At 34.1% G+C, this 144,179-nt stretch overlaps 12 protein-coding genes and 1 long non-coding RNA gene across 14 annotated transcripts in view; 5 read left to right on the top strand and 8 right to left on the bottom strand.

The window, feature by feature from the left end:
- Positions 1 to 10,964: 10,964 nt before the first annotated feature.
- LOC144560152 (isoflavone 3'-hydroxylase-like) lies at positions 10,965 to 72,425 on the bottom strand. Its single transcript, XM_078309330.1, has 4 exons — positions 72,293 to 72,425; positions 69,389 to 70,358; positions 68,652 to 69,248; positions 10,965 to 11,238 (listed from the first exon to the last, which is right to left on the bottom strand). The coding sequence occupies exons 2-4, from the start codon at positions 70,295 to 70,297 to the stop codon at positions 11,140 to 11,142; spliced, it is 1,605 nt and encodes a 534-aa protein (XP_078165456.1). The 5' UTR covers positions 70,298 to 70,358; positions 72,293 to 72,425; the 3' UTR covers positions 10,965 to 11,139.
- LOC144560759 ((+)-piperitol/(+)-sesamin synthase CYP81Q2-like) lies at positions 17,868 to 19,756 on the top strand. The gene is made up of 2 exons (XM_078310009.1): positions 17,868 to 18,847; positions 18,950 to 19,756. Exons 1-2 carry the CDS (start codon positions 17,918 to 17,920, stop codon positions 19,562 to 19,564), a joined length of 1,545 nt encoding a protein of 514 aa, XP_078166135.1. The 5' UTR covers positions 17,868 to 17,917; the 3' UTR covers positions 19,565 to 19,756.
- Positions 35,669 to 37,387, bottom strand: LOC144560575 (UDP-glycosyltransferase 79-like). Its single transcript, XM_078309804.1, has 2 exons — positions 36,671 to 37,387; positions 35,669 to 36,438 (listed from the first exon to the last, which is right to left on the bottom strand). Exons 1-2 carry the CDS (start codon positions 37,316 to 37,318, stop codon positions 35,716 to 35,718), a joined length of 1,371 nt encoding a protein of 456 aa, XP_078165930.1. The 5' UTR covers positions 37,319 to 37,387; the 3' UTR covers positions 35,669 to 35,715.
- On the top strand, positions 40,572 to 42,505 carry LOC144560915 ((+)-piperitol/(+)-sesamin synthase CYP81Q2-like). Its single transcript, XM_078310131.1, has 2 exons — positions 40,572 to 41,597; positions 41,698 to 42,505. Exons 1-2 carry the CDS (start codon positions 40,674 to 40,676, stop codon positions 42,310 to 42,312), a joined length of 1,539 nt encoding a protein of 512 aa, XP_078166257.1. The 5' UTR covers positions 40,572 to 40,673; the 3' UTR covers positions 42,313 to 42,505.
- On the top strand, positions 49,990 to 51,945 carry LOC144560939 ((+)-piperitol/(+)-sesamin synthase CYP81Q2-like). Its single transcript, XM_078310153.1, has 2 exons — positions 49,990 to 51,038; positions 51,139 to 51,945. Exons 1-2 carry the CDS (start codon positions 50,103 to 50,105, stop codon positions 51,751 to 51,753), a joined length of 1,551 nt encoding a protein of 516 aa, XP_078166279.1. The 5' UTR covers positions 49,990 to 50,102; the 3' UTR covers positions 51,754 to 51,945.
- Positions 72,426 to 83,777: 11,352 nt separating the features above from the next.
- On the bottom strand, positions 83,778 to 85,719 carry LOC144560153 (isoflavone 3'-hydroxylase-like). The gene is made up of 2 exons (XM_078309331.1): positions 84,644 to 85,719; positions 83,778 to 84,494 (listed from the first exon to the last, which is right to left on the bottom strand). The coding sequence occupies exons 1-2, from the start codon at positions 85,541 to 85,543 to the stop codon at positions 83,880 to 83,882; spliced, it is 1,515 nt and encodes a 504-aa protein (XP_078165457.1). The 5' UTR covers positions 85,544 to 85,719; the 3' UTR covers positions 83,778 to 83,879.
- A 3,046-nt stretch (positions 85,720 to 88,765) lies between these two features.
- LOC144560156 ((+)-piperitol/(+)-sesamin synthase CYP81Q1-like) lies at positions 88,766 to 90,861 on the bottom strand. The gene is made up of 2 exons (XM_078309335.1): positions 89,885 to 90,861; positions 88,766 to 89,526 (listed from the first exon to the last, which is right to left on the bottom strand). Exons 1-2 carry the CDS (start codon positions 89,960 to 89,962, stop codon positions 88,831 to 88,833), a joined length of 774 nt encoding a protein of 257 aa, XP_078165461.1. The 5' UTR covers positions 89,963 to 90,861; the 3' UTR covers positions 88,766 to 88,830.
- A 430-nt stretch (positions 90,862 to 91,291) lies between these two features.
- On the bottom strand, positions 91,292 to 98,796 carry TRS120 (transport protein TRS120). The gene is made up of 10 exons (XM_078309228.1): positions 98,301 to 98,796; positions 97,645 to 97,845; positions 96,927 to 97,109; positions 96,419 to 96,528; positions 95,633 to 95,692; positions 95,072 to 95,351; positions 94,322 to 94,593; positions 92,974 to 93,839; positions 92,088 to 92,819; positions 91,292 to 91,716 (listed from the first exon to the last, which is right to left on the bottom strand). Exons 1-10 carry the CDS (start codon positions 98,715 to 98,717, stop codon positions 91,496 to 91,498), a joined length of 3,342 nt encoding a protein of 1,113 aa, XP_078165354.1. The 5' UTR covers positions 98,718 to 98,796; the 3' UTR covers positions 91,292 to 91,495.
- An 8,829-nt stretch (positions 98,797 to 107,625) lies between these two features.
- Positions 107,626 to 108,459, bottom strand: LOC144561013 (uncharacterized). Its single transcript, XR_013513549.1, has 2 exons — positions 108,251 to 108,459; positions 107,626 to 107,933 (listed from the first exon to the last, which is right to left on the bottom strand). It is a non-coding gene; the product is annotated as an uncharacterized LOC144561013 (long non-coding RNA).
- A 133-nt stretch (positions 108,460 to 108,592) lies between these two features.
- On the bottom strand, positions 108,593 to 109,319 carry LOC144560270 (uncharacterized). The gene is made up of 2 exons (XM_078309435.1): positions 108,702 to 109,319; positions 108,593 to 108,607 (listed from the first exon to the last, which is right to left on the bottom strand). The coding sequence occupies exons 1-2, from the start codon at positions 109,317 to 109,319 to the stop codon at positions 108,593 to 108,595; spliced, it is 633 nt and encodes a 210-aa protein (XP_078165561.1).
- Positions 109,320 to 123,299: 13,980 nt separating this feature from the next.
- Positions 123,300 to 131,158, top strand: LOC144560654 (protein NUCLEAR FUSION DEFECTIVE 4-like). Of its 2 annotated transcripts, none has more exons than XM_078309891.1 (4): positions 123,300 to 123,788; positions 124,810 to 125,388; positions 126,019 to 126,299; positions 130,464 to 131,158. In XM_078309891.1, exons 1-4 carry the CDS (start codon positions 123,468 to 123,470, stop codon positions 130,945 to 130,947), a joined length of 1,665 nt encoding a protein of 554 aa, XP_078166017.1. In that variant the 5' UTR covers positions 123,300 to 123,467; the 3' UTR covers positions 130,948 to 131,158. The 2 variants fall into 2 exon arrangements, with proteins under 2 accessions (XP_078166017.1, XP_078166018.1); XM_078309892.1 differs by having other exon boundaries at positions 126,019 to 126,294; positions 130,464 to 130,881.
- Positions 131,159 to 134,546: 3,388 nt separating this feature from the next.
- On the bottom strand, positions 134,547 to 137,225 carry LOC144560155 (methionine aminopeptidase 2B-like). The gene is made up of 11 exons (XM_078309334.1): positions 137,016 to 137,225; positions 136,793 to 136,938; positions 136,676 to 136,712; positions 136,494 to 136,601; positions 136,301 to 136,400; positions 136,057 to 136,202; positions 135,885 to 135,976; positions 135,712 to 135,806; positions 135,540 to 135,636; positions 135,292 to 135,435; positions 134,547 to 135,200 (listed from the first exon to the last, which is right to left on the bottom strand). Exons 2-11 carry the CDS (start codon positions 136,932 to 136,934, stop codon positions 134,872 to 134,874), a joined length of 1,290 nt encoding a protein of 429 aa, XP_078165460.1. The 5' UTR covers positions 136,935 to 136,938; positions 137,016 to 137,225; the 3' UTR covers positions 134,547 to 134,871.
- A 5,882-nt stretch (positions 137,226 to 143,107) lies between these two features.
- The window catches only part of LOC144560271 (receptor-like protein EIX2), a 2,484-nt gene continuing 1,412 nt past the window's right edge, over positions 143,108 to 144,179 (top strand). Inside the window, exon 1 of the mRNA XM_078309436.1 lies at positions 143,108 to 144,179. This exon is cut by the window's right edge and continues 1,412 nt beyond it. Within this exon, the coding sequence (XP_078165562.1) occupies positions 143,108 to 144,179 (1,072 nt within the window).

The raw sequence follows: 144,179 nt of genomic DNA on the forward strand, positions 1-144,179 counted from the left end.
GTTTCGTGATAGGTCCACTGTGTACTCAAAAACATTTTTTTTTTCTTTAGAATAGCGACATAAGAGGATTAATGATTTTTTGCAAGATGTACATTTTATTTTTTTGCTACAATATTTGATCGACATAAGAGGACCATATTTTGGGTAATCAAAGCTAAAATAATTGATAATAATATATGCGTAAAATTTTTGTAAACTTAAATGGGAGAAATTTCTTTTAGTATTTCAGATTATATGACCACGAGCAATTTTTTATATTAGAATCACACATTTTGCAAAAAAAAAAAAAAAAAAAAAAATGTACCAATATTAATGCGCTAGAAATACATAAACTATTTTTTAAGAAAAACACCAACAAAATAAACCGAGTCATGCATGACTTGACTTATTAGATCCTTGTAATCAAAATAAAAGAAATCTTTTTCAATTGAATTTATATAAATAGAAACGTGCTCGGTGAAAATTAATTATTTTTCATAACAAAAATTATCCCTATTTATAAGGATCATAAAAAATAGAAGAAAAAAAATGAGCAGCATAAGGTCGAAATATATTCAATAATAAATTTATTTTATTTATAAAATCAGAATAACTGAAAAAAATTACCTCAATCCAATATTTACATTAAAAAAAAATTGTGTAAAAAACACCGCTGCAATCATTCTTTTATTCTTTAACGAAAAAAATTATGCAACTTCAGAGCTTTCTAGGATCTACAAAAATAAAAATATATAATTTCATCAGCTGTGACTTTGATTGTGTAACCCTGAGTGTAGCAAGAAATGAATTAACTATTTCGCGGCATAAACACATAAATATCACACAGGAAAGGTTACATCTGATCCTCTGTCCAACTTTTAGCAGGTTCATCTGCATCTTTTTTTCTGTTTGGAGAAGATGTCAGCAGTAGGCCTTCCATTCATACTCAAAAAGGTTGGTACAGACAATCAGTGAGCAAAGGTTGTTACAGTAATACTGGTTACATGTACAGTTACATCTATGGTTTGCACCCACTGATTGCATTTGCGTTGTTGACTTCTTTCTCCGTGACTTGTTATTGTTAATTTTATTAAATTAATTTTAGTCATGGTGGGACCCATGCAATGATCCCTCGAGATAGGGGTGTCAACAGGTACGATACGGATAGGGTGGAGATATTTTCATACCCGTTATGATAATGGAAAAAAATCTTTACTCTTACCTATATTTTCGAATACGGTACGGATCGGATAAACGGATAAAAAAATATCATTAACATTTCGATTTGTATTTTCGATAAAATATTTTTCAAAATAAGAAAAAAATAATAATGAATACAACTAATTTGTCTTATGAAAATTTAATAAAATACAAAAAAATTATTATATCATGTATCATCTTTATACAAATATATATATATATAATTTTATTTTTTTTAAATTATCTTATACGAAAACGGGTAAGATAACGAAAAAAAATAATTATTCTTATCCATACCCGATTAGCTAATGAAAAAAAAAATCTTACTCTTACCTGTGTTTTCGAATACAATACGGGTCGAGTAAACGGGTAAAAGGGTGTCATTGACACCCCTACCTCGAGATGTTTTATATTTAAAAGTTAAAAAATAAAATGTAAAAAATTAGCATCGGATCAAAGAATGATCAGGTTAAAATTTCGGTACACCCCCAAAACATTGAAAATTTGATCCGGTGCACTCCTGTCACAGTGGCTGAGTGGTAGAGCACTTATTTCACACCAGATTTAAAAATAAAGGTTAGTCGAACCAAATTTTTGGTTCCCTCTTGCGTCGAATATTTGGTTCGGTATTTCTTTTTTTAGTTTGTTTTGCGGTTTGATATATAAAAGAGGGGACTTCGTATGTGTTTATTTTTTGTGTCTTTATCGTGTTCTTGTTTATAAAATTTTAGTAATTTAAAATTTAAAATTTAGATGTCAAAATAAAATCATCAGATGTGATATATATGTTATTTTCTTTACGCATATATAAAGATTATAATATTTTAATTTTATCTTGATTGTCATTAAAAATTAAAAAAAATAAACTTATATGAATAATTTTAAAAATATTGAATTTCTAACTTATTTATTTATGAGGAGGACATGGTTTGCCATCTGAGCCGGTGTTTTTATAGTGTGTTCGGCTGCTCGCGCCTCTTAGTTGTGCACCTAATGGCTAGTGTAATACTGTATGACCCCAACCGTCAATTAGCCTGTAGCCTGATATAAACATAATCATGTCAACTTTTCTAAAAAAAAAAAAAAAAAAAAATTTTAATATATTCATGACAATTAGGATTTTCTCCTTTGACCGGGCTACAGTCAACACGTTTGATTCAGAAGGGAAATAAATCTGCTACGATTCCAACCAGAATTGTAGGACTCTTTTTTTTCAAATCTAATCATTAATATTTTAGAATGCATGAATTCCAAAAACAGTTGATTTTTATACATAAATTTCTAAATAAATGAGTGGTTGGATTTTTTCTTGTTGGATCTTCATTTTTCAAATCTAACTATCAATATTTTAGAATGTACGAATCCCAAAAACAGTTGATTTTTATGCACAAATCTCTAAATAAATGAGTGGTTGGATTTGGAAAAGCAGATTTCTAAGGAATCGTAGCAGATTTATTTCCGATTCAGAAGGAAGTATCAAACAGAGGACATATGGATTTTTTTTTAAATAGAATTAGTTTAAATTATTTCAACAGAACCAGTCTAGACGGGAGGAAAATTCGAAAACTAGCCTCCACCGATCCCTAGGATCGGTGGAGCAAAAAAATGCACTTCTACAGTGATCCTACGGATCGGTGGAGCAACTTTGTCCCTTGCCACAGACGCCACACAAATGGCCACACAAACACCTCTCCACCGATCCCTAGGATCGGTGGAGCCTCAGAAAAATTCTTGCACCGATCCTGTGGATCGGTGTAGGTTTAGGTTTAGGGTTTATTTCTAGACCAGCTGTAGACCCGTCTTCTTATCTCTTAAACGATCCAAAATTTTTGAAATAATTGGATTGAAAAAATGATTGAGTATATTGAGAGGATTAAAAAAAAAAGGAAAAAAAAACGGTGTTGAGATGTGGCTGGAAGGAAGAAGAGGAAGGAGGAAGGAGAAGGAAGGTCCCGTTGGATTTTTAATTTTGAAACGAGCCTACACCGATCCGTAGGATAGGTGTAGCAAAGAATGGATTTTTTTGGATTTTATGTGGCAAATCTGTAGCAGTGTTGTATCAAGGAACAAAGTTGGTCCACCGATCCGTAGGATCGGTGGAGGCTAGTTTTCGAATTTCCATCCCGTCTAGGCTGGTTCTGTTGAAATAATTTAAACGAATTCCATTTTAAAAAAAAATCCATATATTCTAACCAACTCAAAAACGCCACGTATGATGTGTTAACTATAGTTAGGGAGGGTGCAAACGGATTGGATATTATTTATTGGTATTTCAATTCTAATCTGAAAATTAAATAAGAATATATGATATCTAAATATCTATGCAAATATAAATATAATTTTAAATTTTAATAATATGTATCGAATAGTAAATATTTAATAATAATAGTTAGATAAATATTATAAAGTTTGATTTTTTTTAATGATATTTTCTTTTTAATAAATAATTGTATTGCAAAATATATATCTGATTTGTATCTTGAAAATTAAAGTGAATACAGATATAATTTGATCATTGTCTGATCCGTACCTTATCCGTTTCCATTTTTAGTACTTTTTGTTGAGTGGAACTAGGCATTTGCTAAATCCGGAACGGGTAGAACCCGTTTTGCCCGGCCCGTACCCGTTACCCGTGATACCCGTACCCGTTGCCCGGGTACAAACGGGTAGACGGGTACGGGTAATAAACGGACCGGACAACCTAATTTGAAAAAAACCCGTTATACCCGTACCCGTCTACCCGTCTACCCGTACCCGCCTACTCGTACCCATCTACCCGTACCCATCTACCCGCATACCCGTACCTGTTACCCGTACCCGACCCGTTTCACTTCAAAAAAATTTGAATTTTTTTGAAAAAAACAGAAAAAAAAAGGGAAAAAACAGAAAAAAAAAAAAAAAAAAAAAAACCGGGCGGACCGGACCCGTACCCGGATATCCGGATCCGTACCCGCGGTACCCGTACCCGTCAACCCGCAACGGGTACGGGTAATAAACGGACCGGATAGAGGTTTTGGAAAAATTACCCATACCCGACCTACCCCTTTACCCGTCCTACCCGTTAGCAAATGTCTAAGTGGAACTAGGGTGTTCTCAAATCTCAAGTTCATCAAGGAGCTGGTGAACTCAAGTATAAAACATGTCAAATCGGCTTTAAATGACGAATTCGAACTGTTAAAATCCGTCTACCTTACGAGTGATGCGTTTACATGTAAAAATTTTAAACATTCGAATTAATTTAGTATAAAGTCAAGCAGTCAAAAAACATTCAAAAAATGTATGCATTAAAATTAATTTATTAACCTTCTAATTTTGAACGATTGACTTTATACTTAATAATTCGAATGTTTAAAAATTTCACATGTAGACGCATCATTCGTAAGGTAGGTAGATTTCAACAGTTCCGATTAATTATTTAAAGCCGATTTAACAGATATTAGATTTAAGTTCACTAAAAAACTTGATGAACTTAAAAAACACCCAGTTCTACTCCTTTTTGTTTATTGTTTCTTATGTCTAAAAACTGAAGTCGTAGTTCGGACACGTTCGGACACTCTGACACATTATATTAATAGCCGGGTTTTCACGTTTTGATCCATGCAACCAAAATAATTGCAATGTCATTTTTAAGCGCACTAAGAAAAAGAAGGTGAATTGTCACACATGTAGAATGCATAATCACTTGTTTATCTATTTCCTAAATGCACTTTGAATTTTTTTTCTTTTTCTTTTGGCATATTTTGCGCTGCCATTTAAGTAACTTAACTACGTACTAGAAGAAAAAACAAATTAATGAATGGCCTTTGAGTTTTAAAGACATTCTATTCCAACACTTCATTAATTAAGTATCACTTGTGAGTTTAAAAGATATCTTACAATAATATTAGATATTAGAGGAAATCAATTTTCACTTGATACTAGTAAAAATCTCTTATTAACACAAATCTCGCGATAAGTACTCAATAACACAAATCGTTGATTATTTGGAAATTAATTTAGTTTTGAAAGAAAAAATACATACTACTAATAAGTTATATTAATATACTTCAAGTACATATGTTGTATAAATAATGATATCTATGTACCAGTAAAATTTACCACTTTATAAATCCATTTTAAACAATATAAATTAATAATATAATATAAGATAAATAATTGTTTTTGGACAAATATAATATCATGTAAATAAACTATTTAAGGATAAATATAGATATTGCGTTATTTTTATTAGAAAGGGCAAATAGAGAGGAAGAATAATGAGCGACGGATCGAGTTGATAAATTTTTCATCGGTGAATAAAAATGGTGGTGATCACACCAGAAATTGAAAGAAAAAAAACGGAGAAATAATTAAATGATTTTTATTAGGATGGATTAACATTTTTTCTTGAAAAATGTTTAATTAAACCGGTTTTAATTTGTTCAATAATATAAATGTTCCTATAAAAGAACAGAATCAAATAGTTATTGGCTCTGATTTTTTTTGTTCAACTAGTCGCTTTAGTTCAATTTTGATAACACTAGAAGGAGAAAGAGGAGAGAGAGAAAGGTATATTTGTCAATTTTATTTTTGAAATATCTAAATAAAATATTAAATAAATATAAGGAATAGAAGTAATAATATTAATTTATTATGGTGATATTTAATATTATGATGTTTTTAATAAGAAAAATTAATTATTTTGAAAGTTCGTACAATTACACTAGAATTGTTTTTCTAAAAATAATGTATGCATTGCTTGCATCAATACCGGTGCAATAGAAGGAAACCATTTTTTTTAGAGAAAAAATTGTTAACGAAATAAACTGAGTCATTTATGATTTGACTTATTTAGATCATTAAATCAAAATAAAAGAAACCTTTTAAAATTAATTCTTATTTATAACAAAAATTATTCTAATAGTATAATACAAAAAAAAACTATGCAGCGTTGCATTGGAATAAATACAATATTATAATTGATTTATTTTTTAAAATTAGAAGATCATCACCGAAAAAAAAAAATTACCTCAATCCGGTAAATCTATTGCAAAAATATGTGTAAGAAAACCGCTGCAATAATTCTTGAACTAAAAGTTATATAATTTCTGTACTTTTTAGGACCTATCATAAAATCAAGAGAGGGTTCAAATGCCTCTATGTTTTTGTGTCTCCATCATGTCTCCATCTCTCTCCATCATTTTCAAAGTTCAAACAGTCGATCCGAACCGCTCAATCTAACCTCTATACTAAAATATGTTTGGAGACCAAATTTTATATTTTTAGGAATTTTTTTACTATCTATTTAGATAGGTACAAAATCAGTAAATCTGAACCATCTAAAAATAGTATTTTTGTACCTATCTAAAAAAATAGTAAAAAAATTCCTAAAAATATAAAATTTGGTCTCCAAATATATTTTAGTATGGAGGTTAGATTGAGTGGTTCGGATCGACTGTTTGAACTTTAAAAATGATGAAGAGAGATGGAGGCATGATGGAGCACAAAAACATGGAGGCATTTGAACCCTCCTCTAAAATCAATCAAAATGTTAATTTCATAGATATGATTTTGATCGTGTAACTCTGGGTGTAGTAAGCACTGAAATAACTATTTCAGACCCTTGAACACGTAATATCACAGAAAATATTACATCTGATCTCCAGTCCCACTTTTCGCAGGTACATCTGTCGTGGGACCCGCGGAAAATTGATTGGTTAGTGTTTATTATTGGTCGTGGGACCCACGGAGGCGCGTGGCCCCCACGCAACCCCTCTCTCTCCTAGAGGATATGAACCCTCTCCTTGCTGAGTTGATCGCTGAGTTGATCGCATGTGGGTCACTCAAGCAAAAATATAAAATAACAAATTCGTCACCGTTAGTTCTTCTCTGCATTAAACCGGATCTCGAGTTAATGCATCTCAACATTCAATTAGAATCTGAGTTAATACGGTCTGAAGTGGAATGTACGGAGATTCTTTAATATTTATGTCAATACAAATTGAACAGTTCAAATTCATTATGTATTAATTTAAATTTGAGTTAATGCAGACAATATGAATACCTTTCCTTCAGAACATAATTGTCCACAGTGTCTATTCTATTACATAGCATTGGCTTTGTTCTTCCAACTTTTTAATTTTTTTATTGTGAATTTATGTTAACGTGAATTTTAAACTAAGGAGCTTGCGAGTGGCAAGCTACATTTCAAAATTTATAATTGAAAGTAATACATGAGCCAATTTTTTGCATTCTATATTTCTAATTTTTTTCAGTTCTTTTCTATGAGATGAAGAGCTAAAAAATTGTTAAAAAGTTCAGTGCCTTCAAATGTATATTTTTTGAACATCTTCATTTCATACAAAATACTCAAATAAGTACACAAATAAAAAGTTAAATTTTATTATCTGTAAGCAATTCAGTAGTTTTTAAAGTTTACTGCACGACTTGTGTAATTTTACATGTATCTCACCATTATGTATTAACATCAAAAAAGAAGTTTTTATCTTTTGTACTGTTACATGTTGTAGCTATACTAATATAGTTTAATCATTCTAGTTTCTCAAACTCTAATAGCAAAAAGATTATAAATTTGGAATTTCTGAACTTAATTTATGTAAAAAAAAAAATCAATAATAAAATATGTTTCTGTAGGAATGAATTAAACTACCACGGTTTGTAATAGTAGTCAAATGTATCTTACTAATTAGGTATCTGATTATACTTAAGACTTTAAGAGAAAGTATTCTAGACTAGATACCCATTAAGCACACACGGACACACAATAAGCCAAGCCACAGAGAAACCCGTCACTGGACCACATGCACCTAAATTATTTAGAATTCGTTTCTTCTGAGATATCTCAAACTTTGCATGACTTTATGGAAAATCCGAACCGTTTAAAGACGTTCTTCACGAATCTCAAAGCCCACATGACACTGACCCCCTACATCACCCCCGAATAGGCACCGGACACGTCGGATACGCACTCAATTATTTATTGGTAATAAAGATATAATATAATAATCATGAGAATTAAGACTTGTGACTTTGACCTGGCTCCAGTCAACAAAGTTGATTCGGAGGGAAGCATCAAACAGAGAACTGTGTTTTAACCAATTAAGAAACGCCACGTATGAAGTCCTCCAGTATGCCATTTTGACCCATAATAATACTGTGGATCTGTACAATTGAAGCGCTCGTTGTTTCTATTTTTGATTAAATTACGGGAGAACCAAAATGAAAATTTCTTATTTGATTTTCCTTTCGTGAGATAATGGTGCCTATGACCACAGATTTGGTAGTAATATATGTTAATAATTAGCGAATTATTCATTTTGAGCATCTTTCTGAATTAAACTATTAATTCGTAAATTATTATGAATTATTACATAATCGTATCTCAATTATTATGAATTATTATGTATTGTTGTGAATTATTATGAATTATTGTAATATTATACATAATTTTATCTCAATTATTATTGACATAATTTGTTTTCTTACTTTAAAAATTCAAAATTTTGCCCCACACATACTAATTAGAGGATTGAACATTTCTCTTATACATACTACAACATTTTTATATTTTAATAAAAAGTAAATTGAAAACTTAATAAATGAAAAGTTGGTTTTTATAAATGTAAATAGTTTTCAAAGAAAAGATACTAAATTGGTTAAATGTGAGAATTTTTGAAAAATTTAAAAGGATAATAAAAACTTAATTAGTTTTCAAAGAAAATATACTAAATTGATTAAATGTGAGAGTTTTTGAAAATTTAAAAGGATAAATATAATATTACGAATTTTAGAAGAAAAAATACACGAAAATGTTCTCGCTCTCACCAAAATAGGTATCACAAACCAACTAAGGTCGGGTCTATTTTGTGCCACGTGTTTTGTTTTTGGAAAATAATACCCAACAAAAGCCAACAACCAAAATTGTCAAATTCAGCATTGGTGCAAAATACAATTAAGAAGTGGAAGTGTAGAACCAAAATTTTCATCCATTGTTATAACTAAAACTAGAATAAAAATTGAGCTAGACAAGGTTTAGTTCAAAACAGAACCAAAATTTTTGGATATATATTTGTGAATAAAACATGTGGTGTGGTGTACCTCATATATTAAAAAATCGAGTGAGTCTATCGTACTATGCATATCACGGGTTGGTCCATAATATGGCTGAATATTTGACTTTTTAAAATTCTAACGGTCGATCCAAACCGTTCATCTTGTTCTCCGTATTAATATGTGTTTGGAGACCAAATTTTACATTTGTTTACTATTTTTTTAGATTTATTGAAAATCACTATTTTTGGATGGTCCAGAATTTTCAGATCAAGTGATTTTCTAAATATCTAAAAAAATAGTAATTTTTTTTTTCAAAAAATGTAAAATTTGGTCTCCAAACACATATTAATATGGAGAACAAGATGAACGGTTCGGATCGACCGTTAGAATTTTAAAAAGTCGAATATTCAGCCATATTACGGACCAACCCGTGATATGCACAGTACCATAGACTCACTCTAAAAAATCAATGATTAATTTGGAACACCATAGCATAGCAAGACTCACATTATCAATGTGGTCAAAGAAACTCTTATGTTTATGTTTTTTTTTTTTTAATTTTCTCTATTAATTTTTTTTAAGAAAATAGATAGTGTTTTTCTATTATATCTAAATTTGAAAATATTTTATCAATTTTCTTAAAATATTTTTATATTTTACTAGAGAAAATTAAAAACAAAAAACATAACTGGGTTAGAATCAGTCATCAGTGTCTTTTCTATCGATTTTGACATCGAGTTTTTTTGGATCAGTTTCTTCTTCACTTATATTTCGAGAAAAATCACATGTACTCTTTTCTATTTTTCTCTCTTCTTTTTTAATATTTTCTATAGACAAATTTTTTTTCACAAAATTAGTTTAGGAAAAAAAAAGATCCCTTGTAATATAATCCGTTGTATTTTATATCCTCAAATAAATAAAAAAAAAATCAGAAATGCCCTCCAATTTTTTTGTTTTTAAATGCCCCAACTAGCAGGATTCCTAGTAGTTCAGGTGCCTTTACATTTTTTTTTTATTTGGATATGAAGTTATTTTTTACAATTGATTTGTGCTATTTTTTTTTTTTAAAAAACAGTTAGGTTGTTTGAGACGAATAAATTAGAAGGTTTCACAGATGAGGCGAAGGAAAGAAGCCTCATAATTACATGGAGCCCACAATTGTTGCTTCATTTATGTGCATTCTTTTCCTATACTCACATCTCTCCTTGCATCACCTCTTTCACACACCTCTCCACCTCTCTGCTCACCAATCCAGCACCATCTCGTCGTGTCCGTACCGCCAACCTCCCATACACATTCCACATATTTCACAGTCATTGGTTGGTCGGTCCACTGAGGAAATGCCACAACCGGCACGCCAAAAGCCCAATTGTTCAAATATTTATTATTTATTCCTTACTAGGCTCAAAAGCCGAGTTTGATTTAGTTAACTCCTTTATCGGCAGAGTCCAAAAGAACTTAAGATTTTGTAATTTAACCCCTATGACAAGGGAACGTATCCAAGTGATTTGTACCAGTGTCCAAAAGAGACTGGTACCAGTACTCAAAACAGTATCAATTATTGTACCCGTGTCAGAACAATGTCACGATTCCCATGGAAGCACTAGGGCACTGGCTCGGTGCCTTATAAAACTCAGTAGCAAGTGATTTGTTAATATTTTGGTTTAAAACTTTAAACCGAGATTCAAGGTCAATAATAAACCCCTAAGGGTTGCAACCAAATTTAGTATGAGTAATAAAGAGAACAAGAGCAATTAATGGTTATCGGACTCGGATCCTATTAAGGTAAAAGAGAGATATATCAAGAAATCCAATAACACACACAAGAACACAACCATTAAAACAATTCGGGTAGTAAACCCGCAATAACCAACAAAGGAGAAGAAGAATACCACGATTTCTCAAGTCTCAATTGAAATGGTACGTTCCCTGCTTAATCCAAAACACAGTCCTCCGTACACGCATACAAGCAACAGGAAGAGAAAGAGGGATCCAATACCCTTCATCCTGTTTCGTGAGAAAACACAATTCGTATTAACTTTATTAAAATAAGATTCTTAAAATTTAATTATGCTATCATCCATCCCTATCAATTTAAATATATCTTAATTATATGTATTTATTCTACATGTCGCATACGTATTCACACAGAACTAATACACAACATGCTCTCTAATAAACTACGTATAAATCTGCAATTACTCTTAATTGGGACTTAGGTACTGATAATATAAAAATTTAGCCATAAGTGCATGAAAATCTAATGCATAAACTTATTTGAAACATATCAAAATCATGTTGAACAGTTCAGATTGATCATTTTGACTTTGAAAACGAATAAAATGATACCATAGCCTCACTTTTTTTTAATTAAATTATATATGTTATTAATTTATTCAATAATTATTCCTTTTTAATTAATTTTGTTATCCGTTATTTTAATGAATACAAATAAATTTAAACAAACATTAATACTTACCTGATGAGAATAAAATTATTACTTAAGAGTAGGAAGAAAACTAATATAAGTATAAAAATGTCTTCATCCGTAACCATTTGCCATTAACACAATTCTTTGCACACCAGTACACCACAAGTGCTATCGCAAGAAGTCCTCGCCGACGACTAATGTGATTGTCTCCAAAAGATTTGTGGCGTGCGCTTCCATTGTACAAATTCCAAACAGTATCTAATGGAACAAGAGACAATTCCCAATCGGTGTCCAATAGATATTAGCGGTTTTCATGTTGGAATTTTGCGATCAGAGAAAATGAAGGGAGAGAGCGGCTTAATGAATAAGGAAATAGACCAGCTTTCCATTGGAATTCATATCACCCAGGGTAACTCAATTTTTGAAATTTTGATTTTAAATTCAGATCCTCAAATCTGTTCTGATACAAATATTAACGAGATGCAACTTCATTTTATGGGCACATTTGGGCCAGGCCCACTATTTCAATACTCTAATCACTAGGACTTTATTATATGGGCTTTCGGGTATTATTTATAGTCTAAAATTTATTATATGAGCTATAGTTATTTGGGCCCAAGAAGAATAAATAATAAGTATTTTTTTTTTCAAAAGACAGATGAAGTTTTATTCATGGATGAGCTAACTAATCACAAATTAAGTTTCAATTTTTCAAAGTTCAAAATGTCATTTTTATTAAATGGTTAAATTTATAAGTTTGGGAAAATTAGAAGGAAAAATGTATAATTTAAAAGTTTAGAGAGAGAAATATATTATAATATTAAAGTTTTTGAAGGGGATACATGAAAGAGGAGGGTTCAAATGCCTCCATCTCTCTCCGTCATTTTCAAAGTTCAAACAGTCGATCCGAACCGCTCAACCTAACCTCCATACTAAAATATGTTTGGAGACCAAATTTTATATTTTTAGGAATTTTTTTACTATTTTTTTAGATAGGTACAAAAATACTGTTTTTAGATGGTTCAGATTTACTGATTTTGTACCTATCTAAAAAAATAGTAAAAAAATTCCTAAAAATATAAAATTTGGTCTCCAAACATATTTTAGTATGGAGGTTAGGTTGAGCGGTTCGGATCGACTGTTTGAACTTTAAAAATGACGGAGAGAGATGGAGACATGATGGAGACACAAAAACATGGAGACATTTGAACCCTCCTCTACATGAAATTTGAATTCACTACCCCCTCACGTTACCGGACTGAGTACAATTGAATTAGACAGTCTAAAATTGTTCTTTTTAATTTGACACGACTCTCAAAGTTCAAATAATACTGCTCAGAGCCGTCCATTTCAATTATATTGAGTCATTTACCTCGGAGGATACGGATCCATGAAATTCCACCTTTATTAATTTGTGGTGTGCAACGAATCATTAATTGTGGGATGACGTGTATCCTTACGATATATAGTTTAATCATGACGGGTGCCCTTACGATAGCACTTTTGTCTCCGATTTGTTCAAACTCTAGTGAATGCATTATTGATTAGCATGCGCAGCATCTAAGCCTATGGATGTTTCTTTCAAAAATAGAAAAAACAAGCAGCATCGTTTATTTTTATAAATTTACTTTTATACATATTTTATACACAGGGAGGATTTCAATATCTCATATTTTTCATGAGGATGGTTCCAATGCCTCATATTTTTTATACCTCATCATATCTCATATTTTATATTTTCATTTTCAAAATTTAAATTGTCGATTCAAACCGTTCAACATAATATTTATACTAAAATATGCATGGAGATGAAATTTTATATTTTTCGGAATTTTTTTACTATTTTTTAACATAGGTACGAAATCACTATTTCTGAACCGTTAAACAACAGTGATTTTCTATCCATCTTAAAAAATAGTAAAAAAAATTCATCCCTAACTACATTTTAGTATATATATCATATTGAACGGTTTAGATCGACAATTTAAACTTTGAAAACAAAAATATAAAATATGAGGTATGACGAGGTATTAGAGACAAGAGGCATTGGAAATTTGGAACCCTCCTCATTTTTCATATCCCATCATATCTCATATTTTGTATCTTCATTTTTCAAAGTTTAATATGTCGATCCGAACTGCTTAGCATGATATCCATATTAAAATATGCTTAGTAATAAATTTTATAATTTTTGGACCTTTTTACCTATTTTTTTAGATAGGCAAAAAATCGCTGTTTTTGAATGGTCCAGATACAGTGATTTTGTACCTATCTTAAAAAATAGTAAAAAAATTACAAAAATTATAAAATTTTATCCCCAAGTAAATTTTAGTATGAAAACCATGTTGAACAGTTCGGATTGATAGTTTGAATTTTGAAAATGAAAATATAAAATATGAGATATAATGAGCTATGAAAGATATGAGGTATTATAACCCTTCTCTCTCTCTCTCTCTCTATATATATATATAGAGGAGGGATCCAATTACACCATCTTATGGTGACACATCTTGACACCATATTTTTATAAGTCATTTTTACGATTTCAAAATTCAAATAGTCGATCCGAACCATTCAACGTGATGTCCATATTAAAATGTACTTGGAGACCAAATTTTACATGTTTTGAAAATTTATTACTATTTATTTAAATTTTCTAAAATTGTTGTTTTTTAATGGTTCAAAATTGCTTGAAAATAACAATTTTGTACACATCTTAAAAAATACTAAAAAAATTCCAAAAAATGTAAAATTTGGACTCCAACCACATTTTAATATGGAGATCATGTTGACCGGTTCCGATCGTCTGTTTGAATTTTAAAATCGCAAAAATAATTTTGTGTCAAGATGTGTCACCATAAAAGGGTGTAATTGGATCCCTCCTCATATATATATATGAGGAGGGATCCAATTACACCTTTTTTTGGTGACACCGAATTACACTTTTCATTTTCAAAGTTTTCATATTCCAAACAGTCGATCCAAACTGTTCAACATAATTGATATGTTAAAATGTGCTTGCAGACCAAATTTTATATTTTTTTGAATTTTTTTTACTATTTATTAAGTATTTAACAAAATTGCTATATTCAGACCGTTGAATTTTTGTACCCATCTTAATAAATAGTAAAAAAAAATCAGAAAAATATAAAATTTGATCTGCAAGCACATTTAACATATCTATCAAGTTGAACGGTTTGGATCGACTATTTGGACTTTGTAAACATAGGGTGTAATCCGGTGTCACCAAAAAGGATGTAATTGGATCCCTCCTATATATATATATAGACACAAACACACACACACTAGTATCATGCCCGTGCATTGCAACGGGGATATATTATAAGATTGAATAAAATATAAAGAGACTTTTTTATTAATTTGACATTCACGCAAAATTAAGAAAAAATATATCTAAATGAAAATATAAGACAAAAATTAAAATCCTAATAATAAATAATAGTGAAAAGAAACAATAGCAAATGAAAAACTGGATCAAATATAACATGAAAAAAAAATCTTGAAGTATCATTGCCAGTGTGATCCTCTTCGATGTAGTCCAATATTTCAGAAAATCAACATATAAAATATGAAAAATAGATTATAAATTGCTCAAATTGAAAAGATATAATAAAATTAGAAATATTAATTTAATATGGTTCATACTTTATTCCTCGCTCAAGACTTCCCGATAAACTATATTTTTTATATACACTCCTAGGCATCAATTTCCTCTTTATCAAAAAAATATCAATAAAATAAAATAAAAGAGACCAATGAACAATAAGCAAAGATAAATGACAAAATCTAAGTTGAATTTTCATAAAACAAGAGTATTGTTCATTTTTCTCATTTTCTTCCTTCTCTACTTTAATTTATGTTGTAAATTTCTTTTCTCCACTCGGATCATCTTCTTCTATAGTAACTATGACAAATGGATCAACAATATTGGATTGTATGTTGCTATCAGTGACAACTTCATTTATATGAGATTCAAAATCAACAATCAAGACACCTTTGATTGTCATGTAGAAGAAGTATCTAGTGAGTTATGTAGTGATTAAGTTGCACATTAAAATGGAAGAAGAAAACATCAAATAGAAAGATAAAAAGGAGAATTCATCAAATATAACTCCAATTCAAAAATTACTGACTTAAGCTAACAAGTTTCACCGCATTGATTAAATTACTGACTTGAACTTACAATTGATATTGTAATTAGAATTATTTCTTACAATTGATACTCATTAAAATTTGAAATGTGTACATAGAAACAAAGTGGATTTATCCATTATTGATCTTCTCTATTATGACGTGAGAATTTGTGTAGAAACAAACATAAAGATATATCCATTTAAAAAAAAAATATCGACTTCCATTATGCTCAAATAAAGAAGGACAATAAGAAATTATATTTCTATTGTCTGCACAATTGGGTGTAGGAGAAATAAGGAAATATATTTTCCGTAGATAAATATTATTAAAAATTGAATCGCCTCAAATTAGTATAATAGTTTGGTACAAAAATGAAGTTCTCATGAAGAGAAATATATCTGTGAGATATTTTTTTTTTCCTAAAGCAATTAAGACAACAATTTTTTTTATTTGTTACGTGAAGCTTGATAATTGCCCCTAGTCAATTTTTTTATGTGTATGAGATATTTTTTTTTCCTTGGGAGTCTATTAATATAAATAAATATAATTAGTAAAAAAGTACAAAGTGATTGATATGTATAAAAATGAAGGAGAAGAAATAAAGAAACAAAAGAAATTTGGAAACAGAGAAATATATTGCTACAAGGAGGAGTCTGCTTAATTGAAGAATGACTGAATGAGAAATAAGAAAATAAAATGAGAAATAAGGAAAGAAAGAGAGAAAAATAACAAAATTCTCTACTCAATTTTAATTGTAACATATCGTGTGGCAGTATGTGTGGTGAATATATTATTAACTAAATTTGGATTTCTACACATAAAACATATACATTTAATAAAAAAGAGACAAATTATTTGATTGAAGGGTTGATATTAAATATGAAATTTCATCTTTCAGTCGTAGCCGTTGGCAGATTAGGACATCTACTTGTATAATATAAGAATGAATATATATATAGAGAGAGAGTATAGCTAAATTGCTACCGGTAGCACTTCGACCTAAGTGCTTATGGGGTCAAATTAATTTTAGTATTTGATGTTCAAACAACAAATTTAAACTGTTAAATGTTCAATCTATATTAAAATGTGCTTGGCGACCAAAATTTATATTTTTTTGGAATTTTTTTACTATTTATTAAGCTGGTTTGAAAACTGCTATTTTTATTAATTTTCTACAACATTGAAAAACAACAGTTTTCAAACTATAGATTGAACATCTAACAGCTAATTATGTAATTAATTAAAATATAACAATTAGATTCATATGTTAAACAAATCATGAATATAATATCATAAAATGTAAAAAAAATAAATAAAACTATATATAATGATTCGTTGCACACCACAATTAATAGACGTAAGGATATGGACTATAGTAGTTAGTAATTAAGGATACACGTTGCACACCACATTAAATAAAACTATATATAATGATTCGTTGCACACCACAAAACAGGCGATCCGTATTGTGATCGTCACAAGTCAGTTCGTGATCTGGACCTAGTTGGCCAATTGATTCACTAGGTTTGACTGAATCTTATTTTAAAAAAAATAAATAAATTCTACAAATCTCTTAGACCAAGCTAAACAACATAAAATTTACAAAAATTCATATCTAATTAAGCTAATGAGCAAACAAAACCTCATATCAAACTCATTTAATCTGAATTGGGCCACTAACGAGCTGACTCGTTATCATCTCGATCCACTAAATTAAGAACTAGTTGTTATGGAACGATTGACAATTGACCCGTTATTTTTAGTCCGTACTTTCGTCATGTTAAAATAACCCTTATCAAATATAATACGGATCGGATAACAGAAAATAATTTTAGTGACCCCACTATTATTGGTCCAAGGCATAATACCCACTATTATTTTTTGTCAACAAATATGCAGGGCCCTCTCAGTTTCACTTTCACCCAAGAGCATAATTTCCTCTTTCCTTTATTTGTTGGAAGTCGTGAGCCTGATGCGACATATACAATGATAATTTTTTTTTCTTGTAAGCCTACCACCCTATCCGATTCTATCTATAAGCCTTCCCGTGATATGGCATCATAATAAAAGACATCACTAGATTCACTACTCAATTTAACAATGACTTCTTTGAATTTAGTTTTACAGAGCATCCTCCTCTCCACTATTGTCCTTGTCTTTCTAAAATTTGTTCTCTCTTATACCAACAAAAAAAATCTGCCTCCAAGTCCTCCGGCACTGCCCTTCATCGGCCACCTCTATCTTTTCAAAAAGCCCCTCCACCATACTCTGGCCCGCATATCGCAAAAGTATGGCCCCATTACTTTTCTTCGCTTCAGCTCTAGGCCGGTCCTTGTCATTTCTTCTCGGTTATTGGCTGAAGAGTGCTTCACAACCCACGACTTGGTGTTAGCGAACCGACCCCAATCGATATCCTCCTCTACCAAACACAAGGGAACCAAAATCACCGGAATAGGTGGGGCCAACTATGGTCCCTATTGGCGTAGTGTCAGAAGGATTGCAGCAGTGGAGCTCCTCTCTTCTCAGCAGTTACATGCCTCGTCAGATGTTCGTGCGACAGAGATCGAGGACATGGCTCGCCGACTCTTCAAATCATGGAATAAGACTTGTTCTGTCGGGTCAAACAGCTCAGATGGGATGAACAAGTTGGAGCTCAAAACAAGTCTATTTGAACTGTCGCTAAATGTGTTAATGACAATGATAGCAGGAAAGAGATTCTATGGAGATAACATAGGGGACATGGAGGAGACAAAGCGATTTAGGGAAGCAGTGGAGGAGCAATTTGCCTTGAGCGGCGGTGCATCTAATTTAGAAGACTTTGTACCGGTTCTTAGGTGGTTCGATCTAAATGGTGTGATGAAGAAAAAGGCACAGTTGTTTAAGCAGCAGTTAGAGACGGTTCAAAAGCTAATTGAAGAGCATAAAACAACTTGTGGTGAAATAAAGAAAACAATGATAGGTCATTTGCTTGAATTACAGAGGAAGGATTCAGAGGGCTACAGTGACCAAATAATTCAACGCATCTGCCTGGTATGTTAACTTGTGAAGTCCCAAGCTAATATAATATTACATCAAAAAATTGGAAACAAGTATATATTTTTCGACTAATTATATTTATCCTTTTAAATTCAGAGCATGTTACTAGCTGGAACAGATACCACATCTAACACGGTGGAATGGGCCATGGCGATCCTACTGAACAATCCCCAAGTACTAAAGAAAGCAGCAACTGAAATTGACAAGCATGTCAGGAATGAGCGGTTGATACAGGAGTCAGACATGGATCAGATTCCCTACCTTGGATGCATTATGCGTGAGGTGCTCCGGCTTTACCCTGGTGCCCCACTTCTTGTCCCTCATGAGTCACGCGAAGATGTCACCATTGGTGGCTACAACATCCCACGTGAAACGATGGTGTTGGTGAATGTGTATCAGATCCACAGAGATCCCAACATATGGGAGGAATCTGAGAAATTTATCCCGGAGAGATTTGAAAACAGGAAGGCTGAGAGTAATTTTATGATACCATTCGGGATGGGCAGGAGAAGGTGCCCGGGAGAAGGCCTCGCTATGCGAGAAGTCGGGTTGATATTAGGAACTCTTATTCAATGTTTCGATTGGGATCGAACAACGAATGAACTCATCGACTTAACTGAAGGTTCCGGTCTCACCCTTCCTAAAGCCGTTCCACTCGAAGCGATGTATCGGCCTCGAGAAGGCATGATGAAGGTCCTTTCTGGATTATGAACTCCTTGTTACTGTGTGTAGTGCACTACGCACACTTAGAGGACCTTTAGTAATATTTCCCATTTAGTTTAATATACAAATATCATGGGGGTTGGGCATATACACCCTCTGCACATGTTTTATTGTCCTTTTTGTAATATTAATTTGCATTTGTACAATTCAAGAAATTAATAAATCATGATTTTCTTCATATATATTTCCCAGATCATCTGGATTGCCTCTAAAAAAAAAAATGAATAGTTAATAGGCTGAACAATCCAATGATTCACTACTTGCCTAAAGACCCTAATGTCTCTTGGTACTCCAAACCAGTAATAGGCTGAACAATCCAATGATTCACTGTCGCATTATGTCCAATAAGAGCCTACATACAGACTAAATGATTCTCTTTTAGACCGGTTTATGGGTATTGTAAGTTCCATTCAATATGAAAACCAAATACAATAGCTTTAGGCCGGAGAGATGAAACAGGAAAATAATTTTGGGATCTCAGTATTCTGTTAACAATCCTATGCGCATTTGTTCAGGAAAATTATTTTCTTTTTCGCGAAACCTGTTACGTTCAAGGCCTTCTGTTTTTGGGCTTCAATATATTATTTTTTCCTGGGCAGGTAGTGAACGGGTTCTTTTCTTTTATTTCCTTGGGCCGAGATATTTAATAAAAGGGTGATCCGTTTAGTTCTTATTTCTATTGACCCATGAAAATAGGCACGTTGTTGACGGGTATATGTTTTTATCTTCACTAAAGATAAAAGCTTGAGTTGCTGCGCAGCTGCAAATGCAACATACATTTTTGGAATGGATAAAAATTGATTTCTTTTAAGGACTTATTCTTGCAAAAAGTTCCAAAAAAAACTATTGAGATGAGCTACGGTGAGTTGCAAAGTAAAACGCGTTTCTATTTCACACCGTATTTTTATTTTGAAAGTCCAAACGACCTATCCGAACCGTTAGATGTTTAATCTATATTGAAATGTGCTTGGAGACCAAATTTTACATTTTTAGGAATTTTTTTACTATTTATTAAGTATTTTTTAAAATTGTTGTTTTGTTGTAAACAGTAAAAAACAGTAAAATTTTCTGGATCATCAGATCATCGACTTTCAAAATTGCTTATTAAATAGTAAAAAATTTCAAAAAATGTAAAATCTGGTCTCCAAGCACATTTCAATATGGAGAACAAGATGAACGGTTCGGATCGACGTTTTGAACTTTAAAATCGCAAAATATGAGCGTGAAGTAAAATAGTCGCTTTACTTTGCAACTCGCCGTAGCCCATCTCAAAACTATTTGCAAACACTACCCTTGTAAATATTACCGTTATAGCAAGTCTAGAATACTAAAAATATATAGAATGGTTCAACCCTAAAAAAACAGCAACATCATATAGAATGGTTAATTTTCGAAGACTAGGATACTATAAATATACATATATATGCCCAACCATACATCTAGTTAGGGTTTTTCATTTTCTTTCATTAACGACATAATTAAGATGGAAGAAAGAAAGCAAGAAATTAAGAAAAGTAGAGAAGAGAACAGCAGAGATGGGGAGAATGAAAGTCAAAATGAATTTGATTGCTAGTCGATCAGTTCGTTGTGCGACTTTGAAGAGGAAAAGGTCGATCCTCTTGAGAAAGGCCAGCGAACTCTCAACCTTATGTGGTCAGCGGGTGTGCGTCGTTGTTTCTGATGGGCCGGACGATTCATCACCTGTAGTACGGCCGTCACAAGAGGAAGCATGACAGATGCGGAAGGTTGCCGACATGCAGGAGCAGCTAGCTGCAGAATTTAGATCAGCAAAACCTGCATTTCGAGACAATGTTGCACATGCGGTTCAAGAAGGTTCAGGAGAGAATAGATAGCTCGACCCTGTCGGTGGTCTCAGATACTAATTCTCTCGATGATATTGATTAGAGCTTTTATGAATCGGTTTTTACCGGCATAAAAACTGCACTAATTATTTTGTAGGAATGTATCTTTCTAGCCGTTTATCCAATCTGTATCGTATTTGATAAGACGGGTATAAGTATGGATTGAAATTTTTTCGTTATCTAAATGAGTAAAGGTATGGATAATAACTATTTCATACCCATTACCCTGTAGAGTAATTAAAAATCTAAATATATATTCAAGTCAATTTCTAACCCACCTAAATATATATTCATATATATTTGTGTTTTTAATTTTTTTTTCCTTTATAACAACAATTTAGTTGAAATTGATTGTACATTTATATTTATTTTTTTTATTAGAAATGCAATTACATATGTGTGAAATGAATAAATTTTGATGTTTAATTTGTAAAATATAATAAAACTAATTATGATATTAGTATTATCCGTTATACACCCGTTATCGTTCTGTTACCCGATAATATTAGCGGGTAAAAGTAGAGTAGGGTAAGGTCAATTTTTAGTGGGTATGGATAAAGTATAAATTAAGTCAATTTTAATGGATATGAGTATGAAAATGTCTCCACCCGACCCGTACCGTACACTAGTACAAAAAACCCCTTCACCGACCCTTAATCACCGACTGTTTTAAGCAAAGCATCAGTGTTGCTCACACTACACTGACTCTTTTATTAAATAACAGTCAGCATTGTTGTTCAACACTGACGCTTTATAAACAGTCAGTGTTGGTTATCAACACTGACTGTTTTTTAACAAAGAGTCAGTGTTGAACACCAACACTGACTATTTTTCAAGAGTCAGTGTTGATTACCAACTCTGACGCTTTAAAAACAGTCAGTGTTGGTGATCAACACTGACTGTTTTCGAAAAACAGTCAGTGTTGGTGATTAACACTGACTCTTTTGAAAAACAGTCAGTGTCGACACGAACACCGACTCTTTTGAAAAACAGTCAGTGTTGATCACCAACACTGACTGTTTTTAAAAAGAGTCAGTGTTGAGTAGAAATACCGACTCTTTAAAAAGAGTCAGTGTTGGTGCTCAACACTGACTGTTTTTCAAAAGAGTCGGTGTTCGTGGCCACACTGACTGTTTTGGAGAAGAGTCAGTGTTGAGTAGGAATATTGACCCTTTAAAAACAGTCAGTGTTGACTGTTTGTTCATTTTATTTTACATTTTTTTTCTTTATTTTTTTTTCAAATATCATAATTAAAAATATATTATTTTATTTTAAACATTTCATTGAACACATGTAATACGTCAATTTATTTAATAATATCAAGTTAAAACTTAAAATCTTTCAAGTTTTTACAAATACGAATTTAATAATCACAAGATAATAGAAGAAGACGGAGAATCCTAAAGAAAATCACTAGTTCATTATATGAAATGTGATTTCAACCGGGTTTTTTCTTTCATTGACAAATTTGATAAGGGAATCCAATTAATTAATTTGTGGATATTTTACAATACAATTAAGTCTTCCAAAATTTATAATATATTTTTAAACTTTGATTAGTTGTTAAGAAAGTGTGTACATAAATAAATAAGAAATGGTGAACTCGACAACTGTGCAGGTATTTCTCTCCTTCCTTTTATATGACAATTGTTTTTCCAAAAGTACATAATGTATATGCATATGTACCAAGTGTGTATATCTTGAAGGGCGAAGAATTTACATATTACAACTTTATAATATGTTAGAATTGACATTGAGATTACTATTGTTAGCTAGTTATCTGATTACGTGGTATGCTGGAAAGAATGAAAGAAGCAAAAAGAAGAAAAAGATATATATATATATATATTTTTTTTTTTTTCTTTTACTTTTCTTTTTCTTTTCTTTTTCTTTATGAAATTATCATAATCAATGGAAGTTCTCTTTATAGAAATTTCATGAGACAGTGATAGATGAGAGACAAGAGGGAGTAACAGAGAGAAGATAAATGACGTTGTGAATGAATTCTTTCATTAGCTTTAATCAATGAGTTACATAGGCTTTATATAGAGTTTACACTATGATCTCAACCGATGCAGTCAACAGTTGATTACATTCATGTTGTACTAACTAATCCTAACTAACAGTTGAATGTAACGGTTTTACTATTCTAACTGTAATACCCCCCCTCAAGCAGAACAATCCGTGATGTGAAGCTTGGTGCGTAGAAATTGTAAACGAGGCGCCGGTAATCCTTTAGTAAAAATGTCGGCTAGTTGGTCCTTGGAACAAATGAACCGAACTAACAACTCCTTAGAGGCAACTTTCTCCCGTACGAAGTGAAAATCGATTTCGATGTGCTTGGTACGTGCATGAAAAACCGGATTGGTAGCAAGAAATGTGGCGCCAAGATTATCACACCACAAAGTCGGTTTGGAGCGAAGGGGAATGTGAAGCTCTTGAAATAGATGTTGAAGCCACAAAAGCTCCGTACAAGCAAGCGCCATGCTGCGATATTCAGCCTCTGTACTTGAGCGCGAGACGGTTTGCTGTTTCTTGGACCCCCAGGACAAGAGATTCGAGCCAAGGAACACACAAAACCCCGTAGTAGAGCGACGATCATCAGGGCACCCTGCCCAATCCGAATCCGTATAAGCATGAAGCTCGAGAGAGGAGTGAGCATGAAGAGTGATACCATACGTAATGGTACCTTTAAGATACCGCAAGATACGCTTGACAACGTCCCAATGGTCATTCGTAGGAGCATGCATGAATTGCGAAACTTTGTTAACCGCGTAAGTGATGTCGGGTCTAGTAATGGTGGCATATTGAAGGGCTCCCACAACACTCCGAAAGAGAGTAGGATCGGCCATGGGAGAACCATTGTGCTTAGAGAGATCGACCTTGGCAGGAATAGGAGTATTGCACGGTTTTGCACCATCCATTTTAGAACGAACTAGAAGATCATGAATATAGTTCGGTTGGGATAAATGAAGGCCCTTGTCATGGCGAGTGACCTTGATACCCAAGAAGAAGTGCAAGAAACCAAGATCTTTAAGAGAGAAGCAAGAAGATAAAGAAGTCACAAGATCGACAATACGACCCTTGTTGGAGCCCGTGACAATAATGTCATCGACATAGACGAGCACTATGGTAATTTCGGCTTGGGAATAGCACACAAAGAGGGATGGATCTGCATGAGAAGACTTGAAACCGAGATTAAGAAGAGCCGACGCAAGTTTATGAAACCAAGCGCGAGGAGCTTGCTTGAGACCATACAACGCCTTCTTGAGTCGACACACATGATGCGGAAATTGAGGATCACTAAAACCCGGAGGTTGTGTCATATAGACACACTCCTCAAGATCTCCATGAAGAAAGGCGTTGTTGACATCTAGTTGTCGAATATCCCATTTATGTGAGACGGCAAGCGAAAGAATAAGTCGAATGGTGGTCGGTTTGACAACGGGACTAAAAGTCTCATGGTAGTCAAGTCCTTCTTCTTGCGTATAACCTTTGGCTACAAGACGCGCCTTATAACGCTCAATAGACCCATCGGATTTTCTTTTGAGTTTAAAAATCCATTTGCACCCAATTATATTTCGATCACTAGGAGAAGGTACCAATTCCCACGTATTATTATGAGCAAGGGCACTAAGTTCATTCGCCATAGCTAACCGCCATTCGGGAAATTTATTGGCTTGAGTAAAGGAGGATGGTTCGGCTAGAGCAAGATTAGGCAAGGGATGTTTGGAGGTGAGAAGAGATACGTGATCGGGAAATAATTTCGGTCGTCTAGTATTCGTTTTGGTCCTGGTGAGCATATGATGTTGATTGAGAGAAGAAGAAGGCACAGCAGGAGGTTGGGGCACTAGAGAGGTGGTAGCATCAGATGGTTCGGGTGCAGTAGAAGAAGAGTCAGTAGGCAAGTTGGAAGGAGAAGCAGGCCTAGGTGGGGAGAAAGAAGGCACAGTAGGCCCAGTAGCAGCTGTTGGAGTGAGCTGGACCGAAGAAGAGGGAATAGGAGAAAGAGGCCGAGTAGTAGCTGCTGGAAGAAGCTGGGCCGAAGAAGGAGCAGGCCCATTGATGGCTGGTGGAGCTAGCTGGGCCGAAGAGGAAGGAAAGAAAGGAGTAGGCCCATGAAAAGGAGGTAGTGGAGTTGGGGCCGAAGGAGAAGGGAAAAGAGGCAGTGGCCCAGTGGAATTGAGAGGAGAAGCATCTGAACTTGGTGGCATTGTGGAAAAAAGAAGAGGCTGAGATGGAGAGCTAGATTCCACCAGTGGTGAGGCCGAAGGCAGGGAGGTAGAGGATACAAACGGAAAAATGTGCTCATCGAATTTTACATTACGGCTCACATAAATTTTGTTAGTAGGCACATGAAGACATTTATAACCTTTTTGCGTTTGACAATAACCCAAGAAAACACATGGTAATGCACGAAAATCTAATTTGTGAGAATTATAAGGGCGCAATAAAGGAAAACACCTACAGCCAATAACTCTAAAAAATGTGTAATCCGGGTCTTGTTTGAATAATCGAGTAAAAGGAGAGATGTGAGGAGGAGAAGAAGTAGGCAAGCGATTAATAAGAAAAATAACACTTTGAAAGACATGATCCCAAAGATTAGATGGAATTGACGCATGAGACATAATCGCAAGACTAAGTTCAATAATGTGACGATGCTTGCGTTCCGCCAAGCCATTTTGTTGTGGTGTATAAGGGCAAGATGTTTGATGAACAATTTGGGGATAGAGACGAGTGAGCGGTTTATACTCGGTCCCTCCATCGGATTGAAGTGTTTTAATTGTGGTGGAAAATAAATTTTCTACTTGAGCTTTAAACTTGGCAAAAACATTCACAAGTTCATCCTTCGTATGCAAGAAATAAATCCAAGAAAATCGTGAATACTCATCAATAAAGTGTACATAGTACCGAAATCCACTAGAAGAAATAATAGGTGATGGACCCCACACATCGGAGTGCACCACCTCTAAAGGAGAAGAAGTAAAAGAAGTAGAAGTGGAAAATGGCAAAACATGAGCTTTTGCCTTTGAGCAATCAATACAAGAGCTCAATTTATTAGAAAAAATAGGTAAACTATGAAACTTTATAATGTGATGAGTAGTAGAAGGTGAAGGATGACCCAATCTTGCATGCCATAAGTCGGCCGAAGCACGCTCACCAAGCAAAGCTCTAGGCGAAGAAGTCAATTGGTAAAGTCCACTAATGAGGGGCGCTCGAAGAAGCGTTCTCATAGTGAGGCGGTCCTTTACAAGACAAAAATTAGGGTGAAATTCCATAATTACATCATTATCCCGAGTGAAACGAGAAATACTAATAAGATTTTTAGTAATGAGAGGAACATGTAGTATTTCTTTGAGATGTAACTTATCAAGACCCATAGATAGAATAGAATGACCAATATGATGAATAGGTAAGTTGGAGCCATTACCTACTTGTAGAGTATCATGACCAACATATGGAGTAGAGGAAGAGAGGGCATTGATATCAGCTGTGACATGGTGAGTCGCGCCCGAGTCTAAAAACCACGCTTCACTTGGAGAGGATGTAGTGGTGTTGACAAATGCTTGAGCTTGAGCTTGTGAGTCGGCCGCATATGCCGCATCATACCTATACCAACAAATCAAAGCACCATGTCCCTTCTTGTTGCAAATCTGACACGTAGGAACCTCCTCATCAGATGAAGACCGAATAGAGGCTGAACGGTGGTGAGAAGCTCCTCTGCCTTGACTTTGTTGATATGGGCCAGATTTGGTAGAAACAGGGCCTTGACTGGGAGTAGGCAACAGAGGAGGTTTAGATGGGCCAGTAGAAGAAACTGGGCCTTTGGAGTAACGGCCTTTAGAGAAATTGCGGCCTCTACCCCGTCCTCTCCCAGATGATGCGTAGGAAGCAGAGGGATCGGTGGTGTGAACAGCCATGGTCGCTTGCTGGAGATGCTGAGTGTTAAGGAGGGTTTCGTGAGTAAGAAGAAACGCATGAAGCTCGGAAAGATTCACTGGAGTGGCGCGGGTGGTGAGAGTGACAACGAAAGAATTGAAATCGGGTCCCAACCCGTTAAGGATGTACCGAACTAAATCTTGATCGGAGACCGGATCACCCGCCTCAGCAAGCTGATCAGAGATGCTGCGCATTCGCTCAAAGTAGTCAGTGCACGGAGTGCCTCCTCGAATAGTGGTTTGAAGTAAGCGACGAAGTTCCATGACCCGAGCCGAAGAGATGGCCGAGTAAACCATGTGAAGAGACTGCCACAAATCACGAGAGGTTTTGCAAGAGACGTACTGAGAGAGAATGGGGCCAGTAATGGTGGAACGGAGCCACCCAAGTAAGAACCGATCTTGGCGATGCCATGGCATATAGGCCGGATTGGAAACGGAGGTGCCGGCAACAATCAAATTCTGAGGCGGAGGAGAAGCATCAGGACTCAAGTACTGAGCCAAGCCAAAACCATCGATAATCGGTTCAATTTGGGACTTCCAAGTCAAGAAATTCTGCCGATCAAGTTTGGTAGACACCGGTATAGTGATATGAACAACCGGTTCAGCGACAAGAGAGGAAAGGGAGGAAGCCGGAGTAGCCTGAGAAGTGTCGGAAGCCATGGAGACAAGAAAAAATAGCTGAATCTTGAAAGAAAGACTTAATCTTGAGAGAAGGATCAGTGGCTCGATACCATGATAGATGAGAGACAAGAGGGAGTAACAGAGAGAAGATAAATGACGTTGTGAATGAATTCTTTCATTAGCTTTAATCAATGAGTTACATAGGCTTTATATAGAGTTTACACTATGATCTCAACCGATGCAGTCAACAGTTGATTACATTCATGTTGTACTAACTAATCCTAACTAACAGTTGAATGTAACGGTTTTACTATTCTAACTGTAATAGACAGCTATACAAGAGGCAAACAAAATAATGCTAACAGATGCACCTCTCCTATACCCACCTGGACAGGTATATATTTTAACTGGTCAGGATTATGAAATATGTTTATATGAATTGTCAGTAGTGTGTATATATTTTTCCAGTACTATTACCTAGAACTGCAGTGATTTGATTTTGATGACTTTGGTACCAGCGAGAGGGAGAGAGAGACAGAGAGATGGTACCATCAGTAAGGCAAACAACAATTTCAAGAAAAGAAGTGGTGAGCGGAGAATACCGGGAAGGAAAATTGGAACTCATGGAGGAAAAGAAAGAGGTCAACTATGTGGTTATGTAAATTTCAAATGTGGATATATGGCATGTAATTTGGATAATTTTTAATGGCAATTAACTTGTTTGGTGTCTTTTGTTTGTGATTGTGGCATATTAATTTTTTAATGTCAATAATGTTGAATGGTAATATATGGCTAGCAAAACAGAATCATGCCAACACAGAAAAACAGTCGGTGTTGGTGCACAACACTGACTCTTTTTGAAAAGAGTCGGTGTTGGTGCTCAACACTGACTCTTTCTCAAAAGAGTCGGTGTTGGTGCTCAACACTGACTCTTTGCCAAAGAGTCAGTGTTGGTGCTCAACACTGACTCTTTTGCCAAAGAGTCAGTGTTGACCAGCAGTACTGACTGTTTTTAAAAAGTCAGTAAAAGAAACTTTCACTGGCGCCGGTTTTACTGACGCCGCTATAACAGTCGGCATAGGGGTATTTCAACAGTCAGTGAATGTATTTTTTGTACTAGTGGTAACCATTGACACTCAGTAGTTGAATATTGCATGTTTAGTAACAAGAATTGTTTTTCCAGTACTATATGGATCGATATTTGACTCTTTTACCAGCACCAGTCATTGGATCCACAGGCATGGAAGAGGATATTAAATTGAAACGAAGCCGTTCGATCCACTTTAAGATTAGTGCGGATGATTTAATCCGCCAGCGCCCCGTGAATCTTAATCAGAACACAAACCAAAAGAAAAATAATTACGAAATGCATATGGTTGTAGGAAAAACTTTCTTGATGTTTAGATTTAAATCAAGAGGAGGGTTCAAATGCCTCCATGATTTTGTGCATCCATCTCTCTCCATCATTTTCAAAGTTCAAACAGTCGATCCGAACCGCTCAACGTAACCTCCATACTAAAATATGTTTGGAGACCAAATTTTATATTTTTAGGAATTTTTTTACTATTTTCTTAGATAGATACAAAATCAGTAAATCTGAACCATCTAAAAACAGTATTTTTTTTACCTATCTAAAAAAATTTGTAACATCAAATAAGTATTTAAATAGTAAGATATTTATTTAATTTTTTTATTTTCAAACCAAAAAAATTAATAAAATTATTTACAAGATTTTTTTTAAAAACTATCTAGATCGGTTCAATACTAAATAACCAATCCAGATACTATTAGGATCGGTTTTTTAGTAATGAACCGATCCAGATTGATTAAAAAAAATTATTAAAGAACATTAGGATCAGTTTTTTTAGTAATGAACCAATCCAGATACTATTTGATTTTAACAAGAATAACTAGAATAATCAAATTAAGAATAACTATTAGGAAGCTGATAATTAACCCCGCACCTCCTACCCCGCAATTATCCCGCACAAAATGCCAAAAAACTCCAACTGTCATTTTTTTTCATAAGGTATTAATACTTACGTACAGAAGTATTTATCCCTAAGAACAAAACTATTTATCCCTAAGCACGAAAGTATTTAGAGGACCATGAACGTTTTTTTTCATAGAAGGTGGGGGAATCTCAAATCACATGGGGGGGCATGCACGTTTTTAGAGGTGGATTTTTTCTTATCTCATTTCAATCTCGTCCACATTTCTCACGATCTATAAGAAATTTTGCGAATCTAAAACCACGAACGTTTTCTACATAATTTTCTCTTTCAAATGAGATCCATAATAACATACTTTCGAACAAGTCGTTACAGAAGTATTTATCCCTCATCATACAAGTATTTATACCTATACTTGAAAGTATTTTTTTGCATATAATACTTATAATACTTGATATTAATACTTTCATATGTCAGTAACTATCATATGTAAAAAATATTTGCAAGTATAGTTATAAATACTTGCACAATGAGAGATAAATATTTATAATACTTGATAGTAATACTTTCATATGTCAGTATAAATACTTATAATACATGATATTAATACTTTTATATGTCAGTATAAATACTTTCATATGTCAGTAACTGTCATATGTAAAAAATATTTACAAGTATAGTTATAAATACTTGCACAATGAGGGATAAATACATGTGTAACAATGAAGACGTTCGTGGTTTTAGATTCGCAAAATTCATCGAAGATCATTAGGAATATGGATGAGATTGAAATAGAATAAAAACTAATTTGAAGAGAGAGAGAGTGGGGGGATGGAATGGGGGGGGGGGGGGGGGGGGGGGGGGGGGAGTAATATAATTGTTCTAACTATTAACTCTAAAATAACTATTATAATCCAATCAAACACCAAATAATCTAATTCTAAAAATAACTTATTCTCAATCCAACCAAATATACATTTATATGTTCAAAACAAATCTGGTACCCTACTTATAATTATCAAATCCATACCGTTTGTTGCACGAATCTTAAAAAGAAACCCCTATATCTACATAAGTCAGTGAATTACTTTTAGTAACTGAGGGAATAATACGAATTCCTGTTAGATAGGGGGACCAGAGAATAATTTTTTTATTATTAACATGTGATCTTGGTTTAATCGGTTCTGAACTTGACTTGACTAATTAAGTAGTAAACAGAGTGACATCAACGCTGGAGGAGACGCGTCAGTGATGCTAATTATAGACTGGAAGTCTTCCTTAAAAATTATTTCTGACTAATTATGTTCTGTTCAAATTCATTTGGAATTTTGGATTGTTCCAAACTAGGTAATTTGAACCCACGTACCGGTGGTTAGGAAACGTATCCTCCCATAAGATATTCTTCTTATTTTACGGTTTGAGATTAACTTCCAGCAGTTCTGAGATTCAGACTAGCATAGGGGTAGTATTATTGGGCTTTGAGATTCGTGACAATTTAAAAAGAACGGTCTAGATCTACTAATGGTAAAAGATTCTCTATTACAGTACCCAGGAGGGTGTGAATTCCCGGTGGTTATAGAGCAAAATCCGGATAAACTGGTGGAAAGCTCTCAAGGTAACCTCATGAGAACTTTTTATCAGTAGAAAATATTAAAAAAAATAAGATAAAATCACAAAGAATGTATTAGTTTTATCATGCACAGAAAGATCAGTAATTCTATTTTTTTATTAGTCAAATAGTGTAATCTCACTCATTGCATAAAAAACTAAAAATAGATCTAAGAAGTTTGAATCGGTACAATTCTCTCCGATTCAAACTTTGATATTTCTACAAATCTTTCTACTAATAAAAAATTAGCAATACTTTTTTCATTCCTCTCTGTTTTTTTTAATGTTTTCTACATATGAAAAATTCTCTAACCTCACTGTCTTCCACACAGTCAACGCATAATTTTGATTCTTTCATACAAATTTTTGACTGCTTTTCGCTCATTTGGAATATCTTTATACATGAAGGCTTTAGGAGGATCTTATGTACTTCTATTCTCTATTATTAAAGTATTAACAATTATAATTTAAAATTTAATTGCAAAATGAAACTGTTCAATTTAATCTATTTTATATTCCTCTGTACATATAAATATTCTTTTACGACATTTGGATTTTATTTGATCGATGTTAAGAGCATACAAAACTACATAATAGATTACTTCTATAGATTGATTTTTCAACTTGTTACATATAAAAATGAACTTGAAAAATGATTAAATATGTTATATGCATATAGAGAAATAACATAGATCCCAACTTTATTTGGATATATAAGTTTTTAAAAAAAATTATATTCTTTAAAAAAATGTTATTACAAAAAAAATTAAAAAGTGTAAGTACAAATAATGAAAACATTTGTCCCCTTATCAAATTGCACATATATTTTCTCTGCTATTTTTCCAAAAGAAAAAAAATAGCGTATTTCAACTCATATAATATATATTCCTTAAGAAAATATCCAAATTAAAAATTAAACTCCAGATGTATTTTCAATAATTTAAATAAGATGTGTATTAAATATAAGTCACCGTTTTTCACACAGTCAACACATTTTTTTTTCACTAAAGTACGTTCCACAATTTTTGGATATTTTTATTAAACCAAGAACATATAAATGACAAATATAATTTCTTTGCTTTAAAAATAGATAAATTTTAGCATGTTCTAACTCTTCTGATATACATTTTGAAAACAATTACTAAAATTTAATTAAATATGTTAATATATATATACAATTATTTAATTAAGGGTGCATTAAATTTGAAGATTGTATTTTATCAAATAATTGAAATTAATTTTTAGCAATAAACTTTTAATGACTTTAGATCAATTAAATTTTATGTTGCTTTGGAAGCACTTTTAGGGTCGGTTGTTAAAAATAACAAATCCTAAAAGTTTTTTTTTTAAGAATTATGATCACTTATTTTAAATAACCGATCCATATTACTACTATTAGGATCAGTTGTTTAAAAGAACCGATTCTAAAAGTTTTTTTTTTTGGAATTAGGATCGGTTATAATAACTGATCCTGATAGTATTAAGATCGGTTTTTTGGAATTAACTGATCCTAATGCTTATGTAGCGCTAGGGTTTATTTTCGTTTCACGCCTTTGTACTTATCCAAAATATTTGAGTCTCAACTCATCCCTTTATTTTCGTTTCATGCCTCTGTACTTATCTAAAATATTTGAGTCTCAACTCATCCCTCTCTCTTTCTCTCTCTCTCCTCCGTGTCTCTCTCTTTCTCTATCTCCGTCTCTCCCTCTCCTCTGTGTTTCCCTCTCTCTGTCTTTGTCTCTCCCTCTCGCCTCACCCTCTCTGCTCAGTAAGTTTTACTATTAATTTTAGGTTTATTAACAAAGTGGATTTGCATGTGATTTAAGAGGTTTGATGTTAATTTTGTCTTCTATTTGCAAATTTTATTTTGAATGTTACCTTGTTGGTATTTTTTCAGGCTTGCAAATTGAAGTTAGGGGATTTCAATGGTGCTATATTAGATACTGATTTTGCAATTCGTGAGAGGGAGGGTCATGCTAAGGCTTATTTTCGGCAATGACATGTTATGAAATTTATTTGATATTGTGTTTATGGTGCCAAAATTATGGAATTTTTTCTGGTGTTATCTTCTTGTAGGGATAAGCAGTGATGACTAATTCACTCTGCTCTTTAGAGATGCAAAACTTAATTTTTGTTGATAGAGAGTTCACATTTTGGTTATTTCTAAAGCTTTAGTTTAGGTAAACTTTGCATGAACATGAATTTTTTTTTTAATAATTTAAGATGTGTATGATATTTAATTTAGGATGTGTATATGATATTTGATTATTGCTTCTTAGTGTGCAAAAAAAAAAATTAGGATGCTGGCCAGCAAAATATATATGGAAGCTGGTCAAATAAATAAAAATATTTTTTTAGCTTCAATAAATTATCAGGATCGGTTATTTTAAACAACCGATTCAGATTACTACTATTAGGATCGGATGTTTAAAATAACCGATCCAGATTACTACTATTAGGATCAGTTGTTTAAAATAACCAATCCTAAAAGTTTTTTTTAGAATTATGATCGGTTATTTTAAACAACCGATCCTAATAGTAGTAATCTGAATCGGTTTTTTAAAATAACCGATCCAGATTAGTATCTATTGTGATCGGTTCTTAGGTATAACCAATCCAGATAAATGCCTATTAAGATCAGTTATAATAAACAATCGATCCTAATAGTTACTATTTGGATCGGTTGTTTAAACAATTAAAAAACCGATCCTGATAGTATCAGTATCACCTTCATCAGGGTCGGTTAGATTCTGATACTAATATGTGTATATAACCGATCATGATTCCATATTTTCCACTAGTGTTCTTAGATCTAAACTCATTTATTATCATGAAATCTCGTAAAATTACTCTAATCACTTAATCCTACATATCTACTCTTAAACACCCTATTACCTCTTTCTCCATCTCTTTTCACAACCGGATCCGCTTTTGTCCGATTGCCGCTGCGCTCCGATGGCCAGATTTGCTCACTGCTGTGTTCCAATCGAGATGGAGGCAGTAAAGGCTCTACGCTTCGAGATTCGACGATACCGCGCTCTCAACTCCAGTCAGCTCCACTTGGCTTCCTTCCCTCTCCCTCATTCTTCTCTCTGTTCACGGAGATAAAGACGAGAGAGGGGGGGAAGATATTACTATATCAGATGTGGAAATTAGAAGAAGTGAAAGAGACGAAATGAACAACGGCGGCAGCTAGAGTTTTTTTTTTCCCTCTTTTTGTTACTTGGGAGAAAAGAGCAAAAGTTGCTGTCGAAGTGAGACTCCTCCCCACCTCTCTAGGCTTCTAATGTAGAGTATTGGGAGTGTCTTTGTTGGAGACTACTGCTGTGTTTGTATGTACGTTGTCTATAATTAAAAATTTGAAACTGACATAGTAATTTTTTTCCTTTTATTTATTTCAAAGCACAATACAGGACTATTATTCAATCCGAAAGTCCAATTCAAATAACCAGGGGCGGATCATAGTGGATGCTGGGGGGTGCTAAGCCACCCCAAGTTTTTAAAATTTTATTATCAAGTATATTGAAATCTTACGTATTTGTTTCTTTTACATGTATTAGCCCCCCCTAATATAACAAGGTTAAAGGGGCTTGAACGTAAGTATTACAATCCAAAAATCACGGACTGGGCTTGTATTTCCTTGTGTGAACAGTGAAAAAAGGTAAATAATCTTTTTCAATTTGAAATTGGGCTTGTTATTTCTGTTTGGGAGCATTGATATCCGCGTGTGTGCAGTAAAAAAGGGAAAAGAGTCTTCTCCAATTTGGAATGGTCAAATAGTATGACTCGTACTGTTGTTATTTTTTGTTTAATGAAAAAAAGGAAAATAATTCTGGGGCTTTTTGTCTGTTTTTAATTTTTATGGTAAACGGTAGGCTGCTTGCTGCAAACCTATGCATGAAGATTTAGGTAGATCATAGGATGCTTTCAAAGCACTTTAATTTTCATTAATATGTTGTTTAATAAATATGAAATTCTAGGGGCTTATACATCAAAATAAAAGTATGACTCGTACTCAAAAAGAAAAAATAATGTTTGATTCAATAAAAAAATTTTAAGATATTATTTAGCCCCCCCTATACTCAAATTATGGTTCCGCCCCTGCAAATAACCATTATACAAAACAAAACATGAAAAAAAAAAAGATAAATGGTTGATCACTTGTTACTAAACTTTGCAACAAGCTCCACAATATTCCTATAGGAAGTGCCACCCTCTTTCATGGCTTCTCTTGCTTTTTTCCTCCATTTCTGTGCATTCCTCCTATACTCCTCACATCTCTCTCCTTGCATCACCTCTTGCACACACCTCTCCACCTCCTCTCTTGTCACCAATCCAGCTCCGTCTTGCCGTGTCCGTACCCCAACCTCCCATACACATTCCACATATTTCGCATTCATTGGTTGGTCGGTCCACTGAGGAAATGCCACCACCGGCACACCAAGACTTAGAGTCTCCACAGTTGAGTTCCACCCGCAATGTGTCAGAAAACATCCAGTGGCCCGATGAGCTAGAACATCCAATTGTGGGCTCCATGTAATTATGAGGCCCCTTTCCTTGGCCTCATCTTTGAAACCTTCAGGTAATTTATTCGTCTCGGAGGACCTAACTACCCAAAGGAAAGGTACATTACTGTTTAATAGACCGTAAGCCAGCTCATCCATTTGGACCTTGTCGAGAGATGATAGACTACCTATGGAAATGTACACGACTGAGTTTGTGGGTTTGGTGTCCAGCCAGGTCATGCACGGAGCTGTGTCTGGTTTGAAGAGGTGAAATCCATAAGAAGTGTCGGATGGAATGAGGTTGTCTAGGTACGAGGATGGCACGGTGGGACCAATAGTCTTCGCTCGCCAGACAGAGGCCATGTATTCTGCTTCCTGCTTAGAAATTTTAGTCCATGAGCTATACGTGTTTGACAATAAAATTACAGAAAGTGTGTTTTATTTCAGATATTAAGTTTAGTACAACTATAACTATGCTAGTTGCACAGAAAAAAATTGTGAGTGAGCAAAAATGTAAAATCACACATCCAACTTAAAATAAAATTCTGCCAAAATTTAAAAAAAAAATGGAAGTATACGGTACTAAAATGGAAATTAAAGTCTTTACCTTAGTTTCTAGCTCATAGAAAGAGTTGATCAGCACCTCATCTGCCTTATCCAGCTCTGAAAATATATTTGTTAACAGTTCCACATAAGCCGGGTACACACCGGGTTTAAGAACAAATGAAGGCAAATCCCCGACTTCAAGCATCGGCAAGCCTGTCAACTGACCTGGCCTTGCCCGAACCGGCATATCGAGTTTTCTCTCCCAAACTTGACCATAAACTGTGTCGACCGCACAAGATTGAGTAAAAAATGCAACTGTTGTTGCACCAAATTGCCTCGCCACATCAGCTCCCCATGGCATGAACGTGTCATAGATGACAACATGGACCGGTCGACCGGCACTTGATTCCGTCTTCATGAGTTGTTCTAGTGTTTTAGAACCAAGCGACTTGAGCTGAGCTACATAGTCTGAGACAGAACTGACTTCAGTTACACTTTTATCGAAGCCATCAGAAATTGTTGCAATGTGAACCAATCCGGCTTCTGGTTTGGTTGAGCCGAGAACTGATCGGGTGATGGCTAAAGTTGATCGTAGGCCGTGGTGGGCCAGCCGCTTGGCGAATTGGAGCATCGGATTGATGTGACCTTGGCTTGGGTAAGGTAGGAGAAGCACATGGGGGCATTTTTGGTGTTGTTTATGGTGTGCCATTATCGCCTTCTCTCTTTTCAAAGATCGATGTATATGTTTGCTTGGTGGCTTGCTTATGATTTATGAGAGAGGTTGGTTTAGTAGATATGAGTAGTGAGTGGCCTAGTATTTATACAAGGATCAATGTGATCTAGTGAGAAGCAATGAGCAAATTAAGGAAGAGAATTTTAAATTGAAATCCTTTTAAAAGAGTTGAATTTTCTCAAGCAGCAGGTGTTTTTTGCCTGACCGTGTATTTTGTAAGCATAAATATTCTGTTACCTCAGAGGATATGGAACTTGCATCTCTTAGACTACATATATACCGAGGAATTATGATACTGACAAGCTAGTTAGACTTTAACGATACAGGAAATATTATATATTTATATGCTTAAAGAATAAAGAGAAATCATAGAAGATTCAATGCCGCCTTTGACATTTTTGAATTAATTGCATGACGCTCTTGTGATTACCTCATTAATGATTAGCTCATTCATGACATAATAAAACTTCCTTTATCTTGTTTTAAAATACTTATTGATTTTTCATCGGCCGACATAACTAGCTCCAGCTCATATGTGGCTCCAGTGGTTAGCAAATGCAAAATATTAGACTATAAATTATGAGCCCAAAACCCATAAAATAAAATCACAGTAACCAAAATAGTGGGCGTAGGCTAAATGGGCCCATATAATAAAGTCACGATTATAGGAATTTAGATCCAGTGCAGTATCGTACAGTGTAGAATAAGATTTGCATAATCTGTTTTAATCTGAAACGAATTATAAAGTGCATCCTTTATAATTTAAATAGACACCGAAATTATTTTTACTGAGATACAAGTTATTCTACCGCACAGGATTCTCCCGCCTTATAGTTGTGGCACGTAATCTTTTCATTTTGATAGCAGTGTGCCACAACTATGACACGTTATTCACAGTATGAACAGGGGCCCACATTCTGAACCGCACCTGGTATTAAACCTAGAGTCGCTCAAACGCTCAAACGGGCTGTTTTTGGATCTGTTCACTGAACATCTGAATGGGCTGTTCATTGGATATCAAACGGGCTGTTAAATACCTGTTCAGATTCGGTTCGTATTTAAGAATTAATTTGAACATGAACCGAACTTTGAACCTTGTCTGGATTATAACCCGTTCAATATTATTTTTACAAAAGTGGTATTTTACCACCAGTTTCATTACGAAAAGAAAGAGTTCATACAACAAGTCCAAAGTAACACTACCAAAATATAGTAATACTACAAATTAAAATAACAGTACCAAAATAACATCTAACACCATAAGCTAACAACAAAACATAATAGCATAACATGATATAGTAATACTAAATGGAATCCGAAATGGCTATAACACTAGAAGAGGAGACACTAGCTGATGAAGATGAAATACTAGGCAGAAACCCAGCAGCACGATCAATAACATTATTAATAACTGCTCTGTCACTCAAATGATCAGCTAGGTCCAACCCTTCTAAACCAAGACCAGGGTCCTCGTCGGAATCCAGCAGGGAGCTATCCTGGATAACCCGTTCAATATCAGTTTGTTAATTGTTCAGCCCATTTGTTCATAGACAACCCTGTTCAATTAGCAGCCCTAGCAGTGTGTATTCACTCTCTCAGGCAATATGCCATAGACAAAGCACAACACAAGATTTTAAAGTCGGTCTATAATTTCCTGATTCATTAAACTCGTAGTCCTACCATGAATCAAATAAAGAGTATATATAAGCCGTTTTTTCCCTTCAATTTTTCAATTTCTTCGATCGCTAAACCCCATCATAAAGATTTTTTTTTTTAAAAACCATCATTAAAAAAAAAAACAATCAGAAACCAACTTGATTAAAAAAATTTATAAAAAAAAAACAACTTTACTCAATTAGAAGTTCGGTATAATTCAGATTTGAGTTGTTCATATTATTCGGTTTTCTTAATTATTTGCAAATTTTTTTGCTCTCTTGTGAAATTTTATTTATTTTGCTCTTAGTGTATAATTTTGAATTATATTCAAATGATTTTCGAATTATGAATTTGTAATCCTATTAAATCTTTTTCCAATTATTAAGTTGGTCACTACTCACTAGGATTCGTATCCTCCCAGGAATTGTAAAGGATTATTCTCACTTTATGGTTTTAGATTAAATCTCAGCCGATTTGGGATCCGGGCTAGCATGGGGGCATAATTATTGGGCTTTGAGATTTGTGCCAAGTTAAAAAGAACGGTACAGATCTACTAAAAGATTCCCTTATCAAGATTGTAAAAGGTTGTACTGAACAGTGTTTATAATTTGTCATGTGGTTTACTAGCTGGAAGCGCACGCCACATAATCTTTTGGAGACAATTCGTCGTGTGAGTGGAGCCTCTGTTAATTAGTGGCCTGCAAGGAATCATTAATTATGTGATGACTTATATCCTTACGATATAGTTTAAACATGACGTGTCGCCTTGCGATAGCATTTTTGTCTCTAGTGAATGTGTGTATTAATCATTTGCAAAAAGAAAAAGAATGTGCGTATTAAAGATTAGCAGCATCTAAGCCTATATGGGGGCAGTTTCTTTCAAAAAAAGAAAAAGAAAAACAAGCAGCATCGTTTATTTTAAAAAACATGCCTATTATAACTTTATATGTTAGGTATTAATTTTATTTATACTTGACTTTTTACCTTTATCGATAGCATAAAAAATGAAATGAATAATGAGTAATTATCAAATAAATTAACAACTTATGTAATTTAATTATAATATATATAGCAGTTAGATTGATATATGTTAAAGAAATCATGTACATATATAATATCATAAAATGTAAAAAGTTGTTATTTATATTATAATATTAATATTAATTAAATAATTATATATTTATCAGTTATCCTTCAGGGTTAATTACTAACTCATATTTTATCTTCTAAGTTAATAGTTTTATAATCCGTACTATTGTTAAGTTAAAATAACCACTTATCCACATATATATATATTTTTTTTTGGTCATTCCACTTATCCATAATTCAATATCAAATATAATACAGATCAGATTTGAGAGAAAATAGTATTATTGACACGTATAATATCCTCTAGCGAATTCCTGAAACTCCAGCATATTATCGATATCCAAGTCAACAAAAATGCGGGGCCCTCTCACTCCAGGAGCATTGAATTTCCTATTTCCTTCCTTTATTTTTGTTTCAAGTCCTGAGCCTGAGGCGACAAAGAATATTCAGGAAAAGTGTTGCCGTGTTGGTATGAAATTTGTAAGCCGCGGGCGCCTATCCGTTCTTATGCTATAAATAAGCCTTCCCAAGATTAATATGGAATCATAGTAAAACCACATCACTAGATTCAGTACTCAATTCAATAATGCCTTCCTTGGATTTACAGACCATCACCCTCCTATCCACTGCTCTCCTTGTCTTTCTAACATTTGTTCTTTCTTATACCAAAAAAACAAGGAAATTGCCTCCTAGTCCTCCGGCACTGCCCTTCATCGGCCACCTCTATCTTTTCAAAAAACCCCTCCACCATACTCTGGCCCGCATATCGCAAAACTATGGCCCCATTACTTTTCTTCGCTTCGGCTCCCGGCCGGTCCTCGTCATCTCTTCTCGTTTATTGGCTGAAGAGTGCTTCACAACCCATGACCTGGCCTTAGCGAACAGACCCCAATCATCCTTACCTATACGCAACAAGGAAAACAGAATCACTGGAATAGGTGGGGCAAACTATGGTCCCTATTGGCGTAGTGTCAGGAGAATTGCAGCAGTGGAGCTCCTCTCTTCTCAGCAGTTACATTCCTCGTCAGATATTCGTGCGAGAGAGGTCGAAGACATGGCTCGCCGACTATTCAAGTCTTGGACTAAGACTTGTTGTATTGTATCAAACGGCTCAGATGGGATGAATAAGTTGGAGCTCAAAACAAGTTTATTCGAACTGTCGCTTAATGTGTTGATGACAATGATAGCAGGAAAGAGGTTCTATGGAGATAACATAGAGGACATGGAGGAGACGAAGCGGTTTAGGAAAGCAGTGGAGGAGCAACTTGCCTTGAGCGGTGCATCTAATTTAGAAGACTTTGTACCAGTTCTTAGGTGGTTGGATCTCAATGAAGTAATGAAGAAAAAGACACAGTTGGTAAAGCAGCAGTTAGAGACGGTCCAAAAGCTAATTGAAGAGCACAGAACAACTAGTGGTGAAATAAAGAAAACAATGATAGGTCATTTGCTTGAATCACAGAGGAAGGATCCAGAGGGCTACAGTGACCAAATAATTCAACGCATCTGCGTGGTATGTTAACTTGTCAAGTCCCAAGCTAATATAATATTACATTAAAATTGGAAACAAGTATATATTTTTCAACTAATTATATTTATCCTTTTAAATTCAGAGCATCTTACTAGCTGGAACAGATACCTCATCTAACACGGTGGAATGGGCAATGGTGATCCTACTAAACAATCCCCAAGTACTAAAGAAAGCAGCAACTGAAATTGACAAGCGTGTTGGGAATGAGCGGCTGATAAAGGAGTCCGACATGGATCAGGTTCCCTACCTTGGATGCATTCTGCATGAGGTGCTCCGGCTTTACCCTGGTGGCCCACTTCTTTTGCCTCATGTGTCACGCGAAGATGTCACCATTGGAGGCTACAACATCCCACGTGAAACGATGGTGTTGGTGAATGTGTATCAGATCCACAGAGATCCCGACATATGGGAGGAACCCGAGAAATTTAAGCCAGAGAGATTCGAAAATGGGAAGGCTGAGGGTAAGTTTATGATACCATTTGGGATGGGTAGGAGAAGGTGTCCAGGAGAAGGCCTGGCTATGCGAGAAGTCGGGTTGATATTAGGAACTCTGATTCAGTGTTTTGACTGGGAAAGAACAACGAATGAACTCATCGACTTAACTGAAGGTTCTGGTCTCACCCTTCCTAAAGTTGTTCCCCTTGAAGCAATGTATCGGCCTCGCAAAGCCATGATGAAGGTTCTTTCTGGATTATGAACTCCTTGTTACTGTGCATAGTCCATACTTAGAGGACCTTTAGTAATATTTCCCTTTTAGTTTAATATACAAATATCATGGGGGTTGGGCATATACACCCTCTACACATGTTTTAGTTTTATTGTCCTTTTTGTGATATTAATTTGCATTTGTATGTTTCAAGAAATTAATAAATCATGATTTTCTTCATATATATTTCCCAGATCATCTGGATTGCCTCTAAAAAAAATAAAAATGAATAGTTAATATGTAAAAGGCATTGCTCTTTTATGATTGTATTAGTATCAGAACTTGCCAAAAGATCCTGAGTTCGCATCGTCTGCATTAACTCAAAAGAGTATCTTTTGAGTTAATAGATATCGGTCTTCCTATTGTATACGGAGCCAACCGATGTCTGTCTAAAACATAAGGGGTCATTAATATTAGTGCGGATCTAATTCTCATGAATTTTAAAGCTGATTGGACAGTCCAAATGCATTAACTCAAAAGATTCCTTTTTGAGTTAAAGCAGAGGATACGAATTCAAAAGACTCTAATGTCTCTTGGCCCTACAAACCAGTAACAGGCTGAACAATCCAATATTCACTGTGGCATTATGTCCAATAAGAGCCTACATACAGACTAAATGATTCCCTTTTAGACCAGTTTATGGGTATTGTAAGTTTCTTTCAATATGAAAACCAAATACAATAGCCTTAGGCAGGAGAGATGAAACCGGAAAATAATTTTGGGATCTCAGTATTCTGTTGACAATCATATGCGCATTTGTTCAGGAAAATTATTTTCTTTTTGGCGAAACCTGTTACGTTCAAGGCCTTCTGTTTTTGGGCTTCAATACATTATTTTTTCCTGAGCAGGTAGTGAACGTGTTCTTTTCTTTTATTTCTTTGGGCCGAGATATTTAACAAAAGGGTGATCTGTTTAGTTCTTATTTCCATTGACACATGGAAATAGGCACGTTGATGACGGGTATATGTTTTTATCTTCACTAAAGATATAAGCTTGAGTTGCTGCAGCTGCAAATGCAACATACATTTTTGGAATGGATAAACATTGATTTCTTTTAAGGAATTATTCTTGCAACAAATTAATCCGAAAAAAAAACCATTTGCAAACGCTACCCTTGCAAATATTACCGTTATAGCAAGTCTAGAATGGTTCAACCATAAAAAAAACAACAACAACATATAGAATGGTTAATTTTAGAAGATTCAATGCCGCCTTTGACCTTTTTGAATTAATTGCATGACGCTCTTGTGATTACCTCATTAATGATTAGCTCATTCATGACATAATAAAACTTCCTTTATCTTGTTTTAAAATACTTATTTATTTTTCTTCGGCCCACATAACTAGCTCCAGCTCATATGTGGCTCCAGTGATTAGCAAATGCAAAATATTAGACTAATTATGAGCCCAAAGCCCATAAAATAAAATCACAGTAACCAAAATAGTGGGCGTAGGCTAAATGGGCCCATATAATAAAGTCACGATTATAGCAATTTATAGCTGAGATTCAGATCCAGCGCAGTATCCTATAGTGTAGAATAAGATTTGTATAATCTGCAATAGAGATTGACTATTGGCAAATGAACCTCTGATCATAGGAACAAGATGGAGTATAGCGTTTTTTTTTAAATAATGTAAATATGTACATACTTTCTTACTGTCTTTGTAATTGACTTTTTCTTATTAATGAAATTGTCAGTTGAGCCATGCTCACTGACCTTCAAAAAAAAAGATTTGTATAATCTGTTTTAATCTGAAACGAATTATAAAGTTCATCCTTTATAATTTAAATAGACACCGAAATTATTTTTACTGAGATACAAGTTATTCTACACAGTAGGGTACCGCACAGGATACTCCCGCCATATAGTTGTGGCACATGATGTTTTCATTTTGATAGCAGTGTCCATAGTGACAAATGAATAGTTCGGGTTCGGTTCGGCGGGGTCAAAAATTCGTGATTCGGGTATAATTTGGGTATAATTCGGAAATACTTCGTTTTGGAATTTTAAATTATTTAATTCTATTTAACAAAGTAACAACAAATTATAAATGATTAGATTACTTCTTTACAAAAATTTAATAGAATATTTCACACTGCATCCTAAATTTTTCTTTTTTTTTTGAAAAGTTACTGTTAACATTCACATGATAGCCCCACCCACATGTGAAAATTTTGAGTTTTGGGCACTTTCTTCTAGGAGGGCATGTGATGCACGATGGACAACCACAAATTCTATTGTAAAAAACGCGTATAAAACGGAAAAATTCGTTAAATACGCTATTAATTCGCGAATTAACCGTTTAATACGCGAATCATCGTATTAAACGCGAATCATCGTATTAAACGCGAATCAATTCGTTGGTAACTCCAAAACGTTTAATTCACGAATTAATTAAACCCGAACCCTGTTACTATGGCATTGTCCAGTGTGTATTCACTCTCTCAGGCAATATGCCACAGACAAAGCACAACACAAGTTTTAAAGCCGGTCTATAATTTCCTGATTCATTAAATTCGTAGTCCTACCATGAATCAAATAAAGAGTATATATATATAAGCCGTTTTCTCCCTTCATTTTTTCTCTTCAATTTCTCCGATCGCAAAATCCCAACATAAAGATTATTTTTTTAAAAAAAACCATCACAAAAAAATAAACAATCATAAACCAACTTGATTACAAAACTTTATAAAAAAAGAAACAACTTTACTCAATTAGAAGTTCGGTATAATTTAGATTTGATTTGTTGGAGAATCAATCTGCATATTATTTGTTTTTTTGAATTATTCGCAACTTTTTTTGCTCTCTTGTGGACTTTTATTTATTTTGCTCTTAATGTATAATTTTGAATTATATTCAAATGAGTTTTGAATTATGAATTTTTAATCCTATTGAATCTTTTTCGAATTATTAAGTTGGTCACTACTCACTAAGATTCGTATCTTTCCAGGTATTGTAGACGATTACTTTCACTTTATGGTTTGAGATTAAATTTCAGCCAGTTTGGAATTCGGACTAGCATAGGGGGCATAATTATTGGGCTTTGAGATTCATGCCAAGTAAAAAAGAACGGTACAGATCTACTAATTGTAAAAGATTCCCTTATCAAGATTGTAAAATGTTCCACTGAACAGTGTTTATAATTTGTCATGTGGTTTAATGGAAGCGCACGCGGCACGCCACATAATCTTTTGAAGACAATTCGTCGTGTGCGGACTTCTCTATTAATTTGTGGGGTGCAAAGAATCATTAATTCTGTGATGACTTATGTCCTTACGATATAGTTTAAACATGACGTCTCCCCTTGCGATAGCACTTTTGTCTCTAGTGAATGTGTGTATTAATAATTTACAAAAAGGAAAATATATAGAAAAAGAAAAATAGTGTGTGTATTAATGATGAGCAGCATTTAAGCCTACGGGGGCAGTTTCTTTCACACACACACACACACAAAAAGCAGCATCGTTTATTGAAAAAAAAAAACACTTTTATGCATATTATAACGGTGCCTTTTTTATTTTACTATTATTGTTGAATTAGCGATTTTTCAAAGTGGCTAAATAAATAATTATTTTTTTCAAAAAATATAAAATTTGGTCTCCAAACACATATTAATATGGAGAACAAGATGAATGATTTGGATCGGTCATTTGAACTTTGAATTCGGTGATTTATAGTCCAATGCACAAACATGCCTATGCATTGCAATGTATAGTAGCTTTGCTCTCTCTCTCTCTATATAAGGAGGGTTCAAACGCTTTCATTTTTTGTGTCCATGCCTCCATTTTTCAAAACTTTTAAAACTCAAAATTTAAGACTTAAAAGTCAAAATAAAATTGTTAGATATAATCGATCTACATCATTTTATTTATTCACATATAAAAAATGATGACATTTCAATTTTACTTTGGTTGTCATCAAGAGCTTGTAAAAGAGTGCTAATGTGGATAATTTTTAGACGTTGATTTTTCAACTTATTGATTCCCATAAAAATAAAATTGAAATATGATAATTTTTATAAGCACATAGAAAAAATAACATAAATCACATTTAATGGTTTTATTTTGACTCTTTAAGTTTTAATTTTGAATTATTAAAGTTTGGAAAATAGAGGCATTTGAACCCTCCTCTCTCTCTTTCTATATATACACACACTCGTAATGATGCAAGTGATAGGAACAGTATTATTTTTACAATCTCATGTATAAAGATTGAAAACTTTACCGCTTCATGTATTATAGAATTTAAAAGGTAATATATAAATAGTACTATTTTGGTTAGTGCCTGAGTATTCTCGCGTACTAACCTCAATAGTACTATTTTTATGAGAAGTGATAATTTACAATGAGAGGGTTCAAATGCCTCCATGTTTTTGTGTCTCCATCATGCCTCCATCTTCTCCCATCATTTTCAAAGTTCAAACAGTCGATCCGAACCGCTCAACCTAAACTCCATACTAAAATATGTTTGGAGACCAAATTTTATATTTTTAGGAATTTTTTTATTATTTTTTTAGATAGGTACAAAATCAGTAAATCTGAACCATCTAAAAACAGTATTTTTCTACCTATCTAAAAAAATAGTAAAAAAATTCCTAAAAATATAAAATTTGGTCTCCAAACATATTTTAGTATGGAGTTTAGGTTGAGCGGTTCGGATCGACTGTTTGAACTTTGAAAATGATGAGGGGAGATGGAGGCATGATGGAGGCACAAAAACATGGAGGCATTTGAACCCTCCTCATTTACAATAATATATATGAGAAAAATATTAAATTTATACCATAGGCTGAGCTAAGAAGAAGGAATGGGATCTGCAGAAAAAATATATTTGATCCCCATATATTTTGAAATTATGGCTCCAATCCTGTTTTATACCATTCGAAATTGTATAACTATTAGATATATAATTCGGAAATAAAGAACCGGAAGAGTGCAACTTTTGTCATTTATACAAGATGTTACTTTATTGTAATAACACGAATTAATACCATATAAAAAAGAAAAAAAATGTTTGAATTACGTCTAAACAATAATAGATCATTGTTATTATTGAGTTACTGCTATTTTCATACATCTAAGCATGTCCTTATTAGTGTTTTGTGAGTTAAAATATGATAAATGTCACGGCCACTCTACATTAGATTCCTAAATTACATACTATAAACTAAATAATTTAAATAAATATAGGTTAAAGTCATAAAATTTATTACTTCAAGGAAACGTATAACCAGCACTCACTTTTAGTATAACGCTCCGGAAAATATAACTAATAATATATAAATTAATTCAAGAAATCAAATCGATATTTTTTTAATGAAGATAGAAAATGAGTGAAAGATATAAAACAATTAAAAATTCTCAAAATCGGGTGGATGAGAAGGTCTGATAGCATGGCACAAGACTTGTCAAATTAACTAAGACCTGCCAAATCGGATGAAAGGGAAGTGAATAGATGTGAGTAAATTCGATTTAATTGAAATGTGTTAACTAATTAATGGACAAAATTCAAAGGTTATAGATTTTTCTGATTATACTTTTTATTTATATAATATCCCGATTTGACAAGTTCAGTCTTATTCAAATTAAGACTTGTCAAATAAAAATATATTCATCAAATTTTTACTGTCATCAATTTTTTTTTTGTACTATTAAATTGAAGTAGACTAATTATATATACTTGATTAATTAATTACATGAACTTGTATTAATATGATTCAAGTTAACTTCAATTTGTACGGTTCAAACTTTATAGGTAATACATGGTTTGCACTTATTATAAAAAAATGTACTTATTATAATCTGGTATGTTTATAAGGTTGAATTATGTATGAATTTTGATGTGAATCTTGTAGAAATTTTACTTTATTGGTAATACATATTTGGTTTGCACTTTATATAAACTCAATTTCTTCAAACGTTACACTAATTGTCACAAATCCCGAATTTAATTAGAAGAACCATGCATGTATAACTATATACATATAAATTTAATTCCAAAAAATGGTAACCATACAAGAATATGTGATGTCTTACGTAAATTATATCTCACTTGTATCGTGTCCGTGCGTTGTAATGGGGACATATTATAAGATTGAATCAAATATAAAGAGACATATTTTATTTGACATCCACACAAAATAAAATAAAAATATTTAAATAAAAATAAAAGAGAAATGAAAAAAAGCAGAAATCTAAATAATAAATAACAATAAAAGAAACAACAACAAATGAAAAAAAGAATCAAATGTTACATAAATAATTTTTTTCGAAATATCATTGGAATTTAATATCTAATTTTCTCCATAAACAAGACATGTTGTTAAACGATTTAGAGGATAAATAATATGCAAAGAAACAAATTGGAAAATATATAATTAAATGATTCAAATAAGGATTTTCTTTACGTATATATTCTTGATGAAAATTTTTTAACAATGGAAATTTCTTGACATTTTATTTTCTCTACAAGAAATTTTTAGATATTCTTTATTTTCTCTCCAAATCAGAAATATATGATTGTTTTCGTCAGCACAAGATTTGCTATTTATCTATTCACAAAGTTACAATAGCCCTAAACAAAATCCGAAAAAATATGATTATTTTCATTTTCATTGTCGAAACTATAGAGGAAGATGAGAAATGTAACAGAGGAAATTGAGAAATAAGGAAATAATTTAATTGCAAGAATTGAAGGAAATAATTTAATTGTAAGGAGAAATAAAGAAACCAATCACTAGGGATTTATTCAATTTTAATGTGATATACCATGTAGCAGTTTGTGTGGCGAGTATGTTTTTACTAAATTTAGACTTCTACACATAAAATAGATGTATTTAATAAAAAAAGATAGATTATGTGATTGGAGAGTTGATATTCAATTCGAAAATTCATCTTTCAATCTCAACCGTTAGTAGATCAGGACAAATACGTGCATAATATAAAAATGGATACATACATACATACTACATGCATACATCCATGCATACATCCATGCATACATCCATCCATCCATCCATCCATCCATACATCCATCCATACATCCATCCATACATCCATCCATCCATACATCCATCCATCCATCCATCCATCCATCCATCCATCCATCCATCCATCCATCCATCCATCCATACATCCATCCATCCATTCATCCATCCATCCATCCATACATCCATCCATCCATCCATCCATACATCCATCCATCCATCCATCCATACATACATACACCCATCCATCCATACATCCATCCACACATACACACATACACACATACACACATACACACATACACACATACATACATACATGTATGCATGTAAAATAAGCTTCTAGCCAAAAATTCCGATTTTCCGATCCGAATCAGCTGATACCGGCTGATACCCCAATCCCGTATCGGTATTGGCCGGGACCGATCCCGATCCTGATACCGATAATTCCTACTGTAGATAACACCCTTATCAAAAATATAATACGGATCGGATAATAGAAAATAATTTTAGTTACCCCACTATTATTGGTCCAAGGCATAATACCCACTATTATTTTTTTGTCAACAAATATGCAGGCCCTCTCACCCAAGATCATCGAATTTCCTCTTTCCTTTATCTTGTAGGAAGGCGTAAAAGTCTTGCCGTGCTGGACTTTTGGTATCAAATTTGTAATGATATATCCTTTTTTTTTTGTAAGCCTACCACCCTATCCAATTCTATTTATAAGCCTTCCCATGATGAATATGGCATCATAATAAAAGACATCACTAGATTCACTACTCAGTTTAACAATGCCTTCTTCGAGTTTAGTTTTACAGAGCATCTTCCTCTCCACTATTGTCCTTGTCTTTCTAAAATTTGTTCTTTCTTATACCAACAAAAAAAATCTGCCTCCAAGTCCTCCGGCACTGCCCTTCATCGGCCACCTCTATCTTTTCAAAAAGCCCCTCCACCATACTCTGGCCCGCATATCGCAAAACTGTGGCCCCATTACTTTTCTTTGCTTCGGCTCTAGGCCGGTCCTCGTCATTTCTTCTCGGTTATTGGCTGAAGAGTGCTTCACAACCCACGACTTGGTGTTAGCGAACCGACCCCAATCGATATCCTCCTCTAGATCTCCTAAATACAAGGGAGACAAAATCACCGGAATAGGTGGGGCCAACTACGGTCCCTATTGGCGTAGTGTCAGGAGGATTGCAGCAGTGGAGCTCCTCTCTTCTCAGCAGTTACATGCCTCGTCAGATGTTCGTGCAAGAGAGGTTGAAGACATGGCTCGCCGACTCTTCAAGTCATGGAATAAGACTTGTTCTGTCGGGTCAAACAGCTCAGATGGGATGAACAAGTTGGAGCTCAAAACAAGTCTATTTGAACTGTCGCTAAATGTGTTAATGACAATGATAGCAGGAAAGAGATTCTATGGAGATAACATAGGGGACTTGGAGGAGACGAAGCGATTTAGGGAAACAGTGGAGGAGCTATTGGCCTTGGCCGGTGGGGCATCTAATTTAGAAGACTTTGTACCAGTTCTTAGGTGGTTCGATCTAAATGGTGTGATGAAGAAAAAGGCACAGTTGTTTAAGCAGCTGTTAGAGGCAGTTCAAAAGCTAATTGAAGAGCACAGAACAACTAGTGGTGAAATAAAGAAAACAATGATAGGCCATTTGCTTGAATTACAGAGGAAGGATCCAGAGAGCAACAGTGACCAAATAATTCAACGCATCTGCGTGGTATGTTAACTTGTGAAGTCCCAAGCTAATATACTATTACATCAAAACTGGAAACAAGTATATATTTTTCAACTAATTATATTTATCCTTTTAAATTCAGAGCTTGTTATCAGCTGGAACAGATACCACATCTAACACGGTGGAATGGGCAATGGCGATCCTACTGAACAATCCCCAAAAACTAAAGAAAGCAGCAACTGAAATTGACATGCATGTCGGGAATGAGCGGTTGATACAGGAGTCAGACATGGATCAAGTTCCCTACCTTGGATGTATTATCCGTGAGGTGCTCCGGCTTTACCCTGGTGCCCCACTTCTTATCCCTCATGAGTCACGCGAAGATGTCACCATTGGTGGCTACAACATCCCACGTGAAACGATGGTGTTGGTGAATGTGTATCAGATCCACAGAGATCCCGACATATGGGAGGAATCTGAGAAATTTATCCCGGAGAGATTTGAAAACAGGAAGGCTGAGAGTAATTTTATGATGCCATTCGGGATGGGCAGGAGAAGATGCGCAGGAGAAGGCCTTGCTATGCGAGAAGTCGGATTGATATTAGGGACTCTTATCCAATGTTTTGACTGGGATAGAACAACAAATGAACTCATTGACTTAACTGAAGGTTCCGGTGTCACCCTTCCTAAAGCCGTTCCACTGGAAGCAATGTATCGGCCCCGAGAAGCCATGATGAAGGTCCTTTCTGGATTATGAACTCCGTGTTACTGTGCGTAGTTCATACTTAGAAGACCTTTAGTAATATTTCCCTTTTAGTTTAATATACAAATATCATGGGGCCGCGGTTGGGCATATACACCCGCTACACCTGCTTTATTGTCCTTTTTGTGATATAAATTTGTATTTGTACGTTTCATGAAATTATTAAATCATGATTTTCTTCATGTATATTTCACAGATCATCTGGATTGCCTCTAAAAAAATGAACAATTAATATATATGTAAAAGACATTTCTCTTTTATGATTGTGTTAGTATCAGAACTTGCCAGAAGACCCTAATGTCTCTTGCTACTCCTAACCAGTAACAGGCTGAATAATCCAATGATTCTCTTTTAGACTGGTTTATGGGTATTGCAAGTTCCTTTCAATATGAAAACCAATACAATAGCTTTAGGCCGGAGAGATGAAACAGAAAAATTATTTTGGGATCTCAGTATTCTATTGACAATCCTATGCGCATTTGTTCAGGAAAATTATTTTCTCTTTCGCGAAACCTGTTTTGTTCAAGGCCTTTTCTATTTTTGGGCTTCAACATATTATTTCTTCCTGGGCCGGAGCGAACAGGCTCTTTTCTTTTATTTCTTTGGTCCGTGATTTTTAATGAAAGGGTGATCTGTTTTCTTTCTACTCCTTAAAACTGACGGTAGGGTCCCAGGCGTCAGCCTCTTGACGCTGGCTCTCAAAATTTCTTTTATTTCTCAAGGTTTCAATTTTCATTCAAATCGGAATTTAACTTTCAATATTTTTAAGAAGCGAACTTGCTTAATCGATTTTTTGTAGTCTATCAGTTCAGAGATGGTAGTTTTACCCTAAAAGAAATTATAGGTCCTCATTTTCTTGGTTTTTATCCTAATTACCGGCTTTATTTCCCATTCCCCTTTTTTACACACTGGGACCGGTACAGAATATGTAGGATGTCTTGATTTGGGGCTTAAAGAAATGGCATGAGTTTCATGTTGTAATGACTCTGAAATAAGCATACTAAGTACAATGATTCGAAAAGCATGAGAAAAGGTCTACATAAAGTTTGACAAGGGGCATGATGCAAATTTACAAGGAGATCCGATCTTTCATGAAAATCACAGAATGCTAAAAAACCCTCGAGAAAACATTCAAACATGGCTTGTAGGCTGGTTTTGAAATAAGGCACACCCTAAACATTGAGATATTTTGCAAAATTGACTTGGATCTATTTCAAAATGAAAAAGTCTACTCAAACTCTAATTTTTGGTGCTATACTCCGAAATTTTAAAAAGCGATTAAATGCTAAACTGATCTTTACACCAAATAAAATTTTCTAACTAAATTAATGATTGATCCGATTAATCTGATTTATTTAAAATGAATCTAAAATTTCGAAATATAAACGAAATATGATATTATGTATATTAAAAACATTATTATTACAGACCTAAAATATTTTTTATAACTATCTGTGAAAATTCTTTACCAGTCATAAGAGTTAGAAAAGACAAATAAAACAAAACAAAATAATATTATAAATAAATCACGATTTATTATAAATTATAGAAGTATCATGATTATGAAAGATGGCCGAAAATGAATAGGAAAATAAAAGAAAATTTAGGTCATGTTTGGCAATTTTTCATAAATCATAATAAATAGTAAATTTTTTTTTAAAAATAGTAAAAATTAGTATTCTACAAGTTTATTATAAAACCAATTTATTGAGTTATTTAAATCGAAGTTTGAAGGTTATACGATAGGTTTTTGAGAACGTAGCACGGATGACCTTATGCTATCCATAGCACCCAAGCCTTACTCTATACACACACACACATAATTCTAATCGATAATTAATTATTCATTCGGATCCTATAAAACAATTATAGACACGTAAAAATAATAGTACGACATTATAATAATTTTTATGAATCTTCGATTCGAAATTTGGAAGAAAACTGATTTTTAAAACAACTCAAAGAGTTCATAACTAAATGCTGAATTGTTAGAACCATTTGATTAAATCTAGCACAGATCTTAAAGCCATCCTACACCTTGATTTTGAATAAATTGGATGAAGGGATTCAACCCCATTTAATAAACGGATCAGGTCCGATCCCTTCCTCCATTTCCCTTCTTCCTCTTGAGTCTCTCTTCCTCTCTCTCTTTCTCCCTTACAACGCAGCTCCACAACCCCCCCTCTCCTTCTTCTTCTCTTCCATGAAACACCCTAAGCCGGCCTCTTTTCTGTCTCTGACTCACAACCCCAACTAGGATTTCCCCTTCTCTCGTTTTCTTACAAGAGAAGGGTCCGGATTTGGAATCCGTATCACCCCAGGTACCTGAGGTGGAAGCCATAAATCTGAACCGTTTTTTTCATGTTGCACGAAACTCAAAGCACACCATATATAGTCCCAACCGGTTCAAGATTGAGTTTGACCCAACTGGGATTAATCTGGGTCGTTTATTCTTTTAAGTTGCACCTCAGGTACCTGGGCGGATACACACTCTCAGATTTGATTTCCCCACCCCTTGTGCGACTTTGCTCGCTTTTGTCCCGTCGGCTGGTGAAATAGCTCATAAACCTAAATTTATAAGCCATATTATTATTGGGCGAATACACACTCTCGGATTTGATTTCCCCACCCCCAGGGCAACTGTAGCCTCAATAAATAGCTCATAACATAGCTTGAGCATATATTCGCCCGATATTGGACACTATATGATTACGAAACTAACCTTAAATAAAACATCCAACACATAATAAAATAAAAGTATAAATAACAAATTTTAAAATTTATAACATTTAAATATTTTTGAACTTATACGAAAACTCATTGCTAATTAATAAAGGACAATTAATTAGCAACGGAAAATATTTATTTTTAACTTAGATTCGAGACGACGAATTACACATAAAATTATATTAGTTATAAAATAACGAATTGCGCGACTTAGAAATAATTAATTAGAAGGCACGTAAAATAGGTAAATATTCTTTTCTAAAACTTTGTTAAAACAATTTATGTATCTAAATTATAAAATAACTAAAACATATTAAGCTAAATATTAGTTTAGTAATAATACAATTTATGAATTTTATTAAAATAGTAACATTAGGGATTTTTAATAATAAATTAACTTTTGAAATTGCATTTCGACCAATTAAAATAATTATAGTTAAGTTAAAATAAATCAAATAGAGAAGTGATTAGGATATATTAATTACATAATACACGTTTAAAATTACCTTAACTCACAAATAATTATTTTGCGAATATTTCGACATTACAATTTTTACAAACAATTTATCTTCAAATTAAATTATTAAAAATACAAATTTACTTTATAATAAAATTAGATTAATTTAGATCAAAGTGGATGATCAATATCTGATGAAATCATAAATTAAGTTAATGCTAAGCTCGATGGCATGAAAGTAAATGATCAATATCTGACTAACCGGTTCAGTCAGACTGACTCAATCGGTAATTTTTATAAAATCAAAATAATCGAGAATTTTACTTAAACATATTATTGGGGGCAAGGGTTAGAATAATTTAGAGTATATTTTAATTAGTTTAAATTATGTAATTTCAAATCAGCAGACTCCGTACGAGTCTGATCTTTGGACCGATCTGACTGACACATAGATCGAAGCATATGAGGATCCTGTTGATTTCGTTGAGGGTTAGCCACTGCGTCTTCAACCATACAGGTGTAGGATATGTGAATTATTTTCTTTCGTGGACGTACTCTTACCAAGTCAATCCATTTGACCTGAGATCCCCACCTTATATATGTTAGTTTGTAATAATCTAGAAGTCAATAATACGATAAATTATCATAAAGCTTTGTTCATGAATTGAATGTTTATTTATATATATCATTTTGTTGCCTTGAGTATTATTGAAATTATGGATCATTTCGAGTTCATGACTGAAATTGTGAAACTCCATAAATATAGATAATATATACTCTTAAAAGTCACTGACCAAGGTAATTAGCAGGAACACTAATTACCGCGATAAGGTTAGCATGTGGATTAAAAGATGGTTAAGTTTTACAAACCACCTGACACGAGATGTCATTTTAATCACATAGATACATGTTCTAGGAACATGGTATTTGACAGACCCCGAATGAAACATTAAATAGAATTGTTTTCGTGTCATTTATGTTTCATTCAGTGTCAAGTTCTACAGTATGAGGTATTTATTGTTCATACTAAGAAATATGTGTGTGTGTGTGTTATCTAACGCTGTCCGTAAAAAGCAGTCATAACGGTAGCATTTCCATATGTATAGCTTAGCTGAGGAAGTGATAGTCTGCCAATAATACTATTTGTCCCTCGTATCTCTATACGAGCTATAGCATCACTGGGCCCCTTGGTAGAGTTAGATTATCTGCATGCGGTATAATTACAAGAGTAATTATATTTGATAATCTACTCAAGATCAAGAAAAGATACAGTTAGCAAGGATGACACACATCTACCTTGAAACTGATTTGATAGCTATGAGACAGAAGAACAGACACAAGTAAATTGTTTACTGGATCGTGATATTGTACAGTACAGCATCATCTGTGTAATTGGATGGTCATAGTATATACTGCCAGATGCCTCCTATGATTATAGAAGTTAAAACAGTTTTAATTCTATTTACCAACATAACACAGATCCTATTGGGTCACACCATATAGGAGTTAATCGGAGAATCTTATTGTGATTGATTATAAATTAGTTATGATCAATATTAAGATGGTTATAATTAATTATACGTGTTATAATTAAATTATATTTGTCATGTTAAAAATGACAAAGCAAAAACTAATGGTTATAATTAGTTATACTTGGTATAATTAATTATAATTAATTGTACGTCGTTTAGAATGACAAACAGAAACACAGGTTTGTTTATAAACGTGTTTGACATGTTGTATAAAAATTACCAAACGAAAACCGTAAACGAATATAATTGTACATAACAATTATACATATTTGATTTGGATAGTTACTATTTACTATTCCTTTGGGTTAATGGGTTTAGAATCCATTAAACAAATCCAACCAATATGAAATAGCAAAATCCAAATTGGATGCCTCATCCAAAAGGGCAAAAATGTAATTTTGTCAAGTACGGGGGTATTTCGGTCTTTTGGCGAACCTCCTCATTTGCCTATAAATAGAGGGGTGAGGGTTAAAGAGAAAACCACTAATTCATGTGTTAATCTGATTACTTCGTTAATTGGAATTCTCTCTTTCTCTGTTTACGGTTTTTCGATCGGTGAATAGTGTTTTATCGAATTTTCGCGGTATTTCAGATTTGGTTTAATTAGCAAATTTGATTAAAATGAATTTTTTGGTGAATAGTGTTTTTGCATAATACCGCGGTTTATTGTATTTATGGCAAAAGAAATAAACCGCTCTCTGGTTAGTCCTGGTGGATAACCAATAGAGGTATCACACGTGTGATACTCTGAGTCGATTCCTTCCCTGGTGAGGCTCTACTCGCTCGGTCTGCATTCCAACTGTGATTTGGAAACAAGGTATAAACATGTTATATTAATCTATTTAATTGATAAATAGATTTAATATTTTAGAAAATCAATTATGGAGTAGATCTGTAAATAGGAATAAACGGATCTTCTTGATTCGTTTAATCCGTAGCTTAAGGTAGATGTAAAAGTTTTGTTTTACTCTTTCCGCACCTTAAGCATATAAATGGGTTTGAACAGTCAAAACTCCAACATAATTAATCAATGGGTTTGAACAGTCAAAACCCAACAATATATATATGTATTGTTAGAATATTAGGTTATTAGTTTGTCTTCTTCTTGTAGAAGACAATATATTATTATTTTTCGTGCATATGCATGCATTAGTGAGAGCTAAGCAAAGGCAGAGTGACTTCGTTCCGTCTTATGGTATGGGACATGGGATGGCCCGACAACCATTGAGCTGAGGCGTCACTTGATTTCTCGAATGGCCTTTAGGACTTCTATTATATGTATAAACTTTGATTATATATCCTTTTCGATCATTTTACTATTTTGCGTGCGCAGTTTCGATCTCGAGTTCTGTGGCACGGGACAATTCAGGATGCTTTCCCCACCTACATTAGGAGCTACATGCCTAGAATGGGTTACCCAATCACAGTTCCAATCTCGAGTTCTATGGTGGCATGTTTTTACTTTGAGACTACACATTTTCGATCTCAAGTTCTGTGTAGGTCTGTTTTACGCTACTGCATGGTTTTGATCTCGAGTTTCATGGCAGATTGTCTGCACGGTTCTGATCTCGAGTTCCATGACAGATTGAGTGCACAGTTCCGATCTCGAGTTCTATGACATTGGGTGCTATTGCCCGTGAGTCTGGCCAGACGAATGGTCTTTTCTACTCATGAGGGATGACATTGACTATATTCTTACGACTTGTATTATATGATTTTTTTCTATTTTATATGTTTGATTGAAGAATCGTTTAGGTGAGATAACACACTGGATTTAGATATAACCATCTGCTTCGTGCTTATAACTTGTGGGCAATGCTCGATGTCACTAGACAACGTGTATCATTGCGCCTATGATTGCAGTACTTGGATTATATTGTATTGGATCTGTGGATCCTATTGGCACGACACAGGGTGATTTACTAAATCCATATTATTATTATATTTGACCACACAGTGCTTTGGTACTGTACTTCGACTTGATTACTATCTGATATTGTATTTTTGACTTTGGGTTTATTCCGCATGTTGGCATATTAGAATAATCGCATCATGGCATTAATTAAAAGTGTTTTCTTTCTATTATATATTGAGATAGGTTCACACTTATGCAGAATTTAATTATATTCATAACTGAATGCAAATTATAAATAAAAGTGCTTTGACCGTAGAGGATCCCAGAGGTGATAATTCTGGGACACATACTGGGCGATTCGTCGCTCACCAAGTTATTTTGTGGATTTTAGGTATAGAGCCTGGTGATTTGCAGCAGGAGTTGTTCCCGATGGCCACACCACTTGATTAGCTAGAGTTAGGTTTTGATTAGATTTACGAGTCCCGTATTTCTTGTGTTATATATACGGGCTCGATAGATCATGTATCTGTTAGTGTAATAATCTAGAAGTCAATAATACGATAATTTATCATAAAGCTTTGTTCATGAATTGGATGATTAATATCATTTTGTTGCCTTGAGTATTATTGAATTTATGGATCATTTCGAGTTCATGACTGAAATTGTGAAACTCCATAATATAGATGATATATACTCTTAAAAGGTCACTGACCAAGGTAATTAGCAGGAACACTAATTACCGCGATAAGGTTAGTATGTGGATTAAAAGATGGTTAAGTTTTACAAACCACCTGACACGAGATGTCATTTTAATCACATAGATACATGTTCTAGGAACATGGTATTTGACAGACCCCGAATGAAACATTAAATAGAATTGTGTTCGTGTCATTTATGTTTTCATTCAGTTTCACGTTCTACAATATGAGGTATTTATCGTTCCCACTGAGAAATATGTATGTGTGATTGTTATCCACCGCTGTCCGTAAAAAGTAGTCATAACGGCAGCTTTTCCATATGTATAGCTTAGCTGAGGAAGTGATAGTTTACCAAGAATACTATTTGTCCCTCGTATCTCTATACGAGCTATAGCATCACTGGGCCCCTTGATAGAGTAAGATTATCTGCTAGCGGTATAATTACAAGAGTAATTATATTTGATAATCTGCTCAAGATCAAGAAAAGATTAAGTTAGCAAGGATGACACACATCTACCTTGAAACTAATCTGATAGCTATGAGACAGAAGAACAGACACAAGTAAATTGTTTACTGGATCGTGATATTGTACAGTACAGCATCACCTGTGTAATTGGATGGTCATGATGTGTTGCCAGACGCCACCCATGATTATAGAAGTTAAAACGGTTTTAACTCTATTTACCAACATAACACAGATCCTATTGGGTCACACCATATAGGAGTTAATCGGAGAATCTTATTTTGATTGATTATAAATTGGTTATGATCAATGATAAGATGGTTATAATTAATTATACATGTTATAATTAAATTATAAATGTTATGTAAAAATAACAAGCAAAAACATTGGTTAATTTATAAACGTGTATGACACATTGTATAAAAGTTAACCGGTTAATTTATAAATGTGCAGGACACATTGTATAAATTACCGAAACAACAACCGAAAGAAAAATATATATAATTATTCAGAATAATTATACGAATATTATTTGTGTTCTGGCCGAGGGCATTCGGATCTTTTCAGATTCGTTCTTATCCGCATGACATGTCATCGATCCTATCCAGATGACACGTCATCGACACCGAAACAAATAATCGACAGAAAAATATATATATATAATTGTTCAGAATAATTATACGAATATTATTTGTGTTCGGGCCGAGGGCATTCGGGTCTTTTCAGATTTGACCTTATCCGCATGACACGTCATTGATCCTATCCAGATAACATGTCATCAATTCTATCCACAAGGGCAAAATGGTCATTTCACACCTATGCCACCTTGCATGTGTAGAAGCATGGAGAAGAATGTGGAAGGGTGTGGAAGGGGTATTTTGGTCATTTCACATATAAAAGGATGAGGTGTCAATGGCATATCTTGTAAATAGGCCGAACTTGGAGGGCATTTTGGTCTTTTGCAACCGAATCTAAACACTATAAATAGGGGTGGAGGGGTAGAGAGAAAGATATATATATATGCACATTCACATGTATCTTTTCGTGCAGAAACGAATCGGTATTTTCTCTCTTTCTCGGTTTCTCTCCCAAATAGTGTTTCGGTTGAGAAAAGAAAGTTATACGTAGTTGACGTATAATCTTGCGGGTTGTTGTGGAGAATATTTACGGGATCGATGAATAGTGTTTTACCGAATTTAGCGGTATGTCAGTTTTGCATATTGATGAAACTGAGCAACCGAAAATTCGTGTTTACGGGTTTTCGTCTTTTCCCCGTGAATAGTGTTTTTGCAGAATTCCGCGGTTTACGGTATTTCTGGCAGAAGAAATAAACCGCTCTCCGGTTAGTCCTGGTGGATAACCGATAGAGGTATCACACGTGTGATACTCCGAGTCGATTCCTTCCCTGGTGAGGCTCTACTCGCTCGGTCTGCATTCCAACTGTGATTTGGAAACAAGGTATAAATATGTTATATTAATCTATTTAATTGGTAAGTAGATTAAAGTTTTAGAAATCAATCATGGAGTAGATCTGTAAAAGGATTAAATTGGGTTTTGATGCCAAAGGAATACTGAAGGTGGACCGCCTTGGAAAGTTTCCTGACATACCCCGTTTAATCCTGAGCTTAAGTTGGCTGTAGAAATTTTTGTTCTACGGTCATTCCGCACCTTAAGCCTAAAACAGTTTCCGGTTAGCACCGCGTGAACCCCAACAGTATCCCCTTATAGTAGTTGATGTTATTTTGGATCCGAGATGGATCATATTGTATAATATGTATGTTTATTTATTTGCTATGTGACTGATGTTTGATACTTATATTATTATACTTCTGCTTCTTTATTATTTTGTTTATGTTAGCCTTGCATGCTTAATGATTAATTAAGTATGAGATCACACCTTAATTTAGAATTCCTGATTTGAGGTGTGACATTTGATAAAAGTTATTGTAAAATAAACTCATATCCAAGAAGGAATAGGATATCATATCATAAATACTAACTACTGGGAAGTACTGACACTAGTGGAAAAATAGAAATCAGGATCGGCCTATCTAGACCGGTTAGATGAGAAAACCGATCCTAATAAGTATCTGGATCAGTTTTCTTAAAAAAACCGATCCTAAAAACTATTCAGATCGATTTTTAGTAACAACCAATCCTAATTTATGAACTATTAGGATCGGTTTTTTGTGGGAACTGATCCTGATACTATCAGGATCAGGTTTTATAGAAAACCGATCCTAATAGTTCAATCATTTGGATCATTGTTACTAAAAACTGATCCTGATAGTATCAGGATCGGTCGGTTCTAACCAAAAACCGATCCTAATAGTTGACTATTAGGATCGATTTTTGGTTAGAACCGATCCTGATACTATCAGGATCAGTTTTTATAAACAACCGATCCTAATTCATAATTTACTTTTGGAAAGTAATACATATTTTTTAAGAAACTAGAAAGATAATTTTTTTTTTTGATTCCTTGAATAAACATATGAGTTATACAAATGGAATGCAAAATTGGCCGATATCACAATACTTGATACTTCACTTGCTCTCTCTCTCTCCACACTCTGAATGGTTGCAATGATGAAAAGATGTGGGTGCCGGTACTGCTGCAATTGAAGAAGTTAAGAAGGGATCACTGGAGTGGATGGTTGAAGGATTTCATGATGCGGCAAGGCGATAAATTCAAAATTTTTGACCCTCTTACAAGCATCTACGGATCTACTTTATTATGCTAATTCTATTAAAGCAATTCAAATGTATGCAAATGGATATCTACTCATTCATTCATCACAAATCTATTTACTAAAGATGATTTGGATATACCTCTACCAAATGTCAATTTGGTAAATAAAAAGAAGTCGAATTCTCTTTTAGATCTCTTGGATACCTTCGTTTGTCGAAACGGCCTCCTAGTGTTCACCTTGAACTAAACAAGGATTAGAAAGACCTTGCTAGAGATCTTAATCTAATCTAAGCTTAGAACCTAGTTAATAACTCTTCTTGTTCTTCTAATAATTTCTCACTAGGGAAACCAATAATATGAGAGGAAGAGAGATGGCGGCTACGAGGGAGAGGAAGAGAAGGAAATAAATTTTCAGAAAATTTCTTACTTCTCACATATTGAATACCTTCTCTACCTCTCCTTATATACAAATATACTAGGGTTTACATTATATAACCGTCCTAGTATAATTCTCCTTATTAAAAGAGCCAACCCTAGCCGCAGCTACAGTGCTCGCTACAGTAACTGCTACATTGCCAATCTCAACTCATATTCATTTTGGGTTTTAATAAACTTATGTTATAACAATGTTTTGCACATTATTAATTATGTGTCATGTATATTATACTATATAATATGCACCATATTATACCAAATAATATATATGCACACTTCTCATAAATTTATCTTCGTTCTAAGCAGTCATGATATTTATTTATCACATGTATATTATTTCATGTCATATGAAACAATATACATCATATAAATAAAATATCCTTCTTGTTTCTCGTTCAGTTGGTGTGACCTATATGGAGGATCTGTGTTATGTTGGCAATGGCATAAAATATTTTATTACCATAAACTATAAGTGGTATTCTAGCTACACATTATAGTTACCCAAATAACATAGATGTAAAGTATCTTTTTTTACAATACATGATCCTTTAAAGTAACGTTACGAATAACATTACTTGTGTCCATTCCTTGCCACATGATATTATGAATAATATACAAAGTCGGACTGTGTCATCTTTGTATTATATTTGTTTCTTGGTCTCTTAAGTAAATTATAAATATATAACTGCACTTCAGTTATATCGCATGCATTATAATTCTACTTTACCAAGGGGCCCATAAAATATCATCACTCATTATAAATGAGCGGCAATGATACTTTTGACATATAACTTTCTCCCGCACAAGTTATATACAAGGAACTAATATTTTTGTCACCACTTATGATAAGCAGCTTTTAATACTAATTACATTATATACTTCTCATGTGAAAAAGAAATACATCTCATATCTTAGAATTCCAAGACACAATGAAAATATTAATGACACTAACATAACCCATATAATATTTTCATTCGTTAGGTCTGTTCAATATATGAAACCTTTCATATACTCATGTTATTAAACGATAAGCCTTTATCAATATTTATAGAACTACAATGTACTTTAATCAACATGACAAACTTATCATGGTATATTAGTGTTCCATGCTAATAACCAAGTTTGTGAACATTTTAGAGATTTATGTTTGTCATCATATAGAGTTCTATGGTTCAAGACCAAGAGCATCTTCTTGAACACTTCTAAAGATAAACATAAATTTCATGGAACAAAATGCATGTAGCATCCAATTCATAAACATAACATATAAAAGTGATCAACATAAGATAACTTTTAGAACACATATCTAACAATGGTGTCCCTTAGAGAGGCTAATATATACAATCCTAATTCCAATTATTTTATAAATTACTTTATAAATTATTTTAATAAATTATTTCGATCGATGTAGCATTTGGCAAATTGGAAGAAGAAAGAGATACATTTCCAGAGAATAGTAACATTGAAAAAGAAATTACTTGATTAACTAGAGAGTACATTAGATTGAAGCAAATTGAGCACTCCAGGAAGTCGGTATGGATTGTGGCTATCTCATTTTCTTCTTCAGTCTTGTTTTGAGGAGATGTAGGATTCAAAGTCTTTCGTTCCTTGGTTTTACTCTAAGATGGAGGATTCAAAGTCCTTACTTCTTTGATTTTACTCTGAGAAGACGGAATATTCAAAGTCTTTCCTCCTTCGTTAGTCTTTCTCCGCTTGGCCATTTCGCCTTCGCCTTCTATGACATCCGAGGATAATTTCGCCTTTGCAACCATTGAGAGTGTGGAGAGAGAGAGAGCAAGTGAAGTATGTGATATCGACCTTGGTTCATATGTTTATTCTATGGAATAAAAAAAAATTATATCTTTCTAGTTTCTTAAAAAAATATCTATTATTTTTCATTTATTAGGATCAGTTGTTGCTCCAAACCGATCCTGATAGTATCAGGATCGGTTTTCTTTCTAACAACCAATCCAGATGTGTTAAAAGGTTTAATTAATAAATTAAAAAAAATATTTTTGTATTTAATACATTATCTGGATCGGTTATTAGCAATAAAACTGATCCAGATACTATATGGATCGGTTATTAGCAATAAAACCGATTCAGATACTATCTGGATTGGTTATTATCAATGATTTAAATAGCGTTTATCGCGTCATAGCGGCCGGGTTAAAAAAATTGCGCTATACCCAAATAGCGGCGCTATAGCGCGAAATAGCGCGCTATAGCGGCGCTATTTAGACATAGCGCCATAGCTTTTATGGGAGAAAAATGCTATAGCACCGCTATAGCGCGCTATTTAGAACATTGGTTATTATCAATAAAACCGATCCAGATGTTTATGTTATAAAATTTTCAAATTATTCATATACTATCAAGATCAGTTCTTAGAACAAACCGATTCTAATAGTTGAACTATTAGGATCAGTTGTTTAGAATAACTGATCCTGATAGTATCAGGATCGGTTTTATTGATAACAACCGATCCTAATAGTGCATATAAAGCTGAATTCAGGCTGATTTTTGTCAGAAACTCGTCTCTCTTCCTAGGTCTCGCCTCTCTTAAAGAGCGCAACAACTATTTCGCCCTGCATTAATTCAGCTATCTCAGCTCTCTTTTCTCAGATACATTTGATCATCTCTTTTCTCTAATTTGATATTAATGGAGCACCATTTACTGGCTATGATTCGGTTCAAACCATAAACCCTAAATCCTATACAAGTGAGTTATGATCCCTGCTCAAAATCTAAACCTTATAAGTTTTGATTTAGCTCTTTTATTGGTTCCACAAGCTTTTAAGTTTGAATACCTCTTCTCATTTCAAGTTTTTCTTTAAATGTGGAGATTTGGATGCACACGCATATATATGTTATATATGCTATATGTGTAATTTATGAGCAAATATATTAGCTATATATGACCTATATATTATTTATATGTGGAGATTTTCTTTATAAGTTTGAATACCTTTTCTTATTTCAAGATTTGCATGCACACGCTTTTGAGTTTGCTATATATATGCTATCTAAGCTTTTTTTTTTTATTTCAACTTGTAGGATATATATCATATATGTTATATATGTACATCTCTTAATTAGGTTCCGATTTTCCGGTTTAATTTTGTAGATTGGGTATTATTGAGAGATTTGGTGCAGCTATCTTCATCTCACTCGATCCGGCATCCCAAAAAAGTTGTAAGTACTACAACCTAGAACTCATGTTTAATTAGTTTTGTGGATTAATGTGTTTTTTTTGTAAGAGTGTATAGCTAGAGTACATAGATGTATTTATATTAGCTTAGGTATGTAGCTAGAGTATTGTCTTACGAGCCACAACTGCATGATTAATGCCTTTAGGTCATGATATCCGTTCAAAATTAATCAATTAGGGATTAATTTTGAATAGTCCCCATTTTGAGACTGCTCTGTGAATACTTTGTCTCATTTAGGATGTGGCCACATGTTAGTCGTGTTTAGCATTTAAGAAAATTTCGGCAGCATTTCCCCTTAGTTCCCTGAGTGGTCGGTTCAGATAAGGTATATTATTACTAACTTCTTATACTTCTTAATTTGTATCTATATGACATAGTTATAGTTAATTATAGATTTTATTTCAATTTATTACGAAACTTTGAAGGAACCACGCAAAGAGGTACAGGTTCCAGGAGGTCGGAACGCAATGAGTCACGTCAAGGCGTTTGATCATATCAATTTTGACAAGCTGGGACGAACATTCAAGCAGCTGCGTGATCGGTTTTCGAAGCTAGATGGCAGTCCATTCACAATTGATCCGCCACTTGATCTTTTCTGTTCACCAGACTCCATATCCGTTTATGCAGATGATTATGCGGCCTTGCTTACACCGCGGGAGTGGCTCACTGTACCAGTAATTCAGATCTGGATGCTGTGAGTTAATATTCGTAATAATTACATAATTTAGTACTTTTAATTCAAATTTCACAAAATTGAGAACACTTGTATGCCTTTTTCTTTTTTAGGTATTGGCACAAATTTATCAAGGAGGAGTTTCCCGATGAGCAGGTTGGTTTCATGGACCCCGAGAGAACGAATGTCAACATGCTGAATGATGACCGAGGAGGTGTTCTTCAATACATAGGGAAAGCACTCAAAGCAAATCGGGACAAGAGATTGATTTTTATACCTTATCATCATATGTTAGTGTTATATATATATTCTAATTTCATTATATTTCTTTCTATTCATATAAATTATAGAATATGACATGCTACAAACCTAACATGCAGAAATCATTGGACATTGGTTGTGCTTATGCCAAGAGAAAGTGCATTGTACGTGTACGATTCAGACAAGAAGAGTAAAAAAATGCTAATGATCACTGCTGCAGTCGAGGAGTAAGTGTCTTTCTAAATTTTATGCTTGTTTAGAATGCATTAGATTTTTTTATTATTTTATCATTTTTAATATCTCTCATAAGTACTGATTGCTCAATGTGCTAATATTTCAACAGTGTCTTCATCAGGGTAATGGGTACTTCTTTAAAGATTCATAACGACTGTAAGGTAATAGTTCCTATTGAGATATATGATTATAGGGACCTAGATGCAAAAAAATGTTAATATCTAGACATAAAAGCCAGTTGTATGCTCATTAACATACATTTCAATATTTTCAAACTTGTTATATAGTGCCCACAACAACCTGCCGGCTGGGAATGTGCATATTATGTCATGTTGCTCATGGAAGACATAATAAACGAACACATGGATTCTTTTCCGAACTTAAAGGTATGCATTTATATACTTTCAAAAAGTAATTAAACATTGTTGCTTCAAATATAATTGTGCATGCTCTTTTATCTTTTAAAAAATGCAGGACATTCCCGCTAAACATACTGTACAACGCTTGAGCAACTTACGAAAAATGTGGGTTCAAAATTTTCTAAATGAGGTAAAGTCGACAAGAAGGAGTACAACAATTTAGGATGTGATGTGTAAACTTAATTTGCATGAACATGAATTGTTTGTAATAATTTAGGATTTGTGTATGATATTTAATTTAGGATGTGTATGTTTGTATGCATATATATTTCAATATTTTTATGTGATTTGTATCTGTAGCATATTGGGTCAGTATATATATATATATATATATGGAAGCTGGCCTAATAAATTAAATTTTATTTTTTAGATTCAACCAAACATCAGGATCGGTTCTATTTAAAAAACCGATCTAGAAAACAAATTTAAATAAAAAAAATTATATTTTAACATATCAAGATCGGTTATAAATAAAAACCAATCTTGATAGTGAAGTATCTGGATCGGTTTTGTTTATACAACCGATCTTGATATAATTTTGGAAATTTTTATATTTTTATATTTTGAACTATCAAGATCGATTTGAAATAAAAAACCAAAATCGATCCAGATGCTAAAATATCAGGATCGATAATACATAAAAACCGATCTTGATACTTAAGTATCTGGATCGGTTTTAAATAAAAACACAAAACCGATCCATATGCTAAACTATCAGGATCGGTTATACATAAAAACCGATCTTGATAGTTAAGTATCTGGATCGGTTTTGTTATGTACAGATGATCTTGATATGTCAAAATATAAAAATACAAAAATTTCAAAAATTATATCAAAGAAAACCGATCCAGATACTAAACTATCAAGATCAGTTTTTATGTATAACCGATCTTGATAGGTTCTCATCTGGATCTGTTCTCAGATATAACCGATCTAGATAAGTGCTTATTAAGATCAGTTGGTTAAAAAATAAAAAACCGATCCTGATAGCATCAGTATCGCCTTCATCATGATCAGTTATATTCCGATACTAATAGGTGTATATAACTGATCCTGATTTCTCATTTTCCACTAGTGTGATACTAACACCATTAGAAAAGCAAAATGCCTTTTACATATTATAAGATGCAATCCAATAATCCAGCTAATTAATAATGATATTATAACTTCTTAAAAGGACACTACGAGTCTACGACTATGCGCAGTCACAAGGGGATCATAATCCAGAAAGAACCTTCATCATAGCTTCTCGAGGCTGATACATTGCTTCGAGTGGAACTGCTTTAGGAAGGGTTAGACCAGAACCTTCACTTAGGTCAACGAGTTCATTCGTTGTTCTTTCCCAGTCAAAACATTGAATCAGAGTTCCTATAATCAACCCGATTTGTCGCATGGCGAGGCCTTCTCCCGGGCACCTTCTCCTGCCCATCCCAAATGGTATCATAAACTTACCCTCCGCCTTCCCATTTTCGAATCTCTCTGGCTTAAATTTCTCAGGTTCTTCCCATATGTCTGGATCTCTGTGGATATGATACACATTCACTAACACCATTGTTCCTTGTGGGATGTTATAGCCTCCAATGGTGACATCTTCGCGTGACTCATGAGGCAAAAGAAGTGGGACACCAGTGTAAAGTCTGAGCACCTCACTCAGAATGCATCCAAGGTATGGAACCTGAGCAATGTCTGACTCCGTTATCAACCGTTCGTTACCAATGTGCTTGTCAATTTCAGCTGCGGCCTTCTTTAGTACATGGGGATTGTTCAGTAGGTTGGCCATCACCCATACCATTGTGTTAGATGAGGTATCTGTTCCAGCGAGAATCATGCTCTGAATTTTAAAGGAGAAATATAATTAAAACAAAATATTAATTTTAGTTAAAAGATACAGTCAAGATATTAAATTTTGTTTTCGGTATGTACTTTTTCAAATATTAAAGTAATATTATATTAGCTTCAGACTTAACATACCTGGCTGATGTTTCGAATTATTTTGTCACTGTATCCATCTGGATCATTTTTCTGCAATTCAAGCAAATCAGCTATTATTGTTTTCTTTGTTTCAACACTATTTGTCCTGTGTTCTTCAATTAGCTTTTGGATCATCTCTAGCTGCTGCTTTATCAAGTGTGCTTTTTTCTTTATCACTCGATTTAGATCCAAAAACCTAAGAATTGGTACAAAGTCTTCTATATTAGATGCCCCACTCAAAGCAGATACCTCCTCCACTACTTCCCTAAACCGCTCAGTCTCCTCCATGTCCTTTGTGTTATCTCCAGAGAACCTCTTCCCTGCTATCATAGTCATGAACACATTAAGCGATAGTCTATATAGACTTCGTTTCAGCTCCAACTTCTTCATCCCATTTTTGCCCTTTGATCCGATACAACCAGTCTTCCAAGAGTTGAAGAGTTGGCGTGCCATGTCTTCGATCTCTCTTGCGCGAACATTTGACGAACCATGTAACTGCTGAGCTGAGAGGAGCTCAACTGCTGCAATCTTCCTGATACTACGCCAATAGGGACCGTAGTTAGCATTACCTATTCCAATGACATTTCCGTCACTCTGTTTGGCTGATAATAATTGGGGTCTGTTCGCTAAGGCCAAGTCATGGGTGGTGAAGCATTCTTCAGCCAATAACGGAGAGGAGATCACATAAACTGGTCGAGAGCCGAAGCGTAGAAAGGTGATGGGGCCATATCTCTGAGATATGCGTGCCAGAGTTTGATGGAGGGGCCTTTTGAAAAGATAAAGGTGGCCAATAAAGGGCAGTGCCGGAGGGCTCGGTGGCAGTTTCCTTGTGTTGGTATAAGAGAGAACAAATTTTACAAAGGCAATTAGGAGAGCAATGGAGACGAGGATGGCTTGTAAATCCAACATGGGTGGCAAATCGGTGGTTATATGGAGTAGTGATGTGGATACCCAGTACAGGATGGCAAATCTGCGGGGATATATTATGTTAAGCATATGATTCATCATGAACGGTTTATAATTTTTATTACTAATTTCAGGAATGAAGTAAATGAATAATGACAAGTGAATTATTACTAATTTCAGGAATAAAGACAAGTGAATTAGGAAGGTAAATATGTGCTGAAATTTTATTACTAATTACAACAATGAATTAAATGAATAATTATAAGCGAATTAGGGAAGTAATCATTGCTCAAAATTTATTACTCATTACAAGAATGACGCGCGTAGACGAATAATTATAAGTAAATTAGGAATTTGAGTAAATATTTGCTGAAATTTTATTACTAAGGTAAATTCGAAAATACGAAGATATGGAGGCTAAGAAGAAAATATATTGTCAAACTGCACTACACAATAATATATTTCAAAATTTTAAATTAACTACTTGCAGTACATTTATTCATATATTTTGAAGTTAGCAACATGAGATCATTTAAACCATCATACATGTGTTGTACACGATTTAATTACACTCACAACTACTATAATAATTCAACCACAAGTAGAACATCTAAGGTTATATTAGAATCATGCATGTGCGTTGGGAGATATATTATAAGAGAACAAAAAAAATTCATACAAAATAACATATTTTTATAAATAATTTAGACTAAATGACAAATAATATTTCTTAAATGGAATATTAAATAAATTTTATACGTATATAATATTGTTTAAATTGCATTTTTTTTTTATCTTTCATACATATTTTCATAAAAAATATCAAACAAAATGATATATTAAATAACAGATAATATTTCTTGATTGGTATAAATAAAATGAAGACATGACCAATCAATTATCAATCAATTAAAAAAAATTAAATAAAATTAAAAAAATAGAAAGAAATAATGAGCAATCAGTAAGATGAAACAATTTGCATGTGAAGAGTACGTGTGGTGACTATACGTAAAAGTACATTGCAAAAGATGCACAAAATTAGAATATTTGATTGGAATGTTGATATTCAATATGAAATTTCATCTTTTAATCAAGACCGTTGGCGATTCAGAATATCTACATGCTTAATATAAGAATAGAGATATGGTCGAATTTGTTTAGATAATGAAATGAGTAAAGCTATCATACACTATGCTCGCCCAAAAAAGGCTTAGTGAGCATAAATCTAAAATCAATTAGATTGACTTCAAATGACGAATTTAAATCGTTGAAACCGATTTACTTCAAGAATGATGTGTGTACATGTAAAATTATCAAATTTTCAAATTCATTTAGTACGAAGTCGAGCGGTAAAAAAAAAATAAGGTTTATCAGTTATTATAAAGCATTCAATTTTCATTATTATTTTACCACTTGAATTTGTACTAAATGAATTCTAGAATTTGAAAATTTTGCATCTACACACATCACTCGTGAAGTAAATTGGTTTCAACAGTTTGAATTTGTTATTTGAAGTCAATCCGATAAATTTTAAAGTTATATGATCACTAATATTTCTTGATAAGTATAGTATATGCTAGCTTTACTCGAATAAAATAATAATTATTTCATGAATTTCACATCTCATATTCTACTAATTTAAAATTAAAGGAATCTACCAACCGTTTAGGTGTCAACATGAGAAATGCACGAATTTCAAACCAATCTGTGTGGATATCTATGCATCGTCTATAGATCAGATTTAAGATAGAGAAACAAAATAAATATTAATAATACAAGGAATAAGTAAAATAAAAACAAATACAATTTGTAAGAATAATCAAATTTACATTACATCGATCCGAGATTGTGTATGTGTATTGCTATTTTATATTAAAGTACACATCCAAGCATATTTATTTTAAATTCAATAATTTTAACTATCTTTACTATTAAGTTTTTTTTTTCAACAAGTTAAAGCAAGAAAGAAAAAAATTAATTTATTGATTTTAGGGTTACCCGGAATTCAAATAACCAAGTAACAGAGGGGGGTGGGATTGTTGTCACGGCTTGAGAGTGCTTGCGTTGAACGGGGTTGTTTAGATCGGAGGGGGTACTACGGCTATGGGTGGGGTGGCCTTAAGGGCTAAGAGAAAGAGAGAGGGAAGGAGAGATTGAGGCGGTTTTGAGAGAGCAAGAGAGGGCGATTGTGTTGGAGGTGAGGTGAGGAGTTTAAATAGAAGGTGGTTAGGGTTTTGTTCTAGGGTTTGCTTTAGTTTTGGGTTAGGTTGGGTCAATTATTAATGGGCTTCATTATGTTTAATAAGAGTAGAACTATATAGGGTGTTCTTAAGTTCACCAAGCACTTTAGTGAATAAATATATTAATGGGCTTCATTATGCTTGAGAGTCTCTGTTCTTCGATTTGTTTTCTCTACTTGAATAAATATGTTCACTTACTTTAATTTGATAGATAATACAACTAATAATATTTTTCTAGATTTATTTCTGACTTCAATAGTTTAGATTTTTCATTATTAATTAGTAAATAATAAGGTTTCCTTTCTGATATTTTGCATAGTCTCAGTAAATTTCTATTAGACAAATACAGTCTTCTAACACTCATTTTCTAACGGTTGAAACAGTTCTTAGTTTGTAACTGGTAGATTAAACGTGTTTGTAACAAGTTTGTAAATAAGTTCAAATATTGTCTATCGGTTGAGCCATCAGTAACCGACAGAAGAGGTTGCTAATGTTTTTCTATCCATCGAAGAGACTTAAAATTAGTAAAAAGACTCAAACCGAGTATGCAATTTATTAGATATCAAAATCAAGTACTACAGAGAGAACTAATCTCTCATGGGTACAAAAACAACCATAGAAAAGGTAAGGAAATACATAGTAAATTTGACTAAATTAATGAAAGAGTAAGAAAAGGGTTACATGCACCAATCTCTAAACTTCCTTCGCCTTCTCCACCGTCTTCGTCTTAGGCTCTCTCAACTGTCCCGTTTGATTCTTAATTTGAAGTAAAATATGGTTGGAAAAGGTGGAAATAGAATAATGGAACAATGAATGTCTTTTCCTTCTGTCTCTTGGCATATTTATAGCCCCCTAGGACTGTCTGGACTGAGATCGGGAAGTGAATTCGCGATTCTGGCAGTCAGTCAGTTCTGGCAAGAAATCAGCAAGTCTGGAAGTTTTCGCATTGTCACAGCTTTAATAGAAAATCGACAATCATTTTTTGCATATTTGTAGATGATAACTTAGTCACATAAAAAAGCAAGAAATAAAATATTGTGGCTCGGCAAGCACCAAAGCAAAATATCGGATTATGGCATCAACCGCAAACAAGTTAACTTGGATTAAGCAACTTCTAACGGACATTGGATCACACAAAACAATTCGATAAAAATGTTTAGTGATAATCAAGCAGCACGACATAGCACATAGCCTCCAATCCCGTATTTCACGAACAGACAAATTACATTGAAGTGGATTGCCACTTCATTACAGAAAAACTCAATCCAAAGAAATAAAAATTCCATTTGTACAAAATTGAAGTGAAGAATAATTAACGGATATATTCACTAAAGGATTAGATCCAAGCTAGACCTTTCAAAGATAATAATCACAAGTGAGGACTAATCAACATTTACACATCTAACTTGAAAGGAAGTGTTCGAAATACGGCTAATAGAGCCGTTGTAATAAAGTTGAAAATAATGGCTAGGCTACAACCATTATATATAAATATGGGTGAAAACGGATCTGGATTATTCGCTCTGAATCCGATTAATTCAGAGCGGATAATTTTCGAATTCGGATACGAATTTGATTACAAATATCTAAATGGAGCGGATAATTATTATTATGCCATCATTAGTTCACTCATTTCACGTTGTTGTTGTTAGTGTTATTATCATTATCATAATGATCTTTGTCATCATTTATTATTATTATTTTTTTTTTATATTGTTTCGTGAGATATAATTATTTGAATAATATTAATAACACATTGTGAAAATAAAGTTGGGAGAAAAATTAAAATTATAGGTAATGTTATCTATATTGTTGCTTGATATATATTTTCATCTCTAGTTTAGTATGCTGTGTTCTAAATTATATAATGTTACTTTTTTTAAATTCAAAAAAAAATCAGTCACATTTATTTTGTGTCTGCGCATTCGTATGTCACTCACATTTAATTGTTTTTCCTATAAGAATGAACTATTTTTTGTGCATTTAGTCAGTCCAAGAATTTGTAAGACGAAACTAACATTTATATATTTTTTAATTTAAAATTATTTTGTAATTTGTACTCGTCAAACAAATCAAATTAACTACATATTATTCGTGTAAAATAGACATTTTGTTATTTCTGCACGGATTGCCAATTTAGTATAGGTTTGGTTCTTTCTCACATAAAAACCATTGACAGCCCCACCAGCGAAAACCATTACCACGTGTCGATCTCACGTCCCTCCTCTCTTCTAATCACGGTGTAAACATTCCTGTAGCTTTCTGTTTACCCGGAAGATATAGCACCGTTACACGGTGTTGTGTACTATGGAAGATACAGACGATTAAATGTGGACTGTGGGTCCCAGATTTGATTCGGTGGGCGGAGTCAGTTACTATCAATGGATGCGGACCCCACTAACGATAAAAAGGTCAAGAAACTAACCAATTAAAATTGAGAGGAGACTGCCCCTCAGCCCATGCGTCAATGTTGATTAAGAGAACACGAATTGAAAGGAATCAATCGAATTTCATTCATCTCTGAATAGCCATACATCATACAACGGAAAGAAAAAGAGAAAACAAGTAAATTCCAAACAATTGACAATTCTTTTCATAATCTCAACCACTAATCTAATCCTATAATTATAGGCGATGCCTGTCCAATTGGAACCAATCTAAGTTAGATCTCTCAAATGTTCTTCCGCTTGCCATATCATATCAGTGTACGTGTGGGATAGAAATGCTGGGTTGGGCCTACTTTCCCGCGGGAGTTCTCTTCAACGGTTCTGTTTGGTTTTGTTCAGTTGAGTTTAGAAATTTTAAAATTGGTTAGACAAAATTAATTAAAATTATTAATCTCATATCTCATCAGAACCAAACATTTAAAAAAAAATTCAAAAATTACAATAAAAATGATATATTGCTTGGTTTGGTTTAAAACCGGTTAAAATGAAACAAACTAATTTTTTTAATTCGTCTTTTAAAAAATTCAAAAAATTATCCAAAAAAATATATATATTTATTTTTATGATTAATATCATACAAGGATCTAAATAGCGATTGTAGCTGCATAGCGGGGAGACCAAAAAAAAAAGCTATTGCGAATAGCGTAGCTATAGCGGAAGCTATCACACATAGCGATTTTTCCTTTTCAAACTTTATATTCTATATTTCTACTAATTATCAACATAATCAATATTAGAGAATTGATGTAACAACTAAATGACAACTAATCTAAGTTTATACTTTTTATCAATTACGCAAAAAGGAAAAAAAAAATCTAAAAAGTAACATTATTTATTAGTTTATAATTCATGGTATTACATATTATAATAGACAAAGAGCAATTAATTTTATAAGGTAAATGAAGTCAATATACATATTTAAACATTTTATAATTATAATAATAATCAAAATTAGCTTTTAATTGAAACGAATGATAATAATTTTACAAATGAATACTATAAAAAGAGTAATCAAAATGAAGAATTAGTATTTGAATATTTCTCGATATAGAATGATAGAATAAATCACAAATAAAATAGAAGCATATAGTTTGGTTTAGTATACTTATCGTAGAAGACCATGTAGCATTAGAAATAAGAATAGAAGTACAGAAGTCCATATAAATTGCAAAAAAAAAAACATGTAGCATAGCGGTAGCTATAGCGGGTCTCATATAGCAGTAATAGCGGTCAGCTATTATAGCTATAGCGGTCGTAGCTGAGTTAGCGCAATTTTATCTCATAGCTTAGTGTTTATGGTCCGGAAAAGCTATAGCGTAGCTATAGCGCCGCTATAGCTAGCTATTTAGAACCCTATTATCATATCTTGATTCAATCGAACAAACTGAAATTTACTTTAATTTGTTCGGTTTGACTTTTGAAAATCGAATAAAACTTTGGTTTGTCTATTTTAGTTCGATTTGAATCTAACCGAACCAATGAACACCCCTAAGTGACATTTCAGGAGAATAGTATTCTCCTGACACATATTTAGTATACCAACCTGCAACAAAAATATGCCATTATCCGCAAGGGAAAAAGTTACTATTTATCGATGGTACACACCGACATACACCGACATAAATTACCATTTTTTTAAGTATCTATACTACTAAAGTATCGATGAAGATATGGTCGGAAAAAAATATATTTTTAATTTTTTTGCCAATATGAAATGGAGGATACAAACGATTGAGTGTAGATTGTGGGTCCCTGATTTGATTCGGTGGGGACTGAACCCTATATCGCTGTCTGTGGTCGGAGTCACAGTGACAAACGAATAGTTCGGATTTAGTTTTGGTGGGTTAAAATTTCGTGTTTTGGGTAAATTCAAGTATAAGTCGAGAATTATTCAGTACGACAAGTAATGAAAAAAACACAAAAAATAATAAAACGAAATAATAAAATAATAAAGCAATTTTTTTGTATTTTTCTCACGAATAATTCGTAATTCATCTTTTAATCACGAATAAAATATATTATACATTTTTTTAAGTTTTATTCAGTGCGATAACATTAATAAAACGTGAATTATTCACGAATTTATTGTGTATGTTGTGGAGTCATTATCAGTGCATGTAGACCCCACCAACGAGAAAAAGGTCACGAAACTAACCAATAAAAATTGAGTAGGAGGTTGTGTTGTTGGGTCACCTGACCTGATAAGCCAATGCGTCAATGGGCCCGTGTGCTGTGTGAACCTCTCAATTGATTAGTTGAATCAATCTACATCGATCCTTCCGGTCCAGTGGACGTCAGGATCAGTATAAGGGCTAGGGACAGCATCCTTCCGATCCAGTCCAAGCCGAAAGGCTACCCTCCCTAGGCTTCAACCCTACCCGATCCATAAACTAGGAATGAATAGAGCTTGAATTGATCGGTTTTGTCTACTCTTTTAATTTGAATCTAATAAATCAGATTATGACATTTTCAACTCATATTTAATCACCGTAGTTTAATATCTGTTTAACCCGTATTATTTTTCGACGGTCAGTTTTTTCCATATTTTACGGGTTTCATCAACATAACAAATGTCGAATATATATAACAACATAATTAACTAATTGTTATTAATAATTAAAAAAAGGTACGCATAGAACATAAATCCAGTAACATGTGTGCAACGAATTTTATTCCGTCATGACAACTGACCAAAGTATATATTTAAATGAAAAACTTCTAAATTTAAATGCGCTGTCAACTATATATAATTTGAAACTCAATCAACTATATATCAACCAAATGATTATTATTCAAGGGGGGGATTTCATGTGTAGCCTTCAAAAATATGAAAATTACGTATATCCCCTTCTAAAATTCATATTATCATATTTACCTTTGTAAGGTATTCATTTTGCTCTTCATTAAAAAAAATGAAAACATAAAACATAGCATGTTTTAAAAAAAATGAAATTATGAACATAGAGAAGAGAGTACGTAATTTCCAAGTTTTCGAGGGGTATATACATCAAATTCTCCCCATTTTTCAAATATACTGAAGGTCAAACAATTGTCAATCTCTATTAAATTATAGATCTACTAAATATATATATAAAAAAAAGTAAATTGAATTTTTGTTTGTGATTTTAATAAAAATTTACACTAGATATCTAAGCTGTCAAATGATTTTTTTTGTCAAATCAAATTAAGATGTGTTAGTATTGCACATTCAACTATTACAGAATACACAGTCGATTTTTTTCCTTGTTGTTCTCTTTTTATTTTGACACTGGTATTAGTCTTAGAAGTACTGAAATTATCATCATTTATTGTACAAAAATAACGTGCATAGTATAAATTAAATCTTACAAGTAATGATATAGATCTAAAATGAAGATAACAATATATTAAAGAATGTGAATAAAACTAGGGTGTTCTTAAGTTCATCAAAAAAAAATAGTAAGTTTAACTTCAAAATTTATTGGAATGACTTCAAATGACGAATCGAAACGTTGAAATCGATCTACTTCACGAGTGACTCAATTACATATCAAATTTGTAAATTAAGTCTTTTTGAGGAGGGTTCAAATGCCTCCATTTTGAATAATTTGATAAATCAAAACTTAAAACTTAAAAATCAAAATAAAACTGTTGGATATGAATTACATCATTTTATTTATTCACATGTAAAAAAAATATGACATTTCAACTTTATTTTGGTTTTCATCAAAAGCTTGTAAAAATGTACTAATGTGGATAATTTATAGACGTTAATTTTTCAACTTATTGATTCACACAAAACCAAAATTGAAATGTGATAATTTTTTTATGAGCACATAGAGAAAATAACATATATCACATCTAACGATTTTATTTTGACGTTTATGTTTTAAATTTTGAGTTATTAACATGTTAAAATTGGAGGCATGATGGAGGCATTGAACCCTCCTCTTGAATTAATTATATACAAAGTCAAGTGGTAAAAAAAATTATAAGTTAATTTTAAAATATTCATTTTTCATCAGTTTTTGACCACTTGACTTTGTATAAAATTAATTCAAAATTTTATAAATATGGCATGTAAACGCATCACTTGTGAAGTACATCGGTTTAAAATGTTTGAATTCATTATTAAAATTATTTTGATAGATTTTAGATTTAAGCTCGTCAAAAAACTTGATGAAGTTAGGAACATCCTTGTTCTACTGGAAGAATGTTTCATTCATACTAAATTATGTTACTTGTGTCACTTTCTTCTTGTTTAAAACCGAAAAAGTAATAAGAGTTCAGATTAAAAAAATAAAAACCGAAAATTTAAAATGCATGTGAAATAAGACAAGGCCCAAAAAGTTGGGCCCATTCCTCTGAATTACAATGGCATATTCACCTAATTACAGGCTGATGGTTAACTACACATCATGAAATTACGAAGAACAATTAGTTGGTGGATAACGAAATGCTCAACCAAGCCCAATTGAAATAGGCGAGCGTTAGATAGCACTAATTATATAATATACAATACATGACTCCACACAACACATTCTAAAATAGAATCCAAATTAGTCGATTCCCTGTCAAACTAAATTTGTAATGCTTGATGTTGGGCCGCCTTTTCCTAGCTCAAACCAAATTTCTCGTCCAGCGAAAAGGAGGCTCCGAGACTAAGTTCTAATTAATTTAGAGCCTAATCAAAGCAGCAGGGACTACCTGGTGTGAAAATAACTATCATCTGCCCTTTTTTTTAATTTTGACTAAATGTCAGAGCGGCAAAAAAGCTCATAGCGATTCGCTTGTTAATAGTTCGTTAGTAAGCCAAGCTGTTAAAGAGCCAACTTGCCACCAGTTTGATCTAAAATTAACGAGTTTGAGTTAGAGCCTAGTTCACAGGCGTGATGGCAAGCTAGCTCGGTCCATATATAAATTTGTAAATTTGTATGAATTTGTGTGAATTTGTTATGCATGAATTTATTTTGTCATAAACTATATTTGTATATATGAATCTGAAAATTCAGTATTTTGATAAGTATAAATTTAGTTGCAAACTTAATTTATAGTAGTTGACTTTACAATACATTATCTAATACATTTGAGTTTTTGACCAATGAATTTTTACGAGTTGACTCGGTTCACTCGTTGTCAAAACGAACTAGCCCCAAGCTTTTAGTTCGGACATTAATGTTAGCTCGCAAAGGGCTTGCTCATTGCCAAAACAAACAAACTATGAACTTAATCTAGTTCGGACTGAGCCAGCTAGTTGCTGGCCCTAACCTAAATGCATGGATTGTGGTCCCTAATTAAACCCGAAACAAGTGTATGTGACATATTTTTCTTTTTGGAAAAAAACGGGGTAACCTGGGTTTTTTGGTTTAAAAAATAATTTGTATTTTCTTTCTCTGTTTACTTTTTCCCACATATTTCTTTTTCCCTCAGCTGGGACCTTTTTGGCGGTGATCGTCAACTTCAAGGAAGAACGTGTTGGTTGCATCCTCAACGTCGATGTGATAGGCCACATCGCGAAGTTCATTTAGTCAATCCTGTATTATCGCATCTCTTTTACATTTTAAGTCTGGATCTTTGAGGCTGTCAACGGAGGAGACTCCTTGTTAAAGGAAAGGAAGGGAGAGATCAGAATGAGACTTACCTTCACATAGTGATTTTACACTCCGATTTGGAGATGACGATTGTTATCAAAAATTAATACAACGCTAAATTTTTCTTCCCTTTGAACAATGCTCGTTCACATCGGCTCTCTTTTTGGTTCTTCTCTTCTAGAGTAAGTGAAATCATGGGGCAGAGACAGTCAGGGTTGAGGCTTACCCCCGCACAATGATTCTTGCTATTTTTTCCTCTACGTCCCTCCGTCTGGAGCACAATCCGAGGCAGCTTCTCAATCAGGAATAGGATCTGCTGAAATTCTCTATAAGTGAATTTGTAATTCTGAAATCCTTGCCTTTTCGAATTCAGCCATTCAATGTTTTTATGCATGAATCTCAAAGCACCTGGTTTTTCTCTGAACGAATCTCGAAACAATTGGACGGATGATTCAGAAAAACAGATATTTCAGAGTTCAGTTCACGAGAATTTCAGCATATTTGTATCCTCCCAACCCCACCCAAGAGTTGCGCTTCCATCGCTATGATAACAGCAAGCTTGCGCAGCGCCAATCTTACAACCGCCTCAGGCATTTCTCTCTCGTTGTGACATCAGCAAGCTTGAGCGGAGAAAAGTATTTACTCATTTTTTGTCTTCATAAATTAGGTGTATTACCTACTTTTCTCCGCTGAACAATAAAAATATTATTAGTTAGAACAAATTAAATATCTCTCAAATATAGATAGCAGTTGTCATTCTTCTATCTTGACTTGTAACATATTTTTATATTTAATTATGTAATTAGCACGATAGCTATAACATACGTGACAACATTTTTCGTTCTCTTTTTCAATTATTTATTGCTTTTAACTTTTAATTTTTACTTATTTCGTACTAAATGTTATCACCAGCAGAAATCAACTTCAAAATATACTTATGTCAACTAAAGGCAAGTATTAGCTAATTTAGTTTTTGGTATCAATCAAGAAATAGTGCATCCATAAAATATTGATAGTGCAGGTATAGTTTAAGGAATTTGAGGAAGAGGCAGGATCTAGTACACAATAGTAGTTGGCAGTGCGCCATGATTCAAGTCTGTGATGAATATATACAAATGAGCAGTTGACAGTGCACTTGTTAAGACAAATCTTGGTTACATCAGATACCAAAACAAAACAAAAAAAGCAAATAGATAATTGTAATTCTAAGGAAAATTGCACCCTTAGCGCGCGGTAAATCTAGTCGTACTTCACTGGGCTAGCTCATCAGAAGTTGAAATTGTAATTCAAAGATCTAGAATACTTAATTTGGGAGTTTAAGTGAGTCCGAGGTAATTTTTTAGTTTATATTTAGGACTTAAATTATTTGTTTATTAATAATTTCATTCGTGTATGTATGTTTTCAATTTTGTATATATATTGTGAAGTCATGATATATATATGCCTTTGAAACCTTAAAAGAGTTCGATTATCAGGCATAATAAATGCCAACACGAGTTTAATGCAACCAGATTGTTTTTACCATAGTAGGCAAAATCGGCCGATAGCGATCCGATACGGCCGACCCCGATCCGATCCTGAGCCGATCCTCACATAGCAAATCATAAAGAAAAAAAAAAAAACCCCGATCCTGAGCCGATCCCGATCCGATCCTCTGATCCCGTATTGGTATCGGCCGGGACCGATCCCGATACCGATACCGATTTTTCCTACTATGGTTTTTACATTAGTACAAATTGAATTTGCCGTAAATATTGTTAGAAAATTGTAAAGTCGGATTTGTAAGATGAAATGGAAACTATAGGTAATTAGGCTCACATTTGGGTCGTTTTTGACTGAGAAAAGGTATAGACTCTCTTTCATTACAAGAACATCTCACAATCTCCCTTGATATACAAAGACACTAGCCAAAAATTACAAGATTACAAGAAATTGTGTAAAAATCAAAACATTGGAAATGGATTATAAGATAAAAGAAAAACGAAAATAAAACAGAAAATCTAGGTTGCACATGGAAAAGGGACCCACACCAAAATATGGATCATCTGTTGCGAAATAGAAATGATGATTCTTTTTTCAAACTAACTTCAATTCTGCCTTGTGATGTTAATAACTTAATTATTTGATCAGGAAGGTCATATAGTTATCTCCTCCAAAATCAGAATCACCAGTAAAGGAAAGGCCCCTGTTGGAGCTAAACCTTCGGAATGGACTCGACAGTGAATAAATGAATGAACTGAATCGCAGGTGATCTGAACAATCTTCATTTGGTAGCAATTAACTGAATGTGTGCAAACTGCAAAGTTCTATTTGGCTACTATATATATTGTGGCTTTCATTAACTCTTTTGATGTGTATTCAGCTTAGTATTTTCTGACTGGGCATGTACTGCAATAATAACATTATATGATTTTAATTGGTTTCAATTTAATTGTGTTTGAGGCTTGGCATGTACTAGTTTCGGTTTGGAAGGAGAAGAGGAGGCGGCTCTGGAGAATGTGTACTCCATAACTGGGTCTGGACAAGATTTACTCCTTGATTATAGTCTAAGAATTGCAAAATATGTTGTTTATTAGGGATTTTTTTGGGTAATTTGTTTTCTGTGTATATAGCCTAATGGTTTCTATGATTATATGCCTTGTAAGGCTGATGTGCATCTCAGACTTTTGGAGTAGCTTTGTCTGTTGTAAGTTGAATACAATAATTAGTCTTTTTGAACTTCTTAGGTTGTAAGTGGATTTTGGGTACCAGAAAGAAGTTGGATGTAGTCTTTTAGGAGTAGCTTTGTCTCTCAGGACCAAAAGCAGTTGGATGTAGTCTTCAATTCTTCATATTGAAAGAAACTTACGATACTCATAAACCTGTATAAAGTGGAATCCATTTTGTTTATAAGGCTCTTATTGAACTATCAGCCTAGATGCAATTGACAGCCCAAAGAATTGAAAGAAATTTACGATAGTCATAAACCGGTCTAAAGTGGAATCCATTTTGTTTATAAAGGCTCTTATTGAACTATCAGACTGGATGCAATTGACAGCCCAGACATAATGCCACAGTGAATTATTGGTTTGTTTAGTCCTGGTTAGTTCAACCTTTTACTGGTAGAGAGCAACAGAGACATTAGGGCCTTCAGGGAAGTCCTGATAGTAATACCATCAGAAAAGAAAAATACCTTTTAAATATAATAATTATTCACGACTTTTCAGAGGCAATCCAGCTCTGGGAAACATATATGAAGAATATCATGTTTATTAAATTCTTACAAATTACAAATGCAAATAAATCTCACAAAAAATACTATATAAGACTATGTGCAATCACAAGGGGATCATAACCCAGAAAGAACCTCCATCATTGCCTCTCGAGGCCGATACATTGCTTCAAGTGGAACAGCTTTAGGCAGGGTGAGACCAGAACCTTCAGTTAAGTCAACGAGTTCATTCGTTGTCCTTTTCCAATCGAAACATTGAATCAGAGTTCCTAATATCAACCCGACTTGTCGCATGGCGAGGCCTTCTCCCGGACACCTTCTCCTCCCCATCCCAAACGGTATCATAAACTTACCCTCGGCCTTCCCGTTGTTGAATCTCTCTGGCTTAAATTTCATAGGTTCCTCCCATATGTTGGGATCTCTATGGATATGATACACATTCACAAATAGCATCGTTCCATGTGGGATGTTATAATCTCCAATGGTGACATCTTCGCGTGACTCATGTGGCAAAAGAAGTGGGGCACCAGGATAAAGTCGGAGAACCTCACTCATAATGTATCCAAGGTATGGAACCAGAGCAATGTCCGACTCGTTTATCAACCGGTCGTTGCCGACGTGCTTGTCAATTTCAGCTGCGGCCTTCTTTAGTACTTGAGGATTGTTCAGTAGGTTGGCCATTGCCCATACCGTTGTGTTAGATGAGGTATCTGTTCCAGCTAGTATCATGCTCTGAAATTAAAGGGAGAAATATAATTAAAACAATGTCTCAATTTTAGTTAAAAAAAAATACATTCGCTCGAGATGATATTGAATTTTTGTTTTGGTATGTACTTTTCCAATAATATTGTAATATTATATTAGCTTCAGACTTAACATACCAGGATGATGTTTTCTATTTTTTGCTCACTGTATCCCTCTGGATCATTTCTCTGCAAATCAGCGATCATCGTTTTCTTTGTGTCAGCGCTATTTGTCATGTGCTCTTCAATCAGCTTTTTTATCATCTCTAACTGCTGCTTTATCAAGCATGCCTTTCTCTTCATTACTCCATTTAGGTCCAACAACCTAAGAACTGGTGCAAAGTCTTCTATATTAGATACCCCACTCAAGGTAGATAGCTCATCCACTGCTTCCCTAAACCGCTTAGTCTCCTCCATGTCCTCTATGTTATCTCCATAGAACCTCTTCCCTGCTATCATTGTCATTAACACATTAAGCGACAGTCCAAATAGAATTGTTTTGAGCTCCAACTTCTTCATCCAATCTGACCCCTCTGATCCGATACAACAAGTCTTCCAAGACTTGAAGAGTCGACGAGCCATGTCTTCAACCTCTATTGCACGAACACCTGACGAGGCATGTAACTGCTGAGGAGAGAGGAGCTCAACTGTTGCAATCCTCCTGACACTACGCCAATAGGGACCATAGTTGGCATTACCTATTCCAATGACATTTCCGTCGCTGTGTTTGGCTGATAATAATTGGGGTCTGTTCGCTAAGGCCAAGTCATGGGTCGTGAAGCACTCTTCAGCTAATAACGGAGAGGAGATGACATAAACAGGTCGAGAGCCGAAGCGTAGAAATGTAATGGGGCCATATCTTTGGGATATGCGGGATAGAGTATGGTGGAGGGGCTTTTTGAAAAGATAGAGGTGGCCAATGAAGGGCAGTACCGGAGGACTCGGAGGCAGTTTCCTTGTGTTGGTATAAGAGAGAACAAATTTTGCAAAGACAATTAGGAGAGCAATGGAGAGGAGGATGGCTTGTATATCCATCATTGGTGGCAAATCTGAGGATTATGTTGAGTGAAATGATTCATCATGAGTGGCTTATAAATAGGATTGGAATGGAATGGGATTTTTTTTTATAAATCGTAATTAAAAAAATAACAAAAGAGGTTGCTTTTGACAATAACCGTTATTAGCAAATTCTTGGTTCAGTACACATCAGTCCACTAGAGGTACCGAATCAAAAGTCTGATGCATAAATTACCCCTCGTACCGATCGAAAGAAAGATTTGGTACATGAGTTGTACCGAATCTCGGTACACCTCTTGTACCGAGTTTTTCCTTAGATACAGTTATATAGGGGTAATTTCTTATTTTGTTTTGGGTGAATTTTTTATATATTCCTGAAAATCTTCAAAACTTCTTATTGTGTTTAACTATTGTTTTTATGTTTTTAAGTTAGTTCAAAAAAAAATACAACAAAATAAAAAACTATTAGAAATTAAATTATAATGAAAAATAATGTTAAAAAAATAATCATGTAATGTCATCAACATACAAATTACATAAATAATCACGTCACATAATAACGTGACGTGACGAAATTGTTAAAGGCACGACTAATTTCTAATAAGTTGGTAATTCCTGGAATTCAGATCCTCTCAAGTATCGTAATAGGAATCTTTTAAAATTATTGGATTTGGACCGTTCTTTTTAACTTGATATTAATTACAAAGCCCATTAATACTGCTCTCTTGTTAGTCCGAATCTCAAACCGTAAAGTGAAAATAATCTTTTACAATATTGAAGAGATACTTGTCCGTAATTCCTGTGGGATATATACACTCCACATAAAAACCATTGACAGTCTCATCTTATCCAGTTGTAACTATTCCTGTATCTCTTCTGTATCCTCCCAACACGTCTTTAATTGGTTTCCTCAATAGTCAATATTGATCGGATCAGTGACAAATGAAGGATACAGCACCACTATACGGTGTTGTGTACGATGGAGGATACAGCCGATTTAGTGTGGACTGTGGGTCCGGAATTGATTCGGTGGGGGATGGAACATTATACGGTTTTTGTCAGTAGAGTACTGATCCAGATCCGTATCCTGTATCTGTTACCTACTTTTGTCGTATCCGAAAGCAAAGAACTGTTTTTCTAGTCTAAGCCGAAAAGTACACTAGACTTCTGCCCAACCCGATACATTAATTAGGAATATGTAGAGCTTGAATTGATCGGTTATGTCTACTCTTTTAATCTGAATCTAACAATTAGATTGTAATATTTTCAAATTAATTTTAGTCGGTCAGAACAAATATCGTATATATTACAATATAACTAATTGTTATCAACAATTTGAAAATTTACGCATAGAACATAAATCCTGCAAATAATTGCATGAATAAACAAGTTCTTAGTAAAAAAATATGAATAACAATATTCATTAAATAGTATTCTATTATTCTATATAATCCAGCACAATATATTTTAGCTAATAATAACAAAGTTATTTTGACTCTGGTACTAAGCTATGCAAACTTTCACAACAGTCCACATTAAATATGATACTGGATGTTTAGAAAATAAAAATTGCAAAAGCGTTAACGAGTGCATGTAGTGAATATGTATCAAAATAAATGTATTCTACATGTAAAAAATATCAAAAAATATATATAAAAAAGACAAATTATTTAATTGGATGTTGTTATTCAATGCAAAATTTTATCTTTTAATCATTATCGTTGGTAAATCATGACATCTAGTTGCTTAATATAAGAGAGGTTATTTTATTCTTGAAACGAAGCTCACATATTACTCAGTGTCGTAAAAAAAGGCCTTAACGGCCGATTAAACACCTTTTTAATCGTTAACGACATCCAAACCGTTACGAATACACTAATTATCGGAGGTCTGTTAACATATCTTTCCAATTAATCGGCTGATTATTCCGGATTATTCCATTTATTCCCGTTTAATCATCTGTTTATTCTTGTTTATTGCTGTTTATTTCTGTTTATTCTAGTAAATATTTATTTTCACATTGTTTTTTTTTCTGTGATTGTGTGATAATAAGATTCATAAATCTTGTATTGTAATTTTATTTGTTTTTAGTGCTTTGATATACATTCAATATTTTTTATACATGTTTTTTTTTCCTATTTTGAAAATGATTAATTCTTCTATTATTTATATAATATATAATTTTCTTACTTATTGATGTAATTTTTTCAATTAGTACAACATATCCATATATAAAATTTAGTATCATAAACTAAATTTAGTGATTTTATGTTGAGATGTTTGATTTCTTTCAAATAATATGTTATTAGTATTTGTAAAAATTAATTTTCGAATTAATTTTTGCATTAAATAAATATGTTACTTACACATGCATAGTTCGTATGTGTTGCTAAGTAAAAATATGGGTAATGTCTTGCTATAATAATATAACTAAGTTAAATTAAATTTATTTGATAAATTTGATGAGTTTAATAAATCATTTTTAATAAATTAAAAATATATACACATAATTTTAACTAAAACGATTAATCGGTCACATAATTCCAATTAATCGGAATCGCTTGGCGGTACCCATCCGTCCGACAAACACATACCGTTATTTACAACACTGAAATTACTATACTGGATAGCGTGATGCACACATTATTGGTTTTTCTTTAAAACAGATAGCATGTGAGCTGCTTGATGCAGTGCTGATGTCCTGAAAATAAGTGGAGCTAATCGATGTTAAACATAACGGCATAAAATGCAAAAACAATTTTCAAGTGCCGAATTTTTTTCATAAATTTAACATAGAAGTTGAGACAATTTCAGCTCTTCAATTCGGATTATTGATTAAATTATAACGAGATTGGGTTATTACGAGATTTCATAAATTACAATGATCGAACACGCAAAATTTATTTATTTTGGGTGGCTCTGGTGAATTATTTGCGGTTATGGTGAATCGAAGTGCAGAAATAATTATCACAGTTACTGTTACATTAAATTGGTTTGAACGATTTGGATTCACTATTTGAACTTGATTTGCTAGATTTTGAAGTTGGTGTTATATAGACTGAAATGACACTGATATTATATTAGTCATACTCTACTGTAACTTTAGAAAATAGAAGCACATGCAGGGAATTATTGGATTGTTTAGTCCTGGTTAGTTCTTCCTTTTTCTGGTAGAGAGCGACAGAGGCATTAGGGCCTTCTGTGAAATGCTGGTACTAACACCATCAGCAAGAGAAATGTCTATTACGGATTAATTATTAATGCTTTTTTGGAGGCAATCCAGCTCTGTGAAATATATATCAAGAAAATCAAGATTTTATTAAGGTTTTTAAACGCACAAATCCAAATAAATTCTGCAAAAAAGACAATAACACAATGCGCAGTCGCAAGGAGATCATAACCCTGAAAGAACCTTCATCATAGCTTCTCGAGGCCGATACATTGCTTCGAATGGCTTTAGGAAGGGTGACACTGGAACCTTCTATTAAGTCAACGAGTTCATTCGTTGTTCTTTCCCAATCGAAACATTGAATCAGAGCTCCTATAATCATCCCGACTTGTCGCATGGCGAGGCCTTCTCCCGGGCACCTTCTCCTGCCCATCCCGAATGGAATCATAAACTTACCCTCAGCCTTCCCATTGTCGAATCTCTCCAGCTTAAATTTCTCAGGCTCCTCCCATATGTCAGGATCTCTATGGATATGATACACATTCACTAGAAGCATTGTTCCTTGTGGGATGTTGTAGCCTCCAATGGTGACATCTTCGCGTGACTCATGAGGCAAAATAAGTGGGCCAGCCGGGTAAAGTTGGAGCACCTCACGCAGAATGCATCCAAGGTAGGGAACCTTATCCAGGTCTGACTCCTTTATCAACCGCTCGTTCCCGGCATTCTTGTCAATTTCAGCCGCCGCCTTCTTTAGTAGTTGGGGATTGTTCAGTAGATTGGCCATTGTCCATTCCACTGTGTTAGCTGTGGTATCTGTTCCACCTAGCAAGATGCTCTGAATTTTTTTTGTTGTGAAAAACTGATAGTGGCTATCAGCTATTACATTATCCTAACAGCAAATTACATCATTGCACTAAAAGTAAAATTACATCCTTCTCTTCCCTACACAAATAGTAATACTTCAACAATGCCGCATCCACAATTGTGCCTCCTGTACCGCTATATCAGCAGCTCTTCTGGGATCATTTAGCCTTCCATCAAAGATGCTTCTGTTTCTTTCTTTCCACAGGATCCAGCACGCTGCCAAGATGCTCTGAATTTAAAAGGAGAAATATAATCAAAACAATATGTCACTTTTAGTTGAAAAAATTAGTCTTTCATTTAATCTTGCTTCCAACATTAATGTAACAAACCAGGCTGATGCGTCCAATTATTTGGTCACTGTATCCCTCTGTATCCTTTCTCTGTAATTCAAGCAAATGAGAAATCATTGTTTTCTTTGTTTCAGCGCTATTTGTCCTGTGCTAATCAATTAGCTTTTGGATTATCTCTAACTGCTGCTTTACCAAGTGTACCCTTTTCTTTATCATTCCATTTAGATCTAACAATCGAAGAACTGGTACAAAATATTCTATATTAGAAGCCCCCCTCAAGGCCAATAGCTCCTCCATTGCTTCCCTAAACTGCTTTGTCTCCTCCATGTCATCTATGTTATCCCCATAGAACCTCTTACCTGCTATCATTGTCATCAATACATTCAGCGACAGTTGAAATAAACTTGTTTTCAACTCCAACTTGTTCATCCCATCTGAGCTGACCCGACACAACAAACCTTAATATTCCAAGATTTGAAGAGCTGGTGAGCCATGTCTTCGACCTCTCTCGTGCGAATGTCTGATGAGGCATGCATCTGCTGACGAGAGAGGAGCTCGACTGCTGCAGTCTTCCTCACACTATGCCAATAGGAACCATAGTTAGCATTACCCATTCCAACAACGTCATTTTTGTTGCTGCTTGTGGTTGATAATAATTGGGGTCTGTTCGCTAAGGCCAGGTCGTGGGTTGGGAAGTACTCTTCAGCCAATAACTGAGAGGAGATGACGAGGACCAGCCGAGAGCCGAAGCGAAGAAAGGTAATGGGGCCATATCTTTGGATATGCGGGCCAGAATATGGTGGATGGGCTTTTTGAAAAGATAGAGGTGGCCGATGAAGGGCAGTGCCGGAGGACTCGGAGGCAGCTTCCTTTGGTTTGTATAAGTGAGAACAAATTTTACTAAGACAAAGGATGAGAACAGTGGAGAGGAGCACGCTCTGTATATCCAAGGAAAGCATTGTTAAATTAACTACTTGTGATCTCCCGGATCAGCAGCAGGTTGGTATTGTAAAAGAGGCAGGGGTCAAAAACTCAAAATACTACGGTTGCAAATGGATCAGGTCCCATAAAAACTACGGTTGCTTGAGTTTAACTAAAAGAATTACTTACAAATTTGATTGATTGAGGCAGTGCGTCATCAAGTAGGAACTCATGAAAGCAAGCTCTCGCGCGATAATATATTGAAAGCAACAATACAAAATCCCTAGGCACTTGTTAAGACTAATCTTGGTTATGTCAGAAATCAAAACAAAATCAGAATGTGAAATTGTAATTCAAAGAGGTGGAATAATGAATTTGATAGTCCAAGCGAGTCCGAGATAGTTTTTTGGTTTTATTTTAGGAACTACAGTATCTATTTATTTGTTTAATAATAACCATTCATTCGTGAATTTATGTTTTCAAATTTGTATATTCTCACGTGATGCATTGTTGACACCTTAAGACTTTGACTAAGAAAAGGTATAGCCTCTTTCATTACAACATAGTACAATCTTCCTGAATAGATACAAAAATGATACAGATAACAAAAAATAACAAAGAAAAAAAATTCACACTAACCAGAGATTACAAGAAATTGTGTAAAAAAAAAAAAATTTTAAAAAAAAAAAAAAAAAAAGATGAAAGGGAAACAAAAAAATTAAAGAAAATCTAGGTTGTACCAATCACTTGCACATGGAAAGGGGACCCACGGCAAAATATGGGCTCATCTGGCAAGGTGGAACGAGCTCTAGCACGTAGCAAATCAATCGCATCGATTATCACAGCTGAGGCTTGGAGAGAATAGTCACCCGGTACTAGAAAATAAAACGAGAATGAATGTACCACCTCCTTCAGGGGAGGTACCTCCAAAGGTATATTATTAAGAACACCTGAGAAACAAAAGTTTGTCAGAACATTTCCAAATTTTCTACAAATAATTTTTTCTATTAATTATCAGGGTTCCATTTTACAAAAATTGTTTTTACATGTATTTTGATGACACTACAGACTGCAAAAGTAATGTAAATAAAACCATGAAAGAAAGGACGACATTACAAAAGAACAAAAAAGGAAACACAATATTTGGTCCTGTGGTATTGGTCAGCTTAGCGCTGTTATGTATTAACTCAATAAGGTGATATCTGGCTTGCAAAAATGGAGAAGCTAATATAACATAAAATTGGCCTTCTATCCAGCAACAAATTTTAATGACACAGAAATACTTGTCATTTTAAATAAAAAAATTAGAAGTCACATATACCTGCCCAAAGTACTGTGGCATCATGCCCCTCGCAACAGTTCTCTCCTGCAACATCCTTACAATTCACACTTAAACTTAATCTTATAGTCTCCTTAGTATTGTTCCTTATCACTGCCTCCAAAGCCGTTACCTCGCATGCACGTATTGGGTCCCCGCCCTTCTCCACCCGAAAACCAAATGTTAACGGGTCAGGTAGTAATATGTCCAGCACTGCTCCTTGAAGCGCCTGCTGGACAGCCTCCTTTACAATCAATTCCCCATGACTATTCCTCCCCGAATGCCATCTTACCTTTATTTTATTTATCAGTGCACTTATTGATGCATTCAGTTCAGGTTTAGAGCTTATCTCATCCAACACCGGGAGCTTAAAGTGTTCCAATGGGATTAAAACCCTAGCAGAGTAGTCCCGATCTATGCGGGTTTTGTGATATGCAGTGTCATCTGCCTCGATCGACACCGTCAAGTCAAATACCACATCAGTACGATTCGAGAGCTCAAGTTCAAGAAGGCGTAAGCCCCAACTACCTTTGTATGGGTCGATCTTGACTAGAGTCTTTACTGAGTCAGGCCCAGGATCAGTGGAGGAGTGTTGTTGAGCAAACCGGGCAGGTATCTCCATTGAAAGGAGGCGGGCCTGCACAAATCGAAGGCCTTGTACCACACAAATGTTAAGCGGAACCACCAGCCGCCGGCCAGGTGGTAATGGTTCTTCTGGATTTGAGCCTACCGGACCTGAAATGACATACTGATTATGAGTACAAAAAAACTGTATAATAACAGAAATAATCTATAGCAGAACAGAATCCTCGATTTAAACAATTCATCACAATTAAAAATATATATAAAAAAGAAATAGCAAATGGTCATTTGGTCATTTGGCACTAACCAGCATAGTGAATAACAAGGTAGGGACTGCTTCCTTCCCTTGAGACCCGCCTAGCATCAGAATCAGTGTCAGCGACACCTAATTGCCATGCTTTTAAAGTAACAGTAAAACTAACCTCCCCACCTGGTTTCAATGGAACCGCTGTCCCCAACTTCTCATTATCAACTCTAATTACAGAGTCCACATTCTTACCGGAAACTGAAACATTCACCTCCTCGACTGGACTTGTCCCCACATTAGTCAAGTTTACTGTTATGTCCCTTATCTCTCCTTCATACAACACATTTGCACCAGCCCCGCCCACCAAATTTGAAAACAATAAAGGAAGTGAGGGTACGACTGCAATATTACTTGGGAAGGTCACGTTCTTGACCTTACCAGAACCACAAGTTCTAAATGGGTCCGATAAAACCAATCCCTGTGCCGCTCCAAGTAACAGATTATCAACTTCTTTAAACAAGTGTTCAGTTATTACACCAAAACAGTGAACTATACAACCTGGTATGTTAACAGGTCCTGGTTCAGTGGGAATGCCAGATAGTAACACGGTTTTGGAGGTGTTAGGGGGAAGGGTTACAGTAACAGGAAAAGCATCAAAATTTCTAGAATGTACTGAGAGATAGATGCTCTCTACAACAAGTTCAAAAGAGCAGGGGTTTGCAAGTTCCACCAAGACTTGTACCGGTTCACCCACGATCCAAGTTATGATTTGGTCTTTTCCTGCATTGCCTGTACTGCTACTAGATTTAGTAAAAGGTGTGTAGATAAATGGGCCAGTTGGAGCTGATCCAGTCCACCATTCCTTCTTAGCCGGGTTACGTTTTATCATGTCATTTTGCGAGGGATGAAGAGGAAACGAATGAAGCCTAGAAAGAGGAAGAACTTTCAGTATTACTGTTTTTCTTGATAAAATTTAAATTGTGCAATGAGCCTGAAGCAGTACTCCAGTTACAATGTTTTTGTTAAGCCTCATTTTACATAATTTTAAACCAGTTAGCCCTTCATTGTTTTATAATTCTAACCTATGACTAAATTTAGCGTCAATTTCCACAATTTAGCATCAATTTGTCCTCAGTCAGAATAGTAAATGCAATATTGCATCAATAAACCCTCAAATCTGTAACTAATTCTCAAGTGGTATATTCTTCAGACCAATCATCCATTATATTATCCAGTGACATTCAACTTTAATGTCAACTCCCCAATTAAATTCAATTTACTTAAAAAAAAACTAAAAAATAAGCACAAACCAAGGAAAAAAATTAAGAAAGAAGTAATTTACTTCTACTAATAGATAACAACCTTTACATGTACCTAAATATAAGAAAGTAAAAGCAAAACCAGTTACCTAATGAAAGGGAGACATGGATCTGCACAGCGGGTCCCATCTGGCAGCCGGTCAGCAGCGTTTGAAAGCGAGCTGGCAAGGCCACTCTGCCCTGCTGGCGTGATGAGGGGGTAGAAGGAACGGAGGAGTCGGGCCCCAGCACCCCAAGCTGACAGTGGGTCCCCTGCCCTGATTGATGACATCAGTATCTCCCTCAACACAACCATTTGTATTGTACTCCAGTGTGACTCAAATAGAGAAACTATTGATTGAGGTGGATTTGTGCTGGGCTCCTGAAAAGAATTAACCTTTTCTTCAGGGACATATTTCTGATTTCCAAATTTTCATTGGCTAGAGTGTGAATTAAGTTAAAGTGAAAGGCCGTATCAAGTATGTCAAATTTCCAGGACAAGCATTCCTCTTTCACCAACTTTTTCAGGACTGATTTGTTACAAAGCCCTTGCAAAAAAATTATATTCAGAGGTTAACACATAAATTATTTTAAGTATAACTTTCCACATTCCTAATATCTCAAGTGTTCAAGATGACAACCCCTAAATTATTTTTCAAGGACAATATTGTCATGTTTCCAAAATATAATGTGAGGTGGAACCTGATGTGTCCCCAAAACTTTAATCTCAATCCTGTATCCTCATAATTAAAAAAAAATCGTAAACAGATTAAGTTTTGCCCAGAAAATCTTAAAAAAGTTATTTTGTAATAGCAAATGACAAAAACATATCATTGCAAATAGTGATATATTAAACATACCTGCTCTTTTTTCTTGTTTTTCCGACTCTGAACCCGGTACACATCGGTGGTCAAAGCCAGGACCTGCAAGGCACTCATGGCAGCCGAGACATTCTCCTGCTGCGAATAGAGTTGTGACACCTGGCGAGAGAAGAAAGCTGCCTTCCGCCTATATCCTAGAGACCCAAAAAGTCTTGCTATCTCTATAAACAAAATTAATCTGTCACTGGCATCAATAAGGGATTTAGCGCCGTCAGCTGCCCCCATTAACAAATCTGCAACCTCCTTAGAATGTTCCCGCCTGATAAAAGAAAAGGCCATGATTTTCTCCCCAAATTAATCATTACCAAATAAATATATCACCAAAACTAGACTGCTTCCATGCACCTAATTATACCGTCATAACTTTTCTGACCTAGTTTGTGAATGCGCGCATGCTACAGTAAATATCTTCTTGCCCAGTACGAGAATACAGTTCTGACTTAATTTTGTGTTCATCCCTTTTCCTACTGTTGGTGTGCTTGGGCATTTAATAAAGTGTACTATTGTTTTACAAGTAAGAGAAGTATCTGGCAAGCTTACCTACAGAGGTATCTGGCAAGCTTCAATGTGGCCTCTAGCTCAAAGCTCACAGTAGATACCCTACATAGCACAAGTCTTATCATATTTTGAATTCTTTTATTAATAACATGTCCAATAAGGAGGCTTGACATTCCAGATCGAAAGATTTTGCTCTTTACAGTGCCAGACAGAATGTACCAGTGCTTACCATATAAGTTTAGGGACCATATGAAAAGGGTCTTGATTCAGGTGATTACATGAGCAATTGATGATGTAAACTTGTTTCTTTTTAGTAGGTAAAGGAAATGAAACCCTCACGAATTGGGCATGAGTAGTACTTGATACGGCCTGTCCCAAGCCAGGAAATGAAACCCTCACGAATTGGGCATGAGTACTACTCACCCATCATAGTACTACTCATGCCCAACTCCGCCTGTGTAGTTTCTACACAGCCTGTCCCAAGCCAGGAAAAAGGAGGAGGGTTCGTGATAGGCTTGGCGAGCCAGCGGTAAAAAACAGCCTCTTTATGGAAATGAAACCCTCACGAATTGGGCATGAGTAGTACTATGATGGGTGACCTCATGGGAAGCCCCTGTGTTGCTGATTCCAGTTGGGTTTCATTTCTAGCCTACCCCAACTTGTTTGGGAATAAAGACTTTGAAGAAGAAAGGAAACTGGGGAGGTGTAATGCACAACTTTTGTTCAAGAAAAGAATGATATGTACTGGTAAAGATTGTCATACAGTCCAAACTTCCTGGCAATGTAATTACTTGTTCGGAGCAATACGTTGACAGTATATATCTGTACCTCTGTGCATTATCTTGAAGAAAAGCCCTTCGATACAGCTGGATCACAGTATAGTACCGGTATTTTACTTCATCTTCCATTGCTGGATCCTGCTGTCCCACTCGATCAACCTATTTATTTAATAATCCCTATAAGAAATCAATATAATTGGATGTCCAAATTGCCAGTATAATAGCAAAAAAGGAAGATCAAGGAACATTGTGTGCCAAATACTGCATACATTATAAGAATTTTACACATGTTATGCATTGTTTTGTATCACTGAGCAAAGAATAGCTTGTCCTTCGCAAATTGCACCAATCTTACCCATTTTGAATTACTGCCAACCTTAATCAAGAGTACCAATAAATAAAATAACAAAAAATAAAATTGCTCAAAACAGACAGATCTTAGTCCCTGATATGACAAACATAATGTTTAAGTAAAACGCTAACGAAAATGCCAACATTTACCTCAAAAGTCAAGTCGACCAAACAAAAAAGAATAAAAAAATAAAATAAAAACTTACTAGTAAAGCACAGACACTTCCTTCAAGGGCACCGGCATGCCAGAAAACATCTCCAGTCAGCCTTGCCAGTTCTATTGCTGTTGAATAGTGTGCATTCGCATCAGCTGGAGAGCCCGCCAGCAAGCAGTAATCCCCTATAGTCTTTTGTGCCCGGCCAAGCCTCCTTTTCTTAGCTTTTATCACCTACATAAAATACTCAATCAAAAATCAGAAAGGACATTATTGTGTTGGTCAAAAATCTCAATTTCAGAAACTGAACAAAAACAATGTAGCACCTAACTCTTTACTGGTCAGTGTTAACTTTCCACTTCTTCCATTCTTTCATTCAGTTATTTTTTGCTTTTATTTATTATACTTTTACAAAACTTGATTAAAGACTAATAATAATACACAGAAAAAAAATGAATAAGATGAGAAAAGTTAAATCACGACTTGAAAAACAGTCCTACGGTTGACACGAATGCCACTACAGACTTGTACTGTCAGTTTGAAACTGAAATCATGTTATAGAATTTTGAATTATAGAATGCAATTTACAACAAGGGAAATGTTAACATACTAAAATTGTACAGAGAACTTAATAAAAGGAATTAACTTGTCAAGAATATCGAGTAATATTTTTTTTAACTCATCTTCCCTTCTCATTGAATAAATTACCAAATCATGTGCTGTTTAGCACCATTACCAGAAAAAAAAAGGAAATTACAAAAAAGTAAACCTCTTCTGAGCCAAGACTAGATTGGGAGTCGAGAGGCGTCTTTAAAATGGTGCCTGTAGACTCTGCACGTAAGACCCACTTCTCAAACTCCATTAGCAGAGATGCTGCAAGCTCTTGTACCAATGTAAGCATATGAAGCTCAATGGCCTGACGATCTGCTGAAGCCAATAGTACTATATCTTCTCTTTTCTTCTCTGCTAGCTACAAAGGAATACATTTGGAGAAAATAATCATTTTATTATTATCAAATGTCCCCCGCATTTGCAACTGCACCAAAAGTACTGAATTATGAACTCTAAGCCCAAATTGGACAAAAAATGCTGCAATTTCGTCCAGAACTGAACCAGCTGAAACCTCAATCAATAATAAATTGTGCAATGTCACCTCATTACTTGGATTTTACCTAAGTTGAAACCTCAACCAACCCCTCACTCATGCAACTCAACAACAAATGAACCCAGGAAATAAAAGAATTGATACTATAAGAGGAAGAAAGAAAGCATAAGATCTATCACCCTAGCTAGGCTACAAATGTAAGCTAACTAGCTCAAATGTAGTGACAACGCTACTACTAATTCAGATACAAATTACAAATTCAACCCACTCCACTAAGCGAAACAAAGAGAAGATGAAAATGCCAAAAGGGGCCCACTCACCTGAGCGTCAGACGGACAGAACGCAAAGCACCGGGTAGCGAGAGCAGATCCATATGGCCGACACGCACTAACAAACTGATCAGATACTGTGTCGAGATCGAGGGAAGAGGAAGGGAGGTGGCAGATACCTAGGACAGCAAGGACCTTGCGACAGGGCTGGAAGTCCTCCCATGGCGAAGCGGAGCAATCTCCAAGCAGAAACTTGAAGGAGAGGGATCCCGAGTCCCAGGGCTGGTGCGCAAAGGGAGACTTCTGTTGCTCGGTGTAGAAGGAGGCGATGGAAGCGAGGTCGACACGTGTGTGGCGCGCGATCAAGGAAGTGTACTCGCGGAGGTATGAAGGGGGGATGGGACCACCGATGGGGAGAATCGCGACACGGATCTGGCGGGAAGTCTCTATGCTCACATCCGGCTCCATTGCTGGAGAGAGAAGTGGGACAGAGAGAAAGAGGAGAGTCTGGAGAGATCTGAAGAGGCTCTGACGGACTCCAGAGAGAGAGAGAATAGTTGTTTTACTTAATTGTGTTACACTGACGAGTGGGTCCCGTCCAGCTACTGCTGCTTGCTAATTACAATTTTACAAATTATTTCTTTGACGTAACTAAACAGTAATTTATATCACTAAGGTAACAAAATATTTCTTTTTAGATCCAAACCGTTCAATCAGTATCCGCACGAATATTAAAGAGATATCATGCATTACTTATTAGTTATTATTAGTGAGGAGAGATCAGAAGAGGCTCTACTTAATTGTCTTACACTGACTTAAATTTGGGCTTTTTTGGATCAGTTTGAGCGCTGATCAATTTTGGACCTTGATTTACTAAACAGAGCCTACTTGATATGGGCCTGAATTGTTCTCCGTATGAATGTTTTTATGTCCTCAAATAAATGCAAACCCAATTTTCTTTCTTTAAGGAGACCAGAAAAGAAGATTTTTCACTACTATTCTTCCAAAAAGTATAGGAGACAAATTAGTAAGCCACAGAATTATAAACCCATAAAAGTTGAATGGGGTGTTACTGTTCATTCTACAGTAACATCCCCCATCCAACCTTCCGATGCAACACTGAGAGATCAGATTATTTTATGCTCTCGTCATCTCACGTCATCAACCAAATTTCCTTCGTTGAGATTTGAGAATAACTCTTTTTGCTACCCGTCGTCTCTCAATTCTTCACGCTCGCCACGTGTTACTCAGTTGCTACGTGTTTCTCTCCCTGACCTCCCCCTCCCGCTTTCTTTTGTTTGACTGTTCCATCTTCCCGACCTTGGAAACAGCCGCTTAAATTTCTCTAGCCTTCTCCATTTCTTCCCCTTTCTTTCTCCTCCTACAACAACAGCTGCTTACATTAGAACTGATCTGCGCCTCCAACTTCGGTGGTCTCCATTTGACTCGTCCGGTAAGATTCTTTCTAATTCCACCACCGATTTCATTTCCCAATTTCTATTCTCCTCCACAAGTTCTTACCAAATCTTCCGTATTTGATAATTTGCGGTACATTTTCATTTCCTGCGTTTTTCTCAATTAGAGGTTTAAACATAAGAATATTATACAGCAGCACCCACAAAATTAGAAGTGCGTTCTCCATTGCGATTGGGTAGAAGCCTCCATCGCAACTGTGCAGCACTGCTTGCTCACTGTTACGAAGGTAATTAAGCACCAACCTAATCAATAGTGAGCTATTACCCATTACATGAACATAACAGACCTCACCAACAAAAAAACTTTTATTTGAGTATTCTTCCTTTTTCTCCCCCTTTTTTAGTTGTTCACTTAACCTTACAGTTACCATTTGGACTAACATAGTACATTAATTTCTTAAGGTAGTTGTGGATTGTCAAATTAATTTGGTTGGAAGTTCTTTTGTTCTGTTTTATTTACACATCATGTATAACTGGAATCGATTACTTTCGATCCCAACTTAGTAATTACAAATATCTATGCAATGAGAGATGGGGGATGTAACAACAATATAGAGGTTAACATATACAAGACATTAGTGTCGTGTCGGGGACAAAATCAGCCTCCAATTTCTAAATGCAAACCAGCCTCTTTTCCTTGGGTACTAATTCATGATTTGTCATGTACATAGTAATATCTTGAGTTCTTCTCGAGATATTTTTTTTCATGCAAAATGCTCTTCAGTTCCTCAAAAAATGGACCACTCAACACCTGATATTAGATAAATGCTTCGGTTTGATTCGATAATATAGCACCATGTAAATGCTTTAGCTTGATATTAAATAAATGCTTCAGTTCAAAACATCCCACTCGACAATAATATCACCATGTAAGCATTTATCGAATCAAACTTAAGCATTTTGTACCAGACACTAATATTCGTTAGATGCTTACACTTGATATTTCTGTAATGAGATATGAGATGTTTTCAATGGATATACGCTTCAATAAATTTCTGTAGTTCACCTTACATGGTGAAAAAATGAATATATGCTTCAATAAATTTCAATATTCCTTGGTTATGAACTTGGAAAAAACAAAATTAGTTCAGAAGACATGTCGGGATTTTGATAATTTCTTCTGTGTGTGAATTTATGCTCATTTTGTATTTTTGGCATAAATGATGATTTTTGTTACGACCAACTAAAGAGATTGGAAGCTACCACTGCATGCACTTGACAGCTCCGATTCCAGGTTGATAAAGTGGACATCTCACTTCTTTTTGCTTTATTTTTCCTTCAATTAATTTCCTCTCCACCTCCTTACAGTTCCGTTTTCTTATTTCAATCCATGCACTTTTCAATTTCTGCTCTCTCCAGCTCTAAATCATTTAGAGAAGCTCTAAGGAGCCACGAGGAGGATGTGCCAACCGGGTACTTAGGCTTCAAGAAGACTATGCTGGTATATTTATAGTCTTGAATGGCTTAGTGTACTGTGCCTTTCCACTATTTAAACCATATGTAACTTGCTCATGTCTAAAACTTACTGATGTATTTCACTCTTAGTACCCAACGGAGAGAGCCTATGGGCAACTGCTACAGGAAAAATTGAATGCCTATTTTGCATCAGTCTATTTGTCATTTCAGTTCTCCAACTACACCCCTTATCTTAATTTTGCACTGTAATATGCTGTTTGTTAGTTCATGTTACTCTAATATAATAGTAACAATAATGTGTTAGAGAATATTGCAATTAGTTGACACAAAAGATGTTTCTAGGTGCGTCTCGACTGAATAGGTGATTTACAGGAACCCTATCAATTCTTTACAGGTGCTTCACTTCCCTCTTCCCATTCTTTTGGAAGTGTGTAGAAATGCCTTCTCTTTTCCTTCTACATGATTGATGTGGTATATTGATAATGTAGTTAATGCATCTATACCAGTACTGCATGTGTTCATTTTTGTTACATGTTATGTACATTGCTAAGGTAGGAAATAAATTTCTTCTATGGCGTGGTTCTTCTATAGGATGTTTGTTATATGAATAAGCCAATTATATCTTTCTATGGTGCTCCAATTCTGATAAATGCATATCAGTTTATTAGTCAATGTTAGAAATTATGCATCATTGATGTATAGACCACTTAATCAATGAGGGAAATAGTTAACATTAATTTTGATTATAGTTTTGTTATATTGCAATCAACCTTGCTATGCACGCGCTTACACAACCACAATGATATCTTCCTTTTCCCCCTTCCACATATGCTAGGCAGTTCTTCAATCTGTTTGACCCTGTTATGTTCCTTTCACTTCCACATTATTTACTTATTGAATCGATGGTTTATTAGTAATGATAGCTCATATGTTTACTGTTATGCCCTCCGTAAACTGAGTTTTTGAACTGTGTAATCATTCCTACGTTTGTTAACATGAAACATAGAAATATGCTATGTTACCAACATAATGGTTACAATTCCATTATTACCTCTATTTGCAGTGATGGGTCATGTAGTGTTGTCATATTGGTCATTCTAAATTGACGAGGTTCTGTGGTTTCCTTGAAGAGTAAGGTTATTTATCCAAAATTCAAAAAAGGAAGAATTGTCAGACCCTTTGAAGACATGAAAACAGTTGCACAGTATGGAGTCAGTTGAATTTCCTTCTCTTTTAATTTCATTATTCCTTTTGTGTTATTTTTCGCATTTCCTTCTCTTATAAATACTTTGAGCTGCAAAGATATCTCAAATCTCAAATTTCATTTCTATACTTCCTTTTCTCTTTCTTTCTCATTAATCCAACTTATTTTTCATGAATTGTGTCTTTTCTATTGTGCAATTGGAAAATTTGTGCGATTTTCCAATTTGTCGCAATTTTTTTGCCCCTGTAGTTTATGCAAGTGGAGGTATAAAATAAGAAAACTCTAGAGCAACAAATACAAAAGGAGAAGTGAAACATCTGTTGCGATTGGCGAACGAAGAAGGCCGCCTTGTCCACTGGTACTAAGGTAAATTTCTCGCCGTTGGAAAGATTGCTACATGAAAGATCCAGAAAAGATAGAAGTCACCAAAAAAAATGAAAGGAGATACTGCAAATTTGGGTTGTGATGCTTAATTATAGTTCTCCGACATGCTTAATTGCAATGGCATTGTCCTGAGAGTGAAGACCTGGGTTCTAATTTCATCAATAGTTGGATCATAGAGTTTGAGAATTTGAGAGAGATAGGATTGGTTAGGGTAGTGTAGTGTCTTCAGGCTTGTAATACAAAGAATAAAATAATAGGAAAACAATCCAAAAGCTAGCACCTGAACTGACAGGTATAACAATTAACAAACCCTGCTGGGATAACATCACACACTGAAATAAAATTCACTAAATTTGAAAATTTTGCTATGTATAATTGTGCATTTTTCATTTGTTTCTTAAATTAATCTTAAATGCGTAAAGCCAGTACCAATTATTGCAATACCAACGTAAATCCCTGTTCTTGCCAACCACAAAGTATATTTATGTTATGTAGATTTGACGGGAACTCATAATTGGTTATCGAGCTGGTGGCAGCTAATGGCTTGAAGGTTTTTCACTCAAAAAAAGACAGACTTGAGGGACCACGAGGCTGGTAGGTAAATTTTCGGACCTATTTTTTTAACTTTATTTCAATGATACCTTTTTTTGTTAACTTAGATGTTTTGGTATATAAAAATATGCACACCCCTGAAATTTATCTAGGAGTTATGTTTGTCTCTACAAGTAATAAGCATCTTGATAGCCCCCTCAAGACATGCTAATAATTATCATGTTACATTTTTTCCTTTTCATTCTTTAAATGACTAAAGTACCCTTCTTTGGTTTACATTCTAATTGAGATAAGGAAAATCATAACAATATATTTTGGAATGTAGATTTTTTATTGAATTTTCCAATATAAACTTTATTTCATATGTTTTGTTAATGCACTGATTTTCTACTTATGGAAATTAGTATATTTATAAAATCTAATGCTTCCCCAGTTTCACTTTTCCCTTCAAAATTTTGACACATATATTACATCCCACACCTTCTCAATTTCACCTTTGTTGCACAGCTTATGTGGGATGTGGTGGCGATTTGAACTCCTCTCTCTCTCTGTTGCTCTATTTCTGTTAACCTTCATCCTTATTTGTGGAGTTTTTATTTATTGTAAATTTTTCATTTGTCATGTTCCACGTTTGACCATAAATTGTGCCAACCTGCTTTCTTCATTATTATTGTATAGTTTTCATTGTTATCCTATATCAGCTGATTGAAATTATTTTGTAGCTAGGTTATCTTCCTATATTTGCTACTATCAAATTTACAAATACGAAGAAGAGGTTCACCAAGTAATTTTACCTTTCTTGATGGGCACATTAATTTCTTCATTGATATGTGTGTGTGTAAATTGTCGTGACATGTGGTGGTAATAGTTCTGACAGCGCATATCGTTCCCGCCTTTTGTCATTAATCTATGAATATTTAACGACCACTAAATTACCAACTGACCTTGCGTTAATTGTTATGCTTATAATCTTCTATTTTTATGACCTTTGTTGAATATTATTAAAATTGCAGTTATGGTACAGGACCAATAATGGCAGTACCAGCACATGTAGGGGTGCAAACGATCTGATAGTGGTAAAACCATATCCGTATCCACTTTTGTTTTTTGGATATAGATATGGATCGGATATTAAATGGATACAAACAGAGATGGATCGGATATTGGATATCCGTAGATATATACATAAATATTTCAATAATATATATTAAACTATATGGTATATATCTACTATTCGGATACAGATAATTAAAATCCAAAACAATATCTGTATCCGTCTTCGCACGGATATTCAGATATAGAATATATGTCAGAATTAAAATCACAAAGAACACCAAACTCCCTTGAACTCCCTTCCTCCCTTATTTTATTAATCAGGCTTAATATTACAAGCAAGTTTTCTTTTCTGTCTTTTTTTCTTAATTGAAACAGAGATGCACCTCCCTAGTTATATCCTTCTAAGAATAAAAAAAATAAAGCAACAATCATCTAGATATAGTAAATAAATATTGACCACCTATACATAGCTAAACATAACAAATAAAAAAAAGATAATAATAGATGCCAATCTTCTGGAAATATCTCTCTGGATCTTGCGTATCAACTTGCCAAATCCAACATTCCCCCTCAAGTTTATACGTAAATATCCATCATTCCTAATTTATCAAGCGATTCCTGAAATGTCTTGGTTGACACGGCTTTTGTCAGCATATCAGCTAGTTGTTCACTTGATCTCACAAAAGGCATTTTGATGATTTTCGCATCTAACTTCTCTTTGATGAAGTGTCTATCAATTTCAATATGCTTTGTCCTATCATGTTGAACCGGGTTATGAGAAATATTTATGGCTGCCTTGTTATCACAATATAGATTTATTTTGGTTTGTGGCCCATATCCTAATTCCTCGAGCAATCTTCTTAACCATAGCAGCTCACAGATGCACTTCACCATTCCTCTGAATTCGGCTTCAGCACTTGAAAGTGCCACCACGTTCTGTTTTTTGCTTCGCCATGTTACTAGATTTCCTCCCACAAAGGTAAAGTACCCTGCAATCGATTTTCGATCTACCACACAGCCAGCCCAGTCAGCATCACTGTAACCACTCACTTCTAAATGTTTGTTTTTTCGGAACACAATTCCTCTTCCTGGAGCCCCCTTCAAGTACCTAATAATTCTCATAACAGCTTCCATATGCTCATCACTTGGTGAGTGCATGAATTGACTCACAACACTTACTGCATAAGCGATGTCAGGTCTGGTATGTGATAGGTAAATTAATTTTCCTACCAACTTTTGGTATCTTTCTTTGTTAACTGGTGTTTGATTTGGGCTCACATCTAATTTTACATTTTGAACCATGGGTGTATCAGCCGGTTTACACTCTAGCATCCCGACTTCGGCAAGAAAATCAAGTACATATTTTCTTTGAGAGAGAAATATACCTTCTTTGTTGCGAGATACTTCGATTCCAAGAAAGTACTTCAATCCACCTAGGTTCTTCATCTCAAATTCTTTTGACAATTTATTTTCTAATTCTTCAATTTCATTATGATCATTACCTGTTATAATCATATCATCAACATAAATAATTAAAACAGCAATTCTTCCCTAATTCTTTTTGTATAACATAGTATGGTCGGATTCACTTTGAGTGTATCCACATCCCTTCATTACTTGACAAAACCGACCAAACCATGCCCTTGGTGACTGCTTTAATCCGTACAAAGCCTTCTCTAGTTTGCACACCTTTTTTTCTCTTCCCAATTGTTCATAGCCAGGTGGAATATCTATATATATTTCCTCCTTTAAGTTTCTGTGCAAGAAAGCATTCTTCACGTCAAATTGATGTAGAGGCCAGTCTAAGTTTGCTGCAAGGGATAAAAGAACTCGAACAGAATTTAGTTTAGCAACTGGTGAGAAAGTTTCTTGAAAGTCAATTCCATAGGTTTGAGTGTACCCTTTCGCAACTAACCTCGCTTTATATCTTTCGATTTTCCCTTCTGCATTATATTTTAGAGTATAGACCCACTTACACTCAACTGTTTTCTTACCCTCTGGTAAGTCAACTAAGGTCCATGTACGATTTTTCTTTAATGCATTGCCTCAATCCACATTGGATCCTTTAATGCTTCTTCTAGTTTTTCCGGTACTATGACCGATGATATTTGGTTCACAAATGTTTTGAGTGGTTCACACAAGTTTTTAGTGGTGGTAAAATTAGCAATTGGATACTTGACTTCTTCGCTTGTTCCATCCTCTGGAACATAGCGCTTTGGTGGTTTTACCTCGATTAGTCCTAAATGGTAAATTAAAAACAAGCTTAGCACGACTTACCTCATGATCATCCTCAGGAGTCATTGGCCTTTGTGGTACTTCGGATTGTAACTCTTCATTTGACTCAGCTACCTCAGGTACCACCTTATCTGGGCCAATATCTTCTGGATTGGGATCTTGTGGCGTGTGTTTATCATGAAATGAGCTTTCCAAATTTTGCTCATCAAAAATTGATTTCGGGCCTTCACATGGTTCGGGAATAATTAAATTTTGGATGGGAGCAATTAAATCCGTAGCTTGATATGGTTGCCTTAAAAAGTCCAAATTTTGTGAATAATTGAATTCGTACTCAATTTCCTCCTGAATTGAATTATTTCCCTTGAAAAAATATTCACTTTCCAAAAAAACAATATCCATGATTGTAAAAAATTTCCTTGTATTTGGATTGTAACATTTGTATCATTTTTGATGCATCCCAAATCCTAAGAATACACACTTCTCAGCACGGGGTTCAAACTTTGATCGGGAAGGTTTTTGAAGATGAACATATGCAGTACAACCAAATATTTTTGGAGGTAAGTTGAGAATAGAAGGAATCCTAACATGACTGGATAATATTTGGAGTGGTGTTTTGAAATTATTGACTCGTGTTGGAGTTCTATTATTAAGATACACAGCAAAAGATACTGCATTATCCCAAAAAATCGAAGGCATATGACTCTCAAACATGATCGATCGAACAGTTTCAAGGATATGTCTATTTTTTCTCTCGGCAATCCCATTTTGTTGAGGAGTACCAGCACACATGGTTTCGTGCAAAATGTCATTTTCCTTAAAAAAAACTTGTAAATTTTTATTTACATATTCTGTTCCATTATCACTTCTCAAAATCTTAATCCTTTTCTCAAACTGATTTTGTACCATCTTAAAAAAATTTTGAAACACATTTGTTACCTCATCTTTGGTTTTTAATAAATAAACCCATGTCATCCGGGTACAATCATCAGTGAAAGTTGTAAACCACCTACATCCTGATTTAGAGACAACTGGGGATGGTCCCCATACATCAGTATGAACCAAATCAAATGGAACCAAACTTCTTTTATCACTATCAAAATAAGATGTTCTATGGCTTTTAACCTTAATACATGTTTCACACACAAATTGTTCATTCTCTAAACCAACAAATAAATGAGGAGAAAGTTTTTTTAAATACCCAAAAGAGGGATGTCCTAGCCTCTTATGCCATAAAAAAATTGTTTCTCTCGAGTTATTAGGTTTCGTGCTTGACAGATAGGTTTTTCCAATCTTCACTTCATCAAGATAATACAATCCGTCTCGTTTAGTACCACGGCCAATGACCTCCTTCGTGAGGATATCCTGAAAGATAACATAATTCGAAAACATAAGCGCTACACAATTATGTTCTTTTGTTAATTGTCCGATTGAGATCAGTTTGATTGATAAGGATGGGACAAATAGTGTATTTTTAAGGGTGATATTATCTGACACGGGCACATCCCCTGCCCCTTCTACCGGGTAAGTCACCCCATTTGCATTAAAAATACCATTTTTCTTTGTTTTCCTATTGGTCACAAAATCTCTTTTTGAATAGGTCATATGATCCGTGGCCCCTGAGTCTATTATCCATTCACCTGGTTTTTTATATTCGGGATAATTAGAGAAATGAGTTTTACCTGGGCCTTCACATGTACCAGATGTACCTGTTGCATGTAAGGCAGTTGATCTTGTCCCTTGACCTGTTTCATGACTCATTCTTAGCTCTTGTTCTTGGCTTGAACCGGCCCAGTAGCTCTCCTCTTGACCCGACATCTTGCCTCTAGGTGGCGTGTGCTTTAGCTAGAGTTGATGATTCGGCACCAGATGAGGCATCGGGTTGACTGTGCCTTGGGCTTGATTCGGCACAAGGTGAGTTTCAGCTGTTGCAAGTGCTGCCTTACCCTTTGGCATTTGTTGCTTATTTTTCCTCCTTTCTACATACCACTCAGGGTATCCCACAATTTGAAAACATTGCTCCTTCACATGTCTAGTTCCTCCACAGTGTGAACATTTCAATTTAGATTTATCAACTGGGTTATTTTTATTGAGAGTGAGTCTTACCTCTGCGGATTTAAACCCTTTAGAGACCATCGCCATTGAATTCTGATACCCTCCATCTCCTTTGATCATAACCTCCTGCCTAATGTTCTCACGCCTTACGTGCCCATACGCCTGTTCTATTGTGGGGAACGGGTTGAGTTTGAGAACTTCGGCTCTGACATGATCTAGCCGGTCATCAAGGCCATCAAGAAATGCATAAACTCTATTCTTCCTGATATATGTGTTGAATGCTTCTATGTCATTAACACACACCATCGGATTGGGACACCGAAAATCGATTTCTTGCCACAGTTTTTGCAAGTCATCGTAGTACTCTTCTATGGCCCTGCCTCCCTGTTTAAGGTGAGATACTTGCCGGTTGAGTGAAAAAATTTGTGCTTCATCACATCCATCATAGAAGGTCGTAGCTATTGCTTCCCACACACCTCTTGCTGTAGGATATCGGATGTAGCTCCCCCTCAGCCTTGGTTCGAGAGAGTTGATTAACCACCCTTTGACAATAACATCATCGACTAGCCATTTTTGATACAGAGGTTCGGTTATGTCCGGTGGTTGAGGTATGCCCGTGAGATGCTTCATTCTCTCGCGTCCTTTTACGTTCATCTCAACTGCTTGACACCAAAACGCATAATTTATGCCGTCCATCTTTATGTCAATAGGATTGGGATGTATAGCTCCATCGGTCTTGGTTTACGGGCTGTGGTGGTGTTTGTGGTAATGAAACAAGCGTATTCTGCATTGTTATCATTTGGTTTTGTTGTAAGGTAATTAGGTGAGTTAATTTCTCAAGCAAGGTAGCTGTTTCGGAGGTGGCTGTTTCAGAGAGATTCTCGGGAGGAGTCATCATGAAAACGAGAAAAACAGGAATCAAAACTCCTTAGAGCAATATAGTAAAGAGAATAGTAGTTAAAGACAAAGAAGAACTATAATTCTCTGAACTATATCACCAGGTTAATCGTCCTGCTCTGATACCATGTCAGAATTAAAATCACAAAGAACACCAAACTCCCTTGAACTCCCTCCCTCCCTTATTTTATTAATCAGGCTTAATATTACAAGCAAGTTTTCTTTTCTGTCTTTTTTTCTTAATTGAAACAGAGACGCACCTCCCTAGTTATATCCTTCTAAGAATAAAAAAAATAAAGCAACAATCATCTAGATATAGTAAATAAATATTGACCACCTATACATAGCTAAACATAACAAATAAAAAAAAGATAATAATAGATGCCAATCTTCTGGAAATATCTCTCTGGATCTTGCGTATCAACTTGCCAAATCCAACAATATCCGCATCTAATTTTTGGATACGGATCCTGATGGATATTGACCCGTTTGCACCTCTAGGCAAGCACATGACTCGCGCGACTTTGATATTGCCTCTAAATATGAATTACCAATAATCGATGACCAACAGATGGTACTTCTGATCTAAGTGGAGCTTATGCTGATGAGGGTATAATGGTACAGAACCTTCCAATTGCCCTCTACATAAAAAATATGCTTAATTTAATATCTATGCCCCTGACAGTAACAAGTATTCTTTATATCGATAGATTTCATTAGTTTGTTTTCCTTGAATTTTAATTAATATGTTTACTGTTCTTCTTGTATAGATGGCTACTAAACCACCTGCAGTTGATACTACTCTTACTGAGAAAAAAAAATGGTCATGACTCTTGGCACACTTTTTTTCACTAATCTTTTTTAAATACTCCAAGTACCATAAGGTGCGAGCACTCTAAACAGCTGCACTCCGCTGCCTTCAAAGTTCAAACTACTACCATCTGACATTCTGACTGTATTTTCTACTTCCTCTATTTAGGCTTTATTTCTCTTCTTTTTTTAAGAATTCTGACTGAATTGGATTTCAATGACACAGTGAGTTTGACCTTATATTTGAGCCCCGCTCATGACTTTGCAGCCTCTGTGAAGATTTCGAAAAGAGTTTAAGCTTATTTGTCCAGGAGAAGACTTCTATACCAGACGGAAGATTATATTGGAGGCATGTGTACAATGCAACTGTGGGAAGAATCAGGAGATTGCCTAGATTCAGACTTTCTGATTGATTTCAATTTTTACATATTGATTTTTCACTTTCTTTTGTAATTCCAGATGAGATTATAAGCATGTCCAAGAAGAAAAAATTCTGCCAAAGGGAGAGTGCCACACATAGCTCCAGTAAGCTCACATTTCGATTTAAACATTGTCTAATTGGTATGAAATATATTAATATTATGATTTAAACTGTCTTCCAAAGTGGGGGGCCACCTCCGAAGGGCTTCAAAGCAAAGACAATTTACTGACTCTAGGTTCTGCAATGAGACCAGTAAAGTCTATTTTTTTAGTTTTTGGTACTCTGCTGGTCATTTATCTTTTTCCTCAGATTTGCATTTATAGTCTTTAATAAGTTTCTTTTGCCTCTGGCATGAATTATAAGCAAATATTTTCAAGCTTATCTGTCTGTGCTGCTGGCAGATAACTGTGTATAGATTGGTTTGGAATTAAACTAACATTTATTACAATAAAGTTGTATCCTTTATCTTTCAATCTTCTTTTCAATTGTTGTTTCAACAAACAACTAGCATTCATTTTCAATTGTTGTTTTGAATTATCGCTTACATGCGAACATACAAAAAAAAAATAGTTGCGGCGGAGCCGCAACAATGCACCTAGTTTCTAATTAAGTCCCAACGAGCCACCAAAACCTGGGATGGAAATTCACCATTGGGCCCCCACCTCAATAGAAAGCCCAAAAGATTCATTTTGTGTAAATTAGCATTGAAGATTTTATTTCGGCTAGTAGAACTAGCTTAAGCTCCTTGTATGAGCTTAATTTTAAAATCTATTAATTTGATTTCAAATAATGAATTCAAACTGTAAAAATCAATATACTTCATGAGTGATACGTTTAAATACAAATTTTATAATTTTTTGAATTTATTTAATATAAAGTGAAACTGTTAAAAATGATAAAAAAAAATGAATGTAATAAAATTTTCTTATAATCCTTCTTTTTTATCACTTTAATTATATTAAATTAATTCAAAAGTATAAATTTTGCATGTAAACACGTCGTTCGTGAAATAAATCGATTCGAGATATCTATATTCAACCAAACAATATAGGTAGGCCTCAAAACAAATCTGGAATTATTGAATCAAATATGTGGGTCTCAATTCTGCTCTCCTCTCTCTGCTCCTCTATGCTCTCTCCTTCCTTTCCAGTCCCTCCCCTTTCATCCCATCCCATCCCTTCTCCTTCTTTGTCGGACTATGTAATAATCTACTTAATTTGTTTGACTATATTTGCAAAACATATATTTATTGAATTTCACAATTTTTTTGAGTTGAGATATTTGCAGGTTCATAAGATTTAGAATTGCAACATGATTGTTGAGGCTCTTCTTGTTTCTGAAATAATTGACTGCATTATTGTTCTGATGAAAGCTAAGACTTCAAAATTAATATTTACTCCTCACAAGCTTTCCGAAAAGTGATCATATGACGAAATCAAACACTCAAGCACCGAGATACGCCAGGTTGAAGATTGCTGAATATTGTTGAAATTCATGACTGTTACAATAGTTGGCTCTGGAAGTTTTTGCATAAATTTGGATCTCGAAAATGAATTATTCCATTGTAATGGTTGATTAAACGTTACAACGCTTTAAATTAATCAGCTTACACATCATTCGTATTTTAGCCGCAATTTGGTCATACGAGCTCCAATTTGAGTGAATCAGCTTACACGCTTTTTGCCATCGCCAACGAACTCCCAATTCATGCCATCGTGCATATGGATTTTTCTTTCGAAACACGTAACAAAACCTCTCCTTACTAACTCTTACTCCTTTCTCGTTTACATGGATCAATTTAGATTAAATCATTTGCTCTTAGGTTCAATTTCTCAGTTTCATAGTCTCCGTTTGATTCTGAATTAAGTATTATTTTGTCATGGTCAGTTCCAATGCAGCAAATTAAAGACCAAAGCATAACTTGTATCATGATTCATGGGTGAACCGGGTTTAGGGTTTTCAAAAAAAAAAAAAAAAAGATTCATGGGTGAACCGGTACAAGTCTTGATGGAAATTGCAAAGCCCTGCTCTTTTGAATTTGTTGTAGAGAGCATCTATCTACCTCTCCCCGGTTATTAATAGGTAATTAATAGAAAAAATTATTCATATAAAATCTGGTCTGGCAAACTTCTGTTTTCTCTGTTGTTCTTAATAATATACACTTGGAGATACCTCCCCTGAAGGAAGTGGTACATTCGTTCTCATTTTATTTTCTAGTACCGGGTGACTATTCTTCTCTCCATGCCTCAGAGGCTCAGATAATAGATTTGTCCAGATGAGCCCATATTTTGCCGTGGGTCCCCTTTCCATGTGCAAGTGATTGGTACAACCTTGATTTTTTTAGTTAATTTTCTGTTTTGATTTTACACAATTTTTTGTAATCTTGTAATTTCTGGCTAGTGTGAAAAATATTTTTCTTTGTTATTTTTTTAGCCGTATCATTTATGTATCTATTCGGTTAGCAAAATTGTATGTGGCAGAGCGAAGAATTGTGGAGCATGATTCTTACTCACTGCCGCATACGATCTTTTACTTCTATCACTGTTATGGGCTCCTAATACCATTTTTTTAATTTTTTTTTTATTTTTAAAATGCAAAATTAATTAATTTAAATAATGAAATATAAATAACAATATGATTTATATACTTTCCCTATGCATCATGTTCTCTTTAATTTGAATTTCTAATTTGATCTCAGTTCATTCATTTTTTTTTTCCAAAACGAAAAGATAAATCTTTAGAAAATGATTTGATGATTTTAGTTCTTATTTTCATGCTTAAAAAAAATCATTTTATTAAAACCGAAACAAATACTGATGCTGTGCTGAACTTTGTTAGCTATCGGATTTTCATTTCGATTAGGAGGATTTAATGGGAAACTGGGAAATAATGTTAGTTATTCATGCTTTTTAGAACAAATACTTCTTTCACCTAAAAAGCATAACTAAATTTAATTCTCACTTTCCCATTAAATCCTCATAATCGAACTGAAAATTCCAATACATAACAAATTCAATACCACAATTACACAAACAATCAATATCATTATAATCTTTTGACAAATTAATATATTTAGGCAGAAAATAAAGGGTAGTTTAAATGAGCATCAGATCAAATTCTATATAACTCGTGTCCAATCAGTACCATTTGATCTGTGTCAACATTCATGTGTCCGTTTAAATTTACAAAACGGACTTTTATATAAATTATCCGCATAAATCTTGATATGAATAAAATAGTTCAAATCGAACATTATACCGAATTTGATTTGATCCCCTTGGAAATCTCTGATCCCTATTTAGTCAGCTTTTGATGAAACCCTAGAATTGCAATCGAAGTTGTCGACAACAATATATGACCTCCAAGAACGAAGTAGGTCCAATAGGTATCAGACCTACTTTTGATTTGATGGGTTTCAGAATTGTTTGATCTGCTTTAAGATCTGTGCGGACAAAAATTAACTCGAGTGCGAATGGTTATTAAACCAAAACGCACAAATCTTAAAGCGAATCAGACGGTCTTAGAACTTATCGAGCCTAAAGTAGGTCTCATGCCCATCATACCTACTCTCCTGTCATGACCTCCACTTGTTTGTTGAATGCTTTACCATGATGAGAAATACGCTTGCAAGTAACTAGCCATCTCTGTTTCATGTCCATTAGCGCACCTAGAATTAATGTAACAAACAAAAGATGCAACATCATGCATTCATTTGGTACAAACATGACATCTATCTATTATCCATCTGCTGGAGCGTCTATATTGGGCTTCCCATTTTTTAGTAACACATATTGGGCTTCCAATGGCGCGTCTGATCTTCTGTGTTTGTGTAAATTTTTTAAGGAACACAGGTGGCTTTTAGTGGCCAGAATAGTAATATGATACACGATAAATTCACAAATAATTCACTTTTTTTTTTTCTTTTTGATGTTTTTGAATTAAATTCTAAATAAAACACAAAAGAACATATAAAACGCGGATTATAAATTATTTGCAAAATTCTTTTATTTTTGACTTTTTTTACATAATTATTTCTAAATTATACATTAATTATTTCCGAATTACAAAACTTTGAACCGGACGAACTGTGGCCAGTTGGAAGAAAACATACTCGGAGATCCGTAATTTTTTTTTTGAAAAAAAAAAAAAAAAAACTATGAATTTAGTGGCCAGGTGGAAGGGCAATTCAATTCCCAACAAACAACTATGGCACCACAGATGTAATTATTACGGTCCCAATATATGGGAACCATATGTAAATAAAATAATAAATTCATGCGAATCTTATAAAGATTTAGTACTTTTAACATTATTTTAAGCAGCATTGTATAAAGGTGTTTCCCAGCACTCAATATAATGGAGTTCTACTGTTCTTGCCACATTGTCTTTTTTTTACAAGTACTTTTAGCATTATTTTAAGCAGCGTTGTATAAGGTGTTTCCCAACACCTCCATAAAATATAATGGAGTTCGGGTCCGCATCGTCTGCATTAACTCGAAAGAGCATCTTTTGAGTTAATAATAGATTTCAGCCATCTAATTGTAAACAAAGCCTATTCGGTATCCGTCTAAAATATAGAAGTTATCAATATTAATGCATATTTAATTCGTACAAATCTTAAAGCTGATCGGACAATCCAGATCTATTAACTCAAAAGATTCATTTTTGAGTTAATGCAGAGAATACGAATTCAATGGAGTTCTTGCCACATTGTCTTTATTTTTTTTTATTAAAAATTGAATTCAAATTAATGACATCCATGCCAAAAATCACATTGCACATTCAAATTAAATAAAACAATAAAGAAAAGAAAAGAAAAACATTGTTTCCACTCTAGGCCTATTCTTTCACACTCCACAATTCAAATTTATGACATTCTTTGCACTCTAGGCCTATTATTTTCACTCCACAGTTTTTTTGTATTTTGTCAAACCACCAGTAGATATATATACTTCACTAAACACATAAAATTAGTACACTAAGAAAATTACATTCTACTATTTACAACATATTACCAGATAAACAAACTAAAAACGCACAGAGGGTATGTATATCATGTAAACACAAATTTACTTATTTTTTATTGTAATGATAGGAGCTTAGTAATTATTTCATTTGTGCTCATTTTTGCCATGTTCCTTCTTGCAAACTACACTGTATCAAATCCTTTCTTTTGCACGAAGTATCTTACACTGTTCAAAGTCGACACCACTCTACAATTCTTATCACTTTAATAATGTGACGTTATATACAATGCGAAAAATTGTGGAGGAGCTTTTTAGTCATTGCACGTTTACAAGTTTTAGTCACTCCCATCACGGTTATAGGATCCTAATTTTTTTTTCTTCTTTTTTTTATTGATGTTGTGCCTATATTTTCTAACTTTTTTTAGTTTAAATATGAAATAAAACAACTGTCATTTACCTATTTTCTCTACGCATCATGTATTCTTTGTTTTCAATTTCTAATTTGATCCCATCGTGAATGACACTTAAACATTGCTATCCTTTTCAGTTCATACACATATATAATTGAAAACAAAAGGTAAATCTCTATAAAATGATTTGATGATTTTAGTTCTTATTTGTCATGCTTAAAAAATCAATATTAGAAAACAGAAACAGATAGTATTTTCACCTAAAAAATATCATTTTTCTTAATAAATATTTGGGATCAAATCATTCAACTGTCTAATATTTATAAAATTCTCATTCAAATTTGAACTTACAATTTTGTACGGAGAATATTGTTTTTTTCACTAATTCAAAAAACATTACTAAAAATAATTTCCCGTTTCTAGAAAATTTTCCTAACCGAAATGAAAAATTCAAAACATAACCACTGTGATCGGAACCAGCACTTTCTCATTAAATGAGAAAAAGAATTGATGTATTTCAAAATTTTCAGATCGGAATGGTCACAGCAACAAGAAAAGATTTCTTTTGACGCGATTTGGTAGGAAATTTTCCGCCCAAAATTTTCACGTGAAAAACCAAGAGATTCGGCGGGAGTTGATTTGGCAAAATTTTGGCGTTAATTTATTTCCAGTGATACCCTTCCTCTTCCTCTTTATATTACGCTCCCAATTCAACTAATATCTGTGAACTCTACAAAGCGAAGAGGCAAGTTCCAGCGAAGAAGAGTATTGGTGATTAGTGATTCATTAATTCCTTGATTAGCGATACTGAAGAGGCAAGCTTCTACTGAAGAAATTTTCAACGATTTGGGTGAGATTTTATTGAAAAAAAATTTACTTACGATTTTGTTGAAATTTTACTTAGCAATAGTGAAATTTTACTTAACGATAGTGCAGTTAATCAAAATTTGGAAATAGCGATAGTGGAATTAATCAAAATCTCACCACTTCTATACTTAGCAATATCAAACAGAAAGAACAAGCAACATATAAATCTACCTCATACCAGTACTAGGCTCATATTCACCTCCAGTGATTTCTTGTTAACTTTTTTTTTTGTATTTGTTGTATTTATTGCAATAAATAATGTATCTGGATTACGAAAACACCACTTAATCAATGTTACCATATATGATATGTATGGATGCTAGTTACTGGTATGTATGAATCAATTTGATAATGCATGCTCCTTAGTATTTTTGGTGACATTATATTTTATTTATTTCAGTTTGGCAATGATTTGTAGTTTGTGCTTGCTGTAGTTTGCTCCTCTATTATTCAATTTTTTAGATTGTATTTTGCTCCTCTATTACTGGTAAATGGGGAAGGAAAATTAAGTTTGCAAAGTTACTAGCAAGTTACTATTATTCAATTTTTTAGATTGTAGCTTGCTCCTCTATTATTCAATTTTTTAGATTATATTTTGCTCCTCTATTACTGGTAAATGGGGAAGGAAGATTAAGTTTGCAAAGTTACTGTTATTTAATTTTTTTAGATTGTAGTTTGCTCCTCTATTACGGTTAGCTTATTTTTTTTCTCATTTTTTTCACATGCTCCTTTACCTTGAAAAGTTACTGGCAAGCTTGAAAAGCTAGCACAATAAATTCATGATTAAAGTGTATCAAAAACATTAGTGATTTGACCCGTTTCTTATCTGAAAGTTAAAAGGTGTCAAAGTGAAATTTACAGCGGGGTAGTAATTGAACCAAATTAGAACTTCCTGTGGGACTGCAGACATTACCCAAAATATAAGTAGCAGATCAGCACGCAAGTAGATTTGTAGATAAAATAAAGGCCTTGTGATCATATTTAATTTAAACTTCAAAATTATTTCAACAAAAGAAACACTCAAGCAAGGATAAAAGTGTCATTTTCTTTTAAGTGAAATCATTTCTTTTTTTTTCTTTTTTTTTTTTTTTTGGTCGAAAGCCCGTAGGCGATTGTATTAAATCCAGAAAATATTACAAAGGGTGCCCTTTCAGTGAGGGAGTACAGTGCTGTTGTGAAAGTGAAATCTAACCTAATGTATCCTTATTCTACACCCTTAACAATATTCTCCTATCTTGCTATGTCTGGGAACAGGGGGTAGGTGGATCCAGAGATGGCGAATTGGTAGATTCGCGCCCTATTTGCAAGTAAGTGGGCCTCTTTAATTTCATCTCTGGGAGCATAGACACAGCAGTAGTTTTTCCGATTTGCTAGCATATACGCGATACTGGTCAATTGATTGTATGATCTCCAATCAGCTGCTTGTAGTGGTTTGTACCCAGTAGTAGTCTTTAATTTCATCCCTAAACCCTATTTCACAAAAATACAGTTGAGTCAGAGCCTCCGTGCAGCCTCCCATGGTTGCACAAACCTCCAGCAAGCCAAAAGAGAAAAGCAGAAAATTCGTGCTACCCCCCTGGCCGCACAGTCATCCGCACAGATCTCCAATGCCATTTTGTGCTTCCCTCCTGTTCACACAAATGGCCACACAACTTAGACAAAAGAATGACGAATTCAACAGAGCCTTTGTGCGGCCCCCTGTCTACTTTGTGCAGCCGCACAAATCATATTTTGTGTTACCATCCTGGGCCGCACTAGCCATAATTTCACAGGATTTCATGCCTTAATGACGCAATCCAATTGCAAGTAAGTGGGCCTCTTTAATTTCATCTCTGGGAGCATAGACACAGCAGTAGTTTTTCCGATTTGCTAGCATATACGCGATACTGGTCAAATGATTGTATGATCTCCAATCATTTCTTTCTATTATACAGACTTTCCAATCAAAAACTAGATTTGAATTCAATTGGAAATCAATTGAACTCCACCAAGTGTATTGTTCCGATCACAGTGAACAAGTTCAGCACGGCATCAGTAAATAAAAAACTATATATACAAGAATTACATAAACAATTAATTTCAGTGTAATCTTCTAACAAATGAATATATCTACTCAGCTTTTGGTGAAACCAAGCGAAGAAAGCGGGAAAGTCCGATCACCTCATTCAGAAAGACTAGTGCTGGATGCAATGACACATTTTTCAAAGCTGCTGACACTAACATATCATGACCTCCACTTAATTGCTTGCCGTATGCTTTACCATGATGGCAAGTGTCACACTTGCAAGTAACCAACCCCAATTTTTTATGTAATATTATATGAAAAATGAAATAGACTTATAGTGTATTTTTTTTCGAATTTTTTAATTTAAAACAGGAACATTAGCATTATTATTTTTTTGGAACGAGCAAAATTATAGTATTTGGTATGATGAAATTTTATTACAGAAATTTTAATATGGAGAAACGCTGTCATTACTAGCATTTGACTATGAAATATTAACTTTTAGAAAAAAAATCTACGGATAAAAAAAATATATATATATATGGGTAACGGTGTTATGGGTTGCATAGAGAGCTACGGTGCTATGGCTCAATATTCGAGTTTTCAAAATTCTAACGGTCGATCTGAACCATTCATCTTGTTCTCCATATTAATATGTGATTGGAGACCAAATTTTACATTTTTTGAAAAAAATTTACTATTTTTTTAGATAGGTAGAAAATCAGTTGATCTAAAAAATTCTGCACCATTCAGATATTTGATTTTCTACCTATCTAAAAAAATAGTAAAAAATTTCCAAAAAATGTAAAATTTGGTCTCCAAACACATATTAATATGGAGAACAAGATGAACGGTTCGGATCGACCGTTAGGATTTTAAAAACTCGAATATTGAGCTGTAGCATCGTAGCCCTCTATGCAACCCATAGCACCGTAGTTCGTAGCCTTACTCTATATATATATATATAAATGAGCTACGGTGAGCCATGGAGTAAAACGCGTTTGTACTCCACGCCATATTTTCATTTTGAAAATCCAAACAACCGATTTGAACCTTCCAACATGTTCTCCATATTGAAATGTGCTTGGAAACTAAATTTTACATTTTTTTTGGAATTTTTTTACTATTTATTAAGCCATTTTGGAAATTGTTGTTTTGCTGTGAACAGTAAAACAGTAAAAATTTCTGAAACATCGGATCAGCGATTTTCAAAGTGGCTTAATAAATAGTAACAAAATTCCAAAAAATATAAAATTTTGTCTCTAAGCACATTTCAATATGGAGATCATGTTGAGTGGTTCGGATCGGTCGTTTAAATTTTCAAAATAGAATATAGTACCATAGAGCACAAACTCATTTTACTCCATAGCTCATTTTAGCCCAACTCTATATATATATATATATGAACTAGACATTTCTGTTTCACGTCCACTAGCACACCTAGAAGGTATCAAAAACAAAAGATGCGACATCATTCATTCATTTGGTACAAACATAATGGTCATCCATAATCCATTCCCTTAAGGGCCTGTTCGACGTTTAAATAGGCTGAGGAATGGACATAATAATTTAACTGATTTTTACTGTGCTCGTGGAAAAAAAAAATTCAGTCTAAGAGCCTGTTCGGCCGACAAATGGGAATGGGCACGGGCACGGGAATTGAACTGAAAAACACTGTTCCCGTGGGAAAAAAAAAATTCAGTTCAACTGAATTTTTTTTTTCCCACGTGAATAGTGATTCAGCCGAACACGTCCTAAGTGAAATTTTTTTTTTCCCACACGCACAGTAGCGCACGTCCAAAAATAAAGTAAGAAATGAATAATAAACTCTTCGCAGTTCTAAAAATTCCTGTAGGAATTGAACAGATTCTTAATTTTGCACAGAACAAAGTGCCGACGTCCTCTTATCACACTGTTCAGCTATGGTGAACTGCGAATTAAATGCGAGAAAAAATGGCAAGCATTTGTAATTTAGTGGACAGGTGGAAGGCCAAAGCAATTCCCAACAAACAAACTGTGGCACCACGTTCCACGTACGGTTGTCTCTTTAGTTTTTAATCAAGTACTTACGTTGTTGTTTTTGTCATATGTCAATAAAATAATCTGAAGAAATAAATAAAGGGATCGACTAACAGTCCCCCTAGTTCAGTCCTCTATCTGTCCTCCGCACTAAAAGACAAAAAAAATAGTTAAAATGTGCTAACTACCATCAAAAAGCAAGATTAATGCTATTTTATTAATAGTCAAAACGTATAGTATTCGTACCTACGAATTTATAGTATTCAACTATTCATACTTATTATCAGAACCATTCGTCATATGTAAACACAAGTTGGAGGGGACCAGTAACAACCAGGGGGACTGCTGACGTCTTGTGACAGTCTGGATTGGGGACTACAACCGTCTGAAAGCAACATTTGCCAAGATTGGAGACCACTACAGCGAATCTATATATTATTCATATCTAAATAAATAAGTATTCATATCTAAACAAATGAAGTATTCATACTGGCGATTACGAAGTATTCATACATGTTTGAAATAATTTATACAATTCAAAATTCAAAGTCAGATTCATCTCTCTCACCCCACCTCTTCCAAGAATTCATTCTGACGATTACGAAGTATTCATACATGTTTGAAATAATATATAAAATTCAAAATTCAAAGTCAGATTCATCTCTCTCACCCCACCTCTTCCAAGAAGTATTCATACTGACGATTACGAAGTATTCATACATGTTCAAAATAATTTATACAATTCAAAATTCAAAGTCAGATTCATCTCTCTCACCCCACCTCTTCCAAGAAGTATTCATACTGACGATTACGAAGTATTCATACATGTTCGAAATAATTTATACAATTCAAAATTCATTGTCATATTCATCTCTCTCACCCCACCTCTTTCAAGAAGTATTCATATCTAACATGAAGTATGCATATCTAACAAATGAAGTATTCATATCTAACTAATAAAGTATTCATATGTTCCACTTTGACAACCTTCGCTGGGCTAGCATGGACCCCTCCAATGGTGCACCACGCTCTCCCGCCCGGATCTCAATGGTGCACCGCACTCTCCTCTCCTGATCTCGTCGGATCTCGATGGTGCATCACGCTCTCCTCGTCGAATCTCGAAGGTGCACCACGCTATCCTCTCTAGATCTCGATGGTGCACCACACTCTCCTCGCCGGATCTCGACGGTGCACCACGCCAAGAAAGAGACTCGGAGAAGGAAAATTTGAAGTTCAGCGAGGGATTTTTAATTATAGTTAGCGGGAAACTACTAATTATTGTATTAATTAACTACCATAAACCATTAATCAGGGGAGACAGATAGAGGACTAGAAAGGGGGGGACGGTATCTTTGCTCATAAATAAATGCATATGAATCTTAAAGGTTTAGTACTTTTAACATTCTCCTAAAAAAAAGTGCTTTTAACATTATTTTAAGCAGCCTTGCAAAAAAGTTGTTTCCCAGCACCTCCATAAAAATATCATGGAGTCCCTGCCACGTTGCTTTTAGTTTTATAAAATTGAATTCAAATTTATGACATCCAATGCCAAAATTAAATCACATTGCAGATTCAAATATTCAATATAAATAAAACAATATACAAAATAATAGAAAAACAGATAATACAAGGAGAATATTTTTCTTTATAGAAAATATTATAAAATAATAGAGAGAAAAAAATAAAGAGTATCTTGATATTCTAAAACAAACTTAAAAAGGAAAAAAAAACACTTTGAATCGGGAAAAAGAAATTCAGTCTAAATTTGAAGGTAATTTTTCCAGTTCATCTGTGCATCTAAATTTTTTCGATATACAGATGCATCTAATTAAATTTCAAGATAATTTTTCTATCTATTATTTTATAGCATTTTCTGCAAAATAAAAAAACAGATAATACGTACAGACCGCACTTGCCAAAACTCCGCAGAGAAGGACCCCAACACCCCAGAGTGCGTATCCTCTGAGATATCTCAGTATTATGTGTGATTCGAGATTCGTGCAGATCGTATTTAAACGGTTGAGGTTTTCCATAAAGTCACGCAAAGTTTGAGATATCCCAGAGGATACGAATTCACACCCCCACATCCCAAATTCATATCTTCTGCATTAACTCAAATTTTGAGTTAAAATGTGCGATTGAGATCTGTACTAATATTAAAGGCCCCGTGCGTTATAGGTTTGGGCCGGATTGGCCCGAATTCTGATCGTACGGTTTAGAAATTAACTCAAACGGTACGTTAATGCAGAGGATACGTGTCCCCACATCCCCAACCCCCGGTGCCTTCCTGTCCTTTCTATTCTCCTCTGTTGTTTCTCACACACTGACACATATAAACACTACACAACACAATTGACAAAACCTCATAAACTGACAACACTAGTGATAAACACACATAGAACATAGCTTCTCTCTTTCAAACCTACAAGAAGTAGAGAAAGAGGAGGAATGAAGGTGAAGGTCGGAACAAGGCCGCCATGGATAGGTCTAGCGGCGGCGGCGTGGGTGCAAGTAGCAGCGGGAAGCGCCTACTGCTTCCCGCTCTACTCTCACGCTGCCAAGGCTGCGCTGGGTATTAACCAATGCAGCCTCACCATGCTCGGCGTGGCCAATGACATAGGCGAGAATTTTGGGCTCGTACCGGGCGTGTTATGCAACAGGCTCGCGCCGTGGCTTGTTTTGTCTATTGGTGCCGCTTCGTCGTTTGTCGGGTTTGGGATCGTGTGGCTCGCCGTGTCGAAGACTGTTGTTGGGATTCCTTACATGCTGGTTAGTTTCAATTATTTGTTGATTCTCTCTAATTCAAATGCTTGGTTATGTTATGTGCTTCTAAACGTTCTTTATTAGGCCTTTTTTTTTTAACATTGTTTTGCTTGTATGCCTTTCGGCAATTTTAGTCTTTACATTTTTTGCATCTATTTTTATATAGAAAAAAATTCTTTGTTTTACTATTGCTTGGGACATGGAGAGAATTTTTTACCACTACAAGATTCCGGCCCCTTTAAGACGGCAAGACTACTTTTAATGGAAAGTGACATTTCAGTCAGATCCATGGGGTTTTGGGTAATTAATCACTTCATGTTTTTTACTTATATTTTCGTTATTATTTAATATGTGGTATGAATCTTCACCATATTTTCCCATTAGTTTTATATAATTGCACAAACCACTGAATAATTTGTATCTTGCTTTTTGAAAAGCATGTGGGTTAATGATTCTGGAGTTTCTTTTAACTGACTTTAGTATTATGCGTATGTGGCCTTATATATGATTCTCTGTTTTGGCATCTAGTGTACATTAGCAGAGCAACAGTCCAGTAGTCATTATTTCAATTTTCCTCAAGTACCTTGTTTGCTGATATTTCTTTTCTTATGTTGTTTAGAATAGATTAATTTTTGTTTTTTTAATTTTATAACCTAAACTATATGCAATACCGCTCTATTTATAACCGATAGAATACCAGCTCTTTAAGAGATTGCCAACTTAGATGTAATTCTGAATGTCATAAGCAAGGTTTATAACCTTTTGATTGCAATTAGTATACCACTTGTATCATTTTTGCAACTAAAACCATTCAGGTAGTGTGCAATAGATTCATAAAGAAAAAGGAACTGACAAAAAGGTTGAATCTTGAGAAAATTTGGCACTGTAATGATAAAAAGGTCACTGTACAAGGTTTTATCAGTAATGCCTTGTAAATGCAAGTGCGCTAACTCCTTTGTAAATTTATTTTAATAAATAATTATATAATAAGAAATTTGCTTTTTTTTTTTTTTTTCCTTTCCTCCAGATATGGATAGCCTTGTGCATTGCAACTAACAGCAGTGCATGGCTAGGTACTGGCGTACTGGTAACCAACATGCGTAACTTTCCTTTAAGCCGTGGTACTGTTGCCGGCATTTTAAAAGGCTACATTGGTCTCAGTGCAGCTGTTTACACATTAGTCTACACTGGTGTGCTCCACAACTCATCGACTCACCTCCTCCTTTCTCTCTCACTCGGCATCCCTGTCGTGTGCCTTCTCTCCATGTACTTTGTTCGGCCATGCACTCCATTGATCGAAGAAGAGAATTTGTCAGAAGAGCGCTGTCATTTTGTGTTCACACAATTCTCTAGTGTGGTTCTAGGTGTCTATCTACTTGTCAGTACAGTTCTTGATGATTTGTTGGGGTTGAGCCCTTCTGTGACATATGCCTTGTTTGGTGGTATGATTTTGTTGTTGTTTGCGCCTCTGGCGATACCGGTGAAAATGACAGTGTGGCGTAAGAAGAGAGAATTGGGATCCTCATATCAGCTTATTTGGGATGAAGAGGAGAAATCTGAGCCATTGATTCCCACCTCAGCAACAGCTGACTATGCATCTGATGAGGTATGGATTTTAGGGAGCAAAAGCAATTGGTACCGAGATGTACCATCTTTCATTCTACTATTATAAAAGTGATTAGTTTGATGTATTGGTACATATTGACATGAAATTCTGACTAATTCAGCACTATAAATGGCTGTTGCAATCATGTTAGCACATCCAACTTGTTATCACCTCTTAATACATATTGCAAAGCACTAAGCTCCTCCTAGTGTATCCTTCTAGCATTCCCTTAATGATTTACTGTTGCAATCATGTTAGCACATCCAACTTGTTATCACCTCTTAATACATATTGCAAAGCACTAAGCCCCTCCTAGTGTATCCTTCTAGCATTCCCTTACCAGTGAATTCATCTAGTTGTTGGCACCAATTTGCAAGAATTGACTGGTTCTAGATGAGACCCTCTGCCTCAATGATCCTCTTAAATCTTAATTGATGTTTGGATAGTGAATTTGTACAATTTAATATTCATTGAAAAGTTCATGGTGTACCGAATTCATTCTGAATTGTAATACATCAAACTGAAGGAGAAGGAGAAGTAACAAAGAAAAGATGATATCCTATTATATATTCATTGAAAATCTCCTTCTTTTTCTGAAAGTTTGTACTAAATATAAAAGATATATAACAGGATATTTTACTAGCTGAAGGAGAAGGAGCAGTAACAAAGAAAAGGAAACCGAGAAGGGGAGAGGATTTTGAATTTTGTGAGGCACTAGTTAAGGCTGATTTTTGGCTGTTATTTGTGGTGTATTTCCTCGGTGTTGGATCTGGTGTAACGGTACTGAACAACCTAGCACAAATTGGAATAGCAGCAGGGGCCAATGACACGACAATTTTGCTGTGTCTGTTTAGCTTTTGCAACTTTGTTGGCCGGCTCGGAGGCGGGGCTGTCTCAGAGCATTTCGTAAGGTCTGCTTCTTTAATTTAATTATTGTTACCACATACACGACTTCAAATGTTGTTTGATAAAATATAATCTTCACAAATGTTCTGCTAATAATACAAATATACAATCGTACTTGTTAGTGAGATGGCAATTAAGCCGGTTAATTAGCTGTTAGATTGTCCAACTTCATATTATGTTCAGTATCTGGATAGTTCGTTTTTGGATCGGATTGGATTTTGGGTTGTCCTGCATCGGTTCATTTTTGTCTTTCGGATTGGATCAGATTTTAGATTATCTTAGGAAGAACAATTTTTCGGGTCATATAGGGTTAAATAATTTGAATCAGTTTGACTTTTTAAAATTATCGAGTTGTCTGGGGTTCAGGTGTTCCGGTCTTGGTTGAGACGAACGGGTTCTTCAGGTCGATTCAGGATTTGCCATCTCTAGATTAATGAGGTGGAAGTCGAGCAGATTCAATTGTGTTCAAGTTGTTGGGTCTGGTCCAGGTCGTGCTACTTCCAATCATTTTTTTAATTTTGGATAATTTGTGTTAGAATAAGTTCGAGTTTTAAATTGTCCAATTTCAAATTATTTTTTTAGTTTTGGATCGTTTGATTTCGAGTAAGGTCAGATTTTATATTGTCAGAATTTAGATCGATTTTCGAGTAATTTTGATTTTCTATTGTCATAATTTACAAAGTGGCGGGTCGAATCAGCGTTTTCCACCTCTATCATTTTAGTTTATTCATGTACTGGTTCAAAGCCCCTAATTTAACTTCAACAAATTATTAAAATTGAAAAAATAATTATATTATATTTTTTATTCAATATGTCATCATAATTGTTTGTTATTTTAAAAAAAATGTGAAGATTTTTTTGGATAGTTTTGTTAACTAATACAAACAACTAAGTTATTAACTTAAACAAACCAACAATTGCAGTATTTATTTTTATAACATTATGATATTTTTATTACATTTTGTTAAAGTTAGGAACACTAAACAATCAGTGGTACTACTTTTCAGAGTAATAAAAATACTATCTTTTAATATTAAATAAAGATTACTAAGTTACAAGAAGCATAAGCAATATCGAAAGAGACTTAAGTCTATTCCTATATTTTATTCAAATACTTAATTTTTAATATGGATACTTAATTAAAAATTTGATTGAGTCTGCGTCTCATTAGTTTGACAGAATTATCTATATATTGTTGGTTGATTTGATTACCCACTAATATCTCTTTAAATCAATGTTTTAGCCAAATTACTGAAAATATTGTTTTTGTTGTATTTATTTTTACATTTTGGTTTCAAACTATATGTTCAATTGACAGTTTAAATTTGCATGAACTAGCTAGATACATAAGTCGTGACATTTTTTTTTTAAATGCATTCCATCATTATGACAGGTTCAGTTACAGGATTTTGAACATGCTCGGTCAATATGTACACAAAGCTACTAATTTTTATTTTTGAAGAACTATTGGGTCAGTTTTAAGAAACTTATTAGCAACCATGAATTGTTGTCAAATAAGTACTTTATAATTTTTCTCTAAATACATGCTACATCTCCCACTAAGATAAGTGTGTGTGTGTGTTTTTTTTATTGAAGCCTGTGGGGATGAAATTAATTTTCTATGCATTGATCAATCTTTAGTATAACTTGTTATCTACAGAAGAAAAAAACATACTTGATCGAATAATCGTTCAAAAGAAAGGATCTTATTATTTTGCAAATTTAAAGTTGACCTCACTGTGAACCTCAACAATATTTTATTAAATAATTCACAATAACAAATAACAAAATTGAAGAAGATTTTCCATTGAGTTTTTCTCCAATTATTCCATTAGAACTAGTATATATCATGTTAACTTGCTCATAAATTCTAGACATATATTTAATAATGTGTTTGATAATTATCTACATATCATAAATTGAATATATAGTCTATAATTTATATAACATCAATTTAAATATATTGATGGAATAATAGTACATAAAGTGTGAACTTTATGTTACATTTTATATGGAAAGATCTTAATAATAAGTACAAATTTTACATTTGTGTCAACAAAAATAATTTTACTATATTAAAGTTACAACATCTTCCATCAATCAATTTATATGTATATACAATTAATTATCCAAAATTGTACTTATATTTACCAATCAATTTTCTGCATGTACGAGAAATCATTGAAATTGAAGTTCTTAATTTAATATCTAAATAAATATTTGGATTGACTGGTTTAGTAACTTATTGAAGTTCTTAATTTAATATCTAAATAAATATATGCATTGCCTTAGTAACTTATTGAAGTTCTTAATTTAATATCTAAATAAATATATGGATTGACTGGTTTAAAGGTTACTAAGTGACAAGAAGCATAAGCAACATCGAAAGACAATAAGTCCATTCCTATATTTTATACAAATTCTTAAATTTTAATGTGGATGCTTAATTGAAAATTTGATTAAGTCTGTGTCTCATTAGTTTGATGGAATTATTTGTATATTGTTTGTTGATTTGATTACCCACCAATATCTCTTTAAATCAATATTTTAGCCAAATTATTGAAAATATTGTTTTTGTTGTTGTATTCGTTTTTACATTTTGGTTTCAAATTATATGTTCAATTGAAGTATATATATGTCCAAATTTGGCTAGGTCATCATATTGGTGTGATATAAACAGTTTTTGGCTTCACTTTGATCACAAGAAATGAGTCATACAAAGTAGTGTCAGTACTATATATTGAGTAAAGCTAGCGTGTGACATGCTCACCAAGAAAGTTTGGTGAGCATAACTCCAAAAGTATATCGGATCGACGTCAAATGTCAAATCCAAACCGTTGAAATCCATGTACTTCATGAGTGATGCATATACATGCAAAATTTTGAAAGTTTCGAGTTTATTTGCTACACGGTCAAGTGGTCAAAGAAATGAACATTTTATTATAAGTTATTTTATATATTCAATTTTTATTATTTCTTTGACCACTTGACCGTGTAGCAAATAAACTCGAAACTTTCAAAATTTTGCATGTATATGCATCACTCATGAAATACATGGATTTCAACGGTTTGGATTTGGCATTTGACGTCGATCCGATATACTTTTGGAGTTATGCTCACCAAACTTTCTTGGTGAGCATGTAACACGCTAGCTTTACTCCTATATATTTGACAGTTTAAATTTGCATGAACTATCTAACTAGATACATAAGTCGTGACATTTTTTTTAAATGCATTCCATCATTATGACAGGTTCAGTTGCAGGATTTTGAACATGCGCGGTCAATATGTACACAAAGCTACTAATTTTTATTTTTGAAGAATTATTGGGTCAGTTTTAAGAAACTTATTAGCAACCATTAATTGTTGTCAAATAATTACTTTATAATTTTTCTCTAAATACATGCATGCTACATCTCCCATTAAGATTTTTTTTTTTTTTTTCATGCTACATCTTTTATAGAAGCCTGTGGAGATGAAATTAATTTTCTGTAACTTGTTGTAATATGCATTGATCAATCTTTAGTATACCTTGTTGTCTACAGAAGTAAAAAAAAATAAACATACTTGATCGATAATCGTTCAAAAGAAAGGATCTTATTATTTTACATTTTAAAGTTGACATCACTGTGAACCTCAACAATGTTTTTACTAATTAATTCACAATAACAAATAACAAAATTGAAGAAGATTTTCCATTGAGTTTTTCTCCAATTCCTCCATTAGAACTAGTATATATCATGTTAACTTGCTCACAAATCCAGGCATATATTTAATAGTGTGTTTGATAATTATCTACATATCATAAATTGAATATGTAGTCTATAATTTATATAACATAAATTTAAATATATTGATGTAATAATAGTACATAAAGTGTGAACTTTATGTTACATTTTATATGGAAATATCTTAATAATAAGTACAAATTTTACATTTTCATCAACAAAAATAATTTTACTATATTAAAGCCACAACATCTTCAATCAATCAATTTATATGTATATACAATTAATCCAAAATATGTCCAACATTGTACTTATATTTACCAAATTAATTTTCTGCATGCACGAGAAATCATTGAAATTGAAGTTCTTAATTTAATATCTAAATAAATATATGGATTGACTGGTATAATTATGTTAGTTTTTTAAAATTCATCCTTTCAGGACAAGGATGCTACCAAGGCCTATATGGATGACATGTACCCAAATAATAATGGTTACATCGTACCTTCTATTTGCATCAGGCATACACTCTACTCTATACACTTCAACTGCATTACTCGGCATATGCTACGGCGTGCAATTCTCTGTCATGGTACCAACTGCATCCGAGTTGTTCGGCTTAAAACATTTCGGCATGATATACAACTTCATGTTGTTAGGCAATCCCTTAGGTGCATTTCTTTTCTCAGGTCTGCTTGCCGGGTACATATATGACAAGGAGGCAGGGAGACAGAATCCGGGTTTCGGGTCGAGCATTACCTGCTATGGCCCCGATTGTTTTAGGAATACATTTCTTGTGCTTGCTGGTTTATGTACCTTGGGATCGGTTCTGAGTTTAGTTCTGACAGTTCGCATTCGTCCTGTTTACCAGATGCTTTATGCTAGTGGATCCTTTAGGCAGCCTAGAAACACTTCACTTCATTAATAGATTATTTTGTGTCTTTTTTTTTATATAAAAATAGTGTTTATTGAGAGGGTGGGGTTGTTTTCTTTCTTTCTTCTTGTTTTTCTTAACTTGTGTTGTTTAGAGAAAAACAAGAAAACAACTATTTACCTTTGACATAATTAATGTAAATATCTCTTAATAGTTTTTCTTTATTTATAGAATTTATGATTTTTTTTAAGAATTTGTCAGCTGATCATGCAGGTAAATTGTTGGGAAGTTTCAAGATGCCAGCTTTTTTACTACACAAAAGTTTTAATTGTTTTGATATAACAAGAAAAATACCAAAGTTTAATAGTAATTCGAGGTTAATTAAAAAAGAAAATTAAGTTTTTTTTTATTATAGAGTCGGATTGGGTTCCAACTACTGAGCACAATTTAATGGTGCACACTAAATATCCACCATAAAATTTTATTTTTTTCATTAAAATTCGCACTTGTTTTGAATTCACCAGCTATTAGCATCAATTCTATATATGAACCCTGAGTGGTTGGGAGTGGATCGGAAATCCATCCGATGTCTGGTCTAAGCTGTCCAATTCGCATCGAGATTCATGCGGATGGTTCAGATTCGCAAGGCGGTTGAGGATCAGAAATCTGCTTGCATGAATCGCGATTCGGGTCTGATTTTATGTCACTATCAAAAGCAAAAGCAAACATCTGTTTACTGTGCCTGATTCTGAGTTTATGTCACTATCAAAAGCAAATATCATTAGTAAAATAACCAATATTAATTGTTCTTTGTTTATATCATCATTTATTGGTAGACAGAGTTACAAAGTTACAATAATATGGATGAAAAGAATTTCAATTGGTGAAGGAAATGGGGTCGTTTGGTCATCATTTATCATGCAAATTGTTTTGATATCAATCAGAGTTTGATTGAACATTTTTTTTCTTTATTCTAAAATATTTCAAATTTATACATTTGACCCCAACAACCTCTGTTGATATCAAGGAAATTATATTCAAAACTTTCAGACCCTTCTAGATTAATAAGTTAACTAGAATAAAATTAAAGAAAACAGTAAACACACACTTATTCTAGGCAAAATATATGGTAAATTAAGAAAGATAAAATATATGGATTGTACCCATTAATTACATGTAGGGTTTTGTCAGGCCCAAATAGCCCTAAAAAACAGAAGAAGATTATTTGGACAGATTCTGATAGTATAGAGGGCTACAGTCAGTTCTTTGTTCACTCTCTTATGCTTTGCTGCTAATTTAACTTCAGCAAATGTGCAACATAGTTTTGTTAAGTAATAGTCTAATACAAACATTTTTTTTAATTAAACAAACAATTACAATTTGTACTATAATAACATGCATTAACTACCAATTTAAACTTTAACACTATTATTCTAAACAAGCACAAAATATATTTTTAGTCTCAAAACTAAACAAACATAAATTATCATTTCAGTCCTAATTAACACAAATTAATTAAAACATGATGGCCTCTTCTATTATTTTTTAATTTATTTTCACCATCTAAACTATATCATAACAAAATAACCTTTCATTTATACATACATCTTTTTAAAAAAAAATACTTCTTAAAGTAACTCGAGTACTCGACTGCAACATTTATAACATGCACTCTATTAATTCATATATTCAAGAAAATTAATATATTCAAATTGTCAGTGTTTGAAATACATACTTCAATATTAAAAGTTTAGGCGAATGCGTCTTGTTCAAATTTAGATTTTGTTGTTATTTGATTTCATTATCCACTAATATCTCCATCAATCAATTTATTAGTCAAACTATAGAAAATATTGTTTTATACATTTTGGTTTGAAATATATGAGCAATTGAAAGTTTGCAATTGTATATATGGTCCCAAGCTAACCTAGATATATGCATATCATCGTCACATTGTACTGATATAAGCAGCTTAATTGATTTTACAATCAGCAGTAAGAAATGAGTCAATACAAAAAGTGTCGGTACAGCTATGGCTGCAGTGTGGTGGAACAAGCAGATGTAGGGATGTAGCTGTTGCGAATGCAAATTTTGTTTTTCAAATACACCAAGTAGTTGTTGAGATTGTATTAGGATTTGGAGTTGTAATCTCATCTTATATTGTATACTTGGTAGCTTCTACAAAGCCTTTCAAAAAAAAAAAAGTGTCGGTGCTAGGGGTGGCAACGAATTGAACCGAATTTGGTTTGATTCATTTCGAACCGAATTCATTTTGAATTGAATTAATTGCGAACTACATATTTTTTGAATCGAATCACGAACTAATTTTTTTTTAGCAGCCCTAGTTATACCAGTAGTTTATATATTAATTTTTTCTTGCGGGACAAAATTCACATGACTTCCTTTTACCGATATGAAATAAGTATTTTTAAGTTGAAAAATTATTAATGAAAAAATACATCACAACAAATAATCATAAAAAGAGGATTAAATACAAGAACTGAAATATGCAGTAAAACAAGTAATCGTACTTCGAGTGCTCACTCGATCAAACCCTCGATCGGACCATCTAATGAAGTGAGAATCCGAAAGGTAGAGAAGGCGGAGGAGAGACGGCCGAAGAGAGAGGAGAGACAGTCGTCTAGGCCGGAGAGTGACGACCGGAGAGACAGCCAGTCGCCGAGAGCATCGGCTAGGTTTTAGAGCGAGAGGGAAAGTGAGTTAGGGAGAGGCAGAGAGAGAACTAGATTATTGAGATTTGAGAGCGAGAGAGCGTCGGCTAAGTTAAATTATGACTCTCTATCTTGGGTTTTAATTTCATCAGGTAAATGAACGACCGATGTTATTATGAGATTCGAACCATAAAAGTTCGCGAACCCATTTCGATCGAACCAGGCTAGGTTTGAGTTTGGTTTGAATTAATTTCAAACCAAACCTGATTTGGTTAGTTTCAATTCAAATCCATTTCAAATCAAATTAAATTCGAATTAAACCCGAATCGAATCACGAACTACGAATATTTTTGCTAGCCCTAGTCGGTACTATATATTTTTTGACAGATTAAATTTGCGTGACCTAACTACATTAGTCGTGACATTTTTTTTAATTAAACGCGTTCCATCATTACTGGGGCATATATAAATGCAGGATTTTGAACAACAGGTCAATATATATGCACATATATAGAGCTACTAATTTTTATTTTTTGAGAATTATGGGGGTCAGTTTTAAGAAACTTGTTAGCAAGTAGTGAGGTAAAATAAGTAACTTTTTATCATTTTTCTCAAAATATAACACATTATATAGAAAAAAGAATACTTGAAGAAGATTATTTCGACAAACTTATAGTTGACCTCAATGTGTGAACCTAAAAAATTATTTTATTAATTCACAATAACAAATAAAAAAAATTGAAGAAGATTTCCATGAGTTCACCTCACAATTTCCTCTTAAAACCAAATTTAAAGGAAGATATTAATAAGACATAATTATTTGCAAATCATACATTGGGTCTGAAATAGTCTAATAATTTATATAACATATTGATGGAGAAGCAGATCTACACGTAAACGGTGGACTTAATTTGTATTACATTTTAAAAGGAACATCCTAAATAATAAGATTTAACATTTTATGGGAAGGCTAAATCATAAAAATACTTCTAAAAATTAAATATAATTAAAGTTTAATATACAATTATACATAATTAAAGTTTCTCCACAGTAACTCTAATTTACCTGAAACGGACGAGTCAACGACCACGCAGGATAGCAAACACAAGTTATTATCTAACTTGAATTATTGATACTGAATTTGGAGGTTCTAAACTTCTAATGAATCATCACCTAACATATCCTCAAACATAAACTATACAATCCAAATTGAACAAGGAATTAAGGATGACCACATTACAAACACAGCTAACCGTATATAAATACATCTTCAAATGCAAAACTGCAAGAGTCCATAAAAGTCTCAGTAATCGTTGCCGCGAGATATAACTTCTTTGCAAGTAGGTCGAAGTAAGATGGTGTGCTCAGATTGTGACACATAGCTTCCTTTTGCATCACACATAGGAGGACATGGCTCGAGAATGCCAGTATCACAGAGATTTTTGAGAGCCATGAGGTACTTGGTCTCACCAATACGATCCAAATAGCGTCGGCAAAAAGCCAGAGTAGAGAAGTTTTTATTTATAGTTGTAAGGAGTTGCTTGGCTCTCGGCAAACGAAGTGGTATGTGTCCAGCATCAAAGTTCTTCATGTAATGGCTACATTCCAGATCCTCCCTTACAAATCCTTTGCCTGAAAAATGGTAGATTTTCTTATAAAATTAATCAATTCACTTTAAGACTATAGAAACATATGTACTCCCATATATAATGAAAAGACTAACCTGTAGAGCCAAAAGTTTCAATAGCATAAAACTCGCCTTCCTCCATTTTTGTTTGTTCCCCACCTTTTACATTTGGTACCGATTTACCAGCATGGATCTGGTATGGCCCAATGCTGTGTCCATTCAGGTTCCTAACACTTTTGACTACAATAAAATTACAGAAAAAAATGCCATCTCCAGTGAAACAATGAACATTGAAATCACTATTTCAAAAAGGTAAGATAAAGGAAAGAAGAAAGAAAATTAACCTTGAAAAACCTTTCCATTGATTTCAACTTCATAGGATTCCATGACCTCTTGGATTGCAGCACCAACATCACATAGCCTCACATCTATCCCAGCTTCCTACAAAACAAATAATATCATTCAAATTTTAAAGAATGAAACGAGCTCCCCATGCAAAGAATTAAGTTTCCTTGCCTTAATTCCAGTGTTGGTAGCTTCTTTTGTAGCCTCAAGCAATGGACTGAACATGGGGTTGAATGCAACAGTAAATGCAGAGTCAACAATGTATCCTACAGTAAGTTGCAGCAGCAAATGAGATTTAACTATACTGGCAACAATTATAGGAGACACTAGTGATTAAATATTACCATCAATATGCGTGCCAAAATCTAACTTCATAACATCATCATACTGCAACACAGTTTTATCACCAGAGTTAGGAGTCCAGTGTGCCGCCACCCTACAAAGGTCAAGTTATACAATCCTTTAAAGAACACTAATTATAAAACTGGAAAAAAAAGATAAAGTTTTCCAAATTACCAATTTAGGGAGCAACCAGTGGGGAAGGCAATGCCAGCTTGAAGCCCATTCTCTTTAATAAGCTTTCTCACCATATTCTCTAAAGTTTCACACAAATCCACCATTAACATTCCGGGCTTCAATATGCTCCGCATATACTTCCTCACCTTTATATTTTAAATAAATCCCATTTTAGCAATGCTTTCAAAATTGTTATTCATTAAGAGAATCATGAAGTGTATGGTTGTATGGACCAGTAAAGAACCTGTCTATGAACTTCAGCTGCTTGGCGGACAGAATTGTAAATGGGTTTTTGAAGGCGCTCTAATTCTCTCTTTTCTTCTGATGTCACTCGCCACAAGTTACTACCAATCATGTTAAAAAACAAAGGAAAAAACATTATTGAACAGTTGCATTTTTTGTAAAAAGAAAAATGTATAAAGGGAAGAAAAACATACTCATCTTGATACTGTTGGATTTCACCTAGAGGAAATTCGCCAGAAGAAAAAAGTTCATCAACAGGGATTGATGGCGGATCAGTTTGCTGAAGAGGATCTTTCTTTTTTCTACAAGAAGCATTAATTACTGTTTTAACTACACTATTTAGAATAATACCAAGCACTGATCAGACATTGCTCACTTTGATTTGTTTTTCTTCTTCCTTTTCTTAGCAGCTCCTGTTTAAGAAAACAATTTGGCAAGTAAGATACAGTAACAAAGATAAATTATGATGTACAATTACAGTCAAATAAGTTACCAGGAGGGGCAGCATGGACTCGATCATCATCGTCATCATCACCTACTCCATTAGCGTCAATCTCCTCTTTAACTGAACTTGTTATTTTAAGTTGTTCAATCTTCTCAACAGCATCAGTAGCTTCGTTTTCCTTTCCCCCCATTAGGCTTGCAATATCCCCTCTTATCAACTTATCCCAAAATCAGTGATGTTATTGATCGGAAGAGAGAGAGAGAGCGAGTACCTCGTTGTCGTAACCAACAGAAGATGATCGGACGGCGGCGAGGCTGCGCTAGGGTTTTTAAGTTTAGTCGGAGGAGGTGGAGGTGGAACCGTGGAGGTGAAGGAGGCCAGAATATGACCAGAATTCCGTCCGTTGACTGGGTGAGGTATTCTAATTTCGAAACGTGGAGGTGAAGGAGGCCAGAATATGACCAGAATTCCGTCCGTTGACTGGGTGAGGTATTCTAATTTCGAAAACCACGCAAAAAGGGTTGGATCAGATTATACCAAATGTGATCCGAATTCCGTAGACCCGAATCGCCTACGGCCTATCTCTTCCTAGATCCTCCTCTCCTTTGACCTTGACTCAGGCAAAATTGGAGATTAACACCTCTAAATTCGGAATTCGTATCCTCTGCATTAACTAAAAAATAATCTTTAATGTAACTGGACCATCCGATAAATTTTAAAATTCGTGTGAATTAGATTGCACTATTAAAGACCCTATATTATAACTGCGACCGGATGAGCTCCGTTTACAATCAGACGATATGTATTAACTCAAAAGATTGAATCTTTTGAGTTAATGCAAACGATGTGGACTCCCAAATTCGAATTCGATTCCACACTCCTTTCAAAGAATTCTCAGCCTCGATAATAAATTCAGGAAATTTCTACGCGATAGAGTGAAACTCCATTCAAAGGCGCAAAAGCAACTTCTCAAACTCCTGCTGATTACATTCAAATCCACTCCTTGACTCACCAGCGTCACAACCAGAAATGCCCGAGTTCGCTATCAGATCCATAACCTAATGCGGGCAGCCTGAACCGCATAGTTACGGATTTTTACCGTATTTTTTATTCTTATCCGTAATAACTTTTTAGATACGGATACGAATACGGATATGGATAATCTCGAATACAAATACGGATCAAATAATTTGAATAATTTTTCGGATCCGACGAAATCGAATATTATCCGATCCGTTTACATCCCTGCCGATGATGCAGAAAAAAAAATATGTCGCATCTGACAATTTTATTTTAAGATGTAAGTGTTAGCCAGCCTTTTATTTAAAAGAGCGAGTCAAAGAGGAAAAAAAAACATTATTCGGCTTTTCTGAAAAAAATCTTCGAATCGTCCGACTTAAATTTGAGTCAATCGGATTCGTAATGATATGCACTTAGGTCATATTTGGTTGTCGACTAAATAATAAAATAAGAGCTTAGATCTCACTTATTTAATTAAACGTGATTTAATTGAGCTGGACTAAAACGGAATAAGTAGATCTTTAAATCAGACTAAATTAATCTAAACTAAACCACCTCTCTAGGTGGTTTAATTTTAATTAAGTATGAAATCTAACTTTTATTATTTTTATTATTTTTAATTATTTTTTAAGAAATATAAAATAAATATATTTTTTTTCATTTACGTACAAGGAAAAACTTTATCAATTATAGTATCAACATTTTTTTTAAATGGCATAACTTTTTAAATCAACAAAATATGCAATCTAGAAAATAATTAAATAAAATACTTTTTAAATTGTACTACAAAATAATAAAAAATTTGTTCATCAACCTAACATATTTTTGACAAATAAATTAGTACACATATAACTTTAATTAAATAAGATTCATTCAATACAATGTGCTTCTCTAAGATATAGAATTAATTTATACATAACTCATTTTCTTATACAATTTCTTTCAATCAAAATGAAAAGAAAAAAAATATGAAGAATAGTTTTATTATTGTTATTACAAATTTTGTAGAACAAAATAATTTGTAATATAAAATCATGCCTTAAGCCATCAAATTCTTACCAAACAAGGAATAATTTAAGTCAATGTATAACATTAGATATCAACCAAACATAAATAATTTAGATCGACCTAAATTTGAATAACCAAGTTAGGCCTCATTAACTTTAGTTCACAACCAAACATGACCTAAGATCATATTTGGTTGTGGACTAAACAGTGGAATAAGGGCTTTAGGCCTCACTTATTCCACCAAACGTGGTTTAATTGAGTCAAACTAAGACGTAATGAGCTGATTTTTAGGCCGGACTAAATTGGCCTTAACTAAACCACCTCTCTAGATGGTTTAATTTTAATTGAGTATGAGGCCTAACTTTTTATTATTTTTAATCAGTTTTTAAGAAATATAAAATAAGCAAAAAAAATTTCATTTACGTATAAGAAACTTGTAACTTTATTAATTATTGAATCAATATTTTTTTTTAAATTGCATAACTTTCTAAATCAACAAAATATGCAATCTAGAAAATAATTAAATAAAATATTTTTTAAATTGTACTACAAAATAATAATTTTTTTGTTCATCAACCTAACACATTTTTGACAAATAAATTAGTACACATATAATTTTAATTAAATAAAATTCATTAAATACAATGTGCTTCTCTAAGGTATAGAATTAATTTATATATAACTCATTTTCTTATAGAATTTCTTTCAATCAAAATACAAATAATAGTTTTATTATTGTTATTAAAAAATTTGTAGGACTAAATAATTTGTAATATCAAATCATGCCTAAAGCCATCAAATTCTTATCAAATAAAAAATAATATAAGTCAAAGTATGACTTTAGATATCAATCAAACATGAATAATTTAGATCGACCTAAGTTGAAATAACCGAATTAAACCTCATTAACTTTAGTCCACAACCAAACATGACCTTATCCCTTTAATATTTGTACGTATTTTGAGTCGAGCAAAGTAGTGCGGTACTATATATTTTGACAGTTTAATTTCATGACAGGAGCAGATGCATCATCTTAATATTATTGAAATTTAAAGTTGACCTCAATGTGAACCTCAAAATATTTTTATTTATTCACAATAATAATAAAAAAAAATGAAGAATATTTTCCATTGAGTTCACCTTACCATTTCTCCATTAGAATGTCTAGTATGTTGTTGACTTCATTGTTCACAAATTCCAGGCACATAATATTATGATTATTGTTTATGTTTTCTTGCAATTTCTACCTGAGTTGTTTCTTCAACAGACTCCATGTACCAGTTGTGTTATTTTCAAGTGACAACTAAATGTAGGGTTTGTGTTGTAGAGGGTTTATTGCACTTTGGCATTTGTTGAAACAGAGATTTGTGTAAGCTGGAATTAAAATTAAGCAAAGTGATTTTAAATGTTGGTTCCTATTATATACGAGCAGTTCTGAATGTTGTGTTCCCATTTTATATTAGTAGTTAGTGGTTTAAAAAGATGCGATAGGTTATTATCTTTTTTGTCCTACTTAACCTTATTGTTCCGAGTAGTCTCGATGCCATAGCAAATAATCCAGAAGTTGCAAGTCTATTATTGCAATTATACTAAAATTTGGTACTTCAAGCAAATTTGATAAATACAGTAATTTGCATGAGATCATCTTCTCTATAGCTCAATATCATCATGTTGCAGTTGAATTATATTATACATTGCATGCCAGTATTGTATAAATGAGTTTGGCTAATATAACATCAGTGTCATTTTAGCCTATATAACACCAACTCTAAAACCTATTAAATCGACTTCAAACAGTGAATCCAAATCGTTTAAACCGATATACTTCATTAGTTGTGCGTTTAAATGCAAATTTTATAACTTTTTGAATTTATTTAGTATTAAGTCAAGCGGTAAAATGTGTGAGTTTTTAAGTTAATTTGAATACATTCATTTTGTAATATTTTTACCGCTTGATTTGATACTAAAATAACTCGAAAATATAAAAAAAAATTGTATGTAAACGCATCACTCATAATGTAAATCAGTTTGAACGGTATGGATTAGTCGTTCGAAGTCGATTTAGAGTTGGTGTTATATAGGCTAAAATGACACTGATGTTATATTAGCCAAACTATGTATAAATATTAGTGGTAATTGGTGAGTCTCAACTCTAACACCATCTTTTTTAGAGCCAGGAGATGTTATTTGCTAGCTTTCTACTATCTCTACTGCTGAGAGTCATTTACCAACCAACAAAACAATTGAGTACTATACTACCATTGCTAATTGCACCTTTAATCATACAAGTTCCATTTGATAAAAGTATTGACAAATTTTATTTGCTTTAATACATGAAATCTTTTATGCAAACTTTGACAAGAGCCAATTGCGGAGGGTGCAGATGATGAAGAGCTGGATCAGATTAGAGCAAGACTTGCAAATGTGAGATCATAGATTGTGTGTGTGTGTGTGTGAGTAAGGCTACGGTGCTACGGCTCAATATTTGAGTTTTCAAAATCCTAACGGTTGATCCGAACCATTCATCTTGTTCTCCATATCAATATGTGTTTGGAGATCAAATTTTACATTTTTTGAAAAAAATTTACTATTTTTTTAGATAAGTAGAAAATCACTTGATCTAAAAAATTCTGCCCCATTCAGATATTTGATTTTCTACTTATCTAAAAAAATAGTAAAAAATTTTCAAAAGATGTAAAATTTGGTCTCCAAACACATATTAATATGGAAAACAAGATGAACAGTTCGGATCGACCATTAAGATTTTGAAAACTTGAATATTGAGCCGTAGCACCGTAGCCTTCAAATCCAATCTGACTGCCATTACTGAGAGAGAAATTGTAGTATCGCTGACTATATCCAGATTCTGTACTTTGTATTATTGTATTATCGATGACAATTTTGTATTACTGAGAGAGGAATTGTAGTATCGGCAAATGCTGAAACTTGTAAAGAACCCAAGTCAGTAATCTAAATCGCCAGAAGAAAAATTCCAATGTGTATCGTCCACTGGTTGTTGTTTCAACAAGCATTCAATGACTTGATTGATAAAGGAGGGGCGACCTTGACCTGTGATTGTTGTTTTGTATATTTGAGAATCAATTTTATGCTTGTCCCTTCTTCAATTAGTTGATTATAAATTCTGGTATGTAATTGAATTGATGTAGTTGGCCCCAGTCTTGTGGTTTTGTGAAATACCATATTCTCTCTTTTGCTGGTACCATTCGGTACCAGCACTTGACCTTGAAATAGATTGCTTGAGAAGGGTCCAAGAACCCATCCGACATTGGTACCGGCAGGTACTACTGCTCAGTTGCGTACAGGCATAATAATGTGAATTTGGGTTAAATCTGTAACTTAAAGTGCTCTGTAATGATTCCTTGTCAGAGAGGTTCATTTACAGAAGATGGGACTGTGAAGAGACCCATGCTGGAATCTGAAATGAAATTGGTATAACATTTAGCAATAATTGCAATCGCATGGCCAGAATATTTAACAAAATTGCTATAACTTTTAGCAGAACACCAATTAAACATAAAAAAAATCACTATAACATTTTACAAATTTTCCAATTTTATTTGATTTTTTTTTAATTTTATTCATAATTTATTATATATAGTTGCACCGCTACACTAATTTATGATCGGCACTAGCTATTAGATACAGTTGAGATATATAGTTTGATAATAGATATATGTTATATTTTTTTTTTGTCTTCTTTACATAACGACAGCACTGATTATCAGTTCACATTTATTGATTTCTCCCCTATACAAGGAAACAGCACTAAGTCATCAAGTACTTGTCTTCTTTCTTCACTTGGAGAAAGCACTACAGCACTAGTAAATAGTGATAAAGGTGTGGTCGTTTTTTCATTTCTATTTCTATGATAAGAAATTAAGAATCACATGTTACACTGTAATATTTTACAAAAGATCTTAAGCTTTACAATAGTCCTGGTTGTAAAAATGTAAACTGTTGCTTCTGTTTTTACATAAACAATTAAATCAAAACTAGATCTAACATCATGTACTTGCGATTCCATGCCTTAAAAGCTACACGGATACTGGATAACTATATATATAAACACCTTAACTTGATATAGACTCACTATTAACTTCATTATGTAGGGTATACTATATCCTTGAGCAAATTAATAAGCAACAGAGGTAAACTGTAAATATATTGTCACCAAAAAGCTTTTCAGTACAACAAAAACAAACACACACACACACACACACACACACATGTGCACAGAAACAGAGAAGCTCTATCAGCAATATATGGGGACTGAGCACTGAAGAGCATCTTACATTTTTCTTCATCTAATACATCATGTTGAGAGAGAAGAAAATGCATTATTTACGAGCTTTTGTGCTCTTCCTTCTAGTCATTTGCACACTCCCAGTGTCAGTGCAAAGTTGCATCAAGCAAGAAAGAGAAGCACTGCTGAAATTAAGGGCCGGTCTGAGCGATCCGAGCAATCGCTTGGCATCATGGAGCAGCAACAAATGCTGCAACTGGGCTGGGATCAGATGCAGCAACCAAACAGGTCATGTTACCGAGCTTGACCTTTCAAATTCCTATTATTACATGACATACCGCAATTATAAGGGCCATAGCTTGATAGGTACTATCAGCTCATCTATACTTGCTCTGAGTGGATTAGAGTACCTAGATCTCAGTGGGAACAATTTCGGTGAAGGTACCGGAGTTCCCAATTTCATTGGTACATTTGAAAAATTGAAATATCTTAACCTGTCTAGAGCAGGTTTCTCCGGCACAATACCTCCTCAACTAGGAAACATGTCTAGATTACAGTACCTTGACCTAAGCAACAACGATGGGTTAACGGATTCAACCGATATATCGTGGTTATCTCATCTTCAATCTCTGACGCATCTTGACATGTCTCAAGTTAATCTCCAAAATTCAAAAGAATGGGTACAATCTTTGAACAAACTACCAGCACTTGAGGTGTTGATTTTGGAAAACAACAGTCTTACCCATATTCCTCAATCGCTCCCTTTTGTGAATTTCACCTCTCTCAGAGTACTCCATATTTCCACTCAGAATTTCAACACTACCATACCTGATTGGATATTCAGTTTACACAGTCTATCAGATCTCAACCTTGAGGAGTGTCATTTTGTGGGATCATTTCCTATTGCCTTAGGAAATTTAACATCTCTCAGTAAACTCGTACTGGGTTGCAGTGCATTGGAAGGCAAAATACCACCACTCAATAATCTGACCAAACTAACCTATGTACATTTATCGTGTATTCTCAATGGTGAACCTATTGATATTGGAGAAGTGTTAAGTCAATTTTCCCGTGAGACTAGGAGGAAATTGGAAGGGTTGATACTCTATGATACCCATTTAACGGGAAATTTATCGGGATTGG

This window comes from Carex rostrata, chromosome 10 (genome assembly GCF_964058835.1).
Source record: "Carex rostrata chromosome 10, lpCarRost1.2, whole genome shotgun sequence".
NCBI lineage: Eukaryota > Viridiplantae > Streptophyta > Magnoliopsida > Poales > Cyperaceae > Carex > Carex rostrata.

Coding starts and splice junctions, on each gene's coding strand:
- LOC144560759 (XM_078310009.1), top strand. CDS start 17,918: ATGACTTCTTTGAATTTAGTTTTACAGAGCATCCTCCTCTCCACTATT. Junction 18,848..18,949: donor TAATTCAACGCATCTGCCTG/GTATGTTAACTT, acceptor TTTTAAATTCAG/AGCATGTTACTAGCTGGAAC.
- LOC144560575 (XM_078309804.1), bottom strand. CDS start 37,318: ATGGCACACCATAAACAACACCAAAAATGCCCCCATGTGCTTCTCCTA. Junction 36,439..36,670: donor TCTATGAGCTAGAAACTAAG/GTAAAGACTTTA, acceptor ATTTCTAAGCAG/GAAGCAGAATACATGGCCTC.
- LOC144560915 (XM_078310131.1), top strand. CDS start 40,674: ATGCCTTCCTTGGATTTACAGACCATCACCCTCCTATCCACTGCTCTC. Junction 41,598..41,697: donor TAATTCAACGCATCTGCGTG/GTATGTTAACTT, acceptor TTTTAAATTCAG/AGCATCTTACTAGCTGGAAC.
- LOC144560939 (XM_078310153.1), top strand. CDS start 50,103: ATGCCTTCTTCGAGTTTAGTTTTACAGAGCATCTTCCTCTCCACTATT. Junction 51,039..51,138: donor TAATTCAACGCATCTGCGTG/GTATGTTAACTT, acceptor TTTTAAATTCAG/AGCTTGTTATCAGCTGGAAC.
- LOC144560152 (XM_078309330.1), bottom strand. CDS start 70,297: ATGTTGGATTTACAAGCCATCCTCGTCTCCATTGCTCTCCTAATTGCC. Junction 69,249..69,388: donor TAATTCGAAACATCAGCCAG/GTATGTTAAGTC, acceptor TTTAAAATTCAG/AGCATGATTCTCGCTGGAAC. Junction 11,239..68,651: donor CTCGAGAAGCTATGATGAAG/GTTCTTTCTGGA, acceptor CTCACGAAACAG/GATGAAGGGTATTGGATCCC.
- LOC144560153 (XM_078309331.1), bottom strand. CDS start 85,543: ATGATGGATATACAAGCCATCCTCCTCTCCATTGCTCTCCTAATTGTC. Junction 84,495..84,643: donor AAATAGAAAACATCATCCTG/GTATGTTAAGTC, acceptor CTTTAATTTCAG/AGCATGATACTAGCTGGAAC.
- LOC144560156 (XM_078309335.1), bottom strand. CDS start 89,962: ATGATTTCTCATTTGCTTGAATTACAGAGAAAGGATACAGAGGGATAC. Junction 89,527..89,884: donor TAATTGGACGCATCAGCCTG/GTTTGTTACATT, acceptor AAAAAAATTCAG/AGCATCTTGCTAGGTGGAAC.
- TRS120 (XM_078309228.1), bottom strand. CDS start 98,717: ATGGAGCCGGATGTGAGCATAGAGACTTCCCGCCAGATCCGTGTCGCG. Junction 93,840..94,321: donor CCATGTCTCCCTTTCATTAG/GTAACTGGTTTT, acceptor TCCTCTTTCTAG/GCTTCATTCGTTTCCTCTTC. Junction 91,717..92,087: donor TGCCACAGTACTTTGGGCAG/GTATATGTGACT, acceptor TTTGTTTCTCAG/GTGTTCTTAATAATATACCT.
- LOC144560270 (XM_078309435.1), bottom strand. CDS start 109,319: ATGGACGGCATAAATTATGCGTTTTGGTGTCAAGCAGTTGAGATGAAC.
- LOC144560654 (XM_078309891.1), top strand. CDS start 123,468: ATGAAGGTGAAGGTCGGAACAAGGCCGCCATGGATAGGTCTAGCGGCG. Junction 123,789..124,809: donor TTGGGATTCCTTACATGCTG/GTTAGTTTCAAT, acceptor CCTTTCCTCCAG/ATATGGATAGCCTTGTGCAT. Junction 126,300..130,463: donor GTCTCAGAGCATTTCGTAAG/GTCTGCTTCTTT, acceptor TCATCCTTTCAG/GACAAGGATGCTACCAAGGC.
- LOC144560155 (XM_078309334.1), bottom strand. CDS start 136,934: ATGGGGGGAAAGGAAAACGAAGCTACTGATGCTGTTGAGAAGATTGAA. Junction 136,203..136,300: donor CAGCTGAAGTTCATAGACAG/GTTCTTTACTGG, acceptor TAAAATATAAAG/GTGAGGAAGTATATGCGGAG. Junction 135,637..135,711: donor CTACCAACACTGGAATTAAG/GCAAGGAAACTT, acceptor TTTGTTTTGTAG/GAAGCTGGGATAGATGTGAG.